The sequence below is a fragment of the Ricinus communis genome, chromosome 7, assembly GCF_019578655.1.
Source record: "Ricinus communis isolate WT05 ecotype wild-type chromosome 7, ASM1957865v1, whole genome shotgun sequence".
NCBI lineage: Eukaryota > Viridiplantae > Streptophyta > Magnoliopsida > Malpighiales > Euphorbiaceae > Ricinus > Ricinus communis.
The window spans coordinates 24,549,654-24,665,619 of NC_063262.1; the positions used below are offsets into that span (position 1 = coordinate 24,549,654).

Here is a 115,966-nt window from a genome sequence, read left to right on the forward strand (position 1 = left end):
ATACTTTTATATTTGTCCAAAACGTAAAATTAAATAAGACACACACATGACAATTTTTATTGTAAGTTGAAATTTGTAGATTAATCTTCCCTCTAATTCTGAAGTGACAAGTGACATTGAGCAACTAAGGCAGGTGGGTGGGGGGGACTTTGGTATGAATGGGTAGTGGCAATGATAGTAAAGTAGGTTAGTCTTTTCATTCATCAACTACTGATAAGTAAGTAGACGGGTTAATTGCTTCTCCACATAACCAAAAGAGCAACCATTATTATTAACTTGCCACAAATAACAAGCACATAGTAAGTGCTTGTCCCTTTTTCCACTATATATGATAAAAGTTGTCTTTGCAAGAAAAGGGGGAAACTAGCTACTAATTAACATTAAAACAACCAAAACTATTCCATTTTACTTGTAGTGTTTGGTAAGAGAGAAAACAATAAACAAATAAATAAATAAATAAATTAAGACCTGGCTTTGGTTAGGCCAGCAAGTTCAAAAAGAAAGTTTCACATGCAACCTTTTTGACAAAGGAAACAACAGTTGGTTCAATTTTCCCAACCACATATGGTTTCCACTCTATCCATCCTTATCAAATTTTATTATTTTTTTTAAAAGAAAAAGAAAATCTGAAAACGGAGTCTTTGTTTCACAATCAAAATCGAATTGGGAAATTGTGTAAAAGAGAAAGAAAGACCATTCTTGGGTTGGGAATTGACTGCCCCTGAGATACTGTCTTAGTGACATTAGGTTGGTTTGCAATTAGTTAGTCAAGGAATTAATTTAATTTCATTATATATTGTTTTACTAACTACAGCCTAACTTAACTGCTTGAGTCAACAAACATGTTGCATGTTTCTAACATGTCTTAGTGTTACCTCAATAACTCATTCCATATGCCAAAGTCTATTTGATTGCCCTTTTGATAGCAATGAAAACCCACCCCAAACTCTATTCTTTCTATACCCATTTCTTTTTTTTTCCTTTTCATAATTGCAATAAATTGGAAGATCCTAATGAATTGGACACTATTATATCATGATTTTTAGTTCATCAAGAAACTTTGTAGGTTTACAGATATTCTACTAATAACAAGTCAATCAGCATATTTCAATTAACATATTTATAAGAAAATACATCAAAAATATTTTAATTTTGTTTCTATCCGTTTTACTCAATTATTGTATATAATATCCATGCTAACTGAAGTAAGAATCTGGTCCTTGATCACCTTTTTTTCATTATTTCGTTTTTCTTTTTCTTTTTGTATAATTTTACCTATTATACCTGCTGTTATAGCGTTATAAACTATATTGTTAAAATTTATTGATCGAATTTCTAAAAACTAACGTCACATTCATTTTGTGTTCTCATGCTTCATTTACAACTAATTTTCACAAAAACAATGCTAAAAGTCAATTGAAATTGAGGTCGGCGAAAATTATATATATTTTAAAATATATATAACTTGATTTATTTCTATGATGAAAACCATATATATAATTATGCACATTAGAATCATGAAATTAAAATGTACAATCATTAATTTCAATGAAGAGATCATAAATGAGTTAGCAAGTGGAACACTTGGGCAAGGCAACATATCGTGGTCTCCATTCATGTGAAGGTGATAATTTTGTAGAACAATGAGATAAACTAGCATCATCATATAGAAAAATCAGCCATAGCACAAACCCATTTAGCGTGACCCAATAGCTTAATTAAGCATATATATATATGCACCTTATGGAAGAAAGCTCATCAAACAGAGAGCCAACACAACGGATTTATAAATTCTTTAGTAAATACAATCTGTTTATTATGTTATCTTTTTTATTATAAAATTACAACGAATTATTATTAAAAAGTGTTTTGAAAACATATTTTTAAATTTAAGGTAATAAAATAAAATTATTAAAACTATTAAATTTAAAATTTAATTGATAAAGCTTTGATTTTCTCGAACAGTTCCGGTCTCCAATCTTAGACTATATAAATTGGATTAATTAGATCATAAAATAAAAAAAGAAAAAGTAGAATAAAAAGTTATCCAAAAAGAAGAAAAGGATTCTTGGACAAATTCTTGTTTCCCTAATTTATTAGGAGCTCTTATGTCAAAATTCAGGAGTAATTGAGCATTTACTTAATTTGGTCAAAATTTGGCTGAACACAAATGGAAATGGATGAAGATGTTGACGACCAATAACGTGAATTTTTTGGACCATTTAGCCTCAACTCGTCATGGCTACGATTGTGGCCACTGAACTTTATAAAAATGTTAGACTTGCTAGTCAATGATTATGGCAGATTGACCTCATCCCTTCAACACTTCTTTAGCCATGTAATTCAGGTCAACCAAAATTGCTATGTCACCTGTTAAGAAAGAAAAAAAAAAAGAAGACTCTAATTGCAAATTTAGTCATGATTTTATTTTTTAGCTCTTTATAGATTTAATATATGTTTATCTCGCAGAAAATTTTAGAAAAAATTTAAACTTAAATGTGATTAAATTTATAATTATGCTAGAAATGCAAATATATGTGTGTGTGAATGGCATCGTCGACAAAAGAGAACATTGATCTGCTTTCTATATTTCTTTACGGAAAAAGGACATAGTAAATAATCTGTCTATAACGACTATTTATATTAACGTATTTCATACTTTACCTTAAATGTTAACTATTCATTTATCCGTATATTATACGACCGTTATCATTATTTTAATTATAAAATCAAATTTATAGATATAATTTAATAATTTTTTTGATAGTTAATACTGAATAATAATACTTTAAAAATGATAGAAAACTAATTATTTTTAAATATATATTTTTTTAAAATTTTATTAGTGAAATAAGATAAAAATAATTTCTAAAATATTTACTTATTAATTCTAATATTATATAAATTATCAATATAATTGATATTGCTATTTCTTAGAATTAAAAATTATTATATAATTAAAATTATTTTATTAGTGAATATAATATTTAAAAATATTATTTTTTATATTTAGAATCATTATTTAATTAGAGAACTAATTTATTAATTAATAAAATATTAAAATATAATCAGTATGATATTTTTTAGAATAATCATATTATCTAATTAGAAAATTAATCATTATCTAATTAAAAATTTATTTTATTATTATATATTATTATTTTAGAATTAGAAATGTAACTTATCAAAAAAAATAAAATCATAAAATAATGTGATTATAAATTTAATTCAAGTAGAATAATGGCCCAATAAAAACAACTTTTAACAAGTTGTGTTTGAAATCTTTTACAGCAAAAAAGATTTTGTAGGCAATAGAAAGAAACAACATGAAATCTTTCCTATTGGAGATGATTCCAATGGCTTATTAGAAAATAAAATTAGTGTGCTCCGGAATTCAGTTCAATTTAAATTATAACAATAACAATAACAGTCATGCATATTGTTTAGAAATTTTTCATCTTAAATAACAACCAATAAGAATATGATACCACTTAAATATGTCTAAGACAAAACATATCGATATTAATAAATATATATAAAATCAAAATAGATTTAATATTTTTCTTGGTACGTGGGGATGAGAATTGGGAAATTTTCTGCAATATTCTTTTTATCTATAAATGAACCCATTTAATGTCCCTTTTCTTTGTGCAAATACTATCCATTCACAAAAATCTAATAAATTTATGGAATTCGAAGATATTCCCAATTTTATAAATAAGTATTTTAATTTTTTTTCTATGACATGATAAATAATTTTAAAATATTAAGACTCTATTGGGTTTTCTTTATTAATATATTTTATGTTATTATTTATAGTATTAGAAATAATCGGGCAACAAGCCAAATAGAACTAATAGATTATCATATTTGTAGGAAATATATTGACTTAATGAAAATACTAATAATGTCTTCTTTAATAAGTGTTTCTCAGAATTCAGCCTCAAAAAAGAAAAAAGGATTAAAAATAAAAACAAAAGTATCTTCTTGGTGTTTATATTTATAGTTTCTAAATAAAAAAACCTTATTGGCAAAGAAATTAGTCCTTGGAGCACGTTGGTTTGAGGGCATAGCATGTGACTGATAAACTAATTAATTAAGATTCTTTAAATTATTTTCACATGGCTTATAGGCACAAATTACAAATACATACACAAATGTCAAGAATCTAATAGCTTGTTAAGGACAGCTAAATCTTATTTATTCGTCCTTAATCATCCCTTTTCCACCTCAATAACAAAACAGCTTCAGAATATTCTCATTATCTCTCTACGTGTCAGGACCTAAACAAACACTTCTTTCCATCCTTTCTTTTCTCCCTGCACAAATTCATCCTTTAATAATTAAGTTCTCAACCAAACCCATTCGTCAGTGTCCCTAACCATGATTGTTTGTGCACTAAGACAAGCCAAGAACTTAGGTTTTTGGGCAACAGCTTTCTACATGTTTTCATTGGCTTGCATGCCTCCGGAATATTCGGGCAAGGGACATATATAAATTAAGTGAAGCAATGGCGCAGTCCATATATAAAGGAAGAACATCCTCGTATGATTGGAGGATTAAGTACAACACATTATCCTTAAAACCATATGTATTTACGTAGGCTCACTAAATTAGACCCATGGTCACATGGTAGTTGGACTTGGACCACATTATCTATATGGAAAATTTCTTTTTGATGGTTCTCCTTTCTTCCGTACCCAGCTACAAATCAACGTTTGACAAGCAAATGTATCAACAAGTTTACAAGTTTAATCGTAGATTTTGCAGTGTTGGTGATGTTGGAATGGAATCTCCCCCTCCATTATACTGTTACTAGGAATATTTTATTATTTTATAACCAGTAAATTGAGAAGAGCACTATTTGTTATTAAAAAAATTCTTATTTGAATTTGATATATGTTTGTATTTATATCAAATTATAGGTAATTGATACATATCCATTAATTTTAAATAATAAAATACGCGTCGATCATTTAATACCAAAGTATACAATATTCATCCATATCTATTGATCTTTTATTATTTGTGATATATACATTAAATATAAGTGTAAATTTCTTTTATTATATGGTTTATATTTCAGCAATGAACTTTTTAATATTTAAAAAAATAGTTAAATATTATTTTCTACATACGCTAATAGCAGTAAATTGCTATATATATGTGTGATTAGTCTTTTTCAAAAAGATATGCAATTAAATTTCCTTTTTTGTTCACAAAAATAAAAGGGAAAGAAATTAGGGTTTAGACTAAATAAACGTGATGGGTTGTTATTGTCAAGTCACACCCTGGTTTGTTCTGTCAATAAAAAGGCAATAATAAATGGCATGACATGCATGCATGTTTAGCCATAAATTCATATCATGTTTATTCTAATATATAAGGAAAACCCCATATCTAGCCCCTGTACCTTCACAATTTTTTCAGATTGACCCCTTACACTTCCAATTGGTGATATTGAAACCTTATCTTATTGATCTGGTCAAAAGTTAGTCCTTCTGTTAAGGCACTGTAGAATGTGAACTATACGCACTGTTAACTGACACTGTTAAGAAATTCGAAATGGCATGCTAAGGAAAATGAGTCCATGTGTCTAATATGAGTTCATTTATTAAAATATAAAAAAAAACATCCAATTTGGATTTCCCAATTTCCCTAATCCCTAATTTCTAACTTCTTTCTTCGATACATGTAAATCCCTAATCTGCCAAGCTTCATCTATCAGTAAGAATCTTAGCTCGAAAACTGCTTGTTTGTCTTTAGCATTGTAGGTAAGTTGAGATACATTGAGCATAGAAAGAATACTTTAAAGAAGTCTGACTCTTGCAGTCAGTGGTGGACCTTCGAGCTTGTTTCGGGTAAGTGGTGTTTACTTTATTCTAAGGCGTTGCATTGTCTCTTTCTGTTTGAAATTTGTGTTATGTGGTCCCTTATTCTTCATTTTTTTGTGGTTAGGTATTTTTAAATGCACCTAAACTGTTAAAGCATGTGCACTTTTGTTTTGTAATGGTTTTCTATAATTTTGTTTTGCATCTCATTAAATTTATAACTTTGCTTAGGTATGGCAGACATTAGAGTTGACTTGGTCATTCATCATGGTGGTTCGATACTTAGGGCAAATCAAAAAAATACGTTGGAGGTAAGAATCAGACAATGGAGTATGACTGGGATACTAATTTACTTTCATTTCCTAATATGATGTCCTATGTTGTTTTAATAAAAGTTAGCTAACTTTTTTTTCATTTATAAGGTGAAAAGAAGGAACAAGGCAAAGAAATAGAAGATTGAGTCACATAGTACAAAACAACCTAGCAGATCGGGAGTTTTGGATAGCGCTGAGCTAATCAAGAAATTCTCAATAAGAAAAAACAGTAAAGGAAAATGAGTAGCAAATTCAACTGTAGATGCCAAGGGGAAGGGGGTTGATACATATATGTCAAGTTTTGACATGTTTAGAATGCAGAGGTCATGTTTAGATGCATTCTTCACTTCATCTCCAAACTTTTTTTGCGCTACTAAGGAGATGGTGTAGTCAAGTATTCAACTAGTTTATATCAATGCTCCTGTTAACAGAGAAAGACAACACTCTTCACAACCATCAAGGACTGAGAAAGGCAATGCAGGAGAAGGTTGTAAGGACGGGTGCTGCATCTCTATAGATATAACAGTATACTAGCCACTTGTTAATTTGTTATTGTTTTGTATTTAGTATAATAATAATGTTTCCTATTTTGTGGACTATCAATGAAAATCCTAGACACTTGTATGGTGGGTACAAGAATAAAGGCCAAAGCAATAATGGGAAAGCTGAAAAAAGTATCTCAAAAGCCTCAAAAAGCTCACAGATAAGTACTACTGTTTCATTAATCTTAACTAGGGATTACTTGGATGCTACTTTTAAAGCTAGAGGACTACAATGGAATGGCACTCCTGCAATCTCTCTAAGTCAACTGCAAGCTAAAAGAAACAATAGATCCTCCAATCTAACAGATAAGCCCATATAAAAATCCTGAAGTTATTTAATATTTTTTTGATGAATATTGTAATGAAGTTACATGCTACTTTTACAGTTGTTTTATCACATGAAGTTAGATTGTTGCCACATGGACTGCAATGGAATGGCACTCCTATAGATGGCATCTTTTGTTACATGCTATTTTTACAATTGTTTTGTTACACTTTGAGGATACTGCATCTGAAACTTTAGAACTTGGGAATGATGTCCTGAGTTTCTTTTGTTAATTGCAATGTTCTATTTTGATCCATTGTTATCTATTGCATTACCTTTGACTCAATTCATATATACCAATTTTGCACATGATTTCATTCAGGTATAAAATAAATAATCAATTTGATATAAGAAATAGGTAAAATAAGGTGAATTAGATTGCATTTAAGTAGCCAAAACAAATACATACCATAGTTTTACAACTTCATAATGCTAGCAACAAAAGTAAAATTAAGACGGCATAGTATTACAACTTCATATGCTAGCTTTACAACGGTACAAACTTAAAACAATAATGCTAGCAACAATAACCCCACATTTCCTTTATTGCTCCAGCTGCTTTAGTTTTCCATTACTCCCATCGAGTTTCTCCTTCAGTAAGTTAATCTTCATATACATAAGCCCCATCTATTCTTTTAGCACTTGATTCTCGACTTTAAAAGCATTACTTGTTTCCTTCATTGCTTCTAACTCTGTCTTAATAGCCAGAATCTCCTCCAGCCCAGCATCATTAATAGCATCGTCTTCACCTGCTTGAATTAAAGCTTCATTCCTTTCACTCATTAGTTCATTAACCAAACGCCTCAACCCATTCACATAAATCAACTGGCTTTCAGTGTACTCCATGTCATACCATTGAAAGACGTTACATTCTTGACCCTGCATCTCATAACAAAAAGAGACACAACTCATATTTAGCTCAATAAAGCTTCACTATACATGAAAAAATATAAAAAACACTAAAACCATAAAACACACTGACGTTTGCACAAGAACACCTGTAGAATCTTCTTCTGGGGTTACGATCACTCCTAGACGTGGCAGTATTGCTCGATTTCCACACCCGCAAGTAGGTTCACCTGCATCTGCATCTCCTTCCATAGCAGCGATAACTTCGACAAAGAAATAATGGAAATAATAAACCCTAGACAAGAGAGAAACAATAAATAAAAAAAAAGGAGCTGATGTGGACTGCTTGACATGGAGATGGCGACCTGTCTTCTTTTCTGACATCAATATGTGACTTTGCGTTTATTACTAATATGAAAGTCTGATGGGGATTTCAGCTAATGAAATTCCAAGCCGTTTATACGTGCCTTAACATAAGGACTAACTTTTGATCAAATCAATAATACAAGGTTTTAATGTCACTAATTGAAAGTGCAAGGGGTCAATCCGAAAAAATATAAAAGTACAGGGGGCCAGATATGGGTTTCTCCAATATATAAATGGTCCAATGATGATTAAAAATCCTAGAATTATTTGGAACACTGAAATTTTCATGTTATTTGCTATATATAATTATTCAAATATGCTGACAAGAAATTTATGTAATCAGAGAATTTTAACGATTAATTACTACTCTTGGCATAAAAAGAAGATACAAATCACTGTACAGTTTGATATACAATTAGTACGTTTCACAAAATAAAAATAAAAACAAACAGAAATATATAATCGAAATTCATAACTTTATATAATCATATCATGACCTCGATTAAGAAATAATAGGTCATATAGTCTAATTTTCATTTCATTTTATCTATTTCTTCTTCTTTCTTTACGTGTTAATTGCGTGTGTGTTTTTCTTTATCATTCCTGTTAATTATCTTTTTTACCTTCAAATTGGCAACTTCAATATTATTGAGCTAACTTTATTGGTTTTACTTTGTGTAGTTGATATAATTGAAATTTTATATAACTGGACAGGAAAGTTCTTCTTTTTAAAAAAAAAAAAAATACTCCAATTTTATATTGGAATAACACTATTCAGTTTAGTCTCTATATTATTTTCTACCAAACCAAAAAAGAACTTTATTATAATCTTTATTTCGTGACAGCATCTAATTTTACAATAACAAATATTTTGAAAAAAAGAAGTATCTTACATAATTTATATATGTTGACAGGAATATTTAGATTCTTCTGCTACATGAGTCAGAAACAGATGACTGTGAAGTTAGAGGGAAAAGAATGAAGACATTTAGGGTTAGGGGCTGTTTAGGAAAGAAAAGAAATCACCAATCATACATTAGTTAGTTAGAGAGCAGAAGTAATTGATGCCATGAACATTGCAATCAATCTCTCTGCATCCTATTCCGTTTTCTTTTCACTTTCTATGTGCCTGAGGCATCAACCAAACCAAACCAAGCCTAGCCGATCTTTAATAATTCAATGCTAATAAGTCTGAATTATTTCCAGTTTTGAATTTAATTTAAACTTTTGAGATTTTTTATTTATTTAATAATATAATTTATTATGTTTATTGAGTTATTAATATCAAACATTTAAATGTTTATACAAGTTGACTATAAAGTATAATAAAAAAATAAAGAAAAGATTTACAGATTAGTTTGTATAAATTGTTTATCGAATCTATTAATAAGTCCATCAATGAGTCTATAAATGAGCCATCACATAAATTCATAAATCAAATATTAATAAATTTGACCTTAATTTATTAATAATAACGGGTTTCTATTCCCTAAATGAAGCGAGCTTTTAATAAATCGAACTCTGAATAGTCTACAGAATGCTTAATTTATTGACAGCCCTGCACTCTTTGAACACAATGACTGTACAGAAGAGAGAAAAAAGAAAAAAACAGAAATTGGCGCCCGAAAATCCAAAATCCATGTCTGTCTCTCTGTCAAAAGTACAACTCAAATCCAATAACGTTAGCTAAAAAAGGATCATGTGTATATGTTTGTGGAATGTCCTCTCTATGCTTACTACCAAACTCAACGCCAGCTTTCTATTGCATTATGAGTTCAACAATTAATAAGACCCCTTATCTCTCTCCCTCAATTATATGTCTCCTTCTACAGTACACTTCACCTTTTTTAATTCTATACTTAATTATTTAAGTTATTTGTTGTTTGGCAATCCAATTATCCTTTGAAATGAAAAAATGATGCGCATACTTCTTTAATGTTTAATTAGTATAATCTCAATGAAGTGCAATTAATCATGTCATTAACCCCTTATTTGAATTGAGAAAAAAAATAAGAAAGGAAAGAAAAATTACTATTTTAGATTCAGAGGAAAAATAATAATAATTTCTTTAAAATTTCTTATTTTTTAAGAATTTACATCATAAACGGATAGAGTCGGGTTGATACAATTCAACCCAACACGTACTATTTAATGAGTTATAACGGTTTCATGGGTCGACCTATTATATAATTTGTTTTAATTAGTAGTAAACAAATCAACTTGTTTACCGTTACCGAACCTCTAACATAACATGGAAACTTTTCGTATTTTGATGAACAGTGGTAATATGTAATCACCTCTTTTACACCCCTAATGTGAAAAAGAATGAAGAACTTTCCTAAACTGTGTTAGAAATAACTCTTCAATTTGTCGATTCCGGAACAGTTATCTTCTCAAATTGACAATTAATTTGGCACTCTCAGTACATATGAAGAAGCGAAAAAGAAAAAGGACACAATATTATTTACCCAAATTAATACTCAAACTGCACTGACCCATTCAAGTCTACAAGTGTTTCATTCAAGCTTTTAGCTCTCAATTCCTTTTCATTTACTTCCAGGATCCACTTTCTAACTATCCGCTATTTTAACTAAACTTATCCAATTAATTAACTAACTAAATAAAATTTTAATTTATTAATGAGCTTGGACCAATGGACCATACTAAAATTAAAATCGGATGCAAACAAATATTATCACATTAATTTTTTGAAACCTTCCCATTTGAAATTATTAAAAATGTCACATTTATGACTGGGGTGGGATACACTCTTAGTTATGTTCATTGTAGGCCTTTAATTGCATTTGATATCTGTAAGGTGGAATTTGGCAGGCTTTGAACTTGGAATACCTCTTGTCAAATAGTAAGTGTACCTTGTTTTATGAAAGGGAGATTGGACAAGTATTAATACGGCCAAAAGGCTCAAAACAGGACATGCATAAGTAAGATCAATATAAGTTTTGATACTAAGACCCTAAACTTAAATTCCCCCTAATGGGCAAAAAGATTTAAATAAAACCTGTTGGAAGCCAAGGCCTAGAACCCACTACACTCGCGCTCTAATGGCCTGCAAATGAAAGAAAATCTCAAACGGATCCTCTGAAGACTGAACCTTATTGTAGCGACGCCAGTCGGCAGGAACCCCATCACAAACGTATTGCGCTTAGATTCAAAGCTTATGAGAGAGATTATACTACCAGGCGTCCACAAGAAATCCTCACCTTTAGGTTTATCATTGTCCAATGAAAAGGACATGAACCGCAACTAAGCCCACCATCAATCAGAGCTATCTTCTTTTGATAGCTTCACAGGCACCAAATCCAGGATTTGGACACTCACAATGAAACCACAGAAATCAAATACTCTTAAACGGCTGTCTTTTGGTCAAAATACCAGTTGTTTCCCTTCGCTCTCACCATTCATTGTCAATAGACAACGTCCCAAAAGGACACCTGGCGATGAAGCTGTCGGACCATGTCGAAACAAAAAGAAGCTGACCCATAACAACCATTGCAGCATCCAACATAGACGCTATAAAAATTCCTAAAAAAGAGACTAATGCCATAAGGCTAAAACAAACCATAGATAGAGATATAAAAACAAAATAAACACAATATTAAGGGTTCGGTGGCAAATGCCACAAAAAACTATCACAAATTGAATACTTAAGAAGTAGATATTGTAGATGGTCCCTCAAAGATTTTTAAAAAGAAAAGAAAGATTCTTAAAAGTTCTATGAATTCTGGAACCTCCAATCCCTGATTGAGAAGAAAGTATTAATTATGAGTTAAGGTTTTTAGAGGTTTTTATAAATTCTCAAACCCTTCAAATTTCAACCACCAAATCATAGGTTGAGGAGATTTAAGTATAAAAACTCCAAATTACTTTGAAATTTTTTATTCACAATCCATTTCTTTCCAAACAAAGTAAGATTAAAAACTCTACTGTTCTCTCTAAGACATTAGCTCATTTACTTTATAAAACCTTACTTTATCTTTATTTTTGCTAAACATACTATAAGTGTAACTTGATAATTGGTCAACAAATCAGATATCAACAAAGATTCCCTTAGTTGATTGGAGGGTTGAAATATCTACAAAAAAATTTTAACTGACCCAAATTCTAAAATATCTACAAAATAGATTAGAATAGTACCGAACGGGATTTTTCAGCCATTCATTTTGATGGTTAAGTTAATAAAAAAATTAAAACTGTTGAAAAGTATCTAGTTGAGAAGATTGTATGCACTTGATGTATTGTGCCTCAACCTTTTAAATAGAATCTGGAAGTCTCTTAGTCCTACTAGAGCCGAAATGGTCAGCAAGTATGATGGTTTTAATAATGATTCTGTACGCATTTCATGTGTATCTCATTGGTAACTATATATAAAAACTCCTAATCCTACTAAGATTAGCCTTCCTAATCGTATTTTAGTAACCTTAGTCTGGTTAAATTATTTAGTTAGAATCTCACCCTGATCTGTCTTCCGAACTCTCACTTCTACTAAGATTTAGACTTGGTTAATCAATGTATTTTTTGCATATTCCTATTCGATATATGATACTCGATTATCAGAATCTAATTATAGAATTGGTCATTAAGTAAATACCTTGAAATCTTAATAATGAATGTCAAAATTGCACTTGTTTTTGTTGCGGTTAGCTTTGTTTAATTATTCACTAATCTTGATGGAGTCAAATATAGATCTCCAATTCAACTTAAGGTGGACTATTTATGTCAAAATTAAAGTATTTTCTAAGACAATATTATTATACAAAAACGATTACTGTTAAGAGTGAGAGTTCTCAGATTCGAATTCTCTCATCATGAAGACCAACTTTTGGCCCTCTCTTCTTGGGTATTCTCCCTCCTTGATATGAAAAGAAAAAAAAAGTTTTGGTTTTTCTCTTTTCGTTCTTTTGAGCTGTGCATTCCGTACTCCGATTTAGTTATTTTCTAAATGAGTACTGCTGCACAAAACGAATAATTTAAACGAAATTCAGGCTTGGCAAAACAGTTGGCAGAGAAAGATTATGAAAAAGCTAACTTAATATACATGACATGGCATGTAACTAAATAAAAGTATTATCAATGAAAGCAATTCATGTGTTTCATTATGTAAAGAGTAGCATTTTTCAATCTTCTTGAATTTAGATTCTATTAATAAGAATATCTGCTTTACTATCTAATCCTCTAAATCTAAAACTCCAATTCTTTTAATTATTTTTTTGAATAATCATTCTTTAGAGTTAAATACTCAAATTAGGGATAATCATAAAATGCACCCAAGGTTCTTTTTTTAATTTTGCACTTGCATCCTTTCTTGTTTTTCTGCTATGCATTTGCATCCCTCTATTCTGAATCCCTTTTGTTAGAATTATCCTTCTAGCCATGCTCTATTAGTTTAAGAGCTAAATTGTTTTATTATCCAAATTAGATCGTACCAACTCGTTAAGAATGATTATGCATCCTAATAAATATAATATAATTGAATATTAGGATATAGCCGCTTTATTCTCGACAACTTTTCGTCGTTTTATTTGATTATTTTATTATGTGAACTTTTTTTTATATTATTTAAATTCTTATAAATAAATTTTATAGAACACAATTTTTTATTAAATTTCTCGGTTATCAAGAATTACTCAACATTACTAGTTGTTCAGTTACATCAATAATCCCTCACCAATAAGGGCGGAGTATTTATACTCCATCATCACAGCAGATTATTGACATTGAGATTTTCAGCTCAGAAATAATGCACCATGGTTGTGAAAGAATAATAACATTATATAATGAGGGTATTTTCTTAGCTATTGCTCAGAAGGAAAGGTAGAAGAAACTCTCATTTAATGAATGAGAAAACATGCAATGAATCAGAACCTATTGCGAAAACATCAAACATGATAGTATCAGTATGTTTGCTGGATAGCAATTCTATCCTTTATTGTTCAGAACTATATCCTGACTTATTACAGACCTTTTATAGTTCAGCTTCTATCTCAGCTCCTTCTCTCTCTCTCTCTCTCTCTCTCTCTCTCTCTCTCTCTTTTTATCTTTACTTTTTCTTATAACCACTTGACGATTATAATGGTTCAAGAGGTGACCCATCTTCTCAGATTACATTTTCAAAAGGTGCACTTCTTCCCATTTTCAGTATTAGCATATGCCATGTTGCTACATTTTCACTTGAAAAGCATTGCGACTTGAGGCACCAGTCTTTGTCCATTTGCATACTTTACGTTTTTCTTTTTTCCTATTCTTCTAAAATCTCACAGTTCTGAAAATGATATTGGTATCTATCAAATTATACCTAGCAAGCAGAGGCAGAAGGACCCGGTAGTTTAGAAAAAGATGAAAAATAAAATTATTTATTTTTACACTTGTCGATTTACTCCATCTATAATTTATATATATTTTTTAAATTATAACGAATAATATAAAAATTATCATTACAAGAATATTACTTAGTCTAGCCTAGATGCCATAACGTACTTCAGGGAGCAAAGACTCTAATAATATTGTATTTGGTATTTACTTGGCAAACTTAATCTTTAATTTCCAAGAAGCACTGTATAATAGGGGTAGTCATTCTCTTACACTCAAACTTAAAATTTCTTACTCCAAAAAACAAACGTTCTTACCGCGTGAGTTAGACTTGCTGTAATATTATTGCTAATTATTCTTGTAGAATTTATGACATAATATATCAAATCCAACTTAATATTAACGTCAGAAGCTTTTAACACTGGCATATCCATATATACACTCTTGTCAAACAAAATTCAGAGATAGAATTCATTTTCATTCTTAAATTGAATTTGTAATAGAATCCATGTGCAATGAATTTTCATTTTATGTACTATATAATAAAATATAGAACTCATTTTAAATGAGATAAATTTTATATTAAATATGATTGTTGACTTAGTTATGATAATCTCATTATTTGATAAATTGAAATTTTTATTTTTAAGGCGAATTAGATTTGCAAATAGAAAGTATAATTAATTTTCCCATTCTCAGTGAATAATAAAAACACACAATAAATAACATTATTTCTCCCCAACTCGCCCAAGGGAAAAATATTATCATCAACAACCTACAAAATTAACTAACCAACACAAAAAGAGTTGATATTTGGAAAAAGAAGAAAAGAACAGTAACTACATAGATACGTTTTATTACAAGGACATGCATACAGGGACATGTAACTGACTAAAAAGAGAAAAGGGAAATGTTAAAATTCCTAACTTACAAAAAGAGAAAGAAAAAAAATGAGAATTTTCTTACCACCATTTCTCCAATCATAAATGGAGAGACAAATCAAGTTTGGGATCTTTACTGTCATTTTTATTCCCAACATTGTGATGATGAGCATTATCACTCACCACTGTATTAGTAGCTACTGGTTGTTGATTAGACCCACTTCCGTAGAACCCATTGCATCTTATGCTCCTTTGCCAATTCAGGAAACTCTTCTCATCCTCTTCACATTGATGGTACCTGTGACTTGAACAATTCCCACCGTAGATTATTCCATTATTATTGTTATTATCAAATCTTGGTGCACCATTGGATCCAAAAGTATCAGAGAATTGGTGGCTAGGGTAACAATGCAAGCTAGCTGCATGGGCAGTTATGTACATTGAAGGATGTAATAGACCCAAGGGATGATGATGATGACTTGGAGCAAAAACCATTGGCAATGCTGGTGGTGGTGCAAATTCTGATGCTCTTTTTGCCTTTCGTGCTGCATTTCTTTCTTTCTTGTGAGCATTTTGGTGACCTCCTAAAGCTTGGGAACTATAAAACTTTCTTGAACAAAATAAACAAGGAAACACTCTTGTATTTCTTGTGTCTTCTTCTGCAGTACTTGCTTGGGAAACCTTTTGTTCAGTTTCCATGTCTGTAAAACAAAAGAGTATATATATATATTTAAGTATTTAAGTTACCTTCAAGAATGGAACTCAAAAGATAAAAAAAAAAAAAAAACTGCATTTCTGTTTAATTTATAAAACTAAAGAATGGCAGAAGTGATAACAGTGAAAATACCAAAATATAATAAGAGTTCGATCTGATGAAAGGAAGAAAAGAAAAGAAAGAGGAAGTAGAAAAGAGAGTTCAGAAACTAAGTTCAAAAATGAGTTGAAAACTGTGAAGAGCATCTACGTGTAATAATTATATAGAGTGCTTGACACAAGGTGCTGTATGGGCTTGGAAACAGAAGAGATAAGAGAGAGAGAGAGAGAGAGAGAGAGAGAGAGAGAGAAGTGGGGATACCTCCTTCTGCATCATATTAAGGTAAACAGAGTTATTGGTGGAGAGAAATGCCTGGATTGGGAAATGAACTTTTTCTCTGACAGGTATATCAGTTTGATGGGCAAACGGGTTTCTTCTTGCAGGAGTTTAACTATCTGTTTCTTTTGTTCATTTTCAAGATTGGTAAATCAAAATGGGCAAACATTTGTGGGTTAATCAAGTCCATTAATGGTGCAGTTCTAACCAGTTTGCTTGCTACAATCTCCAACACATGGAGTATTCAATTATCAGAGGCTGGTGTCAAAATTTGAAAAGACCAACATGTATAAACCGAATCAAGTTTGGAGAGAGAGAGAGAGAGAGAGAGAGAGAGAGAAGTGAGATTGTCAGAGTAGCTAAGCTTGGGATATCAGGTTTTTGTGATATCTCCAATGGCCGATCTGGAAGGGATTGGGTAAGCCTTAAAAGCTATAACCAGTCCCCCACTTGGTCTGAAACTCAGCAGTGGTGGTTATTTTGTTAATATATATATATTATTTCTGCTCTGTGCATGCATGCAAATGGCTTGGCCCTTACACTACTGCTGCTGCATTCCTCTGCTTTTTTGTTATAAATAGTTATGGGGCTAACAGCCACTGGCACTGGTCCTGCACTCTCCACCGCCAACTTCTTTTGCAATTTGTCACTTTTACATCCATTCCTCGTTGTCATACCTTCAGGCTTCAACTAGAGAACCCAATGCTTGTTTCCAGTCTTTATGTTGCCTACGCGTGGCATTAACAAAAACGATGTCACTCTGATCAATCCGACCAAAAAAATCTAACGGTCACATTTCATGTGATCAAGAGCAACAAACTGCCCCTTATCTCTGGAACAAGTCATGGCTACTCTGGATCTTCAATAACTCCCTCCACATACGTTAAAGTAATCAAAAAGTTGAGAACAACAAGTTTCTTCATTAAATTCTAAGGAAAATGTTGCACAACAAATATATTCATTTGTAAGGCAAAGACATTCATAGGCAAAAAATTAACGCCCGTTCCTACAACAAAGATTGTTTTAACCGGTCTCAGGTTTCATTCATCAATTACCCCTGATGTGTATTCGGTGGATCAAACATACATTAGTACAAAAACACTCTTTTTTCTTTTTCTTTTTTTGTTTTGAGAACTGAAGAGCACCTTACCTTGAACATATATTCTGTCTCTACACAACAGCTTTCATCCACCCATCTCAGATGGGCCCAACTGCCCAAGTATGAGCAAAGTTAATTTTTCACTTTCAAATTCCACAGCAGCTACCGGGACTACAGTACACCATAGTTCTTCTATGCTGTGGGAGGATCTTTCTATCCGTACCAACCCTTGATTCTAATCCTCATTCAAAAGAACCTGGTTTCTGGGTTGGGAGCATTTTAAAAATAGACGTTTTAGAACAAAAAGACCCACAATATCGAAAATGCGGCTCATCTATTGCTCGGCTGCAATGAATGGGAATATTACAGTTTAGGAAGTATGAACCAGAGTTTATAGAACAATCACAAAAAAGAGCTTAGTGTATCTCGGTTAGTAGAGACACAAATGCCGAGGAATCTTATCATGTTATACTGCTGATGCATAAATGAGCAATCACACCAGGACCAAAAGCCATCCAGCTGATAGTCAGGAACAACCAAAACATCTGCTGAAGGAGAAAAAGCTGGAATGTTCCAGTGATGTCTCTGGCTCTGGCTCGGGCTTTTTACGAGGGAGGTGCTTAAAAAATGCTTTCACTGCTCCAGTTACCCCGTCCTCATTTTCCATGGCCTTGGCAAGCTCAACCGCCCGCTCCTTCACCTGGCATCATAGAGCAATCAATTAATTTCCATCACCAGTATTAACATTAGGCCACTACCCTAACAGTCATAGTCAAATGTCCGCTCATATTTAGTTGGGACATCGCATGTAAATTATAAATATTGGACATTTCACAAAATCCGATATTACCTCGGGATCTAGCATGAATTTTATTGCATCAATCAACTTGTGAAGTGAGAACTCGTCAACTGGTATGGGAACAGGACCTACTCCTCTGGCATGAACTCGCTCACCCCAGAATGGCTGGTCACCAAAGAACGGCACAATGGCTGTTGGGCACTGCATTGCGAAATAATCAGGGAGAGGATATGGAACTGAAGTGCCAAAATCTACATAAGAAACAAGATATGGCCATTACTGCAGCTTTAAGACCAGCAGCTGTTGTACCAGCACCTCCATGATGAACCTAAAAACAAAATTGACAGTTCATGCTGATAAGAACAAGCAGTCAAAATACTAGATACAAGACCAAAAGAAATTAGAAAGGAAGACAGAGTCAATGCATACAGTGCAACACCAATTAAGCCTTACCACTGCCTTGCATTGTAAGAATAACCAGTCATGAGGGCAGTTATCCACCAAGTATATAAAGTCCTTTGGTTCTGCCACTGGGAAACCAAAATCACATTCCATATATCAGCACCAAAGAAACAGAGATAGAAATATAAGCAAATATACAATACAACAGGAAATGATGAAATTGTCAAAGAACTACAAACTTACAATTACCCAGGCCACCCCAGCCTTTGTTAATGATTCCCCTCTGTCCAGTTTGTTCCAATGCATGCACAATTATTTGTGTCATTTTCTCTGGTTCTTGAACAGGCTGAGAAAAGAAAAAGGAAAATTTATAAACATAAAATTTCATGAAATTCTTAGAAAGAGAATACATACAAGAGCGAAGTCAAATGAGGCAAAAATCCTTTCAATAGAAGTGTCAAGGAAGTATGAAGGAACAAAATAACGTTCTCAACTATTTAAGGAGCCTTATTTTTCTCCTTAAATTCAACACTCAATTATGGAGTCCTCACCATATTTTCCTCCTTCCTGATGGAGGGAACATCAGTTTCACCTTTGTTTTTTAGCCTCATTTTTCTTTCCTCCCTTGTTTTCCACCTTCCTAAGACATAGAGTTACCATCACCTATTGAAGCCCCAGTATTTTACTATCTTCAAACAAGTGAGAATTAAGAGTCACAGAATAAAGCAATTGCTCTAAGGAATGCATCTGAAAGTTTACTTTCAAGCATAACCACTCTACAGCATGTCACTTTTAAAGGAAGAAGATATATCTTAGCCATCCAATACATCGTCTATTATCTTCAAGAATCTTTTAACATCACCATGCCATAAACAGCCAAATATTTTGCAGCGCCAAGAAAGCATAACAAGTCATGCACAACTTTATAATCTCTTAAAAAGAGGACCCAGAATTTATACTCACAAGGCTTCCAAAACCAATATAAATAGGTTTTGGACCAGCTTCAAGCCATTTCACAAGTGACTCTGGAGGCTCATAATTTGATGCTAGATCAAGAAAGCAAAAGCCAACAACATCAATCTTTGGCCCCCAATCTGCATAAAGAGCAACACATGCGACCACAAATTAATATCCTTCCATGAAGAACAATCCATGCTCAAGTTAGCAAAAATAATATGTACAATTTGTTTAAATATAAAAGTTATGCCACTCTGCTTCTTTAAGATCAAATGCATGTGAATGGATAAAAGAAAACCATCTCCAAGCTTGGAACTCGTGATGTATTAGTTATCCCATTGTGAACAACAACTTATAAAACTATACTTAACTTGTTTGGGCTCCTGAAAGACTTCTGGAAAAAAAATCCTAAATTAATTCACCACCAAACTTATTTATGGATTTCCTATAAGTATTAAGTATGGTTTTAGTTATCCCATTGTGAACAACAACTTATAAAGAGGACATTCAGTTTCATGACTGAAATGTTTTTCTTTTATACATCCATAGTAACCAACAGATTTAACAGTAAAACTCAATATTCATGGCATACGCGAGAACTTCGTAAATAATCCATATCAAACTTGTGATCTAGCTCTAAGCAGCTCATATTAAGCACTTGAACTAGGCAGAGCTTGAACCCCATCTCTTTGTTGCCCTACCAAGAAAATATATATACCTAGAAACTTAAGTAGCAGAATGGGCAGAGACTCTTTTTTTTTAAGACTAATCAAGCTGTCTGTTAAATCCAAGAACTCGATAAAGAAAAAAGTAATTTTATCTATTCCTCTTACATTTAGCACATCCTTTTTTGGGCTTTTTCTAGTATGCACTTGGTCTAATTTACACCTATTAGATTTAGCCATTAAATTTTAAACTTTTAATTTTAACCACTAGAATCTATTACCTGCTACGTACTAAATAGGTAACAAAAATGAGAAAGGATGAGAGGGGAACCCATCAGAACTTGATAGCTTACTCTAACATGTTAAAAGATTATCTTTTGTTCACCCACTATAGCAGGTTACGCCTACATGTGTAAAATACACCAGGTGCATGCTATCAAGACAAGTCCTAGTCTTAAAATTTACAAGAATCAAAAGCTATATAGCCTTAATATATCTATTCCATTGAGATAATCACAACCCTCTTCATGCAAATATGCAATCACAAGACAAGAGGCTAAATAAATTATTCTCTTGCTTAAAATAAGAGGCCCAGATTGTGCAAGAATATTTACAAAAGACATATAAGTAGACAACAGTTCTAGATAGATTGTAAAGCTATAATAATGTCGGAAAGCATTTTCCAAATTGTTGCCTAGCAAAATGTAAGATCAGAAAAACAAATTATTTGCGCTACTATAAAATCCTTCAACATTAAACAAGGAAATATATAAAGCACCTTTTGGTTTAGGGACAAGGTGGGGACTCCATATGTATCCATGTGGGATATCAGAATCGTACCCTTGTGAACCACTAAGATATGTCACAGGTCGTAGCTTTAGCTTTTTCTTCCTAACATCATTTATCATGTCCCGTATTCCAAGCCAAATCAACGAATCAACTATTTGATATGAGAGCTACAGAAATCACAGATCACCATATATTGATTGGAAAGAACCAAGGATTAGCAGAGAAATCAAAGCTATAGTAAGGTCAGAGAGGAGAAAAAGCAATGGGCTCACTCGATATCCAGCTGGTTGCTTGACTCGGGACAAAGGATGTGGGAATTCACTAGTTGGCCTGATAGAAAAGACAGCATTTGCTTAAAGCAGTTTAGGATTACTCGGCATTTATTATTAAAGCTGAATAGCAGAGTAGAAAGCACAAAGTAAACAAAAGCTAATTAAAAATGTCAGTTGACTCAGCTAGATTCCATTACCCAGACAAGACTTACGTCCATGGCATCGTGAAAAATACATGAAGTGGAACTTTTAGTGCCTCTGCCACATGAGAATGCCCTAAAAAAGCAATAACAATGTCAGCTATATAATATTGAAAGAGAGATTCTGCTATAATCCAATAAAGTCTTCAAAGTAATTGGAGATAACATGTTAAAGTAATATACCAACTTTAAACACATTATGTGTTTATTTTACCCAACAACTTATAGATTTGTTTATAGATTTGTTTCTTTTCATTTACAGACATCTCGTGCCAGTATAGGCGATTTAATTTAATTGTTAGCTACCTCTCTCCTCTAAACAAGAGGTTTGGGATTCAAACATCCAAGTCCCAAACCATCAGAGGGGGAAAGGACTAAGGCAAGAACCAACAAAACTCTACCATCATATATTGCAAGCAACACCAAATTAAAGAAGATGAGTAACTTCTATTGGAAAATTAAATATGAAATCATACTAATTTTTCATGCTTCTTTCAAATCAATGCAAATGGTGAAATGAATCACAAGGTACTCATGCATCAACGTCTTCATCATACCTAATGATTGGTAGAGTATAATTTTAAGGGTGAAGTTCAAAAAACTACCATGTGGTTTAATGCTTTTACACTTGAGAGACAGAAGTAATTTTTTGTATTAAAGGAGCAACATAAGTTTTATCTTTTTAGCATTTTTACGTACATTTAATATTTTTCTCATTTTTTAGATTGTAAATATAAAAAGAAACATAAATTTTTTATAAAATAAATATTTTTAAGTAGTATAGTATCCGATTAAATATTTTATGATTCGAAACAAATTATTAAAATAGATATTTTTTTAATTTTAATCAAATTCAAAAAATAACTTTTTTAATTAAAACTTTAATATATTTATGTATTCTATGATGCACTTTTAGATGCCACATTGCTTATAAAAAACCATAATTTAATGATGATTTAAGTTAAATACATGCAAAACTATGTAAAAAATAATAAAGACATAAATATGTATAAAAATATTAAAAATAGAAAATACGTGGTACTCCTTTGATACAAAAAATATCTTCGTTCCTCAAGTGAAAAAACGCTAAACCATAGGATAATTTTTTGAACTTTAGCCCAATTTTAAAGCTAAAAGATATTTATACTTTAAGAAAAAAAAAAGTTTTTGTCCTTCACACAATTTTTCAGGTTTAATCAACCCATATCAATTATGACCATATGATTTCAAAGTAGTAGCAATTATAGCCAACTGACTAAAAGTGGCAAAATAACAATTGATTTAAAAACACTCTTATGTTTATTCCATATATCTCAAGGTATTTATACAAGATACCTAGACCTATTTAAGGTAGTCAACTATATAGGAATAATTACAGGAAATAAATAGAGAAATATTACAACTATAATTCCTAAATAGGTATACAGCTATATATGCTAAGTCTCCCCCTCAAGTTGGTGCATAGATATCACACATGCCCAACTTGGATAATGATGCATAAAATGAGCCACTAGTAACAGCGTGAGTCATCATGTCGGCCAGCTGATCTGCACTCTTAATGTAAGGAACCTCTATCATACCAGAATCTAGGTTATCCTTGATATAATTCCTGTCAACTTCAATGTGCTTAGTTCGATCATGTTGAACCGGATTGTTAGCTATCTCAATAGCTGCAGTGTTATCACAATAAAGTACCATAGGTTTCTTTGGACCAAACCCGAGTTCTTTTAAGAGAATTTTTAACCAAGCAAGCTCTGTGGTTGCATGATGAAGAGCCCGGTATTCAGCTTCTGCACTAGACAGTGACACTACATTCTGTTTCTTACTCCTCCAAGTCACCAGATTACCTCCAACGAATGACACATAGCCTGAAGTAGACTTTCTATCCAAGTTAGAGCCAGCAAAGTCAGAGTCTGTATAACCCATAATATCCAAGTGCCCATGTTTGGAGAACATAATACCTTTACCTGGAGAGGACTTCAGATAAGCCAAAATACGATTCACTGCATTCATGTGTCGATCACTTGGATTGTGCATAAACTGATTGACAACACTAACTGCATATGATAAATCAGGCCTAGTGTGAGTTAGATAAATCAACATTTTGTTGTGGTGTGTAGGCACAAGTTGTTTGGTGTAGGATGCCATGTTCTAGGAAGAAATTGGTAAGAGACTGATTTACAATTTACAAACTCACGACCATTATCAGAATGAAAAACTTGGACCTGAGTATGAAACTGTGTGACAATCATTTTGTAAAATTGAGGAATCACCTGTATAACATCACTTTTAGATTTCATCAAATATACCCAGCTCACTCTAGTGCAGTCATCAATAAAAGACACAAAGTATTTATGGCCTGAGGCAGATGGAGTAGAAAAACGACCCCACACATCAGTATAAACACATGAAAAAGGAATAGAACTCTTATTGAAACTGGTTTTGAAAGGAACACGATGGTTTTTAGCATAAATGCATTGTTCACATCTTAGACTAGAGATAGCAACATTGTGAAACAATTTAGGAAATAAACGCTCTAAATAAGGAAAAGATGGATGTCCCAAACGACAATGCCATAAAAGAATCTTCTCTCTATCAAACGACTCTCTTTCTACTTGAAAACCATGGCTAGGTTCAGATTTAAATTCCGTAGCCCCCTCTAAGTAATAAAGGCCTCCTCTTTCCTTACCAATGCCAATCGTCATCTTCGTACATTTGTCCTGAAAGACACAATGAGTAGAATCAAATATTGCAGAACAATTAAGACTTTTGGTAATCTTACTAATGGAAAGAAGATTATTAGAAAGATGAGGGGCAAGTAAGACAGATGACATTGAGAATGTAGGAGAAATTGAGACATTCCCAACTCCTGTAATTAGCATAGAAGTCCCATTAGCAACCTGTACAGACTTAACAGGTGAAGAAGACATTAGAGAGGAAAGTATAGAAGAATTACTAGTCATATGGTCAGTAGCCCCTGAATCAATAACCCAAGTGTTAGAAGCAGTAGAAACATATGTCAGACTAGAATTACCTTGTTGAGGAGACACTTGAAAGACATGAGAAGCAGAAGGTGGAGAAGTGTCAGGAACAACAATCTGAGTATATTTCTTATTTTTCTTCTCAGCTTGTTTAAGTTTATACCACTCCGAATAGCCATGCTTCTTCCAACAAACATCTACTGTATGCCTGGTACTATTGCAATGAGTGCAGAAGTGAGAATTGGAAGCAGTAGAATTCACAGGAACAGAAGGAGTCACCTGAGAGGTGCTCTTTTGGATCATTAGAGCTGAAGCCTCAAAATGATTTTCTGTTCCCATGGTGACTTGTCTCTGCACTTCACGACGAACTAAAAAGTAGGTTTTTTCCAAGCTTGGTAAAGGGGAGGTAGCCAAAACACGACTGCTAACTTGATCCAAACTGTGATCAAGACCTGCAAGAAACATATAGATGCGATCCTCTGCAATACGCTTCCTTTGTTTTTCAATATCAGCAGCACATGTCATGTCATTGGGGCTACGATAATCAAGCTCCATGAAAATTGAATTTAACTCATTGAAATATTCTGGGAGAGGTCGACCACCCTAACGCAATTGAAATGACCTCTTCATCAGTTCATATACTTGGGAAGAGTCAGAAACATCAAGATAGCTCCTCTTAGCCGCATCCCAAACTTCTTTAGATGTCCCACACTGAACAAAGTGCGACATCAGATTATCAGTCATGGAATTAATAAGCCAAGACTTGACAAGGGCATCTTCAGCTTCCCATTCATCATAGCCCGGATCATCTTCTATAGGTGCAACCTTTCTTCCAGTAATATAACCCTTCTTCTTCCTGCCAGCAATATGCATCTCTAAAATCTTTGACCAAACACGATAATTAGAACCACCCAATTTAATATGGATTGGAGAAGAGGTCTCATGAATGGTCATCGTCGAGAGTTTCTTACTATCAGGAATCTCGTTGTTGCTAGTTTTAGTAGACATTGCAGCTAGATGACGGCTAGGGTTTGAACAAAAGAAGGCAGCGGAAAAAAGACTGCAGTTAGATGACGGCTAGGGTTTGAACAAAAGAAGGCAGCGGGAATTTTTTTCTTTTGCTCTGATACCAAAATAACAATTGATTGAAAAACACTCTTATGTTTATTCCATATATCTCAAGGTATTTATACAAGATACCTAGACCTATTTAAGGTAATCAACTATATAGGAATAATTACAGGAAAGGTAAGTCAACTATATAGGAATAATTACAGGAAATAAATAAAGAAATATTACAACTATAATTCCTAAATAGGTATACAGCTATATATGCTAAGTGAAATATATGCCATCTCACTAAAACTCAATTAAGCCTTCATCACAAATTAGTTGAATTTGGTTATACAAATCCCTTTTCTCCATTCCACCTAATTCAAACCCAAGTCTTCATAAAGATCTAGGACTGCTAGATCCTTCCTCACTATTTCCCTTCATGTCATCTTAGGTTTGTCCCTAACTTTTTCATCTCTTACAACTTCATTGTACTCGACCTTCTATACTATTGAATTTGCTAGTCTACAAAGCACAACAAAACTATATCAAATCTCCTCTCAAACTTCGCATAACACGGATACTTCTACATTTCCACAAATGTATTAATTTTTACCCAATCTATCCTTGTAATTTTCTTCACATCTATCTTAATATCTTAATTTCCTTCACTCCAATCTATTATATGTTTCCTTCACCACCTGACATTTGCTATCATACATCATAGCCAATCTAATTCACAATCTCATAAAATTTTCTATTCAACTAGGCGATTTTTATAAACAACTATTGCACTTCTCCATTTCACTATCCTGTTGTTGTTCTATGGTTAACATCTTCCAAAGTTCATTCATCTTATTGTAAAACACATATCTAAATGCACTTTGTGGAACCTCTCTAACAAGCAGATTATCTACACTAAAATCACTTTACCTTTCATTGGTAAATTGTAACACATAGAGTATGTTTTAACACCATTCCATAAAAAGTTTTAGTCCATAAACTATGTCCTAATTCTACTTAATTCGTATAAAATTATACTTGATGTGACAACTTGATACAAATCACCTTGAGAAAATTGTTGCTTAGAGCCCTCGAGCCTCACGCTTTTGTCACTTTGATAAGTTAAAGGGCTTTCTAAAAGGTCACCATCATGGAACTTTCTTGGAATCAACATGTTTAACCTTCAAGTTCTTTCACAACCAAACTATCATAAGTCACCTCATGTAATTGGATACAACTCTTATGCATATGGCCCAATCTCACTTTCTCTTCATTTTGATGTCCGATCCATTTCGTTCCTGTATTCGCATACTCTAAAGGTCTACCATCCTAGAAGCCTAGCAGGACTCACTCCTTGTCCAGATATCTTACACTTATCCCGACTTTAATTCTCCACTTTTGTCTAAGCAGTTTTCTAGGCCACGGTGTCATGGACCCACTAACTTATGTGTGGTTTGTCCTTGAACCACGCATTTACTGAAGAGATTATGCTCCAAAAAGCATATGAGAAATTATCGAGTTTAGGTCCCCAAGCCTCAGAAGTTTGTTATTTGGTAAGTTGGAGGACTTCTCAAAAGGTCATATCCGAAGGCTAGAATCTCCTCAAATCAAGTACATTTGACCTTAAAGTACTTTGCAACTCTATAACCAAACTATCAAAAGTTATGTGACTGGATACAACTTTTACACATGCGGCCCAGTCACATCCTCCTCATTTTGATATGCAGTAGAATTCATTCTTGCACCCCTATACTCTAGAGGATTGACACCTTAGAATCCTACCAGGAGTCGCACCTTATTCAGGCATCTTACTCTTGCCTCATCATTTACTCCCCACCTCGTTGAATTTCGGAAACATCCTAGAAAAGTTACTTTGCAGTAGAAAAATAACTCGAATTCTCTCTTTCGCTCCGAGGTCTTCACACCAAGTTGTCACACTTTGGATTGTCTATCTATAGAAAACAATTTTCTATTTTCTAGCTATAGTTTGCTAAGAAAATTTGAGTTTTCATTTTCAATAGGAAATTGGAGATTTTATGTTCATTTGTCAAATTTAGAAAATATTTTTCTATTTAGAAAATTGAATATTATGTTCAATTCTTTAAATCAAAAAATATATTTTTTAATTTAACAAAATATTAAATCTTAAAATATTTTTAGAATGTTAGGGGGAGACTAGTATAATGTGTCAAACCTGATGGGGTAAATCATATTTCTCCTAATAAGAGAAAGAACCACATTTGCTTAAATTATTTGGTCAAGATTGATTGCAAATATTTATGAACATAAACATGTGCACATTGTTGTTTGTTGCACCTAATCACAACATAATCAACATAGACGATCCAATCTTCAAAGTTATGGAGTCTAACCGTATGCTGGAGGATTAGCTATTATTGCATCTGCCTTAAAAGGGATGCCAGAATCCATATCAGGTTCCTTACAAGCAGGAAGCAAAGAGTTTATAATATCTTTCAACTGATTTCTTTGAGTCGGTATCTCTGACGGCCCTGAGGGCAAGAAGCCTTTGTTCTTAACCATGTCTGCGTAAAAGAAAGCAACACAAACAACAACAAAAATTAGTGATGAAACCCATAACAGCCACTTAGCATATACATGATACAAATAAGCACAATGCTCTAACCAAGCACGCTCAATTGCTCATAATAACAAGTGAGATTTTATAGATTCTTATATGTTGCCAAAGCAATTTGCAATCAAAATTTTATCCAAAACAGTATAGGGGTAGATTGCTCGTTCTTAAAGAGACCAATATTTCAAAACAAAAGCTAAAAAAATTTTCAGCTGGAACTTCTGTTATAAAAAAAATACGCCTATTTCATAGAAAATATTTAAATGGATGCAATTGCATATCCCCTTATCAATAATACAGGGAAATTCATCTTAGGCAAGTATATTACTGCATAAGTAGAAACCTATACAAGGAAATTATATACTCATATCGATGTTATAATAAATTCACTACAAATTTGAACTAGAAGTATCAATTGATGCAAATATCATAAAAACCATTTTTCAAGTAATGCTTTCCAATCATGCATAAAATGAAAGATGACTGTAAATAGTTTTAGATAATTGATCCTCCTAAGTACAATGGTACATACAGCCAGCAAGAACTTTCGGATCTCCGCCTAAGGGGAAAAACTCCAATCCTGCAGTCAAGACAAACTCTTTGAAATTTGAATGAGTTGCTAGTCTAACCCGATGCCCATAATCCTGCATACAGATTTTCTCATAAATAAATGAAAAAATTTTAAACATAAAGTCTCAAAAGCCACAAAAACAAGAATTTAACCAAATATTTATTTCATTTCTTCACATGAATCAGTAAATAACTTAAATTCAATTAGTGCAGTCCCAAAAAATACAAGTTCAAGCTTGAATCCCTTTTGCTTACACAAATAAGCAATAAGCCAAAAGTTTTCGTTAACCACTTTTCAGGACAAACATGAGACAATGCAACTAAATGCGAAGGTGTCGGTGCTCTAAATAAAATAATTAAAAAAATTAGAGAACGGTTTATCTGCAACCATAACAGACAGTTATCCAAAGAAATGTTACAAAGTTTTTAGGGGAAACTAACCTCCTAAGTCCTACCTAATTAAACAGCATAAGAAAAAAGAGCACGTAAATGACCAATCACAAGTTCAAGCAGTTCTTTGTGGACAGCAAATTAGAGAGGAAGAGGAGTAAAAGAAACAAAAAAGAAAAGTAAAAGCAGTACAAATTAACCTGCAGGCGTTTGCCAATGGCTATAAATGGCTGCACATCTCCACGTGTCCCAACTATAAGCATTACTATTTGCAGTGGTGGTATATATTGAAGGTCTGTTGCATCAACAGGCTCATCATCAACAAATGCATTGTATACATCATCAGATCCAGCACTGAGAGCTTGGGGTGCAACATCTCCTGGAACATCAAATTCTACAGTTCCATCATCTTTGACAGTAGCTATTCTGTTCAACAATTTAAGCTGCACAGTTTTAATAAAACCAAATAAAGACACGGTTGCATTATCAAAGTAGCTATTCTTTTAAACTCAACAGATTAGATGATAAAAATGCCAAGCACATAAACAGAAAGAGATTATGTTGTAATACAAAGTACAGCAGCCTTGTTGATAGTGATGATAACAACAGCTACACCCACATACATAAGCAAGAAAACAGCAACAGAATAAGTAGTGATAACAAGGAGCAATACATGCAGAGCATTCTCAGCACATGTATGCCAAGGGTAGAATGTATATAATAGTTATTATATAACAGGAAGAAAGGATATGAAATTGAAGCAAAGTACTCTTCAAATAGTCACTCATGCGTATCAAGAAACCTTTCTCGACAACAAGAATGTGAAGGTGGGAGCAAGTGGGTAGCATAAATAAAACCAGAAATTATGCTTTCCATGATTTTACCAAGAATAAGACCCAGGAGCCCTTCATACATTACATAGCTTTCTTAGCTAGTAAACAATGCAACTTCATGAATATGTCAGTAAGCTCAAAGTGATAAGCTCTCCCCTTAACAAGAAATTGTCACACCATCAAATAAAATTTGTTTTCAAACAAACAAACAAGGATGGACTGCTATATTGCTAGCACAGAAGGGCTCCCAAAAAATCTAAATTGAAGTTAAAAGATTGGTAAAACGTATAGGAATATATTCATCCCATTCAATGGCTGGCTGTAAAGGTCTTCATACATATCCGAAATGAAGTTGAACCATCCACTGATATTCACGGTATTGCTGCATATATAATCAAAACATTATGGCAAAACTAAATCAACTAGGCATAATCGTTTCACCACGGCATTATTCAGATCCCAGAATCTAGTTCATACGGAAACAATAAACCAAAGCACATGTTTGACCATCAATAGATCAAGTTTAAGCTTATGCACTGAAGCTTATTAATAAACTAGTACAATAGAATCAAGCGGACTGATAGCTTTACAGATAATTCAAAATTCAAAGGAAATAGTAATTTCGTTATTGAACAGTAATACCTTCTGCTGGACTGGAATCTTGTCATCAAAAATCTGTGCTGCCTCTTCAGCAAGTATATTAGGTCTTTGCCTCTCTGTTTTAGATCTTTCCAGCTTAAGCCCGCTAGAAGTAGGTTCTAATTTGTTAGCACCAGGCATTTCAGCCTTTGACGTGTTTAATTTAGTTGCATCCCTTCCAAAAGTTCCTAAAGAAAGACACGTCACATTATATTATAAATTTAACCCTGCATGTCAAAAATCTAGTAAACTTAAAAAGAACTGAGAATCAAAATTTCTTGAATGTCATCAGTATGGAGCCATCAAAGGTTAGGAAATTGAGATCTTAACTTTAATCATGTACCTAATTTAGTAATGTCAAGATGGACTAAAATTAACTCACAACATGAACTTAATCGAAAGAATAAAATCTCTAGTCAACAATTGTGATAGGAAGGAGGAGAGGAGAAAAAAGAAGAAAAAAAAGGAGGATCATCAAATGTCCTACTCCTCTCACATTCCAATTAGGAACAACTTTTTATCAAGTGTCCTTATGACACTCTGCATAACCAAAAATTTATATTACTAATCCAAATTATATAGATATATAAACAATACAGAGCATGTAAGGCTTCACTCAGCTGTCAGCTAAACCTGATCAAATGCCAAGAGAAAAACAAAACTTGAACTACATTTGTCATGTTTCATTCTCAACAGGCCTATCTCATACAAAGTTCACTAATAGAAAAAGTTTAGTGGAGAATGCGGTAGGAAAATCATAATAGAGTCCATACTGGAATTCCAAACTAGTTTGGTCCAAAGCAAAGATGCTTCTTTTTTTTTTCAGTACAAGAGAAGTTTCTCATAGACTCCTAGTAGTACAAAGTACTTCAATTGCTTAAGTTGTGAATCTTAAAACCATAAGGACTGGTCCTTAGTTTGAAAGGGTAAATCATAGATGAAAGAAGTGGCTACCCTTGACATGTCAATATAGTGAACATGTGTCAACATGTTACAGATAATGCTAGCCCATGAGGAGATAAAAAGGACAAGAAAAAGGGCAATCCGCAATCCAGTAGATAGCTATTTCCATTAATCCCACTTGAACAAAGACGCTTGGACGGACCAACAATTTAAGAAACCTGTTTGACCCATGCTTTCTGCATTTGCGTAGGGATATCTAGTTTTACCACGTCTCCCTCTTCAATCATTTGTATCATTTATGAGAAATTCCAGAAAAGGAAAATACAATATATGTTAATATAGACATATTAGCATAACTTAAAGGGCTATCAAAAGAAATCCTGAACTTCTCACATTTTTTCATACAATTGTTTTAATTTTACCAATTTAGCCCAAACTATAAATTAGGAACAATTTTTTCCAATTTAGCAAGGGGAAACAAAGATAGCCCAAAAATTGGCGATAAGTACAATTTTTTCATCCGATTAAAAATAAAATTAGCTCTGCATCTTTCTAAAGATGTAGCCCGAAATCATTTGGAGTCAAGAAAGAGAATCCATATAGCAAACCCAGTTAACTTTGGAATTAACGCTTAGTTGAGTTGACTTAGTGAACCTAAAACTTTTTCTTATTGGTCTTCTTTCCTTTTTCTCTTTTACTAAAGATAATGTTAGTGGTTTATTGTTAAATGTTAATAGGGAGAGGGGTGTGGGAACTTGAACAAGTCTCCTACTATCCTAGCAAGGTGTACTGCCACCACGGCATTTAGATGGGGCTTTTTTCTTTTCGTGTTCTATCAGGAAAAGAGTATCGGATTTATTCTAGTGTGCATGTGTATCGTTTTCTTTGTAAAGGAGAAGATAATATTTGTCGTTATCAAATATTGAAAATGAATAAAACCATCTTTCATTTAGTAAGCTAGTTTTACAAGTTTTATATATATATATATATATATATATATATATATATATATATATATATATATATATTCCAGTCTAATTCACTACATAGGACTATAATGTAGGGTAAAATTAATAAGATTAAACGAATTTGAGAAAATTGAAAAAGAATTAAATAGAAAATCACCAATACAAAGTGTATGGCCGAATATCCGCTTTTATAGCGCATTGTATAAATCGTTAGCATTACAAGTTTAACAGGTAATTAAAAAGAAAAAAAAAAAACTTCAATTACTATAAACACGCAAATACAATAATATAAAATAAGACGGTAAAATGCTAGAATTATAGATGAAGCAGTTAGATAAGCAAGAAACAAAGTCAAAATCAACTGAATTCTAATTTGATAGAAGCAAAATTTGGAAAAGAAAAAAACCTGAAGAAGTATCAGTACATCCATTATTATTAACTGAACTACTAGTAGCAACAACAGCTTTAGTCTCCAACTCTTTTCCGTCACTACTAGTTCCAGCGCCAATTTCCTGCTCGATCCTCACCGAAGCTTCGCCGTAACTCGATGATGAAGAAGCAGAAGAGGAGCTCCGGCGATTCTCCTCCGCCATCGCTGCTGCTGCCTCCGATAATGATGCTAGCTTTGCCGGTGCTTTTACCTGGATCTGCACAACTTTTTAGAGAAAAGAGCGAGTGTATACCATGTGTGTTTGGATTCCAGGAAAGTGGAAGGTTCTGGGAGAAATCTTTTTAAAAAAATAATTTTGGGAGGATAACACGAAAAAGGCACGTTCGATGGAGTGGGTGACGGGTCTGTAAAACGGCACACTGCTGGATTCCAGTACTGGACACGTGTACAACTGTCTGGTTCGGGGACTTTTTTGGCACTTTCATATAGATTTTTAACCTAGTCACCGTTTCACTTTTTAATAATTTTAATCAATTATTTTAAAATTTTAAAATAATATAAATATTTTTAATTTATTTTTTAATATAATTATAATAAAAAATATAAAAAGTAAATTTTTTAATGTATAAAGATTTAATAAGTTAATAAAAATTATTATATTTAAATATAAAATATAAAAATAATATATATATATATATAATTTTTAATAATTATTATTTTGAGTCTATGATAAATTATTTTTATTAATTTATAATTATTATCTTTTAATAAATATGATCGATTTTTTATATTGTTTTTTTACTGTAAAATATTTAAAAAAATATTTCTAAATTAACAAAATAATATTTATTTTAAAATTTTAAAATAATTAAATAAAATTATTAAAAAGTATACAATTTATGATTTAATTTATAATTAGTGCATTTATTAATTTCTTTTACTTTTATTATCAATTCAGCTTTTTAGAATATTTAAATGGATTTAATTAGTAATTTCTAAAAAAATAACATGATATAATAACTTAATAAAAGGGCATAAATGGGCCAAATTGAACATAATCAATAAGTTTGGGATTAAATTGATTTTTTTTTAATTTTTTATATATTAAAACTAAAATAACAAATATTAGTATTTCTAAATTCTATGTTAATTAATTAAACTCATAAAAGACTAACCACTGCCGCCACTATTCTCTCTTCACTAGCATCAATATCGTAAAAACAAACAACCACAATATTGTCTCGAGAAAGAAAAACATAAATACTGTTTTATAATCTAATGTCATCATAACTGTTTCTTTACATTTCCATATTATTATATATACGCGTTATACAAAATATAATTCATGTAAACCAATTGTATATACTGAAATACACATTTTCCCATCAATTACTATAAAAGAATAAAATTCAAAAAATGAAACAATTACTACTATTAGCACATGAACAACACTATTATTAAAATTAATTTCTTTATTCATTCAATTTAGTAATTAAAAATTAAAAATTCATAACTGAAATTTAATATATAAATTTAATCAAATGATCAAATAAATTAAATTAAAATGCTATTAAATAGAGTAAATCAAGTCAGCATAAAAAGTTAGATTACTAAATCAAACGTACATTAAAAATTAAATTGAATTTTACAACACATTAAAAGACAAAAAGTCTAATTGCCCACAAAAGTAAAAAAAGCCAAATTGAAGCTAACACTAAGTTCGATGGTGAAAATGAATTTTAATATTATTATAGTAATTTATTAATTTGAAATCATTCTCTAGCTTGAATATTTGAGAGCGTAGTAAATTCAGATTCCAGTTCACATAGGAAAGACAATAACAAATAACGAATAGAATTTTTATTTTTTGGGAGAAAACAACAAAAATTTATAATTTATAATTCAGTTACAATTTTATTTTTATTTTTTTTAAAAGAGGGTTTTAAAATTAATATCGTCACGATGCGGCTGATTTCTCGGAGATGTCGCGCTCCCTCCAATCTCAATCTCCATGTCCGGGCCATTTTGATGTTGTAAGCCACGCTCTTTCCTCTTCTCCTTCATTTCCCTTTTCCCTTTCCATGTTAGAATCCTGGCCAATCATTTAATATTATTTCAATTGTACAATCACCAATGGCAACAGCTCACCAGATAGACAAAGATACAGAAAGTAATAAGCAGGTTTGCTTTTGTTTTTATCTATATGCATTTCGTTTTGCTAACTTTCCTTTTATCTTTTTTAATTGCGCAATTTGTTTATTGATACTAGCTTTGTTTTGTTTCATTTGATCTGCTTAGGTTCTTATGTACATAATGTTATTACGACATCGTGCGGTTTCATGATCATTGATTTTTCTCGTAAAAAGTAATTTGCCTTTTGGATCTGTGATATCTGTTCTTATTGCGATTGTGAATGTGACAAATAAAGGAGTTGTTCATTGTATATATTGAATTCTGGAAGCAAAAAAAAGAACAAGGAGAATTGAGCTTTTTTTGGAGGTGTGTATAAATTTGTTCGATTTAATTGAGATTGCAGAGATTGATTGGTTTGATTGTGAAGTTAGGAATTGTGGTATATATGCTTGGTGATTGGAGAAAGTTGGATTTGATTGGAGACAAGAAGCTGGTTTGCTCTTGTAGTGCTTGATTTTCTTGTTGGGAGAGGGCCAAAAAGAGACATGAGAATGAAATTATGCAGATAAATATGTCAAAGAAGTTGTCTGATCTGACGACAGGCGAGGCACCTAGTCCATCTCCTTCAAGTCAATGGATTCAACAGCAACAAGAATTGGCATCTTTTGTTCCCAAGACAGGAAAAAATGTACGTAATTTATCTATGCAGACAGGCGAAGAATTTTCCATGGAGTTTCTCCAGGACCGTGTTGCCACCGGAGGTGTTTCGCCTTTGATTGGTACAGTTCAAACTTTTGAGAATGGAATTGGGCGTAACCATAATGATCGAAATCATCAGCGAGGGTATGAAGATCTTGCTAATATACTTGGCTTGAGGAGAATGGATTCTGAATGTACGGATGATTTTTCTGACTTTGTGTCTGCAAAAGGGTCTTTGAAGGAGACTGAAAGTGGGTTCTATGTTGATAAGTTGAATAAACTGAAAATGGAGGATAATGATACTGTACATAGATCGGGGAAGGGTTTTGGCAATTTGGATAGTGATAGAAGAGCTGGTTTGGGTACATCTGCTTCAGCAGTTAATGTACTGGAATCCCCTTGTTCTGCTAAATCTGATGCTACAAATGTTTCTGATAGATCTCAACCTGGAAAGATGAAGTTCCTTTGTAGTTCTGGGGGCAAAATCTTGCCAAGGCCAAGTGATGGAAAGCTCAGATATGTTGGGGGAGAGACCCGTATCATATCCATTTCTAAGAATGTCACGTGGGAAGAACTTGTCAAGAAAACTAAAGGTATTTGCACCCAGCCTCACTCCATCAAGTATCAGCTTCCTGGTGAGGATCTTGATTCTCTTATATCTGTGTCTTCTGACGAAGACCTTCAAAATATGATAGAGGAATACTATGGGCTTGAAAGGCTTGACGGTTCTCAAAGACTTCGAATATTCTTGATTCCTTTGAGTGAATCTGATACATCTTCATCTTTTGATGGAACAACTATCCAGCAGGACAGCCCCAACTACCAGTATGTTGTTGCTGTAAATGGTATCTTAGATCCTAGTCCTCGGAAAAGTTCTGGTGGGCAATGTTCAGCCCCGACTTGGGAGAATAAGAGTGGTTTTAATGCTTTTCATTTTAATAAATTTTCAAATGAATCTCTCAATATGCATCAGTCTCCTCCTATTTCTCCACTTACTTTGCAGCATCGAGATTCCAAGAATGCTCATGTAAAATTTCATGCCGATAGCTCCAGTACGGAGAGCAGTAGTTCTTTCTCTACTGCTCTGTTACCACCTGAGAATTGTGACAAGACTGCTTTTTACAAACAGCCCTGCCAGGGGCTGATGGCTTTGATGAATCATCATCATCCTTGCAACAATGATGAAATTGTTCAGCCAGACCAACCACAAATGCAATCCCACAACCATAACCTTGGCACAGAACTTGTAGCAACCGCTTCAGTTTTTCATCAGAGTGAAGTCAGTTTTAACAGTTCATTTTGTGAGAAGCCTATGATTAGGGGAAGGATGTTCCACTCTGAGAAGCCTCTCGGACCAGAAGATCCCATGGGTCTGTCGTCAGGATCTGTAGACACCATCTATTCTCATCATGGAATGCCACATGCTTTTTCTGACTCAAAGCTGCAAGAACATGGAGGGTTGTCGGCTTACTGTTCTCAAGAGGGAATGAGCCCTTCGTCCCCCTTGAACTTTTCCAAGACACAGTTATGTTCACTAGTCTCAAATTCTTCACAAGAAAAGTCAGTGCAACTTCAAGAGAATATTAATTTTGTCAATCCTACTCTTCAAGGTAAGTTAGTAGACATTGAAGCTACTGATTCGCAGCGTAGGCTGGATTTGCTGGATTTCTCTTCATCCCCAAAATCAGCAAGAAGGAATGACCCTACTGAGAAAGTTACAACCAACGCTGGTGACCAAAGCCAAATTTCAAATAAATGCAAGGAAAATGTTTTGGGGTTGGATACGATGAATACAATTGACAAAAGTAATTTTCTTTTGAATCAAGGTGAAAAGCCTTGTGAGGAGAAATCATTGGCTGGTGTGGAATACATGAACATATTGCCTTATGTCAACTGCAACACAAGATCATCTGCTGTTGATACTTTGGGGCAGAGTATGAACATCTCTGAGGATAAGCTCTCTGCATCCTCGGCCTTTGATTTCAGACCTTCTGTAAACATTCTCATAAATCACCCCCAGAACTACCATGCGAAGGATCAGAGGACTGCCAATGATCAATATGGTAGTTTGAGCGGAAAAGTGAATCGAGAACAAGAAAGCAACATCCCAAGGGCCAGCATTCCTGAAGTTGTGGAGTTATTTCAAAATACCAAATTACGTTCTCGAGGTGAAGATTCTTCAGTTGATCTTATATCTGGGTCATCTAGCAATCCATTTTTCCCTGAACCAACCCAAGTTCAACCTCTTGAAAATCAAAACGATATTAGCAATAAAGAGTCCACATTAATAAGCTCCTCGAAATCATATCCATCTGCTGTTCTTGATGACTCTGGTCCAAATAAAAGCTTGCCTTTAAGTGACCTTGATGCTTCAGCAAATAATGCTGCAAATGATGCTTCATATGAGGGAAAGGTTTATCCTCTTGATGACCATGGAAGTTACCCTCATTTGAGGGTTGAGAAATGTGGTTTTAGAGGATCTTCCTGTGAAAATACAAATGTTCTGGATATTATGTTGGCTCAAACAAATGCACCAAGTAAAAATAACATTCAGAATCAGCTGGAGCCATTGGTCATTGTGGAAGCTGTGACTAGTGATGTGCCTCATATTGGTCAATCTTCCCATGCAGTTTTTCCACGTGTTGCCAGCCCACACAGCTGTGATTTTATATCCCCTACAGCACTCGATGCAGGTAGCGTCATGCCACATGTTGCTATGCATGGTACTGATCCAACCATCAACGACATGTCTCCTAGTGCGACAGAGTTGGAGTGCATTGTGCCACATGTTTGCCCACATATTGCCAATCTAACCAGCAGTGATTTTATATTTCCTACTGCATCAATATCTGAAAGTCTCATGCCAGAAACTGATTTCGATGTAAAAATAGCTATTGCATATCTCTTTTTTGTTTTCTTTTATGATTTCATTTATAGGTCTAATATGCCGTGTGGTTTTGTTTGTAGGATATAAATGATGAAAATGGAGATAAAGATAATTCCATTAGTGATGCAGTGATAGCTGAAATGGAAGCCAGCATCTATGGCTTGCAGGTTTTGTCCAACCATTTAAAGATGTTTGGGTGTGATTGCTGGTTTTCTATTGTGATGTATTAGCTGCAGATATATGTTTTGTTTTGTCTCATTCTGCAACAATTAACACTTGTGTAGTTTTAATTTTCTCCCATCACCAGAGTACAGATGCCAATTCTATTGACGGAGTAATCTGTTCTAGTGATTGTCAATTACAGTTGCATCTTAGTAACCTAAGTTTTTAGCAGCAGTATAACTCCAATAATGTTGAGCAATATCGTCCTACAGAAGTCACTAGTATTGATTAATCGATTGAATTGACAGAGAAAACCACAATGATTTAAAATTTCACTTCAATAATCTCGTATTCATGCTGCCCCAATTCTAAACTCAATGTTGTTGACTAAGCAGGAGATTCTGAAACTCAACCCAAGTTGCAAGTTTTATGTCTTTGCTGTTTATTCTGAGTGATTACATAGAAATTATCAGTTTTTATTCTGCCTGCTAATTTGCGACAGCTATTACCAAAACCGAGTGATTAGGTGTCCTCTTGTGTTTTTCTCACTGGTTGAGCGTTCAGGTATATAATGTTTCATCCATAAACTGTCTAGGGGCTTACTTTATCTGAGCTATATCTTACTGGGTGATTAGAAGCTCTGCTTGCAACTTCCCTTGGTGCATTTGTGGAGCCCTATTAACTGACAAGATTCTAGTCATTCTATTTCCTATCCTAAATGCTTCTGAATTTTCTGGGCCACACGTGCATTTCAATTCTTATTATGGTTCATATTATTATCCTTAATAAGTTAAGATGGCTGTCAGTTCAAAGCCCTGGTTGTTATGTATTACAAAATGCAGCAGTAAGATTTGAGTTCTCCATACGCATGCAAGTTTTATTTGGTTGGATGGCCTAGCAATAATGCTTGTGCTGTTTAGTTAAGACCTCTGAGTTGATTGAAGTTTGAATTCCTAGTTTGCTGCATTTTTCATGATTTAGAATTTCTTGTGATGAAAAATTGTGGAAATATATGTTATGTTTCTCTGTTGTTTTTAGAGTTAGTTTCTATTGGCAACTGAAGTTTCCAGTGGCTATACAGATTATTAAGAATGCTGATCTTGAAGAACTAAAAGAATTAGGATCTGGTACGTATGGCACTGTCTACCATGGAAAATGGCGGGGAACTGATGTTGCCATAAAAAGAATAAAAAAGAGCTGCTTTTCGGGTAGATCATCGGAGCAAGAGCGATTAGTAAGTTTCTCCAACACATTTTCTTATCATGCCTCCCCACCCTGTCTTTCCCATGACAATGTGTAGAACATGATCTTTATTTCCTGTTTGGGTGGCTGCTGAGTTGCAGAAGAAATCTGGTGTCTGTTCACTAATTGTTTTTGGGCATATGTATAAATTCAGACAAAAGACAGTTTGTATCCACATTTATGGAACAGGTATACGGTTTCCATTACAAGCTACATAGGCTTTGCATGATATTTAACCTTTAATAGGGAAAATTGGTGAATATAATTATTAATAGTGATCAACTTATTAACCTAATTATTCTCCTTGTACTGTTCTGCTCCTAGGTCCACTATTCTTCTATTTTCTGATGCTATGATTTGCTCTGCCTTTGTTCTACCTCCCTTTTCCTCTTTTAAGATCTTAGTCTGTTTCGTCATTGTAAATATGATTATATTTTTAGATATGGTTGTTAAATAGTATCTATCTTCTGATTCAAAAGTGATTCCTATAGAAAGATATGAAATTGAATGGTGTCAGTTCCTTGTTCACAAATTTTGAATAGAGAAAGAGGAGAAATAATTTATTAGGATTCTGAGCTGCCAGAACTTTGGGAACATAGGCAATATCACCATAAGATCAAACTGATGTTTGGAACCCAATGGACATTGTTCAGCCATCTGGTGTTTCATCTAAAGAGACACTACTTATTTATGACCTGTTTTAGCAAGTAATTTAGTATCAGCATGTCTGGCATCCCAACAGGAGAAACCAAGAAAAGATAAAGGGAAGTTCACTTTCACTTTTAGCATACTCCTATATGGTTCTGGCTTTTCACTTTCTAATTATTATAGTCACCATTTTGTGTTGTTAATGCTTGGATTCTACCAGACAAAAGACTTTTGGAGAGAAGCACAGATCCTCTCAAATCTGCATCATCCAAATGTGGTTGCATTTTATGGGGTAGTACCAGATGGGGCTGGAGGAACCTTAGCAACTGTAACTGAATATATGGTGAATGGATCACTTAGGCATGTTCTACTCAAGAAGGATAGGTAATTCAATATCAATTTTTTTTACTGAATATTATTTATTCTTTAGTTATACACGTGTATTTAATGGAGCCTGGTGTTTTTATGCAGGTCACTTGATCGGCGTAAAAAGCTCATAATTGCCATGGATGCAGCTTTTGGCATGGAGTACTTGCATTCAAAAAACATTGTCCACTTTGATCTGAAGTGTGACAATTTGCTTGTAAATCTAAGAGATCCTCAACGCCCTATATGCAAGGTATACAGTCCAAATCCCATTAAGATCTCACTTTTTAGTTGACCAAAAAAGACAGATACTTCATGTTGACGCTGAAGACTTTGGATGGCTAGCCTTAGAAAGTGTTACATATTCTATTGAAAGTGACATTGTTAATTTCTGGAATTAGGATTTTCTGATTTAAAGCACTGAGTTGTCAGTTTTTTCTTTTTCTCTCTCCAGGTTGGAGATTTTGGACTATCAAGAATCAAACGCAACACTCTTGTGTCTGGTGGCGTGCGAGGGACTCTTCCATGGATGGCACCAGAATTGTTGAATGGAAGCAGCAATCGGGTTTCGGAGAAGGTCAGTTGATCCTCGTCATTCTATGTGTTGCTGATGTGAAATTGAAGGAAACTAATAGTAAAGCAACTGAATGGTTGGCCAGGTTGATGTTTTCTCATTTGGAATTTCATTGTGGGAGATCTTGACTGGGGAGGAACCTTATGCAGATATGCATTGTGGTGCAATCATTGGTAAGTATGTGCTGTCAACCTGGTACTTAATACTGATTCCTCAATGAGAATTTACAAAGGCAGTGGTGGACCTAAATGATGGTTAGAGAAAATGGCAGTGGAACTATTTTCATAGAAATAACCATTTTCGTGATTTGTTTCTGGGTCATCATGATAAGCTCTATAATCTTTATTGCCACAAAAAAGGATTTTGCATATAATAAATAAATTTAGCTACTGTTTATATACTTATGTTTATTTGTATGTATATAAACTGTTTTTTTTTATTAGTTTTTTCTAAATATAAGCTACTTTTGGTCCTCTAATACTGCATATTTTTTGTGGAAGTAAAAGTTAATAACTCTGAGTACTTAAGATTATAAGCAACTATTTTAAAAACTTGAATATTTTATTTATCAGTTTGATCATTTATTACATATTTCTTTGTAAAAACATATATTTATTAGATAAATATAGATTAAACGCTTGAAAAAGCTTCAAATATGAAGTTACTGTGTGGCATGAAATTACTTAATGAAGTGACAAAAGATTCGAGATACTAAATTTGGATGTCAATAAAGAAAAACATTATAAATAATATATTTTCTTGAAACAATTGTAGGCCATGATACAATGTGCATCATGAAAAAGAATGTCCTCTTGACATACATTACGTGTCCTAGAAATGATTCTACACCCAAAATTTGCGAACCTAAAAATATCAGGGAATGTCAAAGTAAGCTGGGAACCAAATTGGGTCTTGTGAAAACTCATCTCATCTAAGCTTTATTCCCAAAGTAAAGAATTATGTCCTCTCAACATACATTACATGTTCTAAAATTGATTCTACATCCAAAATTCATGAACCTAAAAATACTAAAGGATATCAGAATAAGCTATGAAACAAATTGGTCTTGTGAAATTCATCTAAGCCTTATTTCCCACTAGTTAGGATTACCTATTTGGTTTAATTTTACATGAATCAAGTATCTAGAAAGAGGAGTTTAAAATTTTGAGATCAATCATATTCAGCATATGAATCTAAGGAGGAACTCACCTGATAGCTTGTGTAAAAATTTGAAGGACCAACAGACTGTCTTAAGGAACAGTGAGCTTCATCAAATTATGCATCTTATAAGCAAAATATCTACATTCTTTTAGTTAGAAGCATGGGAGTACCTTGTTTTATTTATTATGTGATTTTGGATCAATTTAAAGTTCCAAATATTGAGTTGGACTTGGCTTCCGCTAAGTTCGATAATGAGTCAGTTTTCCAGATGTGTCAATATTGATATAAAATTTAGATATACTGCAGCCGGGTCAGTTTCTCTGGTGGGAATGGTGATGCAATCCTATCAAAATTGTTAGTATGGTTGTGCTAAAGATAGAGTTATTGCTGGAAGCATAGTCAACCACCCCTCCCATTTGATAAGAATAACCTAGATGGTAAAAGACTGGCGAAGTTCCACTAGGATGTGAATTGTGTTAAAATTTCTAAAGAGAAGAATTTGCTATCACTAGTAGAGAGGAGGATCAACCATTTATCAAACTTGTTGATCTGAGTCCTAAGGATTTTAATAACCTTCTAAGTCCACTGCGGGGAGTTGCTTAACCCAACTTTGGCCCTGGAGATGAAAATAATATTCATGTCAAATCATTCTCCTTTGATTCGTACATGAATGAAACTGTTAGCCAGCAGCCAAAGCATGATTTCAGTCCTAAATCTACTGATATTCGTTCTTAGTTTGTTTCTGTTTTCTGTTAATTTTGTTTTCATTTTTTACCCTTCCTTATGGTAGTTTTTTAACTCGTTTATTCATTTGATTGATTATTAATCTATTTCTGGTTTCCTTGTTGAATAATAATGAAGGTGGGATCGTGAAAAACACTCTTCGACCTCCCATTCCAGATAGCTGTGATCCTGAGTGGAGGAAGCTAATGGAACAGTGCTGGTCACCGGACCCTGATTCTCGACCATCATTTACCGAGGTAACAAATAGGCTTAGAACTATGTCCCTACAGGCAAAGGGACATAATATTCAGCCAAGACAGATGAAGGCAAAACAACTCTCATGAATAGGCAAAGCAGTGCCTGTTTCTATCTGCACCAAGATCGGCAAGTATCTTGTATAGAAGCCCTTGGTATAGAGGATGAACACTTTTGAAAGCCCTTGGTATAGAGGATGAACACTTTTGAGGGTGAGCATGAGTATTGTTTATAGCTTAATGTTAGTTGTGTTTTCTTGCCTTTGGTAGTGAAATATCTTCATTTGTTTATTCTTTTGTAAAAAGAAGAAAAAGAAAAAAGTACAAGTAAATGATAAAAGACAGAATTTTAGGATCTCCAAATAGTATTTTTTATGGCTAGAAAACTCAACGAATATATGTGTATATACACTCATAAAAGAAAGAGAAGATAAAAAATAGAAGTGTGCTTTGGTTCATCTGCTTCACTTCTTAGGCTTTCAAATCCATTTCTTTTACAGAAAGTTATGTTCTTCTTATGATAACTTTAATTGGTCGATGTCAACTTTACTTCTTTTTTTGGTATGTCATTTTGATGAGGAGTTTGCTTGCATCCTTGTTCTTCAATAATTATGTGCAAAAGAGATTAAATATAGAAAATTGGTTTTATAACACGATGTCAACTAATGTTAGCAAATTGAGAAAGATATTTTTTCCTAGAAGAACCCCAAAAATTGTGTTACCCAGAAAGAAAAAGAAAAGAAAAGATTATCTCATTAACATGAATGGCATGATTTCTTTGGAAAAAAAAAATATTGCAAGAGGGTCTTATTAAATGAAAGACAAGATCCTTTTTGTGGGTGTTTCTGGCATTATTTTTAATAGGTCTTCATACTGTGCCATTTTTTAATATATAAAATTACAATGTGTCAAAAGTATTTAATTTCAGTATCATCTATAATAAAATATCTATTCGAAAGTAATTCAAAATATATAATTAATTATGAATAAGGGAAAATGTAAAATTAAGAAAAGAAAAATATGAAATAAAATTTATAATTATTAGATATGGTGGAAATATGAATGATGGAAATTTTGACTTGTAAGTGATTCAATTTTTATATGTGAATATGTTGTTAGTTAAAATTTTACACTATACTTCTTTCTAAAATAAAAAATAATTCTAACGTTTTAAATCAAAATTATTTATAATAATAATAATAATAATAATGGGTAATATCCGTTATAATTTATAGTATTATAATCGGCCAGATTTTTATAAAACGGTAACCCATTCCACAAACACAATGTGAAAGTGAGGCAGTCTCCAACAATAATGGTTGACCCTCACTTACCATATTTTTGTAATTTAATTAATTATAGTTGACCTTGACCATGAGAGAATTCCCATATAGGTACTTTTCAAGTTTCCATTGTTTCTTGGAAAAGACATCTTCATTTTCTCAATTACTTTTTCTTCTTCTTTTATCTTTCTTTTTTCTTTTTTCAAAAAGAAAGGCAAAGCCCAAAACAAAGAAAACTCAAGTCACATGCATATACATGTTTTCCCACAAAATCTATCATGGAAAAAAAAAAAAATGTTTTTCCACTTATTTCCATCACATCTTTCTAACTTTTATTCTGGTTTAATAAAATTCATTTCCATATAGTTAATTAGATCCATATTTTGTCAATGAATAGCATAATTCGTCTCAAAACTATCAAATATATATGACAAAGTCATATAATATATGGATAAATAGCTATTTAATGTATTAATTAGTAAATATTTTTAATTAAATATTTTTATTTCTAATTATATTCTTAATGTTAATTTATATAATTATAATTGATATATATCCAATATGTTGTTAATTATAGTTTTTATTAAATTATTATTATGTATATTTAATAATATAATTAAATTTGTATTAATATTGGAAAATGATCGCGAAGCAGATATAGTAAACGCTAATAAAAAATTATACTTAAAGCCGAAATATGATTTGAAAAAAAAAAAATGAGTGGAAGTTTAACAATCGGAAGAGGACGTGTGGAAAACGTGAAACGTATTTTTTCTTGGAAAGTTGTAAAGAAACAGCACTAGCACTACTGGTGGCTCGGAGGGCTCATTTCATTGGGTATTTGGGTCAAACTCTGAAGAAAGTTTTCATCTTTATATATATTTATGTATGTATGTATATCTGAGTCCATAGATACACCAGTTTTAAACAATTCCCATTTCTTGCAGAAGTAGAAAGTCATTTAAGAATGGAGAAAGCAGTGAACAGACAGAAAATTCTTCTTGGTCATTTGCAACCCAGTTCGCCTTTGTCTTCTCTTTCTCAGACCCAAGAATCAGTTCGTCTCTCTGTAGGTTTCGTTTTGCTTCAGTATATTTTGTTTGATTGATATCTTCTATTCTGTTTAAATTTTCTTTATTGAAATTACAAGTGGATTTAAGTGAGGTGTTTTAGATGGACAGCTTGGATTGAATGTCCGAGTTAATTATGTTCTCTTTATTTTTGTTTATGATGTATGGTCAAAGTGGAGTCGACGTCTCAAAAATCTCAATTTAAGGAGATTAGCTGATTGGAGAAGTTCTCCAAAGTTAGTATCTTTAATTTTAATTGCATGCATATACTCCTTTGTGCGGTTTGTAGTCTCTTTTCTTGACTTGAGCAGCTTGAATGATGTTGTGTATGCGAGATGTTGAATCTACTGCGTTTTTAGTTTTCAAGATCTTAAGAACAAAAGATCTTTAATATAAGGAAGTAACAACTTGCATAGACCAGTGAATTGGTATCGAAACATCCCAAAAGTAAACTAAAAACACAGTAATTTATCTTTCTACATATCAAAGATGTTGCCTGACTATTGTTCACTTATTTGTTAGACTTCAATTTGTGCTGCTGGTGATAGTACTGCATATCATCGAACAGCTGCTTTCAATGATGATGTTGTGATCGTGGCGTAAGTTAAATCTTGATTCATGAAGAAAGATGTTAAATGGTTGGGATATTGATTCTGTTGCACATTGCTTATCTGTTTTCTGTATTAAACTTGCCTATTGTAAACCAGTGCTTACCGTACTGCCATTTGCAAATCCAAGCGACGTGGTTTCAAGGATACCCATCCTGATGACCTACTTGGCTCAGTTTTGAAGGTTAGATGTCTTTGACTGAAAGTTCATGAATATTTTTCTTTTTGTTAGAATATTGGAAAAGGCTGATGTTTTTGTTTTAATGGATGCACTCTTCTGGATTTAGTTTCTTCACTTCTGTGATGAAGCACTTATCTGCCTACCTTGACAAGTTATATTCATTCTAGGCACTGATAGAGAAAACCAATGTGAATCCAAATGAGGTGGGTGATATAGTTGTGGGTACAGTTCTAGCTCCTGGGTCAGTAAGGGCAACAGAGTGCAGGATGGCAGCTTTCTTTGCTGGTTTTCCTGGTACATATTCTTTTATGGACTTTCACATAAGCTTTTATACCTTCTTTATTGGTGAACAGACTATAACTGTATTCATTTTCATAGAATATGGACAGAGACTTAGCCTATATAAATTAACAGCATCAAGAAATTTTAGTATGGCTATGTTAAATGCTAGAAATATCATATCTTAGACTGGCAAGGGAATTTGGGTATTTCATTAAATTGTACTCTTTGGATTTTTCAAGTTTGTCTTTCTCATTTGTAAGTGATTTATCTGTTCCAACCAGAAACTGTGCCCATCAGAACAGTCAACAGGCAATGCTCATCTGGCCTGCAGGCAGTTGCTGATGTTGCTGCTTCTATAAAAGCAGGATTTTATGACATTGGTAAGATGGATTCTGAGCTGCGCCTTTCTTGACTAGTTACAACCTTCTGTGTGCTTCATTGTTTTTTCTTCGTACCAATACAAGGCATTGGAGCTGGATTGGAGTGCATGACACTGGACAACATTCGCAGTACTCCTTCCCAACCTAACCCAAGAGTAATCCCAAATTGCTTTTATTTTCTCTATAGGACTTAATGGTTTGTTAGTTCATTTAGAGATGGACTTGAATTGGTGACAGGTGGAAAGCTTTACGCAAGCCCGAGATTGCCTCCTTCCTATGGGCATCACTTCTGAAAATGTTGCACAGCGTTATGGTGTAACACGTCTAGAGCAAGACCAGGCTGCTGTGAGTTCTACATAACAGTAAACATGATGTTAACTTCCTTGCAGATGTAATGTGTAATAATCTTGACACCTTTTCTTTATAAAGGTTGAATCTCATAGGAAAGCAGCTGCTGCAACAGCATCTGGTAAATTCAGAGATGAAATCATCCCAGTTTCTACAAAGGTAAGTGAATGAACGAATGCTCATGAGATTCTACTGTATTTATCTTCTTCATGTTTCTTTCTGATGACTGTTTTCTTAAGATTGTGGACCCAAAAACTGGCGAAGAGAAGACTGTCTCAATTTTGGTGGATGATGGTATTCGACCAAATACAAACATAGCAGATCTGTCCAAGCTAAAGCCTGCATTTAAAAAGGATGGGTCAACAACTGCTGGTATTTAATATTTCCATATTTGCCGCTCAATATCTTGTCCTTCAGAATCTTGCAAGTTAGATCTAACTGTAATTATGTTTTAGGTAATGCAAGCCAGGTGAGTGATGGAGCCGGTGCAGTTCTCCTTGCAAAAAGAAGTGTGGCTGTGCAGAAGGGGCTCCCAATCCTCGGGGTGTTCAGGTACTTACTTTTTCTAACACGGATATTTCTTTTAGACAAGTTTCAAAGACTTCTCTGCCAGCTCAAGTTCCAGGTTTGATACCATGTAGTCACAGTTGAGAATGTTGGACCAAACTTACATCAGTGACCATACAAGTGGGTCGGAATCTCATCTCGCACAAAACCAATAGGCTTGTGCTAAGGGCCAATCTACTCCACTTATGTGTCACTTTTTCTTATAGTTTTCCGATGTGTGGTTCTATATACATCTCCGACAATAATGATAATTACACAAACAGTTTCTATGTAGATATTGATCTCAGTATACCAACAAGGGCATGCTAGAAAATTATTGAACCAGACTTTATCTGATATCATGGCAATTTGGACAGCAGTTTAGTGTGATATGAATTTTCATATGGTGCCAAATTATAGATGAACAGGGCTAAGCAAGTTCTGCTAGAAACTCATACCAATGTGGTTTGCTTGTATGCAATATCATTTATTTACATAAATATTTGCCTTAATAACATTTAAACATAAGTGGATAGATGGCTAATGTGGTAACTTTGCTTTTTAGTTACTTTATATATTTAACCAGGGAACTAGAACTAAGATATATTTTATTAGAAAAAAAAAGGGTGAATGTGTATAAATGGTATGAAGAGAACATCATTCCTGGAAATGATACCACTTCATAAATAAGAGTTTTATTTTAGTACAGCAATTGAAGAATTTGAAAACAGAAGCAGAAATGCAGAAATGCAGAAATGATTGTCTATGGAAATCTCCAAACCTAGGAAGGAAAGAGAATCCAGAAATGACAGAAGTTAACATTAACGCATAGATGCAACATGTACTGCTTTTCTTTTTAATGTCATTTGGAATCTGAGGAGGGGCAACGAGGGAATAAATTTTTGCAGACATTGATAAAGAAATCTGCCTGTCTGGATTTATGACTCGCTTTTCTGCAGGAGTTTTGCCGCTGTTGGTGTGGATCCTGCTGTGATGGGAGTTGGCCCAGCTTTTGCAATTCCAGCTGCAGTGAAAGCTGCTGGATTAGAACTTGATAATATTGACCTATTTGAAATTAATGAGGTGCAGAGATGAATGTTGCTTATAACTTTGGTGTTGTCTTAGTTTTAACAAGAGTGCAAGAATTTCAAGTTAAGCAAACCTGTTCTTTGTTCAGGCATTTGCATCCCAATATGTTTACTGTTGCAAGAAATTGGAGCTTGATCCAGAAAAAGTAAACGTCAATGGCGGTGCAATTGCTCTTGGTCATCCTTTGGGTGCCACAGGTATGCATATCTCTCAGAAAACTGATGGTTTGAGATATCTAATAAATTGTTGCTCAATGCACCATACCAAGTATGCATCACATAATATGCCTTAAGAGTAATTATCTTTCCCTGAATCAACATATAAAAAAATATTGTCATGTGATTTGAGAAGTCTATCTTGATTTGAGAATCATATGTCATCAGTTGGCCATAATATTGAAGCTACCTGCTGCTTTTTGCATAGGTGCTCGTTGTGTTGCAACTCTTTTGCATGAGATGAAGCGCTGCGGGAAGGACTGCCGCTTTGGAGTAATCTCAATGTGCATAGGTAAGGGCATGCCATTATTTTTACAGTTAGTGAAACCACAGCAGGGTTAGGTCCGGATTTGAATTCATAATTACTTAATTTGTATAATTTGGGTAGCCATATCTGTAATCCTGCAGATGGTTGGCAATTTCCTTTGTCCAACTAGGATAGTGAAGCATGACGCATTTTAATCTCCAGATGGTAGTTAAAATGTCAAACAGTACATATTCCCTGTCTTTCTCCTTTCTGTGTCTGTTTGTGGGGAACCAGTGGGACTTGTTAGAGAAGATATACAACAACAGAAGTTACTGGATCTTATGTCTGAGATCAGATGGTATACCTTCTTCCTTCCACAGGATTATTGGTCAAATGTGATACAGAACCTACTTGATAGAACTTTCTAACAAACATCTATTACAATATTGCAAAAGAGTACCTACGGAAGTTAAGTGGAAATAAATGGTGATAAAACTAATGATGGAAGAAGAAAATATATCAATTTACAGAGGAGCATTCTTCGTAGTCTACGTGCACTTCTGAAGCAGAAAAAAGAGGAATTGAAATATTGGAATTTGTCAACAATCTTCATTAAACTTCTTTGTTGGCTACACCTACTGACCATTTGAAGTGTTGAACATAATAATTGCAGGTACAGGTATGGGGGCTGCAGCTGTTTTTGAAAGAGGAGATTGTGTGGATGAGCTATGCAATGCTCGACCTGTCAATGGTAACGACCTTTTATCAAAGGATGCTCACTAGACATGTATTCTTCACCTTGTTAAATTCATTTATGCACACCTCTGGAGGGTATTGAACAAACTAGTCATCTAATAGGGGCTGCAGGTGGGAAAATAAATATGTCAATCATCCTCTGCAGCCTAGAAAGGGTCGTGTTTATTAGAGCTTTAATGATTTCATTTGCAGGTTTGTCAAACCTCAATTAGAATGTATACTTGCTAATGCTGTTATAGTGAGCTGCTTGAAAAAAAAAAATCACAACCACCTATTTACTTGCCCTAAGTATGATTTTTTTTTTTTTTTTGAATTGCTGTATTTGGTTTACTTTAAGTCTCATTTCTTCATTAATCAAGATGCTTTTGCATTTAATTTTAATGTATTAAATCATCGAATTCTGAAGACGAGGTAGTAAAATTAAAATGCAACTTTCAGATAATATGAAACAAGTAGCTATAATTTTGCTTTAACAAAAAGGATCACCAGAGATCAGAATACAGTGCAAGTGCTACCAAATGGGCATTTATTAACAGGTTGACAGTAATTCGTTCCAGTTAAACAGAAAAAGCTTCATTAGACTTGCACCGAGCATACATTTATAGAAGGGTATCGGAAAATCACAATGTCAGAACAAATATAAGCCTAGAGATTACACAAGATGTAAAGAGACCACCTTTAAAAGTCCTTGTATAATAGCTGATATTTTGGTAGCCGCTCGGGGGGCAGAGGGCACTTCACAATCAGTTTGCCTTTCATGGCTCCTCTAAATATGGTCTACAAAAATGGGTAGCAAGTTTATGTTTAGCTTTGATCCTATATGCTCTAGAATCAAATCCACCAGAGGCAAGAAAAAAGCTGTTAAACTATGATCCATTATAAAAAAATGGAAGTTGCCTTACAAATAAGTAAACTAAATAAAGATTCAAAAGAGAAAATCTTGAACTTAAATCTTAAGGAGTGCTTGCGCTTCGGTATGAAAATATGACAGTTGCAACAAATTGTTGTCAAACTTCTCATCATAACAGCTATTTTCCCTCTTCTTAGCTGTTTCATGTTTATTTTCTTGGTTAGCGAAACTGGTGAGTTGCTAAATATCCATTTTCTCTTAAGAAACCATACATCGTGAACTCTACAAAGTGCTTAAAGATCATGGATATAAACTTGGTGGTGCTGAGCATGTATACATGCTCAATAGAATCAGATATCTACAAGTGTGTTTCAGTATACCATGAACTCCATAAGAATTAAAGAAAATCCAAGAAATGACTATCAACCCCAAAATTCTTAAACAACAAGGGATTACTAGTGCCGAACCACCATTGCCCCTTTACCACTAGTTTGTTTGGTGCACTAATTGCACAAAAGAAAAAGAAGAGAAATCAAAGGAGGGAAATGAAAACAAACGAAGAGAAGGGGGGAAAAAAGAAAAAAGAAATTGTATTTCCCCTCTTATGGTTGGTTAGCTTTTCTAAGAATAAGAGAGGAATACTATTTCTCTTATGTGTATTTATTTTTCCAGTTATACCTGTTAGTATTTTTTATTCCCCTTGCTTTCTGGTGCTATCATATTCTCTTCCATATTAACACCCAAACAACAGAAATCAATCTAATTTCTCTTCTTTTCTTTTCTCCTCACTTCCCTGGTGGAACCAAACATACTGAATTTATTCATAAAAAAAATGGAGTGCTTGAATCAACTGTTCACAGAGCATCACCAAGGGTGATCAAAAGCTAGGGACAACGGAGGTCTATTATTCCAGATATATTGGGCTATATAAAAAACAAAACACATACACACAATTGGAAGAAAAAAAAAGTGAGATTTAATAACCTTAGAAAAGAAAGAACAAACCTCAACAACATCAATGAAGTCTTGTTTGGTGTGAAAAGCACCAATCCACTTTGTATGATCAGGACTCCTGAATCAATCCACCCCACAAGTTTTTCAAAAGAAAAAAGGGAAAAACAGAAAAGAGAAAGCAGCAAAAGAAAGAAAGAAAGAAGTACCCAGAATCCATTTTCATGTGATGGGCATTAAAGAAAAAGACAGTAGAAGGAGTCAAGGTAATGTCGAAGTAATTAACGTAGACTTGAACATCCTCCGAATCCATGTCCACCAATGCTATGCTTGCAAACTTTGATACTTCACGAGCTGATTTCGATAGCTGCTTTCAATAATTTCTTTTCCTTTAGATTAATTAATCAATTAATGGACAGAAAGAAAGAAAGAAAAGATAAATCATTAAAAGAAAAAGTACCAAATCGTCGAGATGAAGGCAAACGGCGTCGGATGAGCGGCCAAAACGGAGGACGAGAACCTTGTCAATAGTGTCTCTTATTAGAGAGTCTATTTCTTTCTTCTTCGTTAGCCTCCTTAATTCCAAGCTCATTCTCTCTCTCTCTCTCTCTCTCTCTCTGTGATGCAATGAATTATCCAGTTCCAGTCGTCTTTTTTCTGCGTTTCAAGCTTTGAACGTTGTTAGCTTTCCTTTCTTTTTTAAAAGAAAAAGTTAAACAAAAAAATTAGTTTTGTTTTCTTAATTTATATCATATTTATATGAGAGTAAAGATAAGTAATTAATTCTTCAATCAATATCTTTGCCAAAAGTGAAACAGATTTAATTTGGTAAAGTTTGTACGAGAGTAAAAGATCCAATATTTTTAAAAGGCTTAATAGCTAAAAAAATCTTATATTGCACTGATTAAAATCTAATATGTAATATTTAAATTTTTAATTTTAATATTAAATTTTAATATTAATTTTGATTTTCACTTCTGTTAAAATTATCAACAAAATTTATTAACATGATGTCAATCTCGGCAACAACAATAAGAATGAAGAATCAAGTTAACACTCTCATTATTAAAATACTATCGTTTAAGCATATAAAAATAATAAAACTCCAAAGATAAAAAAAAAGAAATTTATATATCTAAATAATAATATTTTAGTAATAGAATGAATCAACGACTCTAATATTGACTCAATTATTTCTTGTTGTTATCAGAATTCATACCAAACTACGAGATTTGACAGATAATTTTATTAAATGCTAAAATTGTAATTAATATTAAAATATAATATTGAAATTAAAAATTTAAAAACTATGTATTGTATTTGATAACAAATGCAAAGTTCATAATTCTTTTGCCAATCAAGCTTTTTTTAAAATATTAAAATTTTCAATCAAAATAAATTTTTCTATATCAACCTTTTCATTTTCCTTAACCATATCACATAATTTTACTGAAAAAACAATAATAAATTCAAAAAATTATCAAAAAAATTTATACGAATTATTATAATTTTTTAAAAATAGAATATCAATTTACTTCTCTCACAAATAAAAAAAGAAAAGAAAAGACTTCAAAACTTGTGTAATGCACTTAAACACCACCTATTATAATTTGTAATAAGATGTAAACAGACTCTCAAACTTTGTAGATAAAACTAAATAGGTTATTTAAACTCTAAACTTTAATATTTTAACTTAATTTATTCTTAAATGAAAGTGAGAGTACTCTTTTTTAAACATAGAATAAAGATTCATAATTTTAATGTTATTACTAATAGCTGATTACTTATTTTTTTTAATTAAAAATTAGCTAATTATTTATTAAACTTAATTGTAAGAATTAATTATTGTTATTTTTTTATTAAATTCACTCTTTTAAATATAAAAAGTACAATTCACTCTCTTAAAATGGCTACGTGAACCAAAAAAAATAATAAAATTTTGAATTAAAATGATATAAATCCCAGAAGAGTCATTGATTCTGATTTGAACCTTAATCATTATAAGTTCATATTTAAATAGGAGGTCCTAGAAGGTAGTTTCTTCAGCGTTTACTCATTTGATGGTCAGAAAGCAAACTGAAGCTTTACAACGGTCTCTCCCACAAAAATGGCACTGCGTGTGAAACATTCTAGCTCAAAAGAGATTTTCATAATCTTTTTCATTTTTAATTTCTAAACTTGTATTGAACACAAATAAGATTTAAACAATGGTTTTGTATATGAGGTTGAAGCCAATTGCATAAAATCATAAACATATGATGGAATTTTGATAATCATGAAAGCTCTTCAGTTTGCCAAAAGTGAAACTTTGTAGCTCAAAATAGATTTTTTCCATATCAGCCTTTTCATTTTCCCCAACTATCGCATAATTTTCCAATCTGGCAGTCAGTAGTCAGTACTAGAAACTTAGCGTTCCATCAATGTCAACTTAATTTTGTGCTATTACACCAGTCTAAAAGAGGAAAGAATTCGATAATGAACCCTGTATTGCACAAATATTACTCATCAGGGGAACCACCAGGACCGTTGCATGCTCATTCTGGATCAGGGGAACCACCAGGAACCAGCTGCATTGCAAACCAAATATCAGTATACTACATCCGTACTTCACATCATTTTTCTACAAGTGTCAACAATAGAGTTCAAGAGTTTTTAAATACTCATACAAAACAAATCAGAGAAATCTCTGAAATTCTCATTGTGAGTCCTTTGTAAAGAATATTAGAAGTGGGGGTAATTGCATTCCCCTAACTTTAACTGACGTAATCATCAATCGTGAGGCACAAACGTAAGAGTTTTGCTCATAACTTTCAACAGATTGTATTTAAAGAAGCAATAATGTATATAGAAAAAAGGTCCTTTTCTTGTTCTTGATTTGTTCTGCAGAGATTTAACTACTCTTAACTTTGAACTTTTATTCATAATTTGAAGTTCCTACCACATAATAAAGGGTCCCCCTTGGCAAAGGGGAACGAGCTTTTTCAATATTCTTTGATTTCAAAAAGGCATTATCAATTATGTAAAAAATTTCCAAATGGCTATAAAAACTAATAACACGATTAACTTACAATGGCAATGTTGTTCCCATTCAGTAGAATCTGATCAAGCTTTGTTATCCGCCGCCCTTCAGCAGTGATCTCACTGTAATGTCAGTAAAGGAACAGATTTTCATGAAATTCACAAAAACATAAAACCTGTTGATGCTCACAAAGTAAATGTATGCAAGTGGGTGCCAAGAGAAAAGGTCAAGGCAAGAGACATAGAGAGACAGAAAGTTAAAGAAAAAAACAGAGAGATACCAAATGAAAATGAGTTCTTCTCAATAAATGCATTTTCATCATCAAATAATATTAGAAGCATCATCGTGCTACAACATGCATAATGAACACAAAGTCACTTCTTTAGTTCATTATTGCAAATATTAGCTGATTATCATCAATATTTTTGTACTCACACTTTATTCTAACATCTCCGCATTTGATTGAACTGCCATTAGAAAAGGTCCAGTTTTTCATTTCTCATATGTGGCTAATCAAAAGGATCAGCTCACTACCTTATCAGTCAATTTAACTCGAGGCAAAAGCAGAAAGTCACATTTTTTATTTTCATCCTGCAGTACAAATATTGTTCAAAAACCAAAATGATAATCTTTTGGCGGACTTGATTAAAAAAAAAAAAGGGTCCTCATTGCATCACTGCTCTCTTCTAATCTATCAGCCTTTCAACCATGGCACCTCACTATCTATATGAAAGACCGATACTTTAGAGAATGAGCAATACTCAGGAAGCATTCCAACTAAACTCAAATTATTCAGTCTTTTTTTATTTGAATTTAAAAAGTGCATTTTCTGGATTATGCAGTAGGAGAAATTGTATAAACTTCAAAATCTTAAGAGATGTATGAGCCTTTCCTACATCTAGCGGCCATATGCCAAGGATTCTTCAACACATACACGGATAATAGCATGTTCAATCTTTTGGGTAGGATCAATCCTTTGATATGAGCTCTATACTTCAGCATAGTGAACCTTGAAAAAACTAGTTAACAATTCATTTTCAATTGTACAAACACTTAGATGGATATCAACATCAAGCCATTATCTATTCCATGCCATAATTCTACTCATTTATGTCAAACTCCCTTCAAGAGAAAGAGAGGCGCCACCAATAACCAGCTAATGGTAACATCACCATAAACTCACTGCTCTATTTACAATTCTATGAAGATTTTTCCTCAATTAACAAAATTAATAAATAAATGATAAGCAAAAGTTTGTAGAAAACCCTAATCCCCAATATACAGAAAACCTCAACTTCAATAGCAAATTCGCAGTAGCCAATGTATTCGCTTACCAAGAGTAAGCATAGCGTACTATTATCACTTCAACTCTTCCAAAACACGTGTTCACCAGCAAGACCTGATTGCAATTAGGTTATTTCCTCTATAGACTGCCCCAGCCATCAAAATTGTCCAATCACAAGGATCAGTTGATGACAAGTTTAAAGATCTCTGCATCTACCTCCATCATAACACATAACGTTAAAGCTTCAGCTACCTACCTCGTCTACTGCAAGAGGGTGCTACTGTTGGTTATCAGCCTAGCTGAATACAGAACCAGAACATCACCTTTAAACTATCATTCTCAATAGCATTCATTTAAACATGCAAAAGATAACTTTTTGGCTGGCTTGATCAATTTTTTTTTTACCTAGCATAAACCCTCTTATCCTCATCAATCAGCCTTTAGAATTGCCATACCCTATACGTAAGTCTTTTTCTTAATAAGCACTGGCTAACCAAGGAGACTCAGTTGAAATATATTATCTTAGACACTGCATTCTAATTATGCTCAACCTCCTCAATCTCTGTTTATTTGGTGGTTACTATGTGTTTAAAGTTAAACAGTACTATTTCAGAAAGGCATATTCTAGACAGTATAGCAGGAAAGAATCATGAAAACTTCAGAAGTTTAAAGACATATATTTAGCCAAATCCCTAAGGATTTCTCACCCCATACACAGACAAGAGTGGTCTAGAATGAATGAACTCAATACTTGCAAGATTAAACAAAATGGGATTCTCAATCTCTTGATATGTATCTAAGCATAGCAAACCCAAATCCTAGTTAACAAATATGTCCAAATAACTTCATTTTCTTTTATAGGAATCACTATGATATCAAAAATTAAACCTTCCAACTCCACAATCTCTACTCTTTACTCTTTTAGGTCAAAATTGAAACTTTTCACTTCAAAAGATGCACCACTAGTAACCAGATAATAGTAACATGATTATAAACTCACAGCATAATTTAATCAGCATTGAAAAAAAATAATTGGGATTATATCTTAGATTAACTTTCTCCTTCAGCTCAATCAGAAAGTTATCAAAACTAAAGAAAGCACAACGAAGCATAATTTGCTACTCACCTACAACTCTATAAGAAAGATTTTTGCCTTTCTCAATTCAAAATCTCTTTTCTAAAAAAAAAGGCCAAAAGGTTTGTAACCAAAACCCTAAACCCTAATATACATACACACAAGAAAAAAAGAAAACCTCAGTAACCAATGAATAAGTTAAACCCTAAAACCAGAAGAGTTAAGTTTAACGTACTATTCAGTGACATCTTCAAGCACCATATTCACATAAACGTCAAATCCTCTTAGAGTGCCAACAAGCTCCTTATCTCCTTTCATAATTACCCAGATTTTTGACCCAATGCAGCGATCTATAAGCTCTGCCGAATCAAAATTCCAAATTATATATATATATATATATATATATATATATATATATAAAAGAAACAAAAAGTTAGCAACTTTTTAGCGGCAAAATTACTTCTTTTTTTTCTCTAGAAAAGATTATACTTGACAGAAAAGGAGAGTAACGGAACCTGAAGGGAGAAGCTGGGAGGGATTGTTAGCCATGATTTTGGACAATCAAAGATTCTTTAGCAATTAGCAGAGAGTTAAAGTGAGGGTCTTGATTCTTTGAAGCGATGTTTGTGTATTGCGGTTGTTTTTTCAAAAAATAAAATAAAATCGTGGAGACATTCTCCTATGACTGAAATAACCCTGATGCTTATTGAGAAATTTTTAAATTCTTTTAGATATCTTTTAGTATACTATTTCAATTTTTATTACTCATTTAATAAAATTTTAATAAATTAAGCAAGAAAGTGTAATATTGCTAAACCAATTAATATGAAAATATATTTATTAAAATTAAAAGATAATAGAATAGTTGGGGCTTAAGAAATTTTTTGCACCTGATAATTATTATTATCTAAAAGTTATATCAAACATATTTAATAAAATAGTTAATAGTATTTCTATTTAAAAAAATATCGATTAATTAATTAATTATTTTTTATTTATTTAACAACACTATTTCTAATAAAAACTATTAGTAATATTTTATTTTATATTGATTATAACTAAATTTTTTTAACTCATGATAAATAATTATTATTTTAAAATTATTATTAAATAAAAAAATTAATTAATAAAGTTTAAATTTTATTTTTTATTTCTAAAGTAACCTTTTATATATATTACTAATAGTAAATATTAATTGATTTAAAAAAAATTAATTGTAGTCTTTTCATTTATTAAATATGTTTTTAATTTATTTTTGTAAACATTATTATTAAAATAGAATATTTACAGAAATAAATTGATTTATTTTTATTAATTATTTAATATATTAACAATAATTATTAATAAAAAATTATAAATAATTTAATTTATTAATATAATTACGAAATATCATTTATGAACTATTCACCATACTTATAAATTATGTTATAGTCCAAATCAAATCAAAATTATTTTGAATTTTTTCATCATAATTATCATATAAAATAGTGCGTACATTAAGAAATTTTAAAATTAATTAAGTTGAGATTAAATATCAACAGCTCGAGTGAAGTATGCATTTTAAAGATTTAACAAATAAAGTAAGCCAGAGTGGCAGGGCTGTTAAGTCATTGTGCAATAAAGGAAATATCTATACAAAATCATTAGGCAATGACTAATGTTTTCAGAAAAAGGGAATATGAAAACTGAATTCAACCGTGAATTACTATTTTGTTAGCATTTGACAACTAGGAAAAGAGTTGGGAAGTGGAAAGTGGAAAGAAATATTCAGAAATTGAAAAATACCAAAAATAGATTTTTTTAAGAAAAAAGAAGTAAATGACATATGTAATTCCTTTGTTACTCTTGTCAATATTCTTCCAGATTCGTAGAAATCGTAAGAGATTGGTTACAAGGTACGAACAGAAGAAAACAGATTTCTTTCAGAATCTTTTTCTTTTCTTTTCGGCTTCTAATCAAATTTCTCTTTCTCTCTTGTAACCTTCATCTCACTCTTGTTCTCTACAAAACAGGTAACTTTTCTATTTTCTTTTCATAATTTTCTGGGTTTCTCCCTCACTCTTTTAGTTGGCACAGTAATTTCATCTTTTTTCATATCTTTTACACCAATTCCTTTCTGGGTTTTCAATTTTTAGATGTTAATCGATTCTTTTTTATATATCTTTGTGAAATATTATCTGTTGGGTTCAGACCTCAAAGTCTGAATTTAGAAAGGGTAAAATCTAAAATCGTTCCTCGACTCATAATTTTGTTGTTATTGATTGAAAGAGAATTTAGCACAGTCATGGCATGAAGTTATTGTTCGAAATTGTTTTGGTAATCCTCATTGTTTTCGATGTCTGTCGCTACTATCCCTTCAAAAAATAAAATGCCACTCGCTACTTAACTTTTGATTCAATACATTTAACCCTTTCTGGGTTCTTGTGTTCTTTAGATGTTAATTGATTGTTTTGATTTCTGTAAACATAGTTTACTAAAAAGATATGTTGGGTTCATTGTAAAAACACCTCGAAGTCTGAATTTTTGAAAGAAAAAAATAAAAATTGTCACTTTGACTTGACTGTATAGTTTATGTGTTTTTATATAGTTTGAAGGGTGTTGAACACAATCATCAATGGCTGTTTCTGTTACGCAAATGTCTATAATTGTTGGAATTCTGGGTGCACTGTCCTTTATTTTTGGTGTAATCGCTGAAAATAAGAAGGTATTTGAAGTTACCATAAGTTTGCATCTGATTCAGTGGACTTATTTAAGAATTTTTTCTAATATTTGTTGGTTGTGTTTGATTTGGGGTGTATGTAAAGCCTGCAGCTGGAACTCCAATAACTGGAAAAGGTGTAGTGATTTGCAAGTATCCATCTGATCCAACTGTTGCCTTGGGTTATCTATCTTTTGCATTTCTTGTAGCATCTACAGTGGCTGGCTATCTGTCTCTTTTTTATCCTTATAAAGGCAAATCTGTTCCTCAATCTGTGTTGTTTCAAAGTGCCAGTTTTTCTACATTCTTCAGCATTTCCTTGTAAGCATACATACTTATTTTCTCTCATGTTAGTGCATTTGATTTTTGGTTCTTGTTTTCGAGGTTTTGGTGTCCTCCCTTACTAGTTTGTGTGTATCCGTGTCAGGTTTACTGGGGGATTAGCAGCCACTCTGCTTTTATGGCCAACAATCACAGAGCAATTCCATTTGACTCGCAAGGTTCATCACAATCTCGAGACTACTTGCCCTACTGCTAAGACTGGTCTCCTTGGTGGGGGTGCATTTGTCTCTCTTGACTCGGCCCTCTTCTGGTTAGTTTCCCTTATGTTAGCTGATAATGCGCGCGAGGACTACTTTGAAGAGGTGGAGAATGAGTGCAAGCCTGAATATAATGCACCTGCACATCTCAAGGGCACTGCATAAGCTTGAGAAATATTTCCCTGTATTCTGTCTTTGGCTTTAGACATTTACATGCCACATTAATAAATTGTTAATTAGCATGATCAGCCAACTCTATGAAGCACATGAATCTTTTTTGACCAGTGATACAGTATCAGCAATTACTGTTGGAAATTAGGTCGGGCACCCATGATGATACTAAGCCCATTCACTACATTCTTTTTTTGTTTTTCTTTCTTTTTCGAGGTAAAAGGATAACTTCATTAATTAGAAATATCGAAAGAACAAAGCAGAAACTAAACAGCTTGGAGGATTCATCTCCCAAGACATACAATCTGACATAGAACAAGCAGCTCTAGCTAACACATGAGCCACCTTATTATTTCAAACAATTAATAGTCTCAGACAAGTAAAATAATGATAGTATCTGCCATTACCAACTAGGAAACTACTGAATAAGCTAAGTTTAAAATATAATTATCCGATCGCATTTCAAATTCGTTAAAAAGTTAAATTTAAAAATAAATGCAAAGTATAAAATTTGTTTGATAGCTAATCGAAAGTTATATAATCAAGAATACTATTTTAAAAGTTGATACTAAAATCTAAATATCATTAAAATTTTGAAAAATACTTAAGAAATAAATATAGTATAATTTCTGTTGAACGATTTAGAAATTATCCTAATGTTTTAAGCCAAATCTCACAAGCGGCAAACTCTTGAAAGAAAAAAGAAAAAGAGAAAAAAGAAATTATCCTAATAAAACTGACACTTCTATAATTTAAAAATTAATTTTTTTATTTAAATAGATAAACTATAATAAATAAGAGACTGATATATAGAAATAGTAAGAGAGAAAATTTTTTAAACTGATTAAGATACTCTTAGAATTAATAAGTAATTATATTCTATCATAATTATATATGTAATTAATTTAATTTCCTAATTCTAATAGAATTAATTAGTGATTAATTTTCTAATTCTAATAGAATTAATTAGTGATTAATATAATATAACCCTAATGCTAATCTTAATCCTAATCCTATTATAATTTTATATACACTCCTAATTCTATAAGAAAATTGATGAATATATTACACTATATATAAACTTATGATGGAGTTCAAATAAGTCACTACAAATTTTCATAAAAAAAATAAAAAATAAGAAGCAAAAAAAAGGTATAACATTTTTATTTTTATTTTATTAATTTATTTATTAACGTGTATATTTTTTTTGATCCTATAATATTTCTATATAATTTTTAATTGTATAAGAGATTTATGAATTATTTTCTCACATTATATATTTATACCTATAATGAAGTTTAAATAATAAAATATAAATTCTTATAAAAATTAAAAATAAAAAGTCATAAAAATTTTTAATTTTTATTTTATTAATATATTAATTTATATATTTATTATTTCTATAATAATATTTTATTAATAGAATTATTTATTATTGATCAATCATTTAATATGAAAATATATAAATATATAAATATATGTATAGATTATTTATTAATTTAATTTGTGTACCATAAAGATTTTTGAAAAAGAGATTAATTCCTTGGCCCTCGCCGTATATCAACATCCCAATGGAACCAACATAAATTTGTGGCCTTTAAAAAGCGCATGCAAAGCCACGTGTAAAACATCGACCGGAACTCCACCATCTCGTCGCCTTTTCTCCAACAGCGACGACAACAGTTGTAGACACCGTCTGACCCAACTCATCACCTCTTTCCATTCCATTTCCGTCGCCAATTTATGTTACAAAAGCCCCCACATTTCTCCCTCTATATAACACACACACACACACACACACACACATATTCTCTGTCTTAAATTTTTCTTTTCATCATCTCAATTTCACCACCTCTTACTCTTTTTGTTTTATTATTATTGTTATTGTTAATTTTTACTTTCTCTGTCTATCTCTCTCTATATCTCAGCGAGTCTTTCACGCAACCTCCTTTTACCAGAAGAGGAATTCATTTCCCTTTCTTTTCCTTTGTAATAATCCCTCACCTTCTCTCTTTCTTAACAATCTAATTTAATTACCTCTTCATTTTGGGCTATAATTACAAGTTATTTGATTGATGATTCTGATTCTGATTCATATTGATGATTTCTGTGTTTAATTGGTTTTTTTTTTTGATAATATGGGTTTTAATTGCGGGCCAAAGTGAACAATTCTTTTGCTTAAAAAAATACTCAAATTACCTAATTTCAGACTACTTTATTTTTGTTTGCCTGTTTTATTTTATGTCTATAATGTCAGAAATTATCAGGGTTTGTTGTCTGTTCAGTTCTGATTTTGGTGTCCGTTGCAATTGTGTAGGTACTTTGTTTTAATTCATTTTGTGTGTAATAATGAATAAAGATGGATAAACTGGATCTTTCTTTACTGCACAATAGTGATCATAGGTACAATTAGGGATTGATGGTGTATTGGTCTGTCATTATGAACTGCTGTTCCATGCTTATTAAACAAAATAATTCACATTTGGGACTTTGTTTACTAATGAACCCATAAAAATTTTAATTGTATTAAGTGGTTCTCAAGCTTTAATCTCTTTGTTAGTACCCATAAATGTATTACTTTTTATCCCAGCAGCTGCTGTAAGGGTGTGTTGATTTCATAAGCTTTATTAAAGAATGATGCTGAATTTGCTAGTTTGCGCTTTGCTTGTTTCTTGTATGGCTTTTAATTGCTACAACACTTTTGAACGCCAGTGTAGATTTTAGTTTATTCTATTGACTGCTAATGAAACTTTTAATGACATTAATGTGACCATGATTTCTTTTTCTGGGGGTATAACTGCAGGTTTTATGACTCTTTGGTAACTTACTGGCTCAGGAAGTATTTATTTATTTTATGACGGTTGTAGACCTGCAAGTGTCACTGCACTAAGCATTACTGAAATATTTATCACATTCGCTGGAGCATTGTAAGAGTACTAGGCTGTGGATTTTCTTTGTAAAGTTGATTAAAAGATTCTATAGCTTTCAATTGCTTACTCAAGTAGAGCTTCTGAAGCTTCCAGTGGGGTATTTCTACAGTGTTGCTTCCAGTGACAAGTATATATGCAGTTGAAAGATAATTGTTTGTAAGTTTAAGCCTTATCTTCTTCTTTTGTCCTTTCTGTTTATTACATTTCAAATTATATTTGTTGTACTGTGAGTTTTCTTTTCAAATGTATTTTTATGTGTACCGTGTCCAAGTAGTTTATAAGGTGCCTCATTACCAGTTCTTTTTGACATTGTGATAAAACCATTGAGATTTATAACATGAAGAATTAGTTGAGAACAAGAAATTGTAGGAAGCCAGATTATACCATTATCAGTGCCTGCTTTTAAAAATTCTGTATTTTGCAGAGGTGTTTTTTCAATAAATAGTATTTTCGTTGCATGTTTTGGTTAGTCAAGGTGGATAGGTGAACCGGTTGGAAGGGACAGTAGGCAATAGCATAATAGGATAGCATTTGTATTTCTAATATTTCTATGAAGTTGAAAGACAAGATATAAGCAATAAACTATTGAAGGTGCAATAGCTGTACAAGTATGAATGGTGAAATGTACTGGTGCTGATGGAATGTTGAACAGAAGTCATGGTTGAATAAAACTTTGCTCAATGTGGTGAGTAAGGATAACCTATTACTTAGCAGAGATAATAACTCGTAGAGATAATAACTGGCTAAGTGGACCTACTATTATGGTCCTTACCAGTTAATTTTTTTGGCGGATTGCTAGAAGTTGTGGTGGGAAGGACCCTTCTTGAAGTTTAAGATATTTGATGTGATCATTGTGTTAGCTGGTTTAGCCTTTAAACCATTCAATTGTGAGGTCTCGGTTACAATGCCTATGGTACATGTGTGTCTCGTCACTGGGTATACTCAATACCAAGCAATAGAGATCTTGGATATTCTGCATGCCTTTGATCTAGCATGGCACTTTTGTTAATTTTTCATCTAATAATACAGATATGTATTGTTCCCAGAAGTTTTGAACTCATTAAGACTCATGAAATACTCCCTTAATTATTGTGATCAAATTACTGATGCTTGCTGTCAATAATGTTCAGATATTGGGTATTTATTTACACTAAATATTATAGACAGCAATAATGCTGTTCCCCTTTTTAATAGACTGATCCATGTTAATTAGTATTGTTATTCTAATAAGTTCCTATGTTGAGCATCTGATTACAGAGCATCCAAGATGACCGGTGTGAAAAGAAGTCGTTATACTGATTCAGATATTCGTACCCTTCATAATGAACTAGATGAGGTCTCATGTCCTATCTGCATGGACCATCCGCATAATGCTGTTCTCCTCCTTTGCAGCTCTCATGAGAAGGGCTGTAGATCTTACATTTGTGATACAAGTTCCAGACATTCAAATTGCCTGGACCGTTATAAAAAGCTGAGGGACAGTTCTGGGAGCAATACCACCTTAGACAGTAGTTTACCTATCAACTCATTCAGTTCCAGTAATATTTCCGATACAAGCTTGACTTTGGGAGCTCGCGTGCTTGATTCTTATGAAAATCATAATCAAAGTGACAGTGATAATATAACATCTGTTAGAATGCCTGAGCAACTTTTAGAAAATAGTATCCAACATCCTAATAGACAGGTAGAGACACGAGGAGAAGGCGTTTTAGAGGCAGGTGATTCTGAGTCATTTCCTGATAGGATTGAACTTGAAGAGGCTGATGTGGTGAACTCATCAGAGGCAGGATTGAGTTTGAAATGCCCTTTATGCAGAGGAGCTGTACTAGGATGGGAAGTTGTGGAAGAGGCCAGAAAATATCTAAATTTGAAGAAGCGAAGCTGCTCTCGGGAATCTTGCTCATTCTGTGGGAACTACCAAGAATTGCGTAGGCACGCTAGGAGGGTTCACCCAACAACCCGACCCTCTGATGTTGATCCATCCAGAGAACGGGCTTGGAGATGTCTTGAGCGACAGAGGGAATATGGTGACATTGTCAGTGCCCTTCGTTCAGCCATGCCGGGTGCTGTTGTGGTTGGCGATTATGTTATAGAAAATGGTGATAGGTTTTCAGTTGAAAGGGAAGGTGGTGCAGGTGAAGTTAATGCCCCATGGTGGACTACTTTCTTTTTGTTTCAGATGATTGGCTCAATTGATGGTGCAGCCGAACCAAGGGCTCGGTCAAGAGCTTGGACAAGACACCGCAGATCAGGTGGAGCATTACCTGAGCGTCGATTCCTTTGGGGTGAGAATCTGTTGGGTCTGCAGGATGATGATGAAGATGATGAAGGTGACTTGCATATTCTAAGTGATGCAGGTGAAGATGCTTCACCAATCCCAAGAAGACGGCGGCGTTTGACTAGATCAAGGTCTGATGATCGATCATAAGAGATGGACATCATTTTTCTGGTAAATCTCTGGCATTTAGTATGTAGTGGAATGTAATGTGAATGCCCATCTGCTGATCAATGGGTATCGTTTACCATTAGGTTCCATTAACATGCAGAAATTGCCAGCAGATGAGTATGGTGATTAAGACTCAAGAACTCAGAAACCTATTCGCCCCGGGCTAGTTGAGCAAGAAAGATCTTCAAAATGGTTAAAATGTGCGTTTCAACTTTCATGGTCTCCTGCTTTCGATTGTTAGGAAAACATGACTACAGTACAAGAAGAATGATGTAGTCTGTAGATCTTATCTTTAGTACTAGCAGCATTTCTATTCGGTTGAAGTTGGATTTGGTTACTCAAAATCTTAAAACTGATATCAGATTGTTGTAATAGTCTTAGATATGTTATATTCATGTCATTGATCTGAAAGAGTGAAAAGGAAAGGAAATACGACCTTTTGTTGCTTGCAATTACTGAAATTGCACTGTATAATCTAGTTGACAAGTAACATTGTGTGCAGTGTTGTTTGTGGTTTTAGCGATCGTTGCATCTGTTGTTGTGATATCTGATGTGCCATCTCATATGCTTGTAGTACGTCTATAGGAGGTCAAGAGCATCTTCAAGGGTATTCTTTTATTAAAGTATTTTAATATAAAATTTTATTCAACTGTTATAAATCTTTTCCTATTTAGTTCTTTATTTTCTTATATTCACTGATGGTTTTTATTTTTCTTTCAATTTGTCAAGAAAGAATTATAAATTAAATATTAATTAATAATGTAGTGTATTTATATATGAAAACTAAATTATTTGAGTTATACCAAGTCAAATAAATTTTAATTTTGTAAGAGATATATTGGGCTTTTATTCTTTTTAATCTTTATAATAATTAAATATATATATAATATACGTAAAGATTATTTGGAGATGATCTGGTGGAGGTTTTGTGGGAAAAGGGGGATTGCAATTTGCATGTGGTAAATAGGCAACATCCCTCTGCAGTACGTAGTCACAAAATTCGACATGGGAAAGGACGAGCCGGTGTGAGACATGTTATCTTTTATCCGGGTTTCGTCCCGGAAATTAAGGCCTGAATTATGCGGCGCACTGACGACCTGAGCTGGTGGCCAAGCCCTGAGTGCTCTGCACCGGCACCGGTGGGGAGGGGAAACGTGCGACGTAATCCTACCACTGCAACCTTGATAGCATGGAGCCATGGAACAGTGTTTGCATTACTAATTTAAAACAAAATTACTTGTTGAAGGAAATCTAATTCTTTACTCGTCTTTATCATTCTCTTCATTACAAAAGAAAGAATAAAAGAATTAAAAAGGTAATTTAATTTTTAGAATTCATCATTTTAAAAGAATAAAAAGTTGTTGCAATACTTTTTTTAGTTTAATATTATTCTTAATAAATTCATATCATCTTAAAATTATTTTTAAAGAAAAATAAACTATCAATAAATTATTTTTTATATTTAATACAAACAATATAATTTTTGAAATTTATAGATTTCGAATCTATAGATATTGGCTAAATTTATAAATTTTCGAATTATTTAAAGAAATATTTATAATCTAGTTAGAATTTCTACTTTGACAAAGACTTTATAATTTTTTTTTTATTTATATAGTTTTCCATTTTGGCTTTCTATGTAACAATGATATAAACTATTTCTTTTATATAGTATTTATCATATACTGACATAGTCAACTATATCAATTATATTTATAACTTTGTGCTTCATTCGGTTATATACACAAATATATGTAGGATATTTACATAACTTATAAGCATCAGATTTGTTAGATACCTTAGTTTATTTCAATAAGAATTTAATATTGAATTACTAATAGGAAAAATCACAAATTTAGTATTTTTTTTTTTCATTTTTTTTCTATTTTAGAAGAATATATCTAATTAAAACTTTTTACAGAGATTAAAAGTCATAATTTATTCAATAATAACTTTAAAAAACTCAAGTCATGAGATATTCAATATTAAATTTTAAAGACTTTAAAAAAGGTCTATAGAAATAAAGAGATATTCAATTACAACTTTTATAAAGTCTTTAAAAGTAAGCTAATATTAAAAAAAAAATTGATTTTTATAGACATGGACTTTTATGTACTTTTACTTTTTATATATTAATAAATAAAAATTCTCAAAATTTATCTTTCACATTTCTTCAAGATTTCAATAGACTTTTGCTAAAAAAAAAATTATCTTTTTCCTTTTTAAATTCTCCTACATTATCGTTTTCATTTCTCTTCACTGTATTTATTTTCCATCTTAAAAGATATAAGAAATTAAAATAAAGCTCATAAACTAAAAATTATTTACTAATAATATTTTCTTATACTCACACATACAAAAATAATAATTAAGAGTTTTTAATTTAATTTTAAAAGACCCTCCTAAAAATATAAATTTAAAATGAAGCATTTAATGAATTATTTTGAGCAAACAACCCCACTATATATAGCTTCTAGATTTTAGTTAGGAAGATTATTTGGATAATTTTTTTTTATTGGTAAATGTGATTGTTGTCGGTTTAAGTATTTATCAAATAATTAGTAAGTGTGGTTATTGTTGGATTAAGTATTTATCAAATAAGTAATAACCAAAATATATCGAGTATGACATGAATTTGATGGTTTAATCAGAGACAAATTGTAATATGATAATTTTTTCTTTCAAAAAATTATTCTCTTGACAAAAAAATAGTATTCATGCTATGAGATATAAAATTTTAAAATGATATGAATTTGACACAACAATAAAATGAAATCCGTTACTTGTATATAGAGTTACACAAATGCAAAAAAAATGAAGAAAATAATAAAATAAAATGATTAAATTTATTTTTAAATAATTAAATAATAGTATGTGAAAATCAATAAAAGTCTATGAATTTTTACAGTAAAATCTATTGAAATTTGAATATCAATGTGTATAACTGAAAACTCAAGTTATCTAACCACCTAAATACATATCCCTGTTTCCCAGTAGTTTAACTGATGATTAGGCATAACTGAGCCTACAAAAGCATTAACAAGAATTAACATATCATTAAGTGATATTAAAAAGACAATAATAGCTTTATGATAATATAAAGCACTAGGCTTTTGCTAAATACAAATCTAACAGTATTATTCTTTGAAAACCAGAAATCTTCTCTCCTCCCATTCTTAGGATTTGTTCTTACTTTTTAAAATTGAAAGGATAGAAAAGAAATCATTCCCTGTCAAGAATGGATAAAAAAATTTGAATCGCAAAAAAAGAAAAGGAAAGAAGAAAATTGTGATTGAATGAGTTCTCGTGCGCTTATGACCTCATGGACTTCTGTGAATCCAGGAAGAGATTTCTGACTTATTCTAAGGGACATGTAAGTTGAAATATATGAATAACAAAGTTTCTCTTTTCCTTTTAACTTTGTTGGCATGCTTTCTTTATCTTTGTCGCTACACCTTATACATTTGATTTTTTGCAGTCTTCTATTTCTTAAAACCTCTTTTCTTTATTGTCATAAAGCTTGCTTTTAGCTCATTATCAATCATCAACTTCTCACCACCACCAATGATCATTCGTTTTGCTTGGATGTTAGGCTGAAACGATGAATTGCATTCCGATTCTCAATGATGAATTGCATTTCAATTCTTTGCCAACAACTTGTTTGATTTTCTAACCCTAAATCCCTAATTTACAGTAACAAAGAGAAGAGAAATTAAATCAATTCTCAATTTACTTTTTTGAATTCAATAATGTTATATTTACCTTTTTAGTAGTTTCTCATCGTGTGTGTGCTGCTCATTTGTCAATCCTTACAAGTGTTTTTTGGATCTAAATTTTTTCGATCTTGATTCTCGATATCATCATCATTGATCTTTCTTATTCGCTCATTTTTGTGAGTTGACCTCAAACGACAGAATTAAATAAAAGAGACGGATATCATTTTATTCATAGATCAAATACAGCCACTAAAATAATACCTGCAATATAAAAATAAAACCAAATTAATGATTGATTAGACTTTCATTAATAAAATTGAAATATATATATATATATAGCAAGAACAAGAAAGAGAAGGACGTGAGATTAGCTGCCAGTGCCATAAGCAATCCATCAATTGGTAGGTTAAATTTCATTTCTAACTTTTTACTTCTTAATTTTTCAGAAGATTTTGTACTTGCGTTTCAAAGTTATGTTATATATTGTATTTTTTAAAATTTTTATTTTCCTGCAACAAAAATGTGATAAATAAATCAACCATTTCAATCTTTAAAAAAACAATAATGGAGTTGATGATTTAGCACTATCATATCCCAGAATTAAATCTGCAATTGACAGAACATAAATGCTGAAGCTAAAATGGACATCAGAATTGGTTAGCCATTGGCTAGGATAGAGTGGAGAACATTCCTGAGTAACAGAGTGTGGAGTTATCCTAGATCCATCATGGGGGCCTGATAGAAATTAAATACAGAAACCCAATTTGATTCTCCCTCTGGCACTTATACTAGACCTCTAGGATAGTACCACGTCAACATCAAACGAGGCATATGGAGGAGAGAGTGACACGTCATCCGACCTGGAGTTTTCTGGTCATTAATAAATGAATTCATGTGAGAAGGAAATGCAGGAGAAGCTCAGACACATGCCTAAAAATAAAAAACAAAGACTTGACATGTTACTCTTTTACACACCGTAGGATTATGAATGTTTTGTCATTTTTTCTTATTCTCTACGGTGATGGCCCCACACCAGAATCCCTGCCCTCTCTCTCCGCACTCTCATCTAAGCTTTTCTATTTCCTAAAATATCTCTTCCTCACATGATGGATTAGACCTCTTATGACAATTATACATTCATCCTTCACACTTTGTCTTATTGCCAATCTTCCTTTTGGTTTTTTTTTTTTTAAAAGGAAACTTTTAATAAAGTATCTATGGTTTAATGGATTTTTATTTTAGAGTCTGATGTTTATTTTTTTATCACTTTAGTACCATGTGAATATATTATATAATATAAATAATAGTCAAATTGTATAATACTTTTAGCAAATACTGATGTGTCGTTTAAAAGAACAGTAACTATTGTATACTACGTTAGAACCTCTTAACGGTACAAAGTAATCTAATGAAATTTTCTCAATTAGATCTTTTTATTCCTCATTTTAATTATTATTGATACAACCGTTACTATAGTTTGAAATGATTAAAAGAAAAGTTGGTTTCTAATATTTTCTATTTTAAACCCTATAATTATCATAAAAAATCACACTTCATCTTTTTCCAAATTTTTAAACTAACTATGGATTAACAGAATTGATATTCTAATGAATGTACATAAATATAAAAATATAGAAAAGTACTGTTTATTTTTTAAAATACAGGGGCAGAAATGCACAATATGATTAAACTTGAGGGGAGTATTTATAATTTTTTTTCTTGTTCTTATCAAAATGGAGTTTGCCTAGCTGGTCAATATATATAAGATTAGATGGGTGCTCATTCATATAGTGGATGAGATTATGCACAGTGAATCCAAACCTGATAATAGGATTTAGGCTTTCCACATGGAGTTTCCTGCTTCTTGTAGCATACATACATGTATAATTGCTTTCTTGTGTACAATGAGATTGAGATAATTACTATTTATTGGCTAAAGAATGTGAGTTCAGTCCATTAGAAGTGAACCCATTAGTATAATCTAATTAACTAATTAATATTCCCCAAGCACAAATAATTGATCAAACTCCTTAGATGGTGCACATGTCTCTAAAGGGTGAAAAGCCATTTCTGAACAAGCTTACCTTTCAAGAAAAAATAAATATTTATATTTGTAAAGCACATTAGTAAAAGAGATAACATACTACAAACCTGCAAATCTCAAAAGATATCAGGAATATGGCTACTAAATTACTCTTTGGAGAAGAATGTCGTTTGGTGTTTGCCCATAGAGGCAACTTTATCTACAAACATTCTTGAAAATTCACCCCCATTAATGCACAAATCCAAGGACTTATACTTACCCCAGCAGTAAGTCCATTATATTTATCCAATCATAGGGACCATATGCATGAAACAATTGAAAATTTACAAGTGTATGGCAAAGGGAAAGGCCACCAATACCTAGCTCTTAAATCAAATCAAAATCTTTCCTAAACACCAACCACATGATCATATTATATAATTAAGAATCCATGTTACAAAGAATCATAAGCCAACCTTTCCCCCACCATTTGCCTAGTTGTCTCCTCATCTTCGTTAGATTCACCCCCAATTTTCTTTGTCTTCTTCGTCTCTCCAAAACCCTTCAATGTGTAGACAGGAATCTTTTTAGCATACTGACAGAACAGATAGATGACTCTATGCTGTCCATTTTGACCAAGAAAGGAAGCGCACACACACTATTATTTATAAAGGGTCTCAAAATATCAAAGCGTAACATGCAGGTGAGTTCTTTTTTATGAACTCATGATAAAAGAATATCAGATAAACACAATGTGTAGTATTATTCACTTGAAAGCTTATTTCACCTCCTCATCCATTGTATCAGATAATTCATTGGCTCTTTAATAAGGCAGCACAACAACAAGAAAGGGAGAATTCTTCCACCACTTCAGCCAAGCACAATATTAATAGTAAGATGAATTTCTTTATTTTCTCCTTTAATTTTAACTATTCAAGAGGCTTTTGTACCACGAGACATACACTCGACTTATAATACATTCTTCTTCTCTTATATTTCTTTGTAAGATTCAGATCAAGAAGCTAAAGGCAAAGATAGAATTCTGTTAAAGCATTGCAGGAGTAATGGAAGATCAGAAAGAGGAAAGAATAAAAAATTTGGTTTAAGGGGTTTCAGACCCTTTGCAATCTTATGCAGAAAAGATGTTGCAACTGCTTGCTTTTATAGCACACTCCATCTGAAAAGAGTTAATAGCTACAATAGAAGGCAGAAGCACTGGATGTACTCTATGAAGATGAAGAAAGAAGACATTGTTAAAGGAGAAGGCATGAGTAACAGTAAAGTTGATTCAACTAATAATCATGTAGGCAATAAAGTTCTGCCTGTAGCTGATGCAACATTATCTTCATCAACTAGCGCAAATGACCAATGTAGCTCATTGGAGAAGGTAGAGAAGCTTAAAGGGGATAAAGCAAAAGCCATGTCCAGAATGAAGGAGCTACTGAGATGGGCTGCTGCTGCAAAACCTGAGAAGAGAGGCAAGTTCTTGGGAAGAAAGGTAAAATTTTTAAATTTACAATTTCATTGAAGAAAGAAAATAATGTTATTAATGCATGAGGTTTCTATTTTGCAAGTGTAGAAGAAAGGTTGTTATCGCAGGCAGCCTTTCCCTATCAAATTAAAATAATAAATAAGCAATATGTACAGGTAGAGCCATAAATCTTCTCTCGATGATATTTTGTTTCTCAGGCCATTTGAGCCATTTGTTTCTCCAATTAAAAGTTTCTATTTAATCTACTAGTTTGTGATCAGTCAAGTGTCTATATCATATATTAAATTATGCTTTCTCCGTTCCAAAAAGAAAATAGTTCATTTTTATTTTACATACCAATAAAACAATGTAGGGATTTTTCTAATTATTAATTTTTATCACTATTTTTAAAAATACTCTTGTTAATTTTTTTGATAAAATTATAATTTTAAAATATTAAAAGGAATTAAATGTGATAATATCTATGTTAATTAATAAAAAATATATTTGACATTTTATTTACTAAACTAATTATTGAAAAAGAAAAATAGACTATAATTTGAAGAAAAAAAAAACGATCTTTCTGGAATTAAAAATTATCATCTTTTTTTTAGAGAGTTCTCATCTCCTTTTTTAAGACAATGTTTGTGGTGAGTTACTCAGGTTCTGCACTTTCGAAATAAAGCAACCTTTAAAGCAGTAGCAGATGATGAACAACTGAGCAATGAATCTCCAAAGATAAGTTTCAGATGGGATGCTGAAAGCTGCTCCACTATTACCTCTTCCTGCTCAGCCATTTCCTTGGCTTCTTCCAGGATGCTTTCACTCAATTCCACTCCTCTTCATGATAGGAAGGGAAATTGGATCACCACAGACTCTGAATGTAAGATATCACCTGGCAGCCATTTCTTTAAAATTATTCGATAGATTCTTTCACGTCCTGCTCTCTTTCTTCCTCTCTAAGATAGCTAACTGATTTTCAATTATGGGGTTTTGATGGACAGTTGTGGTGCTAGAGCTGTGAAGGAAGAAATCTTTACTGTAGATGATTTTTCCATGGTTCAATTTAGTGCTTGCAGCAGTGTATCATGTGCTAGACTGATTTCCTTTTTCTTCTTTCTTTTTGGAGATTTTGGATTTATTAAATGCAACATTATGCAGATTAGTGAAGAGATTATGTTAGCATGACTAATGTTTTATTTGTATGGACAGGAAGGTTTCCGGTGCATATCCACTAATATTAGTTAGTGGTTAATTTGCCTACCAAATTAAATGTGTTCATTAATTCTATCGAGTACTAACAATAATTTAATTTTAATTTAAAGCCACGTATCAGTATGCAATTGATTTGCTCAAATGTTATTCATTTCCTTTCCTTTCCTTTCCTTTCCTTTTTAATGCGATACGGACTGGCTAATGATATATCTAACCACTAAGCAACTATCTTTGATTGTACAAAGAAAGAAAAAAGAAAGAGGAAGAATCAAAAAGGTTTTCAATCCTACTATCTTGATTGTACATTAATATTTTTCTTTTTCTCGTTTCTTCTTTGAAAAGGTAGTCTTTTTGGGGTAATAACCCAACTCTAAATGATAGAGAATAAAATTTGAACTTAGTCTTTTAATTTTTCTATCACCACTATAAGAAATTAGTCTATAACAATAGGAAATCTCATCATTAAAAATTAGAAATTTGTCGCCAAAACTCTTAATGAAGGAAAAATTTCGTCATTACTCCTGTTATTTGTTTCACGGTTAAAAGTAAATAATGATCTAAATGGTGAGAAATTATTATGATACAACGCCTATAATAGGTTATACATTATTAGTGGTCTAAATATGTTTAATTTTGCAAGATGTTCGAGTTGGCATTTGGTGGGAGGGACCAAGAATTTACATTGGTTAAGCTTATGCTAGTTTTCTTGATCTATAATTGCAATTGATTATCGTCGAAAGAAAAGAAAATGTATATATAAAATTAAATTGAAAGTTAAGAGTGTTTAAATATAAAAAAAAAATTATTAGGTGTCTATTAAGTTAAATGGAGAATTAAAAATGTTAAATATAAAAAGATTAAGTATGCATTAAAATGTTAAATTTATTAATCAATACAAATTCAAAAAATATAAATGGGCATTTGATCCAAATTTTTTTAAAGAAAAGCAAATATGATAGTTTTAGCTCTTAATTTCTTAAGCTTTATAGAAGCACATTGTTAATAGATTATCAATCCCAAGCATATAACATGTGCACACAAATTATTAAATGGTAAAATTACATAAATGGCATTTTAACTTTTCTATTTTTGCTTTTCTAGTGTTTGAGTTTCTTTTTTCTTTATCAATAAGTGTATAAACTTGCAAAATGTGATATATTTAAGTGATTTCAATCAATTTAGGCTCACCAAAGAGCTGACTAAGCAAATTGGAGGTCATCTTTACTAAATAATCTAGTCATATCATACACAATTTATTAAAAAGACAAATATAATCTCATTTTCACTTTTGTGTGTGTGTGTGTGTGTTTCTGCCTCTTCCTCCGTATGTATTCTTTTCATATTTCTAGACATGCAATTTATTTACAAGTTCAGAATTATGAGTTGATCTTGGGTGTTGAAGGGTTCATACTTTTTAATTTTGATTTTGGTGTGTTTTTATGAATTAATTGATAAATATGGTTTTCAAATTTGTTGATTTGGGAAGTAGGTCTGTAAATTATTCCATTTGGAGATTATGGAGATATACAAGGAATAGATAAGAAAAAAGACAAATAAAGAACGAAAATTAAAGAAAAAACATGAAAAAGATGAACACAATGTTATTTTTGTCTTTTTCTCAATTTTATATGATATAGTGAACTTATTCAAATCAGCACTTCAATGAGTTTAAATTGGTTAAAAACACGTGGATGTATCATTTTTTTTCCAAAATTTAAACATTTAATTGAACAAAATAAAAAATATTTAAATACTAAAATAATAAAAATTAAAAGTTGAGACATTTATATCTCTATTTAACTTAAAAAAGGACTCTTACATTATAAGAGATGAGCATGGCGATTTATTTAAGGAAAATTACAAATTTGGTACTTTTAGTTTTTTTTTTTATTTTTTTTTAATGTCTAAAATATTTTTTTTTCAATCAAGTGTTTGAACCTATTAAAAATATTCAATATAGTGTTTCTAGCCAGTTTTACAGGTTAAAGTACTTATTTGACTTATTTGACTTATTTTGAATAATAAATTGACTTAAATACCCTCCTTTAAAATAACATCATATTTCTTTTATTCTTCTTTTATTTTTTTTTCCTTTTTCAACATTATTTTTTTATATTTTATTTGTTTCTCAAAAGATTAAAGAGAATAAAAGTAAAATTACTTTATTTTTCTTATTCATTTAAATAAATATTAAAAAAATTAAATATCATTTATTTATTCTTTTATTTTTATGCATTCACTTCGAAAAATAAAAATAGAATATAAAAGAAAGATGAAAGTATTAAGTATTCTAAAAAATAATCTTTAAAAATTAAAAAATGATGAGTAAATTCTTTTAAATGAATAAAAATTAAATTTAATCCAACATTTTGTTCAGTGCTAAAAAAATTAATAAAAAATAGAAAAAAATAAAAAATTATCAGTAAGGATGAATAAAAATATTTAAATCATTTTATATGTAAAATAAATAAAATTATTACTTTAACTTATAAAACTTGTAAGAGATACTATAATTATATAGATTAGCAAGTTTAGATATTTGATTGAATAAAAAAATAATTCAAACACTAAAATAGAAAAAATTAAAAAATTAAGAAACTAAATATATAATTATCCCATTTATTTACTACTAACTACTTGTTGAGGAAAAGATGGCAAAAGGAAATTGGAAAGCTTTGTATTTGTATGAGTTGTATTTTGAGTGTTTCTTAAACGAAAGATGGCAATAGAAAGGGGACAAGAAATAAGCCCAAAGGCTTAATGCAGAAGAAAAGGTCATTAAAATTTCCTTGTAATTGGAGCACCTTTCTATGTTCTTCCCCTAATAATGTCCGACATTTCCTATGATCCCTTCCTTCTAGAAAAATAAATCCATTCTACCATTTCTTTTTCTTTTTTTATTTATATATCAATTAAAACCAGTTAAATGGCTTTTATAACCAAAAAAAAAAAAAAAAACAAAAATATTAAATTTGATCAGGAAAATAATATTATTAATGAATGGGTCCCCTCATTAGTCATACTAAGAAGATTTAGTGCTGCAATTATTTTTCCTAATTTTTTTATTCATCAGAAATTCTTTTAATTAATGATTAATTAAGGTAGGAAAGAAACAACATTGGCGGCCTTGTCTTATGTGTGGTGAGTAGTTACTAGTTAGTGAGAAATTTAAGCATTCTCCACAATTTAAGTTCCATTCCCAACTAACTTCCCAACTACCATTTAACATCTTTCAGTATTCTTCTCCTTCTATCTTCAACCCTCAAAAGTTAATCTCAATAATGTCTGAACCATTCACTTCGTTGAGCTCAGACCTAATAGAACTGATCCTCTCCTCCCTGCCTATCCCATCTCTCCTTCGTGCCTCTTCTGTATGCAAGCTTTGGCATTCCCTGATCACTGCTCCTACTTTTCCTTCTCATCCTCCCCATCATCGTCCTTGGTTCTTTCTTCATGGTCTCCATAATACTTCCTCTAAAAACAACCAATCTTTCGCTTTTGACCCATCTTCCAATTCCTGGTTTCGCCTCCCTTATTTTCCTTTCCCTTCTCGTGATTTCATTGGCTCTAACGGCTTCCTCTTTTCTACTGCTGCTTCTTTCTCTTTCTCTCCCGTGCTTAAACCCCGTTGGAAATCCACATCTCCTTTGAGTTTTTCGAGAATCAATCCTCTTGTTGGTGTTTTTTTGAAGGATAACAGGCTAGCTTCTTCTTCTTGTTACAACATTTCCAAGCCTCATTTTATTGTGGTTGGTGGTGTAAGATTTATTGGTAACTTGGTTGATATTGAAGACAGATTAGCAGTTGAAATATATGACCCTGGTAATGATTCTTGGGATCTTTGTCCTCCTTTACCGGCAGATTTTCGCTCCGGTAACTCGTCTCAAACTTTATCCTCTGCCCTTCTCAAATCGAGATTCTACGTTTTTGGAATATACACTTTCTTTGTTTCGTTTTTCGATTTGGATAAGCATGTCTGGAGCCAAGTTCAAACACTAAGACCACCTGGGGTGCTTTTTGCCTTCTTGATTGCTTGTCAAGAAATGCTTGTTTTGGCTGGTATGTGCAATGGGCCACAAGGGCCTTCTTTTAATTTGTGGAAGATTGGTGAGAAGAATATGGAATTTAGTGAAATTGCAATTATGCCTCAGGATTTGCTTTATGGGTTGGTTGATAGTGAGGAAGATGATAAGTTCGCAAGCTTGAAATGTGTTGGAATGGGTAATCTAGTTTATGTATTCAATGAAGAGTATCATTGTATGTATCCTGCTTGTATTTGTCAGATTTTTAGTGAGACTGGTAAATGTAGCTGGAAGAGAGTGCCCCAATTGCCATCACCTGTTAACAAGTTCCACAAGGTTATCAGCTTTTGTTCCATGGTTTTGCTACAGCATGTTTTTCTGGATGACGAGGAAGAACTTGAAATAGTGCTGCCTATGTTTGATTGAGAAGCTTGTCTACTCGGTATGCATGGCTAGATCCTGCAATTCTATAAATTCAATGTTTCCTTTTGGAATGCTTGTTTAACTTTTTTTTAATCCGCATTTTATATCCTCTGATAATGTTTTCAGCAATGATAGTCCTTGAATTAAAACCTGTAATTCTTGCATACAAGGTCAAATTATGAACTTAATGGCCTTGCTTAATTAATTATGGTTTTCATTTCCATCATCAAAGCAACCCGAGTCTACTAATAGTTTTTAGTTTACCAGATAAGTGTCTGGTGAGGCCTCAACTTTCTTGGAATGAAAAAGGTTATATATGTAACTGCAACTGCTAAAGATATCTTACATAATCTGGACTGTCCTTAAGGTAAGCTTCAAGCTCTCTTAAGTTCTCCTGACAATATACCAATCTTCTCTTGTATCAAATATTAATTCTTCCATGAGGTAATATGTTCTTACACTTTGTTGCTTGCATCAGAATTATGCTTGCGAGTTAGATCTTGGCATGTATAATCTTAAATTGCTGAACAAGTGGTTCAGACCTCAAAGTTTCATACAAATTTACTCTTTAGCTCTCCTCTTTCTTCTTCTTCATGCTCCTGTCCTTGTCTCTCTATTCTTCTTTTCTTTGTTTATTTTTTAACTTAATCATCACAAACTTGAAACCTCCACCTTCCAATCCAATTAGGCCCTGTACTGGTGCTGCCATCCTGTTTTAGTTGTGATTATAATAAGTAGTGTTAAATTGTCTAAACGAATGTCTCTAGAATCAGATCTTCTAGACAAGATTCTATCGGGAACATGGAGAATGAAATCAAACAGGGCCAGGGCCAGGGGCAGGACTGTTCTGAGTTTAGTTCTTGTTTAGTTGATAATGATTTATCCCTCAAGACTTTCTCCTATGCTTGGAGTTTGATGTTTTATTTTATCACAATTATTTAAGCACTGTTTTTACACACAAGTTTAAGGTAATATATGGTTGCAGTAATTGCGATGGAAAGGATGCCTGAACTTGAAATTTCTAATTTTTCAAGGTTTTCTGCTCCCATACAAAACATATGACTTTTGCTATAAATATGAACTAATTGGACTCCGTCGGAGGCAATAAATATGAAAGAAACTATTAATTTTACAAATTAAAGTTATATATAAAAAAATGTTATATATTTGTAATTTTTTTTAATCTTCTCAATTGTGTTTAAAAAAATTTTAAAATTAATATATTTTTCTTATGAATAGCTAAATGAATTATTTAATAATATTGTATAATCTTAAACTTGGAAGTCATTGTGTTTTAAAAAAAGTCTATAGCTAATTGTTCATACTCAAAACAAGTCATAATTTTTATTAAATAAGATTAATGATAATTCAAATAAAGAAATAATATGCATCTGAATTTAAATTAAATTTAGTTCAAAAAATAAATAAAAGATAAAAATTAATCATGTAGAGATAATGACAAAAATTTAGTTTCATTTTTTATTTATATCTTTTGATACAATTTATTAATTATTACTAAATTATAAATTTCAATGTACGTAAAATGTACAATTCATTTTGTTCTGCAAATTAATATTATAACTAGTCGTTTATCTGCGCACGATACGTTAATATTATTTTAATTATAAAATTATTTTTTTTAAAATTAAATATTAGTTTATAGAATTTTAGAATCTAATAAAAAATTAACTATTTTTAAATTTTTTTAATTTTTTAAAAAATTTAATATTTAAATAATATATATTAAATCAATTTTAATACTATATAAATTAACATATTAATATAATTGATATTACTATTTTTAAAATTAATATTTATTATACAATTAGAAATTTAATTAATTATTGGATATAATATTTAAGATAACGAGAATGATAAATATCACTTAATAAATTTATAACCAAGATATGGTAAGCAATTAATATTATAATATAAATTACGTGAGTAATAGATATCACTTATTTAATAAATATACACACAATATATAGCAAATTGTTGATAAGTTATTATTTTTGTTTTAATTATATATATGCGTTTGGGTTTGTAATGTTGATCGAGTGTTTAGAAAATAGATTTATATTTTTATATTTAATATGTTATTTTAATTTTTATAAATTATTTCCTCAAACCTACTCTAAAAAATAATTAATTTATCCACTTGTTTCAAATATGATTTTAAAAATTTGAAAATAAATTTGTTTTCCCAATCTTAACGCTAATAAGCTGACTGAAAATGATATAAGATTTGGACAAAGGATCACTTTGTCCCCCAAACTTGTGTCAATGTGCCAAAAAGGCGGAATTTCAATTTTTTTGACTTATAATCTCTAAACTTTTGTTTTAAGGCCGAATGAGTCCAAATTTTATGCGTATATATAAAACACTTATTTATTTATTAACATAAATTAAAAGAATACTACGTTTTAATATTAAAAGGATTTTACTTATTTCTTTTACTTTAATATTTTCTAAAAGTAAAATACTTAACACTTTCTTACCACCTCCCTTAAACACCTCACTTTTTTTTTATCACTGCTATAAATGCTCACTCACTATTCCACCCCCTTACAAAATTCACTATCGACACCACCGCAAAATTAAAATAAACTAATCAAATCTAAAATCCACTATTACTGGGACCTTATTAAACCTGCACTATTATCACTATTTATCTCTGCTGCTCTACCACCATAAACTTAAAATAAACTAATCAATTAGACTTAATAAATCAAAACCCAATTAAATTAGCAAGTAAAAGAAGTCAATGTAGAAGGCTAGAAAAAACCAACTATGAAATAAAAATTACAAAATTGCATACCTAAACCTAAATCAACATGTTGCCTCTTTCAGAACCAAATTAACTTGTTGTCACTGAATCAGAATCATACATCATCAGCACCAAATCCACCTATTATCACAGCTACTATAAAATTTCGCTTACCATCACTATTAAAATCACCCACTGCCACTGGTGCCAAGAAGCCCATCTATTTCTTATAACTTTCATTTAAGAAAAATTAATCTTATCACTTAGCTCGCCACCTTCCTCATTGACGTCTTCATCTAGTGCCATCGTTGTAATAAACTCATCTTTCATCACTACAAAACCTTTTACAAATGTGGTTACCATTAAATCCATACATCATCATCACCGAAAAAAAAATTCATCATATTACATTAAGCTCATATGTCATCACCCGATTAAAAATCCACAACATTTCAAATTCATTTGCCATCATTGTCAAAACACACCACTACAATGGAGGGCAGTAATCGAAATTGTTGTGACTAACAAGGAGAAAGGAAAAAAGAACAAGTGAAGGAAAAAAAAAAGGATGACATTACTATCACGATAATGATTGAGACAAAAATTGAAGAAGTAAAAAAGAAAAAAAAGGAAGAAAATAATTAAATAAAACTATGTTTTAATATTTTTATGTCAAAATATAAGACTCGCACGCCTTTAGCCTATGTTAAAATTCGAAGAGAAACTAAAGTCAACATTTCGATCTGTTTGATTTGAAAAATATGTGGTGGCCTATTTGCCGAAAAAGCTGTAATTCGATCTGTTTGACCTATTGACACAAATTAGGGGCTAAATTGACTCTTTATCCTTTAAAATTTCATATTTAAACCATTTCAAAAAGTAATGAAGTGGGCTTAACTTAACATTCCTTTTTTCCAGGTTTAGCTTTATTATTCAAACTCAAAAGGCCAACTATTTCTTGCTTTACTTTTGGCCCAAGTTAACACCATAAATAGACCTCTCCACTCCCATTACTCACACGAGCCAATCCTTAGCCCTAACCCACAAACTTTGTCCAACCATTACCATCCGTGTGTTCCACGATCATATTATCGCGTGAGTTTTAAGATAGAGCAGGCCATAAGAAAGGACACGTCACCGTATAAGAAATTAAGGGTTTAGCCTCTTGAGCCTTTAGTCCTCTATATTTTTTTACTGTCTCTCTATCTTCTTCCTTTTTGCACTGTGTAACTGTGTTATTATTAGGGTTTTAAACTTAAAGGGTTTTTCTCTCTCTGCTCTTTTTCTCTCTAAGAAAATCAGAGAAGAAGATGGATAGATACACAAGGGTTGAAAAGCCAAAACCTGAATCTCCGATAAATGAAAACGAGATCCGAATCACTTCTGGTGGACCTGTTAGAAACTATATTAGCTATGCTACTTCACTTCTTCAGGTACCTTTTATGCTTATAACTTTCTATATATACTTCTGCTATGCGTTATTGCGTTTTTGCATTTTGGATTTTTCTAAAAGTTGGGTTTTTAAGTTGCTTTTTCTTTTTTCCATTTTCTTATGGGTTTTGATTAATTTGTATAAACATGGCTGCCGGTTCTTTTCAGATTGCGTTTAGTTTCATTTCTAAGATTTGTGTTATAATTGTAATGGGTTTTTCTGAGTATTTTGCTCATATTTTGGGTAATTCCGTTTGTTATTGGCCTCTTTTACTTTGGATTCGGCGAGAATTCTTGATATTCTAGATTTAGTAGGTATTTGGTCTCTACATAATTACATACTTTTGGTTGACAGTTTAATGTCCTTACATTGGCTCAATTGCTCAATTGTTTTGAAGGTTTTGTTCTTTATGCTTTATCCTTAAATTGGCATTATAACCAGCTTTGGGTTAGGAGAGGATTAGGAGTTTGGAAACAAAAGATAAGCCATGCTTGGAATGTCTGGAAGTAAATTAGGAATGACTGTTTGTTGCTTGAAGATTTAAGGAATTTAATTAAAGTCTTAACTTGGCTTTCAGAAGGTCTAGATTTCTGTATGTTCTGCGAAGTTTTTATATATAGCATCTTGTGCTTTCTAATAAGAAACTCCTTCACTTATTAGAAAGCCACAATGGGTGGATTGTGACTTTTCTTCTGTACTTTGATGTATTTAGGAATTTAGATTTTGGATTCATGTTGAATGAGAGGCTATACATTTCTATTCTACTAGTGTATGTATATAGCTCGTTGCATATGGTAGGTTTTTTTTTTTTTTTTTGTTTCTGCCGCAGCTCTAAATGGTTCTGCGAGTGAGTTGGTTAATTTGACTAGATCATATAATCTTATTTGCTTGCTTGCACCATCTCTTTTGTTTTCCTTTTGAGGGTGTATTTGAATGGGGTTGAAGGAGGTTAATGATTAAGGGTTAACCTCTTTAACCTGTGTTTGGCATGCATGGGGATTTAAAGGTTAACCTCCTTACAATGTATTTTGTTAACCTCCTTCTCTCTATGTTAAAGGGGGTTGAGAGTGAAAAGAAAAAAAAACTTATTATTTATTAATTTCAGTAATCTCAATTTAATTTATGAATTTCTTTTTCTAATTTTAATTCGTCTTTTTAAAAACTATAATAAATACGTCCCTAACCTAAGAAGTTGTCTTAGCTAGCAAACGTCCATTAATGTGACTGCCGCATGCTCTTGCATGAGTTTAACCACTAAGACACTAATTATTATTCTTTATCTTTTAGAATTTATTTGACATGGTTGACAATTTTATAGTTACACCTGTAATCATTACGTCCGTAATTTTTACTCTTGTAACTGTCAGCCTCATTTCATTATAACCTAATATAGACGCATCCTGAATGTCAAGATTAGATTCGTCAGTTGGGAAATCATATCCTTTGATAAGAATCTGTTGCTTTTAACTAGAAACTAGTAGCCTGCGGACCTAAAGGTCAGGCATGAGCAATATTAAGCAGTTGCATATAGTGAAGATATTAACTGAGCTCATCAATGCAAAAGTGGCAAGATCATAAGAATCTTAATGAAACAGATTATAAAGTTAGAAAAATAAAAGAAAGAAATAATACCAGCATGGACATATTCTGAAAGCATTCGGGCTTTATTGATGATTTCTTTTTAATATAGAAAATGATTTTGAGATATTCAATTTACATCTGAGCTTCAATGATCTACAGTGATGTTATAAATGTGATAACCATTTATTATGGCTATTAATATAGATATATTTGTATACAGACTAAGAGCTACTGTTCATTGTGTGGTTATTTGTTATCGCTTTTGTTCTTATCGAGTCAATTGTAACTATTTGTTTCTATATTTTACCAGGAAAAACATGCAAAAGAGATAGTCTTGAAAGCAATGGGACAGGCAATCAGTAAGACAGTATCCATTGCAGAGGGTATAAAGGTTAGTGTGCTCTTCAAATTGTCATTACAAGATATAGATCTTTCTCCCACATAACTTTCCCACTTCCCTTTTGCCAAAATAAAGGCTAAACTTAATCTTTTTTTTTTCTTTAATCCTGATACAGAGGAAAAATCCTCGTTTATATCAAGATACTGTCATCAGTTCAGTAAGCATAACTGATGTTTGGGAACCCATTGAAGAGGGCCTGTTACCGTAAGCTTTCTGATGTATTATCATATATATATGTATTCACATGCATGCTTTGTGTCTAGACATCTGATAAGTAACATCTGATGCAGTGTGGAACAGACTCGTCAAGTTTCAATGATCACAATCACCTTATCCTTTAGAGAGCTAAATATAAATTCTCCTGGGTAAATTCATCAATCGATAATGTCTTTTTCTTTTTTTTTTTTTTTTGCAAAAATCAGATTTTGGAAGTAAGATATGGTGGCTAGTTGTTTAGCTGCTTTAAAATTTTCCCTGGGACGTTAAACAAGTGTCTTTTCTTGTTTGCTAATAACCTGAGATCCTTAATGGGAATGGACCTGATATCTGAATCTCTCATTGGTTTGTAATAAAGATTATATACTTGCCAAATGATTATACTTAAGTACTTGTTGAATTTTGTATACTAAGGAAATATTTTGTCGTTAGGTACCAAGCTCCACAGTCTGTGGAACAACCAAAGGAGCAGTATCAGCCGCAGCCCAGACAATCACGTGGTCCATACAATGCTGGTCGTGATGGTACATTATCCAATCAGTTGATAATTCACAATGATGGAAGCATTCTTTTAGCCTAATGCATTTATGCTTTTCAATTTTAAGATTCATATGGGCGGGGACTTGGTCGTGGTAGAGGCAGAGGGCGGGGCTTTGGTCGAGGAAGATATGGGTACGGCAACTATCAGGGAAACTATCAAGGAAATTATCAAGGTAAAAAATGACTACGAATTTGGGGTTTATGTTTTGGTTCTTTCAGTTTATAATGACAGATGGTAGATATATGTTTTAGAGTGTAACCTTCACTTCACACCTTCCCTGATAGATAATGCCGGTTATTCAAATTGGGGGCGTGGTGGTGGGCGAGGCAGAAGTTGGGGTTATCGTGGTAAGTGTTGCTGCTTGAACTGCATTTCCGAAGTCATGTTTAATGTGACATTGATATTCAGTATTAGAACTTTGGACATCATATGTGCCATTGAACTACCAAGTTCTAGATGGTTGTCCTCATAATATGTGCAGTTTCAGATGCTGACTTGACACTGCATTTGCCCATGTGAGTGAAAATGGGAAATGGTAAGAGTGATAATGCTGAGTGTTTGCTCTTGTTACTTTTGAAGGTACTGGGTATGAGAGGGGCAGAGGCGGAGGGGGCAGAGGCTATGGTCGTGGCCGTGGAAGGATGGGTGGCCGTGGAGGAAGAGGAGGAGGTGGTGGTGGTGGTGGTGGTGGTGTTGGTGGCAATCAGGTTTAACAGGGAATGAGTTCTCTTTTTGCTTTAGCTGAATGCTTGCCTTGGCCAGTGGGCTAAATTCTATCTTGAAACTGTTTTTTAGTAGCAAGAAATGTGGGTTATCAAGCAGAGGTTGATTTGTATTTAGTTATCTGCATCATGTGGACATGGGCAAGGCAAGGTTGTTTTTCACTCATTTTTGCATTTAGCCGATAGCAAGAGGAGGCTTGTGATTGCTGTAATTTATTTTACCCTTTGTGGTTGCAGTTATCTTGTTCATATTTTGTTATCCTACTTCTTGATTTCTTCCAAATGCTCATAATATACCAAAAGTGATCCTCCTCGTAAGTTTACAAAGCTCTTCTCCGCAGTGAGTGAAAAATTATGCATCAGCAGCAGCATGCTGTTTTGTGTTCTTCGATTGGCATATCATAATGGCTTACATCAAAAAATATTTCCATTTAGAAAGGCTTCAGCTAACCGGCTCGAATGAAATTGCACTCTTTTGAATCCTGAGTGATCCCCCAGCTTTTCAAGCATTAACGTCGGGGTCTTGGCCTTGTTTGAAGAATGCAAAATAAATATAAGAAAAGCACAAAATCACCAACAACCAAATCTTTTAACAATGAATACGAATCAAATCTGAATTTTTTTTTTCCTTGTAGGAGAAATTCTCTCGAGAAGTCTCGTCCCTGGCTGGAGCCTTTGGATTTAGTTCTTCCTATTTTTCCTATCTTTGTCTCTCCTCTCATCTCTATATATACGTCTATTCTTTACATTTTTCAAACCCTCCGTGTCTTTATATCTTTTCAAAACCTCCACCTTTTGTTTAATCAATCTGTACGGTCTAGTGTTACTCTTTTATGATACTATGGAAAGTGAGAGTTCGGAAATGTCAACTTTTAACGGTATAGATGGTGTTCCATGTAAAGGTCCAAGTCTTGCATTAATTGATCATGATGTGAAAATGGAAGACATTAAGTTTAAGACGGTTGGGAGAATAATTACTGAAAGGAATTTCATCATGAATATGGTGAAGGAGAGTTTTAAAAGTTCTTGCGGCCCAGAAGTTTCATTTACGATAAGCAAAGAAAAGCATAATGTTTACATCTTCACTTTCAAGGAGGAGGAGCTAAATACTATGCTACGAGAGGGCCCTTGGTCCACAGTAAATGCTCATATTGTGCTAAAAGAGTGGCCGCTAGACGAAGTATTGCAGAATATAGATATGGATACCACACCCTTTTAGGTTTAGGTTGTAGGACTACCTCCTGGACAACTGAACGTGGTGAATGCCAAAAGTATTGGAGCCATATTCGATGGGCTGGAGGATGTTGATAAGGATAGGTGTGCTAATCAAGAATGGTCCTTTCTATGAATCAAAGCAAGAATATATGTGGAGAAGCCCCTTCTAGTGAGTTTTAACAATAAAAGGGAAGGAAAACCTAATAGCTGAGTTAACTTTCGGTATGAAAGATTACTCGATTTTTGTTTAGCATATGGAAAGTTAGGGGACCTAGTTAGAGGTTGTAAGAAAGTGAAAAAAGACTTGAGTAACCATGACTTTAGTACTTATAAATGGAAACTTGGGAATTGGCTGAAAGCTACTATGCCATATGCAAGATTGAGGAAGAGACAAGTTGATCTAGAGAAGGGTAAGGAGTTGGCTATGGCGATTGAGGGGCTGAAGATTCGAGATATTCAAAGGAATGGTAAGGAACGACGTTTTCCGACGGCACGTGAAAAGATTATCATCACGGGTCCATGCTCGGGTGAGGGGGGATTGTGTCTTGGAAAGGTGTCGGACATCCTTATCCTGCCGTTACAGATACAGAGAAGTCCAGTTGCTCAATGAGGCAGAGTGCCAAAGAAAGGAGCTGTGAGGTAAGTAAGGAAACCTCGAAAAGTCAACCGAGGACAGGTTTATCAGATACTTCCTCTCAAGAATATTTATTTAAGGTTGACTTCGAGCAGTATGTCAAGGAGGGATGGCTTGATAAGTCAGATGATAAAGTCACAAGTTTTAGTGAGAACATTTCAGAAATGCAGGTTAGTGATTAATACTATCCTCTCGATCCTTCAGCTAAAATGAACCCGAGCCCCACCTACTTCCCAGACTTTGATCCCAACCCATAATTCCCAAAAGCCTAATAGACTTTATCTATTGGTCAGACCTTTAAAATCTTAGCCCAATGACCCAACCCCTCAAAACGCCATCTGGAGAGTGACCATGATATCTTAAATTTAACCTAATATATCCTAAACTTTTATCCAATCCTTAAACGTTTAAAAATGAAGATCAATAGAGCCCATTGGAGACATTAGTCCTTCTATCGGCCCAATTACTTGAACCTCTTCACAATCAAGTCCCTTTGGATATTAGTTGTTCTGATAGGAATGATGTAAGTATAACCAGCTCAGCTGAGAAGGAAGAGCAACCTAGAAATGTTTCATCCACCCAGATTTTTCTAGAAGATAGCTCAAGAGGAAGATGGAAGATAAGAGTAAGAGCAGGTCAAACTAGTAGTTCTCGGGTTAGTATTGTCGAGATTGTGGATGTAGAAGATATAAGTGGCGATGTGGGTAAGTCAAAAAATGAGGTTGGGCCCTCATTTGCTGGAAAGGCCAAGGTGCCACCTACATAATAAGGGTCATCTTGTGGAATTACAGAGGTATCGGGCAACCTTTGACAATCAGGAGACTTTAGTTTATGTGCTGAAAATAAAGCCCACGTTTGGTTTTCCTTTCAAAAACCAAAAATAGAATTGTGGTGGGTTTTACAAATACTTTTTATGTTGAGCCTGAGGGTTCTAGGGGAGGGTTGGCCTACTAGTGGGGAGTGGATATTGTGGTAAGGGTGCTAGACAGTTCTCGTCATTTCATACGCACGAAATGTACGATGATGGAGGGTACTTGGTTGCAACATTTTTGTACGAGGACCCAGATAAGAGATTCAAGAATTCTATGTGGGATGAAATTGGCCGGTTAAAGCCCCAGGATGATGGCCCATGGTTATGTGCAGGTGATTCTAACATGGTATCCTCTTTGACTGACAATGTTGGGCGGATCCCGGTTTGCAGTTGTTTGTTGCATCAATACCACGATTTTATGGATGGTAATCTATTGATGGAGGTTGCTTTTAAGGGTCCGTCTCTAACTGGGCCTAATAATTGGGTGGGTAGTGAGGCTATGGCTGCACGTTTGGATAAAGTGTTGGTGAACCCTCAGTGGAAGCTTCTATTTGATAAAGCTTTGATCATATATGAGGCACTCATCGAGTCAAATCATTGGCCCTTGATTCTAGACCTTTGTGTACAAGCCAGGAGGTATAGACGAGTTCTTCATTTCGAGAGTAAGTGGTTTCTTAATCCTAATTGTAGTGATTTGATTGCCAAGTCTTGGGAAAAGGATGATCATGGGAAATTAAAAGCTTGCAAAAAGGCATTAATGAGCTGGGACAGAAAGGTCTTTCGAAAAAATTTACAGTTAGAGGAAACTGATTAGTGAAATTGAGAGGATTAGAGCAGTGCCTTATACTGATCTAAGTCGTAATTAAGAAGTTGATTTGGTTAAAAGGCTGGATGAGGTGTGGAAGGTTAAGGAAATCCACTAGCTTCAACGATCCCGCATTCAGTGGCTGAGGGAAGGAGATAAGAATTCCAAGTTTTTCCATCTCTCTACAATAAATAAAAGGCAAAGGAATTAGATTGTCCGACTTAAGAATGACGAAGGGAGCTGGTTGGAAAACAAAAGAGATATTGAGGGCCATATATTGGATTTCTATAAGAAACTATATGCCTTTGAGCCATAGATAAAGGAGGATCGAATAATGGAGATGGTGAAACATGTAGTGATTGTGGAAATAGATTCTGCTCTTACAAAACCAGTGCTAGATTGTGAAATTAAAAGAGTTGTTTTTAAGCTGGGTGGGCTTAAAGCCCCGAGCCTATATGGGTTCTCTAGGGTATTCTTTCAATCCCAATGGGCGATGGTAGGGAACCAAGTATGCAGAGCAATTAAGCAATTTTTTGAGTCGGGTTTTATCCTAAAAGAGCTTAAGCATACCTTTATAACCCTCACACCAAAAGTCCTTCACCCTATTAAAGTTACCCAATTCAGACCCGTAAGCCCTCACTAATTTTTTATATAAATTTCTAGTAGATAAGTTGAAGCCTATAATGAATGACATCGTTTCTCCAAACCAAAATGCTTTTATGCCTAATCGAGCTATTGAAGATAATCTAATCCTAGCACATGAAGCTTTCCACTACCTAAGCTCGAGATGTAAGGGAAACAATCACTATATGGCAGTTAAGCTGAATCTATACAAGGCATATGATCGGATACATTAGTCCTTTCTAGAAAAGGTTTTGAGAAGAATGGGGTTTCATGAATGGGTGGTGAAAAGGATTATAGAATGCACAACAATGGTCAATTACTCAGTGTTGATTAATGGGAAACCATCTACCATGTTTTCCCATTTGCGGGGAATGCGTCAAGGTGACCCGTTGTTGCCTTGCTTATTTCTGTGTGTGTCTGAAGCATTGACTAGTCTGCTAGAGAGCGCAATGATGAACAAAAGGTTGAATGGTTTGAAGCTTAATCGGTATTGCCCTCTTATTATTAGCACTTTATTTGAAGACGATACCCTGTTATATGGGAAGGCCTTAGTGCAAGAGGTTGACTGCTTTAAACAAGTGCTTCAACAATTTAGTGGAGCATCGGGGCTTAATATTAATCTCTAGAAGTCTCATGTGATGGTTAGTAATGGTATGCTGGAAATGCAGAAAAGGGATGTTTTAAGAGTTCTCAGTATGCAGGAAATGATCCCAAAGGATTCTTACTTGGGAGTCTTGATACTGTAGGGAAAATCTAAAGGGAAAATGCTTAAATTTATCGAAGAAAGGGCTATTAAAAAGACCTATGGGTGGCAACAAAAACTTTTTGTCCCAAGCGAGAAGAGAAATTTTGATCAAATTCGTCCTCACAGTGATTCCTGGTTATATAATAGGATGTTTCAAACATCCAAAGTTTTTTTGTCAAAAACTCAATAGTATTCTAGCTCGATTTTGGTGGGATGGTCCTAATTTGGACAGAATAATTCATTGGAAAGGTTGGGGTACAATGACTCTGATGAAAGAATTTTTTGGTCTGGGTTTCAAAGGTTTTGAGGATTTCAAGAAAGCTTGTTTAGCCAAACAATGTTGGCGACTGCTCCATAATAGAGATAAGCCTTGGGCCAAAGTGCTAAAGGACCTATATTTCCCCCATGGAGAACTTTTGAATGATGAGTCTAAGAGAAATCAGCCATGGATATGGACTAGTATGTTGGATGGCATGAAGGTATTGAAAGAGGGTATAAGGGCGAATATAGGGGATGGAAAGAGTACATATATCTAGGGAGAGAAGTGAATCCCGTCTTTGGAAAATTTTAGTCTTTCGGCATTTAAAGGACCTAGGGGTGACATTTATAAGGTGGCACACCTGATGAGAAATGAGAGAAAGGTCTGGAGCATATGCAACCCTAATGAAGCTTGAGCAATTCTTGAGATTCCTATAGCAAGAAAGGGGAGACCTGATCAATGGATATGGCACTTCACACCAATGGAGTTGTAATACCCAAAATTTTCTTTTAATAATGATAATATTAATAATAATTAACAAATAAATTTTTATTTAAATAAATTTTACCTTACTTTTTATTTGGTTTAATCGGAATGATTTTTAAATGCAATTTTGAATTAATGCTAGACAAATAAAGGAGTTATTTTTCATATCCTTTGATTTTTAAGAAATTAATTAAGTAAATTATTTGAGAAATAAAATATATTTTTTGTTATTCATATTTTTTCCTCCAAATGAATATATATAAATTAAATTCTATATTTGAGAATTATGGAAGAATTTGTAAAGAATATTTATAACATAATTAAAGGAAAAAGGAGCATTTTAATTAGCTAATGGTATTAAATTTTAATTGAAAAATATTTAGCAAATTGATTAATTAAATTAATTGTGTGTTAAGATTAAATTGGAAAATAATTTGAAATAAGGATTAAAGGTATAATTTTATTAATATGGGGTTATAATGAAAATTTGTATGTTTGGTATTTTTATAATTAAATATGTCGGCAAGGGCTTTTTGGTAATTTTACATTTAAAAGCAAGAGTAAATATGTAATTGTGTATTTTCAATAATTCTAATTTGGCCCAAATCAAATAGTTAGGGGTTTAATTGAAAAGCTAAAGAAAAGTTTAAGGGTTAATTGAAAATTTTACACGACGAAATTGTTGTAATTAAAAAAGTTGAGGGACCAAATGGTAAGAGAGAAAAGTTCAGGGACCCTTTGTTGATGTAAAGAAGAAAGGAGGGGATCGGGGAAGAAGAAGGAAGAGAGAGGAGTGTCATCCAGTGGTGTTGGGTCCCGGAGGCGCCGAGATGCCGGCCGAAAGCGCTGTTGGCGTCGGCAAGTGCAGCAGCTGTGGCAGCAGCAGCTACGGATGCGAGGAGCGGCGAAAAACGCAAGGAAGAAAAGGTAGTTGTCGACACCGTTCATGGCGTTTCCGCCGGAGTTGGCGGCTGAGTCGGGTGGCTATTGACTCCCTGCGGCTTGGGCTTCATTTTGGTGGCAAAGGCAACACCAATGGTGGCCGGAATTGGAAGTTCGCGGTGGAGAGAGAAAGTGGGTGGCAGCCGCGTTTTCTGGCTTTTCCGGCGAGCTTCGGCGAGCTTTGGCCGATCGAAGGACATATCCGGACTCTCCTCAACTCAAGCTTCGCAATGGCACCGGTTTCGTGGCGATCGAACTTCGTTTGTAAATCGACAGCTGAAATCGTCCGTAAATCCCTCCGGATGATCGGGGGTTGGATCGAAAAATCGGGAGCGAGGATCGTCATCAGCACGTCAGTTCGAGTCTGTTGGTGCGTTCGGATTGTCGATCGGACTCTGGCGGCTGGAGGCGAGTCAACCGAGCGATCAAGCGTCTCGGTAATTTTCTCTGGCCCGCTAATTTTAAAATTCTTTAGTAAATTATATGTTTATTGAATTGTGTTGAGCATTAGCGATATTGTGTGTTAAAATATTTTGTTTACCTTAGATCGTGTTTTGTGATGTGTGGCGGAGTCGGGAAAATAGTGAAGTCATGGGGACCCGACTCCCGTTAAAATGAATTGTTGAATGTTTGAAGTGTTTTCTGGCAAGTCCTGGACCCGTTTTCCGGGGGGTAAATGTATGTATTATAGGGGAGGTTCTGCCGAATTTTCGGCAGAATTTACCCGAGTCGAGATTTTTAGACAGTCAGTCCTAGGAATCTAGACCTAGGGTTAATTGTCAACTCTTCAGCTTATTGATAAATTGTTTTCGTGATTAGATATATCCGTCAGTTCGGCTCGCTCCACCTGAGGCATCGGAGCAGAGCTAGGAGGTCATCAAAGCTGTGAGTTAAAGTCATATATATGTTATGCACGTGTCATGCACAAATTTTAAATAGCTATTGTGATTAATTGATTTCATGTTTAGATTATTCATTTAATTACTATTCATATATATCATGCTCTTTGATTACTATTCATATATATCATGTTTTTTATCACTAAATTTATTATTGCCTGATGACTCGGGATGGGACGGCAGTAGAACATACTATTTTGATGAGTGCATCAGTATAAATCCGAGAGTGATAGAAAATGGGTAAAATGGTAAAAGCCCTAGTCGAGCATTGCTCTCTGGGCTGAGTAGAGTGAGTGTACCGGAGTAAAAGTCCCTAGTCGAGCATTGCTCTCTGGGCACAGGCTTATTTGGAAACCTAAGTGGCCATACTAGAGTTAAGGACCATGGTCGAGCTATGCTCTTTGGGCGCCAGTCTTATTGGAGTAAGAGAGCCGAAAGGCTAAGAGTGTTAGTGATAATTAAGTGTCTGAAGTGGATTTAAGGACCATGGTCGAGCCTCGCTCTCTAGGCACCAGTTTTGTTAAAATGAGAGAGAGAGTCGAGATGTTTGGTGTTGGGATTAGGATTCTGCTGAGGTACTCCGTCCCATAGTGTGTGAAAATTATTTTATATAAGCATGACATGACACGCTTATTTTTGCATGACTTATTATTTATTTCACATTAAATAAATGTGTTATGGAAGTGTTGTAAATATTTTTGGATATATGATTTTAACTCACTCTCGAGACTGATAGTCTCAATTTTACTATTTTTCATATTTGTGATTGTTAGTCTTCCCGCGGCTCTTATCTAGCAACCTGACTCCTTCATCATCGGGTGATGAAATTGGTTTGGTATGTTAACTTATAAAATCTTAGATTTTCCGCAGTAGAAATAATGGACTTGTCAGTTGTAAATTATTGTAGTTTCGGGTCTTGCCTAATTCTTCAGGCAGACCAAATTAAATGTGCAGAATTTAATGGTTAAGAAATTGTAACATTAGTGATATTAGAGGAGATGTAATTAAGTTAATGAGTGTTAGGCTTAATACGGGATTCGGTGGCCTTACGCCTACCCATTTCCTAGTGCCAGTCACGGGCCCACAGATCGGGTCATGATAGGAGTGTATACAGTAAAATTGGGGTATGGGCAAGCCAGGAAAGGAGAAGCCAAGAGAGTTCACCCAAACTCATTTTTTATGGTGCAACCCGAGATCTGGAAATAAATTTGGAGCTCTAAGGCCCCGCCCAAGATAGTGAATTTTATTTAGAGAGCAACGGTTAATGCCCTACCTGTATAAGAAGAGACTTGGTCAAAACCCGTTATGCTCGATATATGGTGAGGGGGAAGAGACAGTGGAGCACATGTTATTCTTCTGTTTGCATGCAAAAGCTACATGGTTCTTAAGTCAGTGGGGCTATCAACTCTCAAAAGTGGATTTTACTATTGATTGGTGGTGTGCGGTGAATGAGAGACTTGGGAGAAGTGACTCTGGAGTAACTACATCACAGATTGTATGACCTATTGGAGCATTTGGAAGGCCAGGAATTGTGCGATCTTTAAGAAGAAATAACCTAAGCCTGAGTCCACTGTTGCCCTTACTAGAAAGTATATTGAAGCTTTAGATGAGGCGCTACGCCCTCAAAAGGAAGTCGAGAGTCCTAAAATGCGTTCCTTAGCTTAATCTGACAATGTACGGGTTCCCCCTCCAGCGGATTTCCTCAAGTGCAACTCAGATAGAAGGTCATTCTTTCATATTCTGGACTTGAAAGGTAGTGGTTGGGGAAGCTTATGTTCTAAAGAAAGCTATCTGGCTAGCATCAAAGATTGGTGCGAGGAAGGTTTTGTTTGAAACAGACACTCTGATGCCCATTATAGAGCTGTTTAATGCAATGAATATTTGCCTTAAAAAAGAAACCAAATCTTTTAGTAAAATTGAGCGCAATTGCCCATCAGACATTACTCATAGTTTGTTACTTGGCCACCATTCTGGGCGCACTAATATTCTTGCGTATTAAACTCTAATGAGAAATTGGGCACTAGCGGTAAGAAATAATTAACGAAGAAATTAGTTTACAGAGTTTGTCATTTTGGCCTTGATTTTTAATTTTAAAAAATTTGGTTAATCGGTTGTTTTTTTAATTTAAGAATTGATTGTAAACTGAAATAGGTAATTACATTTTTACTATTAATTTTTATAATTTCTTCTTATGTATATTTAGATATATATTATTTTTATATAATATTTAAACATACTTTTTAAATATTTACATTCATATATTTTTTTTAAAAGAATTGCACATAATTTTTAAAATTTGAGATCTCTATAAATAGATAGGACATCATCAATAATCAACCAAAATTAAAGACTATTCACCACAAATTCGTTATAAATATTTGTTTTTAAAGCCTTAGTTTCTAGCAACTTACTTACAAATCTTATTTCTTTGCATTTATTTTGTTTATGTTTTGTTTCAAACGTCAACGGTTAATTTAACAAATTAAATACAAGATTAGTACATTATACATTTAAATTTGTTTATTATAAATCACAATTAATTTTTATAGTATTTCTTGAGAATTTAATCAAATTATTAAGAGAATTTACGAATTTACAAGTTTTAATCTAAAAAATCATTAAAAGTACATTGATTACAATCAATTTTTATTTTTGTTTTTCTCCAAACATATTTTTAGGCGAGACAATTTCCACCGTTGGCCAAAATAACAATGATTCCAAACAGATCCCAATATGAAAAATAACTTCTCTTGTTTTCATCCCTATAGAAATTACTCTCCCAAGACTCCCTGTTTTTCGTTTTATTTTTAAATAAAAAATATGTGGTAATTTACTTTTTAGGCTTTAACATATTAATACACATCCTTTCAAGAAAAAAAAATTAATATACAGACACATAAATCAATATATGATTTATTAGATTGAAAAAAGAAAAAAAAGCAGTAGCAAAGTTATATTTTATTTATAGCAGCAAACATCTTGGTACATAATTCTGTCTATGTTCATTGCCTCTGCACGTGAGATCTTCCAGACATCCGAATTTCTTATTTTATCAAAGCTAAATTTGATATTAAGAAAAAAAAATATCAAATCGTGCATGACTTGTGAATGTCACGACTAGCAATTGCTGATCATTATGTTCTATTATTTTGTGAAATTAGCGATAAAACTAAAAATTACTAAAAACAACTATTTTTTTTAAAGATTAAAAATTAGACTCAATATTAATTTTAAATAATAAAATATATATATATATATATCGTTTTAGTTGTAGTATATACATTAAAACTGGCTGAAAATATTTTAATTTTTTAATTCGTTGAATTGTACCTTGACTGCATTTAAGGCCAGGTTCACATACTTCCTAAGGCATTTGTATGAAATTAAGCATTCACTTTCAATTTCTATTTGGCAGCTGAGATTTTAGATTGATTCGCCTTTAGCGACAGTCCCTCATTGCAACATGACGTATTCTCTTGCCCTCCTCACAATGTTCTTCACGGTATCGCTCAAACGACAACCGCAAACTAAATTTTTATTTCGTTTTAATAATATGATAATAATAATAATAATATTGTTATTATTGATGATGTGGAACCTAAATCTGACACTTTACTATAAAATCTACATCATTTTGAGAGAGCTGAAACGAAATTATAGAAATAAATATAAAATGAAAGATTTATATCAATAAATATTTATGAGCCATTAATGAAATATTCAAATTAAAAAAATTATTGAGAGGCGATAAGTATCTGAAAAATAAATAATGTAAGAATTGTTTTGCCTCGAGAACAATAATAATCTATATGCGATATGTATAAGTAAAAAGAATTAGTATATATATAAAATATAGATTTGGAAATTACTAATGTTAAAAAAAGAAATAGTGTCTTAAATGATTGGTACCAAGAGGGCATTGAAAATGAAATGGGAGTGGAACAAGAAAATAGATTGATTCAAGCAGGGGAGCAAACAGGGATCGACACGTGTCACAAACACCACGTTACACATTGCAACAGATTGAGTATTAAGAAGAGCATACATTAAAGAACAAAGACAACCTGCTTGTCCAAGTTCATTTGGAACCCCATTTCATTCATCTGCGAATATACATATATATATATTTGGACCCACTTTCACCCTCCCTCTCTTTCTTCAAAGGTTAGAACTCTTTCTCCAGTCTCCTCAGTTCTCTGATTATTCTCGCTCATTGTATCAAAGAGTGCAAAAGTGTCTTACACAGAAAGACAGAGAGAGATTAATAATGGAAGGGAACTCTAAAAAGAAGGATCTTTTCCATGTTATTTACAAGGTTCCTTCTGGTGATGGTCCTTATGTTAAAGCCAAGCATGCTCAGGTTTCTCTTTTATCTGTCTATCTATCTATCTATCTATCTCTATATGTATACATACACGTATATACACATATAAGTTATGCTTTGTTTTCTTTAATTCCTGACTGCTGCTGTATTATCTTTTTCTTTTTGATTTTGTTTCTGGTTTTAATGATTGATCATCTACATTCTAAACTCACCAACTAAAGTACTTCACTTGTTGACTAGCTTTCTATATATTTCTCTTCTGCTTCAATATATGTATGGTATGGATCCATTTCATCTTAATTATAGAGCTTTCTTGAATTTATGTGCGTACTTATGTTTCTATTTCTCTATCTATCTTAATTCTGAAATTAAATGGAAAGTGGAAACCCTTAATTGTAACTCAAAACTCTACAGTTACTTTGCCCCTTACACTAGTCATTGGATCTTCTTCTATTTTCTCTTCCTTTTCTTTTTATTCTTACACCTGGCTAGCTATAGTATTTACTCTTTTAATGAACTGAAAAAAACAACAACAGTCATCTAAGTAATCGTCCGAGAAATGAAAATTCATGATTCTTAATTAAACCAATTTCTTGATTCTTAACTAATTCTCTTTCTTTCTTTTTTCTTCAATCATTAATTGAAATGGCTCCAGCTGAATTCTAGGACTTCACCAGTACTGATTTCCTATTTTAATTTTGTTACAATAGAAACCCTAGAATCTTTAAACAGTAACACATACAAGATCTAGTGGTGAGTAGGACTCAAATTAAGGATCACTTTCCACTTAATTTTCTTTTCTTGTTGATAAGCCTTTTGCGTGGTTTAGCTTTTCCCTCTTTCTCTGCTTTAAATTCCATGATTGCTGCTGTATGGACATGAATAGTAGGTGCGAACTTGAATCATAACCCTAAATTTCAAATGCTTATTATATTTTTTTTTCTTTCTGGTCCAGTGATAATACTAAAATTGTCTTGGTTATACCTTGCAAGCGAAATAAATAAATCATCATTCATCATATTCATTATTGAGACCATTAATTGTTCTTATATTATGTTCCATAATTATTATATATAATATACACACAATTTAATAAACAGCTATATTGATTATTGTTCAAATAATTAGTTACTTGCAATTAATTTCCTGATCTGGTGAGTGGATAAGATTAAAATTGCTTGTTCAACATATTTTCTTTTCTTTTTTATTTTTTGAAAAAACAAAATGATTTTCTCGTATTTTTGAAACGAATTTCTAAGAGTGCTATATAAATGTGTGTGTGTGTGGCTAAAGCTTCTTTTCTGGCCAACTTGATGGACAGTATCTGGTCCACTATCTCATTCCCATAATTTCATTATTTGAATGAAAACGTCAGAGTGTCTTGTCCTTTCCTGCTGGTTCAGATGGATTGAATCATTCCTTATTCCACTCCAAATTCATAGTGGTATCTAAACTTCAACTCGGTCTTAAAAGAATAATGATAAACATCTCATCTTCTATCATTGTTTTCCAACTCAAATCTCAGAACTTATTCAGTCAGTGAATTGCTTGGTACTATTATAGAAGGTAATGATGAACTTAATTAGAGCATATACGTAACTTATATAAAAATCAAGCTAGAGCTAACTTTACGTACCCTAGCTAATTGACATGGACAGTGATCCTCAACTTTATTGATAATTAACTATTTGTCTTATATCATTTTCTTTTGGGTTGTATTGCATGTCTCTTTGTAATGGTAATGAAGCATATAGTACGTACGTACGTAGTTCAATTATCAAGAAGCTAAATTATTAGACACTCCTTGAGTTTTAGTTGGTTCAGAAAGACCCAGAAGCAGCAATAGTATGGTTCTGGAAGGCAATAAATGCAGGAGATAGAGTAGATAGTGCACTTAAGGACATGGCAGTGGTGATGAAGCAAGTAGACCGAACTGAAGAAGCCATTGAAGCTATCAAATCATTCAGAGGACGGTGCTCAAGAAATGCACAAGAATCACTCGATAATGTCCTTATTGACTTGTACAAGGTATGACTTACTTGCACCATTGTTTTCTTTCACTACCAAGTGATCTTATGCTACTTTATGCCCCGAATGAGATATCCTCCCACTTGATGAATGTTAAAAATATTAAAACTATTTTTGGGACTTTAATTCTTCAACTAATAGCGCTATAATGAAACAGTAATAAGCTCAATATATTATGTCATTACCACATATAATATAACTGGATGTGTATCACGTATTTGAACCTCGGCGTTCTTTTTGCTTAGAAGAATGGTATTAAAAAAAAGCCTATGTATTATTCACGCACATATGTGTAATGTAAACAAACTATCATGAATAATAACAGAATAGAAAATTCACGAACTAGATCTTTTATTATTAGTTAACTAGTTAATTTCATTTGACTAGGTTTTAAATTTGTTTTAGCAATCTCTTTATTTTCTGACACTGTTGCTTCTTCTTTTTTTTTTTTTTTTGTCGAAGCATTTTGATTAAATGCCATAATTTTCTCCTTTTATTTTTTATTGATATTAGTCATTATACCTAACATATTTATGGCATTTCAACTATTGAATAGTTAAAGAAAAAAAAAGAAGAAGTAAAAAGTATATTGTGTTCAACTTCATTGTGTTATTCACATGATGGATTGGTTACGAGAGCTCCATTTAATATTGAGGTTGAAAAGCTATTTTTTCCGACCTTAATTTTTATTTTATATTGTTTTTTAAGTTTTGAAAATTGCTTTTGCCAAAAGCAAGTGAATTGATGTTTTTTTTTTTTTTTTTGAAAAAGCTAGTTTGAGAAACGCAGTTACTAAAAAATTTAAAAAATCAATATTTTATTAAATCGAAAAATTTGGAACATGCTTTTTGAACACCTAACAGCAATTTCAAACACATTCTAGGTAGTTAGCTAGAGTTCCTTTTTTGCATAAAAATAAAATGTTATCTTACAGACAGTATTGTTCCTATTGCAGAAATGTGGGAAAGTAGAGGAGCAGATAGATTTGCTAAAGAGAAAACTAAGATTGATTTACCAAGGAGAGGCTTTCAATGGCAAACCCACAAAAACTGCACGCTCTCATGGCAAGAAATTCCAGGTTTCTGTGGAGCAAGAAACCTCCAGATTACTGGTACTGGTACCTTGCTTGCTTTTTCTTCATTATCTACCAAACTCTACATTGCAAATATTCAATTAAGAAGTATCCTAGGTGTAATAATTAATATTTAATCATTTTTTCTATAAGTTGTATTACCATTTTTAATTATGAATATCTCATTCACAACAGGGCAATTTGGGATGGGCCTACATGCAAAAATCAAACTTCATGGCAGCAGAAGTAGTGTATAAAAAAGCCCAAATGATTGACCCCGATGCGAATAAGGCCTACAATTTGGGCTTTTGTCTGATAAGGCAAGCCCGATACGATGAGGCCCGACAGATTCTTCAAAATGTATTGGAAGGTAGATTCCCGGGTTCAAATGATTGTAAATCAAGAAAAAGAGCTCAGGAATTGTTAATGGAAATGGAATCAAAGTTGCCTCCACCTGAACTAACAAATAGAATTGGGATTAATGTCGATGGCGATGATGATTTTGTTAAAGGGATTGAGCAAATGATGAATAAATGGGCTCCATCTAGACCAAAAAGGCTTCCAATCTTTGAAGAAATCTCTTCATTGAGAGATCAATTAGCATGTTAACATTTCACTTTTTAATTTTAATTTTAATTTGTGGGTGTGAGTGTGTGAGATTGGTTGAGGTTCTGAGGTGATAATGGTTGTCTTTTATTTTTCTAGTCATTGTTTAAGTGTCTAGAAATAAGGACATAGCCTTTTGTATATATATATATATATATATGTATATGTACTTTCTTTGGAAAAACCCATAAGCTTGGGGTTTCTGCCAATAAAAAAGAAACTATTCGAAACAAATGGTTCAATTATTTTTCTATTCTGAAATTATAAAAATAAGTAAATTAATCTATTAAAACAACATAGTAAAAAAATAGTAACTAAACAAATTATAAAATCTAAATAGTGAAATAAAACTTAGAAATTTGAAATAGCACAATTCATATTGCCATTTCTACCCTTGTAATTGGGACTATTCACAAAGTATATGCACCTATAAACTTACTTTTATATTAAGCTGACATAAATAATTACCATCCATTTTATTTTTAATTGAACTGCAATTTTTACTTGATAAAAGAAAAATTAGAATTAGAATAAAATAAAATGTATTTTTTATTTTTAATTTTTTTATTAGAATAAAAAAATATAAAATATAAAAATTTAATAAAATAAAACTGATATTTCTAAAATTTTGTTTTTGTTTTATATATCACTCACTGCTTGACTGATTTGTACTTCATCATTCAACAGAAACAGAAGCCACTTATATTTTCCTCCGGACAAAACAGAAGTTACGGTCCAATACAATTCATCAACAAAAATATGATATGATGAGAGGTGTAGCAGCCTGATGTAAGCGACAGAAGAGAAAAATGGATGGATATGAGTAGTTGGTCTGCTCAGGATAGCGACACAACAAGTGGTCAAGTCTGCAAGTGCAACCAACCCGCCACATGAAATCTCGAAGCTCCTTGGAATCTTCAAAATCTCTTCTTGCTTTTCCCCGCCTTACATCCCAATTTCTTTTTAAAAAAAAATAAAATCAAGCAACCCACAATATAATACCAGCTGATCACTTCCCTATTTTCTGCACAGTTTCTAAACAATGGATGCAAGAAAGGAGCCAATGATAATAACAGATAAAGAAAATATGAGGAATTGGTCAAGAGCAATCAGATCTCAAGGAAAAACAATTGCCCTTGTACCCACAATGGGTTACCTTCATCAAGGCCATCTATCACTTGTTAAAGAAGCACGTAGCCTTGCCAATTTGATAGTTGTTTCCATCTATGTAAACCCAGGTCAGTTTTCTCCTTCTGAGGATCTTTCAACATACCCATCTGATTTTCATGGTGATATCCTCAAGCTTATGTCCGTTCCTGGTGGTGTTGATGTTGTGTTTCATCCACACAATCTTTATGATTATTATAAAATTGATGACGATAAAAACAAGAATGGTAATAGTAATTTTAGGGCTAGTGGAGAAAAGTGCAAGGATTTAGAGGGTGAAAAGGTTGTGTCTTGTGTTGAGGATAAGGGGATGGGGCATGAAACTTGGGTTAGAGTGGAAAGATTGGAGAAAGGTATGTGTGGAAAGAGTAGGCCTGTATTTTTCAGAGGGGTTGCCACTATTGTTACCAAGTTGCTTAATATAGTGGAGCCTGATTTTGCCATGTTCGGGAAGAAAGATTACCAGCAGTGGAGAATTATTCAGCGAATGGTGAGAATTTGAACCTTCTCTATTTCATTTTCTTGTTCACATGCTGATTCAGGAAAATGTTTAAATGAATAGAAGATGATGTCTTTCTTTCTTCCTTCCTTACTTTTTGACAAAGGATTGTTGAATTCCTTCTTTACATGTTTTACAATAAATGGGAGTTAACGGGGTTTTATTATTCAAATATTCAAATTTATTTGCTGTTTGTATAATTTGTTGGCTTTGTGCTTTATGTTCACATGGTGGAACATGTTTTTATATCCATAGACAATTGATTTAACTAATTCATTCTTAACTTTGTATCTAACCCATTTGATTTGCTTCTTTTCTTAATGCCGGCGTTTGCAATATCTTTATGAGAGAGGATCAGAATCTTATTATATCCGGGTAATGATCAAAATGAATAGACAAAATTTGGTGACATGAAGTTGCTGAATTTAGTGATGTTGTAGTTGTTAGCTTAAAAGGTTTAAGTTTTAGGTTGGACTAACAATTTGGAACTCTAGCCCTTCTACATTCTGGAATTGTTGATTAATTTGTTTTGCTTCTCTTGTTAACTTCCTGCAGGTTCGAGATCTTGATTTCTCCATAAGAATAGTAGGTTCTGAAATAATGCGTGATAGTGATGGTCTTGCATTGAGTTCTCGCAATGTGCACCTTTCTGCTGAAGACAGGGAAAAGGTTTCGTCCCAATGATTCTTCGAATGTTTAAGTTTTCAATTTCACTAGAAATTACTGCAGTATTGCATCACCTTCTGATGGAGAAATATTGGATTTCTGTTTGATCCTTAATCTATGAATAAATCAGCTTCAAATTCCTCTGCACTTCTTTTTAACTACAGGCATTTAGCTCTTAAAATATAGGTATCTATTCACAAAATAACATACATTACTCCTTTTGTTTCTTACTTGACGATACAAATTAGTTAACGTCAGATGTCTTTATCACTTTCTTTAGTCTGTAGTTACTATTGCAATCATCTCATTTGAAGTATTTCAAACATATTTACTAAAGAAAAAAAAAAAGGTAAAGGTTTTTGACAAAAGACTTTTTTTCTGTTCAACAATTTGTCTTAAATCTTGTCCCTAATATAATTTCTGCAGTTGAAATCTTAATTTTCTCTTCCATGTGTTTTACAGGCTTTGTCTATTAGCAGGTCGTTGTTGGAAGCTAAATCATGTGCAGAAAAAGGCCAAATCAATTGTAGAGAGTTAAGAGATTTGGTCATCCAAGCAATAAATGGAGCTGGAGGAAAAATTGATTATGCTGAGGTGAGTAGCATCTTTTTATTTTTTGGTAAGTAAACCAAATTCTCTTTAAAGAATTAGTGGATACAACCTATACTTGGCATTCCCAGTCAGAGCAAACTAAAAGCAGCAGAACAACAAAATTCAGAATTACAATTAGGCTATTAAACCACTGATATTACTCAGCGTATTCACAATTCTATCATTAGAAGTATGCATCCCAAAAATACTGCAGAAGCATATAAATGAAATTGGATTCATTGAATAACCTGAGCCTTGAGTTGCATTATTTACCCTGCCATTATTAAGTGGCTCTAGTGATTGGCCTTGCAGAACTGTTTGAATGCTGTAGGTCACTTTTGCTTTATGCTGTTAAACATCCTAAATGCAAAGAGGGCTTCGAGATTACCAAAACCACGAATGTAAACTGTTGTTAACTTCAGCATTTCAAATTCAGCGTTTTCACCACTTATCAAATTTTGCAACCTAAATATCACACGGCATTATAAACTGCATACTTCAGTAACTTTTAACTTTGGCAAGCATGGATGTCTCTTGTTTCAAGTATCTACTCAAGAGTGTCTTTTTCTTTTTTTATATAAGTAATTCTTCAAATTGGTGAAAGAGTTCTCAGGTCACTCCTGCATTCTTTCAATATGATTTGGATTGATGAGAATTAGGGTAATCCTGATTTGATTGGTATTAGCAAGGAACATAGGCATTTACATAGCTGATGTTACGATTTTAATGTCATGTTGTTTTTACATAGCAGGTGATGTTAAGAACTTAAATGTCATGTCGTTCTTCTCAAATTGTATTACTTCTTGCCACCAGATTGTAGACCAGGAAAGTCTGGAGGCCGTGGAAGAGATAAAGAGTCCTGTTGTATTCTGTGTTGCTGCCTGGTTTGGAAAGGTCAGACTGATAGATAATGTTGAAATCAACATATAAATGATTCTTTAATGATGCCATTTGACCGCATGGAGACTTCCCTGCAGCCAGCCCAGAAGTAACTAGAGAAATCATGTACACTGGCAAATTAATTATTAACGACAGGTTAAAAGAAAATCTGCATATAACCGTATTGAAAACTGAGATTCCATTGTATGTGGCCTGGCTTGTGTATCGTATTGCTGTTGGGTACTTGGACAATATTTATTTACGTTATATATGGAGGCAGCTTGGTCATTAGGCATCATAACATTGTTTCTTAGGTCTACACCCGGTGCTCATGCGCGCAACTTGAATGGATGCTCGAGCATGGTAGGAAAATTACAGAGCATGTCCTCTAGGATACCGTCCCTGATCACAGATGTAACTTCCAGAATAATGAGCTGTATCTGGATTAAAAAGGATCGACCAACACTTCCCAGTCGAACCCCTTTTTAGGCCGAGCAATCCCAAAGAATCCAAGAGAAAACTTCACAAAAGAAAGGGCTGGGAATGAGCTTTTGAAAATGACCACTGTCAAACAACTTGAAGCGGGAGTTTCCATACCAATTTGAAAAAGGACAACCTACAAAAATAGGTGGTGTTGAAGTAGAGTCTAAATACTTCCAGCTTTAATGGCACTATGGTATTCATAAATCACAACACCAAGTGAAAGAGATCGTAATGATGAATGACAAGCTTCCACACGTAAACAAAATCACTAGTACAAAAATTATTCAAAATACAAACTATACAAACACTGTCTTGTAATATAGACTATAACAGAAAGTTGCAAACCAAAAAACTATAAGTTCGTCATCATTGAGACTAATGACACTTGAATCCTCCACAAACGGACAATACTATGATGAGAATCAAGGCAATCAAGATACCCAGCACTATCAGCTTAATTTTCATGTTCTGCAACCACATCTTCCTCCTCATCTGGGTTCCCTGTTGTCTGAAATCTTGTGCCTGCATCAGCAGAAAAAATAAATAAATAAATAAAGCAAACACATCATATCAGTAAGTGGCACTAAAGATACAACAGAATTTAAAAATAATTGAGATCTTAACAAGCATTATATGCAATTTAAATCCCATAAATATTTTAAGTACCCAAATTGAATGCCAATAAATAGTCACTTAGGGGGAGAGGTAGTCCAAGAAAAGAGTAAATCAGCAAGAGTGAAGTCCCGCAAGAAACTAACATCCATGGGGGCTGCCAGATCACCAGGCTAAGCCTGCCCGAGTGAAAGAGAAATTGACAATCAAAAGTTTCACGTTTTTGACAACATTATCTAATTGGCAACACAAACTCAACTCAACTTAACTAAGCTTTGACCCAAGGTTACTTGGGATCAGCTATATGGATTCTTTTCTCCACTTCAAACAATTTTGGGCTACATCTTCAAAAAGATGCAAGACCACTACATCATCTTGGACAAATTTTTTCCATGTTAATTTAGGTCTACTCCCTCCTTACTTCATTCCACTGACCTTTATATGGCCGACCTTTCTAACAGGAGCATTAATAGCTTTGTTATTCCAATGCCCAAACCATCTAATTTCTTTCAACTTCCCTTCAATAGGAGTCACCCTACCTTTCCCCTAAGACACTCATTATGGACTATCCATTCTTGTATGCCTATATATCCATCTTAGCGTCCTCATCTCCACAACACTTTTAGTGCCCCTTCATTGCCCAACATTCCCCACCCATATTGCTTAAGAACCTATATTATTCTTAGGAGTTTATCATTATATTAGACTTTGGGGATAAATGAAACTTTCCATATGAGACATGCATGTTTAAATGTGCCAATATCTTGGATTTGTAGTTTTATTTTCTTCACCAAGAGGGTTGAACTAATCAGCCTTCCAAAAAGAAACCTTCACCATATGTAATCTGTTTACAGTTGGCTCATAAAACAGTAATTTAGGGGAAAAGGAAAGTAATGATCACCAACTTACCTGAGAGCGAAGATTTTCAGTTTTGTCTACCAAAAGCTCAATTTTCTCTCCGCGGTCAAGAACCTGCAGAATGGCACTAATTTAATTAACAACAGGAAACCAACTTCTCATGCTCAAACTTTTTACAAAGGATATACTAGTAGATGAAAGGAACCTATCTTGCTCAAGAACCTTGGATTCTCTATGTTCTATAGCCACAATTTGAAATGATACAATATACCACCAGTGCCTTACCTTCTCTATGTTTTCCATCATCACTCCTTTGACTTCTGAAACCTGAGCTTTCACTTTAGCAAGCTTGCTGACCTCCTCGGGGTGATCTACACAATATTGCATCTGCTCCTTTAACTTGGGCCTGTATCAAGGAATCAATTAGCAACATCAATATGAATAATAGAATAAAGTCTATGCAACATGTTCCATATATTAATAAATTGAAAGTGTTACCCAAATTCCTTGTTCAAGCTATTAGCAGTTGCTGTGGCAGCTTTTCCTCCACCATATTTCTTGGTGAACTCCTCCTTGATTCGCTCAAGGAAGGCAATTGGAACCTGTCGGCCAACAGACTCGACTGCAACAACACAATAAGCTGCAAAATTTACAAAATCCAGTTAGTTCATCCTACAAAGAGGACACATCCAAACAGATGATGACTTACAAAAAGAAATGCAAATATGGAGCATCCCAATGAGAAAAGTGAACAAAGTGGATACTTGTTCCATTAAACCTGTTTACCAACCAATAAGACCTTTTGCAACCTTTCTACTTGGAGTGTACCAGTAATTGTACCCTTTAAAAGTTACAGCACATGGACATACTAATTTATCAATTGTCCAACTCTATATCAAGTATATTTTGTTCTCAGCATCAATTCTGATTTCTAAATTAGTTCTCTCTCTCTCTCTCTCTCTCTCTCTCTCTCTCTCTCTCTCTAACACTAAAACGAGCACATAACAGAAATTGACAAGAAAGAATTAGCAAATGCCTCCATGATGCAGTTAAGGAAACTGCCTCTACAATACAGTTCTGACATCTAGGAGTGACAGTAACCCCATTGGGATAAAGCATCATCCTATTACAATCTGGCTTGCCAGACAACCCTCAATCATCAAGGACACGCACTTTCCAAAAGCATCCAACTACGCAAACTAACCGACTTGCAAGGAAGTCAGGACCCAATTAGAGAAGTTGAAAAAGTTCACATAACATGTCAAAAATACACAAGATCTTCTATATACCAAAAATTGGCGACCTCAAGGCATTCCCTTGTCTCCCTCCTTAAGTTATTAACACGAGATGAAATGCAGATCAAGAGCTGCCAACTAATAAAAACTAAAAGAAAAAGAAAAAATTCCTTTTTTTCCAATGCATTCATTTTAAGAAAGCCAATAAGTCTAAACTACAATGAGTGATCAATTCTGCTTCACTGAAGGCCATAAAGGAAAAACGAATAGTACTTTCGATTCAAAAACAATAAAGTCAATCCAACAACATTACTGTTAAAGCTCACTACCATCCAAATCTAGTTTCACCCTTCAAAAGTATTGTAGACAAACTTCCTTAAGCTAGACTACTTGTTTACTGACTAAGAAAATGAGTCAATAACCTGAATATTGCCTTCCACCTTTGAAATTTCAAGCAAATAACTCAGTCTGAACTAGAAACTATCATTGAGCCAAAAAGAAAAGCTCATAATCCTATATCGATCTGATTCATGTGTATGTTAATATGCACTTCAGTAGACCAGAAGAATATCAAAAATCAAACATCAAAATATTAAATCCAAACATATAAATCACAGAAACATCGAATCAAAGCCCTAATCACACAGATCAGAAAATAACAAAGATCAGATGGTATAAAAAGCTAAAGAAAAAAAAAAGAAAGATTTTAGATTAAGAGGATATACTGAAGCCGTTATCTACAAGGTAGTTGAAAGTATGGCCATCGCAGTTATAGGTGAACTTATTATTGCTAGCCGGAAGTTTCTGGAGACACTGAGCGGCTATTCCGGTGAAGTTACCGGTGAACTCCGTGTAATCGGCCAATATGACCGTGCCTCTGGCCACAAAGCTGTAGATCAACGATTGCTGCCCCATCTAAACACTTACTACTTACCGCAACAACAGCAGCAGCAGCAGCAGCAGCAAAAAGAAAAAGATAAAAAGGGACAGCGATGGTGTTGTTGTTGAAGAAAGTAGAAATGATATGGAAATTTGTAAGAAATGAAATGATTTTATTTTATTTTTGCTTAGATGGGAGGCAAGGTAGCGTCCCGTGATGTTGTTTATGAATGGGTTTGCTTAACTACCCTTCTATTTCATTGTTATTAACGGAAATGCCACGCTGTTTTTATTTGAAATTTCTGTTTTTTTCTTTTTTTTCAAATTATTATATAATATATTTTTATTTTTTTTCAAGATTTGGATTTGAACGATGTGGTGGTGCTGTTAAACGAAAGGTGACTTCAAACCCCCATTTCTTGTTCTAGAAGATTAGACAGTACAACGCGCAACCTTTCACTAATTTTTATGTTCTGGTCTACGAATAACGTTCAATTTGGCCCTCCACTTTATTAGAAAAGACTAGTTTAGCTTCTTTTGGATTTTTTAGGATAATTTAATTTAAGACTTTATCTTTTAGTTCAATTTGATCCTTTTTTTTTGTGAGAGTGAGTTGCATTCTCTTTAACAAGAAAGTGATATAATAAAAAAATAATAAATATTAAGATTTTTGAATTAAGAACAATACATACTGTCTTAAATGGATTGGGTTGTTTTTGTACCACCATCTCATCACATATGTCCACTACTAATACCATCATCTCAATTAAACATTCACTCGCATTTCACTTTTTTCTTTTTCACCAGTATAGATATTTTCATTTCTCTTCTTTTTTTTTATATATATTTTAGTGTCATTATTTTATCAGAAACTAATGATCTCTTTTTTCTATCGTGCTTTTAGGAGCTTTTTCTATTAACAATCACCAAACTCAAAACTATCAGAATTGGAGATATTCAAAAAGAAACTATATAGATCAAAATTCAAATAACTAATAGCACCTCATCTCCACCATCAACATGCAAATTAATCTTAGTTTTCCAAATAACTTGTAAAAGAAATTGCTTTCTTATTCTTAAATTCAAAAAATAAAGAATTTTCTAACATATGAACTTCTACGAAGCATAGAAAAATCAATTCGAAATCTTATAAACTAAATCAATAAAGAATGTCTAGATTAAAAGCAACGTAATTTTTTTTAAAAAAAAAATACATATTCAAATTAATTTTTCATAATCTGTTATTTTTGTTGTTATTCTTGTAATTTTGAGGGCGATGTTGATGGCAATGGTAAGGACAATAATATTAATAGCACTGAGGAGTAGTAATTGTGATAAAGGCAGTGGCAAAATGTACTGAATATATTTTCATAATATATATTCTTAGTTAAATATTTTAAGTTATTTTTAAAATATTTGTGTAAAAGTTATCCATTTGTTTTATTATTAAAAGAGGCGACCGCCACTCTCTTACCAATGGAGGAAATTAAGTCGAAAAGGGAAATTTTGGGTTAAATTGATCTAAAAAATCGGAAAGGGTCAAATTAAGCATTTTATGATAAATTGAGAGTCAAATCTAACATTATTCATTTAGTTTATTATCTTTCACACTCATTTTTACCGGCTAGTTTTGGTAATTATCTATTTACTGACCATACTTCTTCTTTTTTCTTTTCTTTTTACTCTCGGTGTTGTATTCACTAAAGTTTAAATTCAAGTACTAAAGATTAAAATAGTCCATTTGTAGCTTCCAATAGTATTTTATCGAATGGACTGGACCGTGCTTTTTGCCACCATGCAAGTTATAAATATTCGGTCAGTATTATTGAAAAATATTATAAATAATAATCAGTATAAAATAATAAATTTTTATTGCATATTTCTTAAAATTATAATTTTATTTCAAGATATTACTTCTTTTTTTTAAATATATCTTATTTTATCTCTGTACTAAAAAATTTAATAAATAGATTTGTATTTATAATAAATAGATATATTAATTTTCTAATTCTCTATGTTGATATATGAACCTTGAAGACAAAAATATTGTGGCAGTCGTGCTTCTATTTTCTGGAAAAAAAAATGAAATAGAACTATTTCACATCAAATGAATAACTGTGAATAAGATTTTATCTCGAGATGGGAAATAACCCATGTAACATTTTAATCATCTATATTAATATAAAAATGAGCAAAAATCACTAAAATATTGCGAGCTTTCTTATGATATTTGATTAATGAATGACATAAAATAATTAAAGAAAAATTTAAAGATTTATTTATTTAATACTTGTTTGGAATGAATGTTATTAAGATAGTAAATTTAGAAATTTTCCAATTATATGATTTTTTTTATATAAATGATTTTTGTCAAATTTACTTACAGCAGTTTTGAAAACTAAAAGAAATAAATTAGAAAGCCATTCTAAACCTAAACCGGCTCTAAATTGATAAAGGGTACGTTTGTTTAATGAAAAAGTTCCTTATTAAATGTATTATTGATATAAACTGATATTGTATTCATTTATTGGAATGTGATTTATGAAAAAATGAGGACCATAATGATTATAAGAAAAATTAAAGTAATAAATTAGAAGTTTATTATTCAATAAAATATAAGCTACACAAAAGGAGCCCACAATTTGTTCAGACATATTTCTTAATTTAGGGCAAATGTGTTAAATGATAATTAATTATGATGTTAAAAGCTAAAGTAGAAGAAATCCAAGTATGTTAGGTGCACCAAATAAGAGGTATTGTTTTTAAACTTGAGCAGATTTGCATCTGCGGTGGCATTCCAATTTCTCTGGTCAATATCTTTGTTTTGTTCCATGTCTCCTTTTCGACAGTCATTTCTCAACCAATCCTAATGCCTCTTCAATAAACATTAGTTAATAGTTCAGACCCCAGTCTCATAATATTAAAATCTATTTTTTTTTTACTTTAATACTCACCAATAAATAATTAAACTTCACATTCAATGGAAACGGTAACATATTATTAAAGGGCATATGTTTGGTTTGGTTTGATTCATTGGTGCTGGTGGCTTATAGCTGGTAGCTAATGGTTGATAAATTAAATCATTTGCTAAAATTTTATTAGCGGTTACTATTAGTATGTTAAATGGCCAGTGAAAGTATAATTTATCGTTAAATATATTTTATCTTATTATATTATATTTAATGATACAAATTAACAAAAATAATTTATAATAATTAAAAATATTATAATTAATTTTTTTTAGTTCAATTGTACTTATTATTAAAAAAAGTATAAAAATTATTTTAAGAGTATAAATTTAAGTTCTAATAATAAAAACTTATAATTTCAAATACCATAATTATAAATATTATAATTATTTAACTATTAAAAATAACTTTAAAATAATTATTATTTATTATAAAATATAAAAATATAATTATATGAGATCAATTTATAATAGATTATTATTAATAAATTTTAATAAGAATAATAGTACCAAAATAAAAATAAAAATAAATTAGAATTAAACCAACTATGAATTATGTTTTTTAAATTTTCACTAAACATTTTAATATATCTATTGAGTAAGAAATAGTTGTAGCTGCATTAAATATTTGAACTAAATGTTCTTTAAATATTAGTTTAGTAATTAGATAATGCGGTTGAGGTCTAAATTAGATCTCATCCAAGGACAGATCTAGCCAAGGCAGACAGAACTCGATAGCCGAAGACAAAATATTGCTTAGTTAAGAGGCCTTAAATAATTGGTGGCGGAGCCAAGCTAATTTGGATACACGCACAAAACAAGATGCATAACTTAGTACTAGAGCTTTTCTTTTACTTATTTTATATTAGAGTTTTTGTTTTACCTATTTAATTAACTGTCGTACAATTGAAAAAATAAAATTTAATTATTTATCATCTATTAATAAAATAATAAAATGTAAGATTTTAGTAATAATAACATATTGTTTATTTATAAAAAATATTAACACATTTTAATGCGCTGCGGTTGTTATTTGAGCTAGACTTTAAATGTATTATTATTATTATTATTATTTTAATAAATTTTAAAAAATATAATAAAAAATTCCTCTTCTTGTATAAAAAGAAAATATGTAATAAATTTATAAAAAAACAATAAAAGATATTCATTTTTTAAAGTAACAATGGTGAGACGTACGCCATTTCCATTTTCAATAAACAAAATTTATAGGTGTAGATTAAGCGATACAAATATCAAATATTAGAGTTGAAATAATTAGAAATTAATTAAAGATTGCAACGACAGAAGCAGGCTCCCTTTCAATTAGTAGCTATCTCTCTATCTGTCTCCGTACGAAGTGTGCTAAATAATATACTATGCGCCAATTCTCGGTTCTTTCCCATGCTAAATTAAATTATACAAATATCAATTGTCAATATTTATCAATATCTGTGCAAAGTCTTGGATCGTTTGATGTTGGATTTCAGATTCGAAAATCTCACGAGGACTCAAAATAAAAAATTAAAAAAAAAACTAAATTAGATTAAAAATAAAAAAATATTAATATACAATATTATCACCTTATAATTAATTTAATTTATTATTAAATTTTTTAAAAAATAGTCCAACAAATAGAACCAAAAACTAAAAATGGCATTGCTTCATGGGTAAGCCTGTCTATGTACTTTTGAAGCTGAGACATGATATCGCAAATCCATCACCAAAAATTTATCAAAGATGCTTAATGTGGAAGATTGCAACAGATTGATTTTTGTATTAATCAAGTTGGGTGTTAATATATATATATACATTCCAAAACCAAAAGCATATGGTCAAAAATCTGTCGTTGCTTTCTTCTATGAAGCTTCATATGCAGGTTGGATTTAGAATTAGTGCCTGTGCCAAACTGATCGCTCCTCGAGCTACTGTTAGTAGGATTGGAGTAAAGTTTCATTTCTTCCCTAATTTTACCACAAAGATTATATTAATTAGTTCGCCGCTATCTATTAATTTTTTTAATTTATACTAATCGGACAGTCAATTCGAAATGATAAAAATAATAGATTCAATTTATCTAAATTTAGAATTATACATTATACATAGATAACATTCAACGACTGAAAAATAAAAGAAGATTTAATTTTTTATTTCTAACAATATTTTAATTTATGCTAAGTGATAACTATGAACATTATATATCAATCGGTAGTTTTTAGGTTGATCTAATCTAAGGAAGTGGAAATTAAAATTTTCCTTTCTCATAATTCTTTTATACATGAGATAATATAACCATTTTAGAC

At 32.6% G+C, this 115,966-nt stretch overlaps 15 protein-coding genes across 39 annotated transcripts; 9 read left to right on the forward strand and 6 right to left on the reverse strand.

Moving 5' to 3' along the window:
- Window positions 1-15,381: 15,381 nt before the first annotated feature.
- On the reverse strand, window positions 15,382-17,809 carry LOC8262754 (protein LATE FLOWERING). Of its 4 annotated transcripts, XM_048376476.1 has the most exons (3): window positions 17,676-17,809; window positions 17,066-17,253; window positions 15,382-16,136 (listed from the first exon to the last, which is right to left on the reverse strand). In XM_048376476.1, exon 3 carries the CDS (start codon window positions 16,132-16,134, stop codon window positions 15,535-15,537), a length of 600 nt encoding a protein of 199 aa, XP_048232433.1. In that variant the 5' UTR covers window positions 16,135-16,136; window positions 17,066-17,253; window positions 17,676-17,809; the 3' UTR covers window positions 15,382-15,534. The 4 variants fall into 4 exon arrangements, with proteins under 4 accessions (XP_048232433.1, XP_048232435.1, XP_048232432.1 ...); XM_048376478.1 differs by lacking the exon at window positions 17,066-17,253 and having other exon boundaries at window positions 17,676-17,802; XM_048376475.1 differs by lacking the exons at window positions 17,066-17,253; window positions 17,676-17,809 and adding an exon at window positions 16,511-17,043.
- A 132-nt stretch (window positions 17,810-17,941) lies between these two features.
- On the reverse strand, window positions 17,942-33,436 carry LOC8270840 (sterol 3-beta-glucosyltransferase UGT80A2). 3 transcript variants are annotated; one of them, XM_025157702.2, is made up of 14 exons: window positions 33,048-33,428; window positions 30,774-30,958; window positions 29,499-29,724; window positions 28,871-28,982; window positions 28,118-28,288; window positions 21,721-21,784; window positions 21,509-21,566; window positions 21,226-21,403; window positions 19,789-19,919; window positions 19,069-19,171; window positions 18,877-18,953; window positions 18,704-18,751; window positions 18,475-18,624; window positions 17,942-18,324 (listed from the first exon to the last, which is right to left on the reverse strand). In XM_025157702.2, the coding sequence occupies exons 2-14, from the start codon at window positions 30,797-30,799 to the stop codon at window positions 18,151-18,153; spliced, it is 1,518 nt and encodes a 505-aa protein (XP_025013470.1). In that variant the 5' UTR covers window positions 30,800-30,958; window positions 33,048-33,428; the 3' UTR covers window positions 17,942-18,150. The 3 variants fall into 3 exon arrangements, with proteins under 3 accessions (XP_025013470.1, XP_002521125.1, XP_025013471.2); XM_002521079.4 differs by having other exon boundaries at window positions 29,499-29,741; window positions 33,048-33,426; XM_025157703.2 differs by lacking the exons at window positions 17,942-18,324; window positions 18,475-18,624; window positions 18,704-18,751; ... (4 more) ...; window positions 21,509-21,566; window positions 21,721-21,784 and adding an exon at window positions 22,985-23,765 and having other exon boundaries at window positions 29,499-29,741; window positions 33,048-33,436.
- On the reverse strand, window positions 24,109-25,495 carry LOC112535176. Of its 5 annotated transcripts, XR_007216603.1 has the most exons (3): window positions 24,743-25,495; window positions 24,541-24,608; window positions 24,109-24,428 (listed from the first exon to the last, which is right to left on the reverse strand). XR_007216603.1 is itself a non-coding variant. In XM_025157705.2 (2 exons), the coding sequence occupies exons 1-2, from the start codon at window positions 25,242-25,244 to the stop codon at window positions 24,394-24,396; spliced, it is 537 nt and encodes a 178-aa protein (XP_025013473.1). In that variant the 5' UTR covers window positions 25,245-25,495; the 3' UTR covers window positions 24,109-24,393. The 5 variants fall into 5 exon arrangements, 4 of the variants coding, with proteins under 4 accessions (XP_025013473.1, XP_048232430.1, XP_025013472.1 ...); XM_025157705.2 differs by lacking the exon at window positions 24,541-24,608; XM_048376473.1 differs by lacking the exon at window positions 24,541-24,608 and having other exon boundaries at window positions 24,665-25,495.
- A 1,412-nt stretch (window positions 33,437-34,848) lies between the features above and the next one.
- LOC8270839 (dual specificity protein kinase splB) lies at window positions 34,849-44,348 on the forward strand. 5 transcript variants are annotated; one of them, XR_001535353.3, is made up of 10 exons: window positions 34,860-35,213; window positions 35,331-38,745; window positions 38,832-38,918; window positions 39,995-40,147; window positions 41,024-41,187; window positions 41,275-41,422; window positions 41,624-41,746; window positions 41,829-41,916; window positions 43,766-44,037; window positions 44,070-44,348. XR_001535353.3 is itself a non-coding variant. In XM_015720461.3 (10 exons), exons 3-10 carry the CDS (start codon window positions 35,725-35,727, stop codon window positions 43,969-43,971), a joined length of 3,990 nt encoding a protein of 1,329 aa, XP_015575947.2. In that variant the 5' UTR covers window positions 34,860-35,065; window positions 35,176-35,213; window positions 35,331-35,724; the 3' UTR covers window positions 43,972-44,348. The 5 variants fall into 5 exon arrangements, 4 of the variants coding, with proteins under 4 accessions (XP_048232491.1, XP_015575947.2, XP_015575946.2 ...); XM_015720461.3 differs by having other exon boundaries at window positions 34,860-35,065; window positions 35,176-35,213; window positions 43,766-44,348; XM_015720460.3 differs by having other exon boundaries at window positions 43,766-44,348.
- Window positions 44,349-45,848: 1,500 nt separating this feature from the next.
- LOC8275360 (3-ketoacyl CoA thiolase 1, peroxisomal) lies at window positions 45,849-51,174 on the forward strand. Its single transcript, XM_002521077.4, has 15 exons — window positions 45,849-46,001; window positions 46,112-46,233; window positions 46,757-46,833; window positions 46,942-47,026; window positions 47,191-47,317; window positions 47,587-47,685; window positions 47,770-47,840; window positions 47,923-48,030; window positions 48,115-48,192; window positions 48,273-48,405; window positions 48,489-48,585; window positions 49,539-49,662; window positions 49,757-49,865; window positions 50,092-50,175; window positions 50,804-51,174. Exons 2-15 carry the CDS (start codon window positions 46,132-46,134, stop codon window positions 50,911-50,913), a joined length of 1,404 nt encoding a protein of 467 aa, XP_002521123.1. The 5' UTR covers window positions 45,849-46,001; window positions 46,112-46,131; the 3' UTR covers window positions 50,914-51,174.
- Window positions 49,226-53,398, reverse strand: LOC8275359 (thioredoxin-like protein 4B). Of its 2 annotated transcripts, XR_007216667.1 has the most exons (7): window positions 53,148-53,398; window positions 52,897-53,054; window positions 52,742-52,808; window positions 51,563-51,663; window positions 50,074-50,406; window positions 49,742-49,976; window positions 49,226-49,603 (listed from the first exon to the last, which is right to left on the reverse strand). XR_007216667.1 is itself a non-coding variant. In XM_015720494.3 (4 exons), exons 1-4 carry the CDS (start codon window positions 53,277-53,279, stop codon window positions 51,565-51,567), a joined length of 456 nt encoding a protein of 151 aa, XP_015575980.1. In that variant the 5' UTR covers window positions 53,280-53,397; the 3' UTR covers window positions 51,326-51,564. The 2 variants fall into 2 exon arrangements, 1 of the variants encoding a protein (XP_015575980.1); XM_015720494.3 differs by lacking the exons at window positions 49,226-49,603; window positions 49,742-49,976; window positions 50,074-50,406 and having other exon boundaries at window positions 51,326-51,663; window positions 53,148-53,397.
- A 1,529-nt stretch (window positions 53,399-54,927) lies between these two features.
- LOC107261415 (sm-like protein LSM5) lies at window positions 54,928-58,742 on the reverse strand. Its single transcript, XM_015720459.3, has 4 exons — window positions 58,582-58,742; window positions 58,302-58,425; window positions 55,756-55,828; window positions 54,928-55,254 (listed from the first exon to the last, which is right to left on the reverse strand). The coding sequence occupies exons 1-4, from the start codon at window positions 58,613-58,615 to the stop codon at window positions 55,222-55,224; spliced, it is 264 nt and encodes an 87-aa protein (XP_015575945.1). The 5' UTR covers window positions 58,616-58,742; the 3' UTR covers window positions 54,928-55,221.
- A 1,035-nt stretch (window positions 58,743-59,777) lies between these two features.
- Window positions 59,778-61,551, forward strand: LOC8270838. 2 transcript variants are annotated; one of them, XM_015720455.3, is made up of 4 exons: window positions 59,778-59,961; window positions 60,654-60,770; window positions 60,871-61,085; window positions 61,192-61,551. In XM_015720455.3, the coding sequence occupies exons 2-4, from the start codon at window positions 60,681-60,683 to the stop codon at window positions 61,466-61,468; spliced, it is 582 nt and encodes a 193-aa protein (XP_015575941.1). In that variant the 5' UTR covers window positions 59,778-59,961; window positions 60,654-60,680; the 3' UTR covers window positions 61,469-61,551. The 2 variants fall into 2 exon arrangements, with proteins under 2 accessions (XP_015575941.1, XP_002521121.1); XM_002521075.4 differs by having other exon boundaries at window positions 59,779-60,078.
- Window positions 61,552-63,077: 1,526 nt separating this feature from the next.
- LOC8260959 lies at window positions 63,078-67,369 on the forward strand. Of its 3 annotated transcripts, XM_002521074.4 has the most exons (4): window positions 63,078-63,463; window positions 64,278-64,560; window positions 65,662-66,853; window positions 66,934-67,369. In XM_002521074.4, the coding sequence occupies exons 2-3, from the start codon at window positions 64,538-64,540 to the stop codon at window positions 66,830-66,832; spliced, it is 1,194 nt and encodes a 397-aa protein (XP_002521120.2). In that variant the 5' UTR covers window positions 63,078-63,463; window positions 64,278-64,537; the 3' UTR covers window positions 66,833-66,853; window positions 66,934-67,369. The 3 variants fall into 3 exon arrangements, with proteins under 3 accessions (XP_002521120.2, XP_015575990.1, XP_048232777.1); XM_015720504.3 differs by having other exon boundaries at window positions 63,079-63,463; window positions 65,662-67,369; XM_048376820.1 differs by having other exon boundaries at window positions 63,079-63,463; window positions 65,797-67,369.
- Window positions 67,370-72,985: 5,616 nt separating this feature from the next.
- Window positions 72,986-75,328, forward strand: LOC8260957. 6 transcript variants are annotated; one of them, XM_048376343.1, is made up of 5 exons: window positions 72,987-73,292; window positions 73,397-73,481; window positions 73,597-74,087; window positions 74,169-74,236; window positions 74,724-74,850. In XM_048376343.1, the coding sequence occupies exons 1-4, from the start codon at window positions 73,041-73,043 to the stop codon at window positions 74,214-74,216; spliced, it is 876 nt and encodes a 291-aa protein (XP_048232300.1). In that variant the 5' UTR covers window positions 72,987-73,040; the 3' UTR covers window positions 74,217-74,236; window positions 74,724-74,850. The 6 variants fall into 6 exon arrangements, with proteins under 6 accessions (XP_015575915.2, XP_048232300.1, XP_048232299.1 ...); XM_025157722.2 differs by lacking the exon at window positions 74,169-74,236 and adding an exon at window positions 75,065-75,328 and having other exon boundaries at window positions 72,994-73,292; window positions 73,603-74,087; window positions 74,724-74,943; XM_015720430.3 differs by lacking the exon at window positions 74,169-74,236 and adding an exon at window positions 75,065-75,328 and having other exon boundaries at window positions 72,997-73,292; window positions 74,724-74,943.
- A 3,118-nt stretch (window positions 75,329-78,446) lies between these two features.
- Window positions 78,447-80,309, forward strand: LOC8260956 (F-box/kelch-repeat protein At3g24760). Its single transcript, XM_002521071.4, has 2 exons — window positions 78,447-79,739; window positions 79,988-80,309. Exon 1 carries the CDS (start codon window positions 78,557-78,559, stop codon window positions 79,721-79,723), a length of 1,167 nt encoding a protein of 388 aa, XP_002521117.1. The 5' UTR covers window positions 78,447-78,556; the 3' UTR covers window positions 79,724-79,739; window positions 79,988-80,309.
- Window positions 80,310-83,661: 3,352 nt separating this feature from the next.
- LOC8260955 (H/ACA ribonucleoprotein complex subunit GAR1) lies at window positions 83,662-87,638 on the forward strand. Its single transcript, XM_002521070.4, has 8 exons — window positions 83,662-83,920; window positions 85,811-85,891; window positions 86,016-86,104; window positions 86,191-86,265; window positions 86,549-86,640; window positions 86,722-86,829; window positions 86,942-87,004; window positions 87,237-87,638. The coding sequence occupies exons 1-8, from the start codon at window positions 83,798-83,800 to the stop codon at window positions 87,368-87,370; spliced, it is 765 nt and encodes a 254-aa protein (XP_002521116.1). The 5' UTR covers window positions 83,662-83,797; the 3' UTR covers window positions 87,371-87,638.
- Window positions 87,639-98,940: 11,302 nt separating this feature from the next.
- LOC8260953 (protein SULFUR DEFICIENCY-INDUCED 1) lies at window positions 98,941-103,063 on the forward strand. Its single transcript, XM_025157696.2, has 4 exons — window positions 98,941-99,159; window positions 100,939-101,151; window positions 102,107-102,262; window positions 102,419-103,063. Exons 1-4 carry the CDS (start codon window positions 99,067-99,069, stop codon window positions 102,830-102,832), a joined length of 876 nt encoding a protein of 291 aa, XP_025013464.1. The 5' UTR covers window positions 98,941-99,066; the 3' UTR covers window positions 102,833-103,063.
- Window positions 103,064-103,522: 459 nt separating this feature from the next.
- LOC8264973 (pantoate--beta-alanine ligase) lies at window positions 103,523-106,932 on the forward strand. Of its 3 annotated transcripts, none has more exons than XM_015720479.3 (4): window positions 103,524-104,486; window positions 105,051-105,164; window positions 105,624-105,755; window positions 106,504-106,932. In XM_015720479.3, exons 1-4 carry the CDS (start codon window positions 103,872-103,874, stop codon window positions 106,519-106,521), a joined length of 879 nt encoding a protein of 292 aa, XP_015575965.1. In that variant the 5' UTR covers window positions 103,524-103,871; the 3' UTR covers window positions 106,522-106,932. The 3 variants fall into 3 exon arrangements, with proteins under 3 accessions (XP_048232617.1, XP_015575965.1, XP_002521113.1); XM_002521067.4 differs by having other exon boundaries at window positions 103,527-104,486; window positions 106,566-106,932; XM_048376660.1 differs by lacking the exon at window positions 105,051-105,164 and having other exon boundaries at window positions 103,523-104,486; window positions 106,566-106,932.
- A 353-nt stretch (window positions 106,933-107,285) lies between these two features.
- Window positions 107,286-110,891, reverse strand: LOC8264972 (vesicle-associated membrane protein 722). Its single transcript, XM_002521066.4, has 5 exons — window positions 110,545-110,891; window positions 109,083-109,224; window positions 108,870-108,990; window positions 108,636-108,698; window positions 107,286-107,636 (listed from the first exon to the last, which is right to left on the reverse strand). Exons 1-5 carry the CDS (start codon window positions 110,732-110,734, stop codon window positions 107,490-107,492), a joined length of 663 nt encoding a protein of 220 aa, XP_002521112.1. The 5' UTR covers window positions 110,735-110,891; the 3' UTR covers window positions 107,286-107,489.
- Window positions 110,892-115,966: the final 5,075 nt, after the last annotated feature.

Bases quoted from the DNA above. Each gene is read 5' to 3' on its own strand.
- LOC8270840 (XM_002521079.4), bottom strand. From the start codon at position 33,234: ATGGCGGAGGAGAATCGCCGGAGCTCCTCTTCTGCTTCTTCATCATCG. The intron at 21,785-28,117 runs GTTAGACTCCAT...TTGCTTTTTTAG, and splicing joins AGCTAATCCTCCAGCATACG to GGCATTCTCATGTGGCAGAG. The intron at 18,954-19,068 runs GTAAGTTTGTAG...TTGGTTTCCCAG, and splicing joins CTGGGGTGGCCTGGGTAATT to TGGCAGAACCAAAGGACTTT.
- LOC112535176 (XM_025157704.2), bottom strand. From the start codon at position 25,244: ATGGAGCTTGATTATCGTAGCCCCAATGACATGACATGTGCTGCTGAT.
- LOC107261415 (XM_015720459.3), bottom strand. From the start codon at position 58,615: ATGGCTAACAATCCCTCCCAGCTTCTCCCTTCAG. The intron at 58,426-58,581 runs GTTCCGTTACTC...TTGATTCGGCAG, and splicing joins CTCCCAGCTTCTCCCTTCAG to AGCTTATAGATCGCTGCATT. The intron at 55,255-55,755 runs GTAAGTTAATCG...TTTGCAATGCAG, and splicing joins ATGGGAACAACATTGCCATT to CTGGTTCCTGGTGGTTCCCC.
- LOC8262754 (XM_048376476.1), bottom strand. From the start codon at position 16,134: ATGGAAACTGAACAAAAGGTTTCCCAAGCAAGTACTGCAGAAGAAGAC.
- LOC8260956 (XM_002521071.4), top strand. From the start codon at position 78,557: ATGTCTGAACCATTCACTTCGTTGAGCTCAGACCTAATAGAACTGATC.
- LOC8264973 (XM_002521067.4), top strand. From the start codon at position 103,872: ATGGATGCAAGAAAGGAGCCAATGATAATAACAGATAAAGAAAATATG. The intron at 104,487-105,050 runs GTGAGAATTTGA...AACTTCCTGCAG, and splicing joins GGAGAATTATTCAGCGAATG to GTTCGAGATCTTGATTTCTC. The intron at 105,165-105,623 runs GTTTCGTCCCAA...TGTGTTTTACAG, and splicing joins CTGCTGAAGACAGGGAAAAG to GCTTTGTCTATTAGCAGGTC.
- LOC8275360 (XM_002521077.4), top strand. From the start codon at position 46,132: ATGGAGAAAGCAGTGAACAGACAGAAAATTCTTCTTGGTCATTTGCAA. The intron at 46,834-46,941 runs GTAAGTTAAATC...ATTGTAAACCAG, and splicing joins GATGATGTTGTGATCGTGGC to TGCTTACCGTACTGCCATTT. The intron at 48,031-48,114 runs GTGAGTTCTACA...TTCTTTATAAAG, and splicing joins TAGAGCAAGACCAGGCTGCT to GTTGAATCTCATAGGAAAGC.
- LOC8275359 (XM_015720494.3), bottom strand. From the start codon at position 53,279: ATGAGCTTGGAATTAAGGAGGCTAACGAAGAAGAAAGAAATAGACTCT. The intron at 53,055-53,147 runs GTACTTTTTCTT...TATTGAAAGCAG, and splicing joins GCCTTCATCTCGACGATTTG to CTATCGAAATCAGCTCGTGA. The intron at 52,809-52,896 runs GTACTTCTTTCT...GGATTGATTCAG, and splicing joins CACATGAAAATGGATTCTGG to GAGTCCTGATCATACAAAGT.
- LOC8270839 (XM_015720460.3), top strand. From the start codon at position 35,725: ATGCAGATAAATATGTCAAAGAAGTTGTCTGATCTGACGACAGGCGAG. The intron at 38,746-38,831 runs GTAAAAATAGCT...TTTTGTTTGTAG, and splicing joins TGCCAGAAACTGATTTCGAT to GATATAAATGATGAAAATGG. The intron at 41,188-41,274 runs GTAATTCAATAT...GTTTTTATGCAG, and splicing joins GTTCTACTCAAGAAGGATAG to GTCACTTGATCGGCGTAAAA.
- LOC8260957 (XM_015720428.3), top strand. From the start codon at position 73,041: ATGTTACAAAGAATCATAAGCCAACCTTTCCCCCACCATTTGCCTAGT. The intron at 73,293-73,396 runs GTGAGTTCTTTT...CCATTGTATCAG, and splicing joins TATCAAAGCGTAACATGCAG to ATAATTCATTGGCTCTTTAA. The intron at 73,482-73,596 runs GTAAGATGAATT...TTTCTTTGTAAG, and splicing joins AGCCAAGCACAATATTAATA to ATTCAGATCAAGAAGCTAAA.
- LOC8264972 (XM_002521066.4), bottom strand. From the start codon at position 110,734: ATGGGGCAGCAATCGTTGATCTACAGCTTTGTGGCCAGAGGCACGGTC. The intron at 109,225-110,544 runs GTATATCCTCTT...TAAATTTTGCAG, and splicing joins CCTTGTAGATAACGGCTTCA to CTTATTGTGTTGTTGCAGTC. The intron at 108,699-108,869 runs GTAAGGCACTGG...GCCATTCTGCAG, and splicing joins TGATGGAAAACATAGAGAAG to GTTCTTGACCGCGGAGAGAA.
- LOC8260953 (XM_025157696.2), top strand. From the start codon at position 99,067: ATGGAAGGGAACTCTAAAAAGAAGGATCTTTTCCATGTTATTTACAAG. The intron at 101,152-102,106 runs GTATGACTTACT...TTCCTATTGCAG, and splicing joins TCCTTATTGACTTGTACAAG to AAATGTGGGAAAGTAGAGGA. The intron at 102,263-102,418 runs GTACTGGTACCT...CATTCACAACAG, and splicing joins AAGAAACCTCCAGATTACTG to GGCAATTTGGGATGGGCCTA.
- LOC8260955 (XM_002521070.4), top strand. From the start codon at position 83,798: ATGGATAGATACACAAGGGTTGAAAAGCCAAAACCTGAATCTCCGATA. The intron at 86,105-86,190 runs GTAAGCTTTCTG...CATCTGATGCAG, and splicing joins ATTGAAGAGGGCCTGTTACC to TGTGGAACAGACTCGTCAAG. The intron at 86,266-86,548 runs GTAAATTCATCA...TTTTGTCGTTAG, and splicing joins CTAAATATAAATTCTCCTGG to GTACCAAGCTCCACAGTCTG.
- LOC8260959 (XM_002521074.4), top strand. From the start codon at position 64,538: ATGCAGTTGAAAGATAATTGTTT. The intron at 64,561-65,661 runs GTAAGTTTAAGC...ATCTGATTACAG, and splicing joins CAGTTGAAAGATAATTGTTT to AGCATCCAAGATGACCGGTG.
- LOC8270838 (XM_015720455.3), top strand. From the start codon at position 60,681: ATGGCTGTTTCTGTTACGCAAATGTCTATAATTGTTGGAATTCTGGGT. The intron at 60,771-60,870 runs GTATTTGAAGTT...GTGTATGTAAAG, and splicing joins TAATCGCTGAAAATAAGAAG to CCTGCAGCTGGAACTCCAAT. The intron at 61,086-61,191 runs GTAAGCATACAT...TATCCGTGTCAG, and splicing joins ACATTCTTCAGCATTTCCTT to GTTTACTGGGGGATTAGCAG.